We start from the raw sequence: 144,179 nt of genomic DNA on the forward strand, positions 1-144,179 counted from the left end.
CTTTTTTTGTTTCGCAGGTATTTTGTTGTTGCTTTAGAGGAATGAGATTATACTAATGCATGTAAAATACAATAAGATGGAATGTCTTTGATTTAGTTAAGAAATGGTTCATAACTTTAAAATGTAAAAAAACCCCTCCTAACTATATTTTTACTGTTTAAGAATTTAAACCAAGTGTGAATACATGAATCTTCTAGGTGGTTGTAAGTATGTTAAATATGTGTGGGAAAGAATGTTTAGCAGCAGAAGTCTCATGTTGATGCTTTTTATGACTTTTGTGAGCCAAGCTGGCAAAATAAAAAGTTACTGAAGAATTCAGAGAAATCAAAAATTATTATAAATAATTTGGCATATAGAAATTTACAGTGCTAAATCTTTTCAACTTCTGAAATAGTTAAGGGTTAAGAGGTATGAATTATTCTTACAAAAAACATCTAATTGACAAATGTATAATTTAGGTGATATTATGAAATGTCAGAAATTTTCATTCTTCTCTGTTTATATTAAGCATTATTCTTACTTTGAAGGGATGTTACACTGTAAAAAGTCTCACTTAACAGAAATTATCTGGAGAAGAATGAAATAAAAGAAATTTTTAAAATAAATGTTTTCATAATAAGGCCCTCAGAGTTACTATTTTATATCTGTACAGATAAATAGATTTGCCTGATGACAGCAAAGAAGTGTCTTATGATTTAAAAATCAGGTAATTTCTTTAAGTGTGAAAAACAAAGATAGGATCTAACTTGTGGCACCCATGTTATACAATGTTCTTCTAAAATTAGATTCCAATTGGATTATTGAAAATAAACCATGGGAAATGTTTAAAAAGCAAGAAATTCAAATTTTACTTGAGAAGAAAAAGAAGAAAAGCATAATATACACATGCACACACACATGTACATACACACATTGTAACATTTCATATATATATACATATACATACATATGCCTATATATGTATATATCTATATATACAATCCCTCACACCCTTTATGCAACTAGTATAAGATTTCCTAATGTAAGCATCAGGGAGGTCCTTCTTGTTTTGGTCTCTGCTAGACTGGTATCTCTATACTGTACTATATGTAATCAAGTTTTCAGATATTCCCATAACACCCTTCATGTAAATAATCAAAGAACATTTAGCTATATCAGATACTGTGTGTTGGGACAGTTATAGTCCAATAGAATATTCCAATGCTGTGAGAAGCAAAATGTATAGTGTAGGATTATAATGAGTAAAAAGTTTGTGTTAAGAACTTTTCTTCTTTCAAGACAACTTTAAGCTAGTTGTTTTACTTAATGCTACTTCTACAGATGAATTAGATAATTAGTAATCTCATCAAGGCAAATTCTTTATTTTTTGTAGATTGTACTCAAGACGAAAAAACTTTAATCACTTGAAAGCCTCATCTCTTCCTCCTTACCCCTGCCTCCCCAAATCAAAACAAAGTGAACCAAAACAAAGAAACGAACACCCCACAAAACAAATAGACAAATAATAAAATTATGTTGCAATAATGTTTTAGCTAGGTTTGCTGGAGAGAGGAGGAGGGAGGAGTGAGTGTTGGTTTTGAATAGAAGTTTGGCATTTGGAAGACTTGCTTGCACTGAACAGTATCCTTAAAAGAGGGACCAGTATAGGTTGAGTCCCCAAATAAATTATTACTATTCCTTTTCAGACTAAAAATAAAACATTTTAAATATATTGATTATACCTTCATCAGAACATAAGTATTCTATCTAGCCTATAGGTTCCGAGAATCTCTATTTGGGCTTAACTTACCATCATTTCAAAACAAAACAATGAAATCTGAAATTTTGCATGTTAGGATGTTCATAGTGACAACATAAAGTTAAAAAAAAATTCACAGACTGTTAGCCATATAGTTCAACTTTTTCTCACAGTTTGAAGCTGGTAAGAATTAAAAATAGCAACAGTTTATGTTAGGAATATTTTTTTTTCATTCTTTGTTAAAATCAGGTGCATTTCTTTGTGCTATTTTTTTTAAGTAATATTGACATTTGGGGGCATGCCATGAGTGAGAAGGTAAGCAGGTAAAAATAAAAATGTATGCTCAATGAAAATGTCAATCATATCATGCCACTGACTTTAAGTCAAACTCTTCACTAATTTCAGGCTAGAGTATGACTTAAAGATCTTTGGCATGATATAGAACTTGCATTAATCTGAACAGGCTTTCAGTCATACCAATTGTTCCCTGACTTTAATTGCTTTTCCACATCTGTATTTCTTATTTGGAGTAAAGATTCAGAATTGTGTTTCAAGTCAATGAATTTTTGTGGCATTTTGACTCTTATTCCTGCCCCATGTAAGATGTAAGATTCTTATGCCATTGCTGAAAGATTCCTCTGCCATTGCTGAGTGACAAAAAGTTGAAAATTATGGCTAGTAGTATTTCTATTTTAATAACCATACCTATATAATTGTCATTTTCATACATTAAAAAAATATTTATGCTTTCTTTTATATTTTAGTCAAGTACTTTCTTAAACAAAACAATAGCACCACTTTGGCATTGTTGGCCAAATCAGTAAAAGGTAAAGCAAATATGCATACACTTTTCTGATCCTGTCTTGTCATGCACTTGCTTCTTAAAATGGAGAGCCAAGAAGACAGAGTGCTTGGCCTAGAGTCTTCATTAATCAAGCATTGATAATAATTCAGCAGCCAGTTCATGGGGCAACTAAACATAGCTACTAGTTGTGTATGGAATTCACTTCTGTAAAGGAAGCCCACCACTAATTTACCCTTTAATCTTAAAAAAGGAACTGACACTGTAATGTGTCTTGGGCAAAAGGTGGCTGCTTTAAGGGATTGAATGCAGTATCCCGTTATTTGATTCTGTTTCTTGACTGAATGGTGCAAATGCATTTCTACAAGTCTTTCACACAAATCTAAGTATATGTTTGTAATTACGTTTTGAGCAGAATGTTGGATGTATTTATTTTACATTTAAACTCTTAATGATTAATTATGGTTACTATGGACATGAGGCTCATATTTTACTACCTTGGTGAAAGAGATATATTAAGTTCCGTGAGTCTAGATCTGCAGTCTTTTTTGAACTACCTGAAAATAATGAGGCTTATTTCACTTTTTCACTTCTGCTCTTCAGCGACATTCTGTGTAATAACTGGAATCTTATGTCTATTTTAGAATGCAGAAATCTGTGACTTCTGTCATGTGATCTACGTGATATACAAGGATGGGGAGTGGGATTTTCTTCACTATGTAAGTGATTTGTGAGAACCAATGCCATCCAAGGGGCCCTGTTCCTAAATATCTGGAGTGCTTTTGAAAATCCAGCTGAACCCTTCAGTTTCTCTAATTAGAAGTTTTTCAAGTCAAGCTACTTTGTAGTTTTGGGAGGGACATGTTTTGGCTCATGCTTCAACCTATTTAAGTAGTGGATTTATTGAGATTATTAAGCTAATGCAGCCCTTTACCTTTCATACTGACTGGTATATCATGTGCTGCCTGCCCTGTGACTGGAGATTTCTTATGCAAATGTGCATTTCCCATCCATGCACTTCTTACTGCTACAGTGGTGGAGCCACTCTCCATTTTGTGATATCATTTATTCTCTAGTAAAATGAAGTGTTGCCTTTGAACCTTATAGCTATTCATTATTTATTGTAGTTCCTTTCAAGAATTGTTCTAATCTGTTTAGGCAGTTCTCAAGATCTATTGTTAGATATCACTGTCTATGAGTGACATTTTCTAATTACAGTTTCTCGACGGGAGATACATGGTGGTATGAATGTGAATGCATGAATCCCAAGATAAGACCAAAATCGGAATTAATTTACAGGCATTAAAATAGCACAATTATGTATGGTTATTCAGTTATGTTAGTAGTACATCAGTAAAATGTTATCTACAAAGAAACTTGCCACCACAGAGATCTGTAAATTGCTTTTTGTGTTCACACCTTTCCTCCCTCCTTCCTTTAGAACTTCAGAGGAAGTAGGGGACAGAAAGAGTCACAGGACATGAAATTGAAATATGCATTATGTCTGTGGCACCAAAATAATGGCTTATTCGTAGAATACATTTCAGAATTCTTAACAGCCACAGAGGTAAAAATACTTCCCTCTCCATCCCCTCTGCCAAAAAAGACCTGTAAGAGCTGTAATATAGATATCAGAATTGCTACCTTTGTTTCTTGAATTGGTGGTAAATAATTTAAGTTAATTTCCCCATCTGGTTCTCTGTACATCCTTCTTCTTTCAACACAACAATCTCAGTCAGTGACAGCTGTGACATATTCTTTTTATTCGTTCACTGTTCTGCTTTCACATTGTGATGGCAGCCTATTGTGCATAGAAACACGCATCTCACAGGAAGTGGAGGGTTTAAAGAATTGCATATACATTACACTTTCCTTGGAAAAAATACAAAGCCCATTTTTTTATGAGGATAAAAGTAACTATAAGTATTTGTTAGACTTTAAAGACCTCCCTTTCATGTCTGTTTTACGAGATACTACTGAGGAACTGTGCAGTATGCAATTTGCAGAGATTCTTCTCTCATGTTTTAGTCAATAGTTCAGTCACCTACTCCCATGGATGTGGTAGAAAGTAAGGCAGATTTGAGCCTTTAGAAAGAGATACTTCCTTTGCAGATCTAATTGAACATCTCCCTAGTTGCTGTGAAGTCACATCTGATTGTGGGAAGAATTCAACTGGCAGAGAACTTGAGTAACATAACACTTACATTTGAATAGAATGCTGATATTTCCAAAAAGATTTAGTCCCTGATGCACTACCCTTTGAAGTAATTTGAAGGCTATTTTCCAAACTGTCTTCTTTGGGCCTAAGCATCTATGAATTTGTGTTCCACATAGCTGGAAGTGAAAACACCACCATTCAAACGTCTAAAAGGAAACAAATGTCTGAATTTTCTTTTGAAGATGGGAAAGTTATTCCCATGTTGGAATCTGAAGCCGTTTTAGTTCATGTAAACTGAATATTTTAAAAACTATTGTGTTATTTAATCTTTGGCTTGATCTTTTCATATTTGCTTTTACCTATTACCATTTTGGCCAGACCCTTTCATGTAACAAACTATAAAATAGCACCGTTGTACTATAAAACAGAGATTTTTACATACTGTTTGATATATGTGAATTATTGATATGCTAAATTTTACATACTGCATTATATGGAGGAAGAAAGAAGTTACCTATACTGTTGCAAAATAATTACCTGGAAGAATCATTAATGATTTCAGAGCCTATGTATACTTCGACTGCTTTTAAAAATCTTTTGTCTCGCAAATTGCAATAAACTGCATCTTTGCAAGAGAAGGAAAAATTAAACTGTCTTAAAACAAATACATCTATAACCCATATTCTGTCAAAATGCCACAGATGGAATTAATGGATGTTTAAAACTGTATATGTTACCTTACTGCTGCTGTTACTGGGAATGTCAAACTGTGCAAATATGAAGGGGTAGAAAAACAATGTTATCAGACACTGTAAAACAAACAGCCTGTTGCTTGTATAGAAGTGCAAATAAAAACCCACCACTTAGACAAGGCTGATGAATGACTCCAGCAGCCAATGTTCATAGGTTAATTTAGTGCAATTGGATCCATCAAAGGCCCATAAATTTGTAGGCTTTTGAGGGGCACAGGACTTAAAGAGATTTTGTGCAGGACATTTAAAACAGGTTAACAAACAGTAATATATCAACCACAGAATTTTTTAGCTCTGGGCTGGTTAAAATGTTCTGTTCTTTAAAGACTTAATATTGGAATGTTTAGTTGCATTGTTCACTGGGAGAATGCCCATTGGTTGAGATTGCATCAAGCTTATTAAATCATAGGGTTTTTTTTAAGTCTTCCAATGTTTAACAAATAATTTATTTACAGCAAAGTATCCTGCAGATGGCACATTCATTCTTCGTTCTTGTGGATGGCATGTTCTTACATTCTGTAGTTTCTGTTTCCTGTGTTCCCTCTACTTGTATTCTTCAAATGCACTTCCTGAAGGAGTAGAAAACAATAATTATTCCAGATAGGTTTTTATGTTCTATATGACCACAAAACTTATATTAATGGGAAAACAGTTATCCTGGATGCTGGAATTGTTAGAGCACTTCTGCCAGCTCACAGAGAACTTAACTATACAAAATTTCTGTACACTAAATTCCCTGTTCTCATAGGCATAAACACCTTTATTGCTGCCATTGTTGATCTTGGCAGATCTTCATAGTGGAACCTGGATAGTCTTAGACCTACAGTAGGTACCAAAGATTTTCTTTCAGAACAAGGACATTTGCAAAAGCAAGATGTATAGGGGCCAGGAACTTTAGAGCTGCAACTGCAGGATTTATGGAGCCTCCTGGGCTTTGGGTATTCAGTGCTCAGAGGTTTTCAAAATTGCTGAGTGGAACTCTGTTACCTACATTTTCCATGAATGGCATATTAGCTGTGTAAGGCTTTTGCTGGATAAGGCCTTTAAGAGGATAAAAATTGTGGGTTCACTGCAGGAGCTGCAGCCAAATAATTTGTATTTTCAAAAAGAGACAGGGTGATGTGCCAGGCAAATCAAGAGGGCTTTGGAATGAATAATGACCTCAGTTCAATGCCTTTCCGTGCACAGGCCAGTTTCCAGCAGCATTGATGGGTATGGCATGTATCTTTCAGTCTGATTTCCCAATTTGTCATGCTGATGAACATTAGCAGGGCCCATATCTTTGCACATTCTGTGCCGGACTAGAGGTAGAACTTTTAAGTGACTCTCCATGTTTATGATCTTCAGCAGAAGTAAAATTCTTGGTTAAATGAAATCATGTCTGTTGTCCTAAGAAATACCAAAACAAAAAAAATCTCTCCAAGAAAGGTAAGGCAAAAAAAAAGGCAAAGGAAATGTAAACTCTAAAATTCAAAAGTATTGAAAGTTTTGCCTGCCTTTCTGATGGCCGGAAAGAAAATGGAAGATGATTTGGTGAAATACAGTAGTTTTATGAGATTTTAAAACACTATTTCCTATATAAAATACTATTCTTATATAACTTTTCCATTTGCCTTCAGTATCTGTTAAACATTTAAAAAATCAGAAAATGGGAAAAGATCTCAAAACTTGAACTTACACATTCATTTTCACTAGTTTTGGACCAGGTTCTGATGGCTATGAGTTGAATTATTTTCAAAATATAAAACAAACCCCAAGCAGCACTAGTAATTGTTAAATTAATTATAGCACCACCAAGTAAGAGTCATTGAGTCGACCTAAGATTTATGATCACTGACCAGCCAAATTTGTTAATAGCAAAGTATTCATAATGAAGTAATATCTTTGTTAGGAATCTGACATTCTAGACATTCTAAGTCTGAAATGCAATACTAAATGAGGAAGAAGAGATTAATCATCTAGTCACTATTCCCATGATGACTTCAGTAGGGTACTGGCTTGTTTTAATCAAATTTTGCTAATACCACTGTAGAATAAATTCATTAGCAGGGATCAAATACAAAATAGAAATGGCAACAGAATTCTGCTTATCCATAAATTAAAATAATTTTTGCTTGTTTGTTGCCTTTTTCTCTTCCGACTTTTCCAAAACTACCTTTTCTGTCTTTAGTTTTCCCTAAGTTGTATCTCATTTTTCACCTTGAAGTACTCATTCTGGATGAACCTTTCGATTTTCACTGATTTTCACTAAAATCATCATTGCAAAACTTTACAGGAGTCTTCCGCTGTTAAGAATCCTGCCTTATGCTACAAATGCTTATCTTGGTAACAATGAACTAAAACCTCAGGAATTCCTTGACTTGATTATAAATATGTAAAGGGTGAGTGTCACGAGGTTGGAGCCAGGCTCTTCTCAGTGACAACCAATGACAGGACAAGGGGCAAAGGGTACAAACTGGAACGCAGGAGGTTTCATTTAAATTTAAGAAGAAACTTCTTCACAGTGAGGGTAACAGAGCACTGGAACAGGCTGCCCAGGGAGGTTGTGGAGTCTCCTTCTCTGGAGACATTCAAAACCCACCTGGACATATTCCTGTGTAACCTCATCTAGGTGTTCCTGCTCCAGCAGGGGGATTGGACTAGATGATCTTTTGAGGTCCTTTCCAATCCTTAACATTCTGTGATTCTGTGATCTGCCTTGTTTTTTTCCTCATGGCAACAAAGGAAAATATCCTCATCAATGCTGCCCCTAGGTTTTCCTTTTGAAAAGAGTTTACCGAAGTAGGAAAAGTTATATGTTACATTTTATTTGCAAAAAGTCATACATTCTTAATGGTTCCACACTCTGATCTGTAAAATGGACTGTGACATCCTTATTATGAAGCAACAGCCATTTTGCATTGCGGTGGCTTTCAAAGTACTAAATGAAAATATAAATTCTCTCCACTACAGTTGTTGTCTGACTTTAAAATGGCTTTATAATACAAACGAAGCAAATGCTAAGATGCAGTAGAGTTTCAGTTATAGCTTTTAACACTGACATATAGATGGAAAAAGAGCCGTCATGATACACAAGCTAGCTTTGAAATTGAGGGAAGATGACAGGTTACTTTTAGAACAATTTCTCCTCTGGAATCAGCATTTTGATTAATAACTACAAAGAAGCGGCACTGGTGGTGGCAGCAGTAACATGTGTGCCAGAAAATGCTTTGACTCACATAACACATTTTTTCAAGTATGAAACGTTGAGACCATTAAAAAAAAAAGTGTGAAGGTATATTGCCTTTGTTCTCATGTCATTGTTGTTTTTTGGTTTTGTTGTTGTTGTGTGGGTTTTTTTTTTTAAGTAGTTAGAAATAAAATTGTCATCTGTGATACTTGTTTCATTATCAGATCCTCTGAGCTGATATTCAGATCCAGACAAAGACAGTAAATATTTTAATATGACAGATGCAAAATGCCAACTTTGCGTAAGTCAGTTCATGAATAGAGAAGCTCAGACTTCTGTCACCTTGAGCATGGCTCTTTGGAGACCGGGCAGCATTAACATAAGGATAACAACTACTTTAGTGATAGTAAAGGTCATTTAACAAAGATGGAAGGGTATTGGGAAGCATGCAGTGGCAGTCCTGTCCTCTTAGGATGGACATTCAAACCTCCTTTTGGCATTAAAATATCTCTTGCTTTATTGGTAAGAAGTGGAAAGTCTAACAAGCATGTTGTAATAAGCATGATGTCTTAGCTACAAACTCTCTAGGGTCTCTTTGAAAGCTCTTTAGTTCTGTGGGCAGTGTGATCAGGAACATAATAACAAGGCTGGGAAGTAAGCAATGGGAGAAAATAGTTTTCTGAAGTGAAGAGGCCATGTTCTTCTATCTGTTACATCTAAAGGTTTCCTCATTGGCTTGGTAATGTGGCACGGCTGTAATAAAAATTAGAATTAGTGCCATTGTGAGTATTTTGGCCTATAAATGTATCTGTGAGTTGATACTGAGGCAATTACAAAAGAATTCACCAGTGTTACAAAGATTAATGAGCAAAAATGCAACAATTTCTGTTTTCTTAATGGCATTTTCCTAAATTAAAAATATTAACATGTTTTCTCTATCTTAGTCTCATTTAGCATTTATTTAAATTTTGAAGGATAGATACAATCTGAAAATGATGATTGATAGAACCTGCTTCCTATTGATACTTTGTTGGTATATATATTTATGTGTATTTTGCACATATGGAGCCCAAAGAAGAACAAGGGCTAAAAATCTAAGGAGCGCAAAATTATATCAGGATGTAGACCTCTTTGGTCATTTTGCTCAGGGTGCAAGAGGATGACATAGCACTATGGTCTTTTGCTTTCTTTCTTCTTTATTTACTAGATTTTTAAATCAGCCTTACCAGTGTCCACATTCATGTAATAATTTTCAAGGTACCTTATAGCTTTAAGTTGACAACTTGGTTGCACTTCTTAATCAAAAAGGTCACAGTCGTCCTTCACATACACAATTGTTGTGGAAATAGCCCAATTTCCATTGCTTGAACAGAGAACAGTAATTTTTCAAAGTTCTGTTCAGCAGTGTTCCAAATTGCTGTTGAAATTTCATTCAAATCAGGGTAAATAGACTAAATTTTTATTAGCATTTCTCAGAAGAGAAAGAAGCGAATGAAAGAAAAGCTAGATGGAAGTATGTATATTGAAGACAGAACTTTAGTTTCCCTTCTTGCTCCTGTTTCACACTTTAAAACTCTGAACATAAACTTAGTGTAAAAATAGGTGAAGCCATTACTTTGCTTTCCAACACAAATACTGAAGTACTGAAGTTCCTCTCTGTTTCTTACTCCTACCTTACTATCTGATGTATTTGACCGTTTAATAACATTTTAATCTGAAAGCAATGTCAACAGTTATTCTTATAGTTTTAGGTTAAAAAAAAAAATGATTTGTAATGTGCTTTTTTTTTATTATTTTTCACAGCAGTTCTCTGTTTAAAAATTCAGGGACATCTTTTTGGGTTTAGAAATGCTGATGTATGATTGTGTCCCCTTTAATAATGTCTGTTTGTATACGTAACTAACTACAAATGAGATATAGAATTTTATAATGGGTTTGTGGTATCCACTTGATTACTTCCTGTATTTTGTCAGTTCTAGCAAGACAAGTACCTAAGTATCTGTCAGTTTTTAACAATAATAAATATACTGAAAGCTTTCAACCAAGTATTCAACTAGCAAATAAGTAAACAAAACAGACTTTGGATGACCATAACTGATGAGTGATCTGTAAATGAGTGAACAACAGATTCTGGAGGTTGTTTGGAGTATCTAATTAGATGTTTAGAGTTTCATTATTCTATAAAAAAATATGATTACTCATTAATTTAAAAAAAAAATTATAACAAAATAAAATTACTGCAAGACTAATAGGAATATTTGCTAGATTGTGATCCTTCAAAAAATTATTTGTTTAAATGTACAAGCGTTTTAATCAAATTTATTTTTTATGGTATTTTAACTGTTTCTTTTACTGGGATCTTGTTTTAAATAGTATTATAACTAATGCAAAAAGTTGAAATACTAAATTTCAATATCTTAATTGAGATGATCAGAAGCAAAGTAAGGGGGTTTTGAGTAATATTAAACTCCTTGAAATCTGAAGTTTCGAGGAGAATTAAAATAGCTTAATGAAGATTAGTTTAACTACAAAAAAGAGCTGCAAGGAATCAAAAAGCTTTGACTTTTTGGGAATAAAGTGTTTTGCTGTGGAAATACCAAAATATTCAATTCCAATGTGAAACCTCCCACTTTCCCTTTTCAAAACATCATTTTAAAAATTCAATATTCAATATAATAAAGAGATATAGAGCACTAATTCATGTTAATGATATAAATATTAGTAATAGAAAGGTAAATTAAACAAACTGAAAAAAACAAACCAATCTTTAACACTCTTGATCTTAGTGTTGCAATGGGATCTGAAATTATTCTATTCCATTAAGTAAATAGTCCAGGACAGTTGTCCTGAATATTTTTTTTTTTAATTCTTCAGTCTCAATAATAAACTGAAAATCAAATTTAATCCCCTTGCATTACCTGTATTTCTTGCATATTTTATGTTATTTCTGTATTTCTGGTCAGCTAGTCCTATACTGAGGAATCTGAATTATCAGGGCAATATATTCTAGAACACAGATTGACTGAAGGTAGATTATATGGATAGATCCTACTCTGTTTTAAAGGAATAATTTACCTTTGCAGATCAAATTTGGAGAGAAAAAAAAAAAAAAAAGAAAATTGCTTCCTAAATCTTAGCCAGCTGTGTTGGTTTTGTATTGATTGTTACAGGAATACGTGAATGCTATTGAAAAAAACTATTTATATAAAACTAAAGCATTTTCTCATTGAACAATCATTGTCCAGTTGTCACCAAGAAGACAACTTTTCTTCTGTGCCAGATTTGAGCATTTAAAAACAGAACTGCTACTTTATTGTATCATTCCTGTACCCCAGCTTGGATATATTTATTGTTTCACACTGTAGAAAGCAATCTGAATGCTCCAGAAGCCTCTCAAGCTACAAACAGTTTTTTCATCCCAGAGAGAGTTGCTGATCCAGACACGTTAGACGACCTCTGTAGGCTTCAAGTCAAGAAATACAGAGTATTTCAGGGAGTAGGGGAGATACTTCTTGTTAAGTAGAGGGGACACTCCGGTGAGAGTTTGGTATCCTTTAGATAGACATCTGAGAGGATGTTTGACTGCTGGGCACCAAGAGAAACTATGAAATACCGTAGTTCACAACTTACTTAAGGCCCACAGTGCTAAAATCCAACTGGAATGATACTCTGGGGTGGTTAGCCCGTAGCTAATTGCATCGTGCTCTGATGCATACCTCACTTCTCTCTGCAAGCTGTTGTGCATTTTTGTTATATTAATTGGCTGTTCCAGTTTAAGGTAATTTTGTCATGGGCTGAGTGCAAAAGAGGTGCTGAAAGCGTGGCACCTAAATTAGGGTAAAGGTTTGGTATGTGTTCCATTGTATACAGGTATTTTTTCTGGTGAATATGTGAGGTATGCTATGTATATAATACCCCTATGTATATCATAACAATATATTTATTTTTTACTTTTTAATATACTTTTATATTTTTATGTGAGTGAAGGTCTTAGAACAGGACAAACAATGATCCTATAGAAAAATAAAATATTTTGTTGATTGGGTAGAAAGCAAAAAAATTCCACACATACAGTCACTGTAATTGAATTAATACTAGTTCTTGATTTTGGTCTTATAGCACCAATTGGGGGTTACCAGCCCACATTAATAATTCAGTGTCTGGGCCTCATCATTCAGATTTGTGCGTGTAGTGTAACAACACTTGTTTGTAACATAATAACTAAAGATCAGCATAAACATAACCTGTGAACAGAATGGCTCTGCTCCTTTGAATTAACTTATTCTATGAAATAGTGCATAGGAGGAGTGATTTGCTCAAGGAATTGGAAAAGCAAACCACCTACAAAAGCACTTAAACCAAACCCCAAAACCTGGATTTGTCTATTAAAAAGGTTATCAGGAGATGGTAAATAAAAACTACATTAGGAGTATGAAAGGCATAAGAAAATAATTGTGTATGAAATCTGAGAGTAACTGTACAGCATCTTATATATTTCACTTAATCTTGCCTTAAATCTTTTAGCTGAATAAGAAAATATTAAAGACGTCATATATATATTTTCTTACATATATATATTCACTTTCTACGTATAACATATGTATCCCATTTATAGCCTATAACATTAAGAGAGAGAAATATTCTAAAGCAGAAAAAATTGCTCAACTGAAAAATAATTATTTGTTTGATTAAAATCAGTGACATATCAACACTATGAATTAGCCAAATTCATTTGTGTTGGGGGAGCCTATCCAAATAAGAAAGTATGAATATAACATTGTCTTTCTTACTGGAAGCATGTACAGCTGACTGCAAAAAGAAAAAAGAAAGACAAAAAATAATTACATGAGAATACAACTTTGTCACATAGAGTTTTTCTTAATGATTTCTCCCTTCTCTTCCTTTATCTGTATTTTCCTTTTATCTGTCATAAATCTGAATAATAGTTTCTCCTATTCCTTCTGTATTTTTGTTTGCTCAATCTAATTTTCTTCATCCACAGACATTAATGAAAATTTCAGTGTTTTTCCCATCAGATTTCTGTTGTTTCATCACCAAAAACCCATCAAGAAGCATTTATGATTTTTCTGCTTCTGTTTATCTCTTTCCTCTTTTTCTCATATGTTTTATTTAAAGGTGTTTTTTTTCTTTAATATTATTATTTTCCTCTAATTTTATTTTTCCTCTGCTTTCCTCAAAATTGCGTCTTTTCTGTGTGATGCACCATGGTTCATTCACATCTTCAATATTTCTCATCTTATCGACCTCTTTGATCTAATTCCCTCCTTTATTTTCTCCCTAGCTAGATTCTCTCAATTACTACATACTCCCTCTATTTTTTTTTCTTCTTCCAGTATCCCCTCTTGAACATTGCTACAGAAGGATGCAAGGGCTTTTTTTCTGTTCCTTTCTTTTTGCCAGAGAAGGGTTTTCCTGCCCATCTTTCTAACTGGGAAGAGGACAGCTGCCTAAAGAATTACATCATTCCTTAGCCCTCCACACAAAGCAGTGTTGAGATCCATGAGAGAGCTGGCAGGTATCTTCTTTTATTTGAAGTTACAGAATGTTTTACTCATCAACTTAGCAACAAGTATGGGAAGGAGCACACAGATTACTGGCCAAGCCTGTTTTATTATTTTCCTGCAAGCCCTAAATATATGTGTGCTTAGACAAGACTAAACCACAGGATTTACTTGTCTATAGTTGAGCTCTACCTGAAGAAGTCTTCATTTTTTGTCATTTGGGCCTTTTGAGATATTCATGGTTAAGGTGACACTTCCCAGGAAGTATCATACAGCCATTACTTTAACTGGTTGAAAACTCCTGAGGAAGAGGTGAATGGATTCTGTTCAATGGATTGTCTTACGGAAAAGAAACGGATGCCGGAACTATTACAATTGTTCTTTTCATGAAGATGATATCAAGGAAATTTGTATACAGTGCTGGTTTCCTGACTTCCTATGATAACTAAGGATTTCATGCAGTTCCATTTCTTAGAAGAAGAAAATTTCAGATAACTGCAGGAAGGGGGCCAACATATGTGTAAGACAAACAGAGTCAACAGCAGCAATAAAATATATCACTAGGGGCTTACAGTGTATGACAAATAACATGTCAAACAGATGTTCAGAACTCAAACAGGAGCAATGGTTGGACATGAGCTTAATGGCAGGCTAGACTAAGATGGGTTTTCTAAACTATAGGCTCAGTTGAGGAGAAATGAAACAACTACATGTATGTATAGTATATCTAGTATGACAGGAATAACAAACTGGAAACTCTGAACTCCACAACTATACAAATAATACCATGAATATTTTAAGTGCTTGCAAAATACACATATTAAGCATTAAACAGTTAAAATGAAGTATGAAATGATTACAGTAACTATTCAGCTAATTTAATTCTGATAAATATAAAAGTAAGCCAAAATAATGAAGAAAGAAAAAAAAAATTGTTCATTTACATGTAAAACAGATAGCAGAAGAGCTGTGTTTTCCCTCTTGGTCACTCACTCTAACTCTTCCTGATAGGGAAGGATGAGTGAGGCGGTTCTGGATAGATCAGTTGTTAAACATTCAGTGTTTGGCTTCGCTTTTGAAAGGAGTCTTAGGTACTATTTATGATAAGATGATGTGAGTACTTGTCATTTACTACCCAATAGCAGGATAAAGCCTCACAACTACTAGGTTAGCAATTCTGTGTTGTATTCAGTGTTCTAAGACATGAGATACAGCACACCGTTTCCTACTTATTTTCTACTACAGGAACTATTTTCCCCAGCCCCACTAAATCTCAGTGTTCTGAGCAGGCAGAACACATCAGTTGTTTGCTATGTTACCAGCTTTGACAGAATTTTCCTTCCCTAAAATAAGTAGGGCTTATTTGTGTGTGTTTGTTTGTTTGTTTTTCAGCCTGGCCTACCTTTTGTGCTTTTGGCATATCAGTGTGGCGCTGAGCACGTACAGAGCGTGCAGATTTAGGTGGCTTTATTGGAGCACAATACATCTCCAGCCTCCTCAGGTCACAACTCTGGAAGCAGCATTCATCCACTATTCCCTTGTGATGTAAGCGTCTACTGCTGGATCCATACCCTGTAGGCTTACCTATTCAAAACACAAATGGAAAGTTTTTATGTTAGAAAGAAAATGCAAAGATCTCAGCAGCAATGATATTAAGTTGCATTATTTTAACTGAATCACCCATGGCAGTTGCAGAGGCTTCCTGTGTGAATCTATTCTAAGAACCTGCTTTCAGATACAGCTTTGAAAGATATTCCTGGAAATGGCCAGCTTTGATCTCTGTCTATGGTGGTTGTTATTTACGCATTTGAGCAAAACTATAAAGTATTATTAAAAGATTTTCTTGAAGTGTCTTGGCATTTAAAATGGAATAGGAGGGAAGCTGAAATCTGACATTTCGAAGCCTTGCAAAGGAAATTTGCCCTTTAGCTTTCGAATGAAAACCGATCGCTGACCTGACTGAGGTAGCTGGTGTTTAGAGATCAGAGATGATGTCTATGTTGTAGGCAAGTATTTTGTAATGAAAAAGGCTACACTGCGGCACTATGTGAAGTCAGAGTGTGTTCCAAAGGGGAATGAAATACTGTATACCACTTCATGTGCTGTACGATCCACAAGCTCAAAAACTAGTGAGAAGCAGGAAATAAATAACAAAGTAACCAATGAAGTGCAGCAAAAATAGGAAGATGTCTGATGGAACAGATAAAAGCAGATTTTATATTCTGTAGTTTTACACAGGATAAGAAGTGGGACTGACATAACTTGGTCTTTCCTGTGTTTTGTGTTTGCACTGGGCATCTGTAGGAACTACCTGATTGGCAAATATTTTGCATTTTTTCACTCAGCTCCAGTAAAGGGAGACATTTTCATTCATAGAACTCTTACACTCTTCTTTCTCTCTCTTTTTTATTTTTTTTTCTTGTTAAGTGATTTATGATTTCTTTATTAACTGATGATTTCTCTGCTACAATATGTGAATACTACAGACCCATTATTTCCTGGGCTTGTTTGCATGCAATGCGGATGGATGTGCAGTTGCCCTGATATGACTAACTAAAAGTGAAGGAACAATAAATTCGCACACCACTACCAACAGCTTACTCACTGCATCGATTTTAAAATTCTGGTAGAATTTGGTTTCAGACAGTAAAATTCTGAAAAGATTAAATGTTTTGTTTTGACATTTTCAGCATTAAATGTTTCCATTTACAGAATGATCCACATTGGTTAAGAACCAAAAAATATGGAAAAAAAAAAGAAAGAAAATGGCACTAAAAGCCAAAAAATGGAGCAACAGAATTCAGTCAGCTCTACCAATTCTTTTTCTAGCTTTTTTTTTTTTTCCCCCTTCCCTGTCAGTTTTATCACTGAGACCAAAAATCTGTTATTCACAGAGTTTGGCAGGAGTTTACATTTCAAAGGAATTACTCAAGCTAGAAAAAGGCTAAAGGTACAAAAAAAGATGAAAATTCAATTTCTCTTTTGGAAATTATTGTCTTCAATACTTATACAGCAAATTCTAGGTTAATATACATATACTTGTCCTGCAGTTGTCAACTTGAAGACAAAACTGTGTTTTGCAGTTCACAGAATGTTAAGGATTGGAAAGGACCTCAAGAGGTCATCTAGTCCAATCCCCCTGCCAGAGCAGGAACACCTAGATGAGATTACACAGGAAGGTATCCAGGCAGGTTTTGAATGTCTCCAGAGAAGGAGACTCCACAACCTCCCTGGGCAGCCTGTTCCAGTGCTCTGTCACCCTCACTGAGAAGAGGTTTCTTCTCAAATTTAAGTGGAATCTCTTGTGTTCCAGTTTGCACCCATTACCACTTGTCTTACCAGTGGTTGTCACTGAGAAGAGCCTGGCTCCCTCCTCACAACACTCACCCTTTATATATCTGTAAACATTAATAAGGTCACCCCTCAGTCTCCTCCAAGCTAAAGAGACCCAGCTCCCTCAGCCTTTCCTCATAAGGGAGATGCTCCACTCCCTTAATCATCTCTGTTGCCCTGCGCTGGACTCTCTTCAGCAGTTCCCTGTCCTTCTTGAACTGAGAGGACCAGAACTGGACACAATATTCCAGATGTGGTCTCACCAGGACAAAGTAGAGGGGAAGGAGAACCTCTCTGGACTTACTAACCACCCCACTTCTAATACATCCCAGGATGCCATTGGCCTTCTTGGCCACAAGGGCACAGTGCTGGCTCATGGTCACCCTGCTGTCCACCAGGACCCCCAGGTCCCTTTCCCCTACACTGTTCTCTAATAGGTCGTTCCCCAACTTATACTGGACCCTGGGGTTGTTCTTACCCAGAGGTAAGACTCTACACTTGCCCTTGTTATATTTCATCAAATTTTTCCCTGTCCAGCTCTCCAGCCTGTCCAGGTCTTGCTGGATGGCAGCACAGCCTTCTGGTGTGTCAGCCACTTCTCTCAGCTTGGTGTCATCAGCAAACTTGCTGATAGTGCACTCTATTCCCTCATCCACGTAATTAATGAATATATTGAGTAGTACTGGTCCCAGTACTGACCTTTGAGGCACTCTACTAGATACAGGCCTCCAACTAGACTCTGCCTCATTGACCACAACTCTCTGGCTTCTTTCCTTCAGCCAGTTCACAATCCACCTCACTACCCAATCATCCAGACCACACTTCCTCAGTTTAGCTGTGAGGATGCCATGGGAGAGTGTGTCAAATGCTTTACTGAAGTCCAGGTAGACCGATCTATTGCGCTGCCATCATCTATCCACCTCATTATGTCTTCATAAAAGGCTATGAGGTTGGTCAAGCACGACTTGCCCTTGGTGAAGCCATGTTGGCTGCCCCTAATGACACTCTTATCCTTGATATGCCTTGAGATGGCACGAAGGATAAGTTGTTCCATCACTTTCCCAGGGATGGAGGTGAGGCTAACTGGTCTATAGTTACCCGGGTCTTCCTTCTTGCCCTTTTTGAAGACTAGAGTGACATTTGCTTTCATCCAGTCCTCAGGCACCTCTCCTGTTTCCCAAGACTTGGCAAAGGTGATGGAGAGTGGCCTAGCAATGACCTCAGCCAGCTCCCTCAGCACCCGCGGGTGCTTCCCATCTGGACCCATGGATTTATGGATATCCAGATTGCTTAATTGCTCCCTAACCCAGTCCTCATCAACTAAGGCAAACTCCTCCATAGTCCTGACTTCCTCTGTGGCCTCAGGGGAACAGGGCTCCTCAGGACAGCTTCCGGCAGAGTAGACAGAGACAAAGAAGGCATTCAGTAACTCTGCCTTCTCTGTATCTTCTGTCACCAGGGCATCCACCTCATTCGTCAGTGGGCCTACATTGCCTCTGGTGTCAGTTTTATCTACCATGTGTTTGAAAAAAGCTTTCTGTTGTCCTTGACCCCTCTTGCCAGGTTTAATTCTAAGGAGGCCTTAGCTTTCCTAGTTGCCTCCCTACTTCCTCTGATGACAGCCTTGTATTCTTCCCAAGTGGCCAGCCCCTCCTTCCATGATCTGTAAACTCTCCTCTTCCACTTGAGCTTACCTAGCAGTTCCCTGTTTAACCACGCAGGTCTCCTAGTTCCCTTCCTTGACTTCCTACATGTTGGGATGCTCTGTTCTTAAGCTTGGTAGAAACAGTCCCTGAATACTATCCAACTATCTTGGGCCCCTTTACCTTCAAGCAGCCTTGCCCATGGGATTTCCCCCAGCAATTTCTTGAAAAGGCCAAAGTTTGCCCTGCTGAAGTCCAGGGTTGCAATTCTGCTTGCTATTCTGTTCCTGCCACACAAGATCCTGAACTCCACCATTTCATGGTCACTGCAACCAAGGCGGCCCTCCACCTTTACTGCTTCAACCAGACCCTCCTTGTTAGTGAGGATGAGGTCCAGCAGTGCACCTCTCCTAGTCGGCTCCTCTACCATTTGCATCAGAAAGTTATCGTCAATGCACTGGAAGAACCTCCTGGACTGTGGCTGGCTGGCCAAGTAGTCCTTCCAGCAAACATCAGGGAAGTTAAAATCCCCCACAACAACCAGGGCCTGTGACTGTGAGGCTGCTCTCAGCTGTGTTCTCTGTGATTAAAACATATGTCCACTGACAAAGAGCCCTTGAGGCCTTAGTATATCCGTAAATGAAAAGACCTCTAGTGGTAAAGTAGATCTAACATTTTAGACAGCAATATAGTCAGCTAAGAACTAACTATCCCTATGAGCTTTGTAAACCCAGACAATGGGTTTTTAAATGTCCTTTTTTCCCAGGGACTATAAATTAAACAAAAGAAAAATATGCTTACTTAGTATATTGAAATCCACTGAGGGCCTCTATACTGTACATTGCCTGCAAAATTATTTGTTTCTTAAGACTAAACAGAACAGTAAGCCAGGAGTGGATTACAGTAATATTTTGATTTGTCTGTGTTTGTGTTTGTATTGTTTTCTGTGTATCATTGAAAAGTATTATAAACATGAAGAAACAGAGTTTAGAGGTTTTTTTCCAGACTATTTTCACTCACTGACTTATACTATAAGCATCAGCATTTCCCTGGAGATTTTTCTGAAGTCTGTTAATCAGATTGTCTTAAACACATACTTTTAAAATTTAGTAGTCATGATAAAATGTGGAGTGTCATTACTGTGTGATACACAGAGCTGTTCCACATTTCGTCTTGTTTCCTTTTAAAACATGGAAGGGCAAATTCTGTTCCTGGATATGCAGGTGTAACTCTTTGTGATAGATCCAGCTGAACTGTAGGTAAGGTTGAGGTTACCTTTCTTTTGTCAGTCTGCAAATTTTTCATAAGCAAACAGCCTCTAAAAGCTTCTATTCAAGAATTTTCCTTTAAGTGCTATCTCATAGCAGCTAACGTCACAGAAGTTTGGTTTATTCCCTGGCTAGTGATAATAGTAAAAATAAGGATGGACAGTTCATTGGTTAGTTTCATCTGGCTTATCATGACCTTTCTACCTAGAAAAGAAGTTACCTATTAAAAAAAATATCTACCGATCCAGTAGAAGATTCAAAATCAGTAATGTTTTGCACTTCTAAGGATCTTACAAATGTTGACAGATCATGATATTCATGCTAGGTAGACAATATTACCTTTAGCTGACAAAATTTATAATCAATAAGATGAAACGTGTTGTCCGGGAACATCCATAAGTTAACAACAGAACTTGATAGAAAAAATCTTCCTTCCATGAGTAGAAAGACCATAAATGTCTTTAACTTGCAAAATCTATTAGCAAAACAAGTATGTTTGTTCTTTGCTGAAGCCAATTATCTACTCTGCAGAGCACTTCCTGTGGTATTTTTTCTTAGTGGTTTGTTTTGGTCAGAATGGTCTACTGACAGATATCAGCATTTTTTTTTGGGATATGTCGGGGTTATAAAGGAAATAGTCAAATGAAATGAAAAGTTTGAAAGGTCTCAAAATGTTGTCATTTAATATGATTAACATTTAGCTTTGTCATGATTAAAGTCAAAGATGAAGCGGTTGGTGTGATTTTTTTTTTTAAATCTTCCATCATTTTAAACAATCAATAGCTCTTTCCAATTTGTCTGTGTTGAGCCTGTACTTATACAGCACTGCTTGTATTTTGCCCTTTTAAATTTAGCTCAATTATATTATATAATCTGATGCTTTCTTTCCTTAATTATTTTTTACTCAAGACATAAGAAAACTAGAGACATGCAATGGGTTACATAGTTTTCTACCAGTTTATCAGTATCATTTCTTGTTAATACAATTTCTGACCTTTTGGTATGTACAGTCACTTCAATAGGAATATGTTTGATTTTTCTTTGATAGTGCATAAATAGAAGAACTAGAGCCATGTATTCTAACTTTTAATAATATCACTCATTCATTTTTATATGATGTCTTCTCAATAAGTCAAGTAGCAACTTACACATTTTTTTTGTTTGTTAGAAGTTGTAAATTCTGAGTTTTATTCTCATCTAGCTACTATCTTTCTGTGTGATTTCGTGTAAGTTATTTCACCCTTCAGTGTTTGAATTTAACCATTTATAAAATTGATAATATACCTGTATATACCTGAAATAACCCATGAAGCATTACCTGCCTTATTTAGTAATCAGTAGCAATATTTCTCCTGCACTATCAGATGCATAAATAGTTAATACAAATCCTGAATCCTGGAATATTTCAAGTGTTAAAATCTCAGTGTACTTCAAAACTATTTTTACTGTAGCCAGAACAAAGACATCTATGAGTTGTTTCTCTTTCTGACAGAATAACTTTATGAAGGAAAACATGTTTTATAGCTCTTTAAAAAAAACCTGTATGGTACATGTAACAAGTTTGGAATGGAATCACTAATGCATCAGTGATGTGGTCAGGAATAAAATTTGAGGTTTATGTATAGACTTACGTGTTAATGTATTACATGGCATACTAAATGCTCATCCTTCGTAAAAAGATAACATTAGTATTGTGAAGTCAAATGATTTTACTTTTTTTTTTCTTTAAAATAAGTTTTCCAAAGGTTTTTGACAGACCTAGGCAATCAAGTATGCTTAATATTCACATGAAATAAAAAGTGATATCACCCAAAGTACTGCACAATAGGTAGAGAAAATGAATAGAAAAAAATAGGAAAAATGGTTCTGTTTCAGTAATCATGATTCTGGACTCTATTTTTGAGAAGTATATGATGTCTAAATTAATTTTAAACCAATAGATTTTAAATTGCTGCTGTCCACTTAAGTGCTGCAGTATACAAACTACGATATCACAGAGATGAGATAAAGAATTACAAGGAGATACTATCACTTCTACAGATATTATCAGTATTTGAACCGTCTTCTTCTGGAAAGACTGCAGGATCAGATTACCAAAGTGTGTGCTTAGATCTAAGCAAATGCTCAAGCTCCTACACAGTCTATTGGACTAAATCACATATTCAACAGTAAGCACATGCCTCAGTGCTCTCCTACATAGGGACTGACATAACTAAACACTTAAGTTAATTTCTAGACCATATTAGTAAATAAATGACTGATAGTTCTGAACATTTAATACCATTTTTCTGTTCCTTAATATTTTTATGGCATTGCCTTAAAATATGGACTGATTCTGTTGTGTCAGTGTGCTGGGCACGCATATAGAGTTTTCTGATCTTTCTGACACCATTTGAGTGCTGTTTTCCAGCTGTCATCAAAAAGTCCCTTGTATTTACTCAGCCTTCAAAGTGCTGCATGTGGACATACAACAGCCCTAGGCATTCCTTTTTGCTGATGTACACTGATTTCCTTGGATGTTTCTTTCCTTTTTTGTCGGTTGCTAGCTCAAAAGGGGTTTCATATCATGTGGGTCAAAGTTTTCTTAATACAAATTTTGGCTCTTGTTTAATCTACTGTACCAAGTATGTGAATGTTTCTTTCTGTGTGCTACAAGCAGATACAAAGTCTAGTCACACTGCTCTGAAGTCGCCTGACAGGCCAAGGTACAGCATTCCAATAGTTAAACAGCTGCCTTCTGTACTAACAGCACTTCCCTTTAAATAATGCAGACTCAATGGAGTAATTCAGTAGGGCTTGTTTATGCTTGATTTCTTTTTTTCCCCTGCTTCCCTCCAAAATACCTCACTGGTGCTGCCATTGGTTTTTCTCTACTGACGGTTTCAGTGTGAGAAACACTGGTGTAGGTGGATTATAGAATTTCCAGTTGTCAAACTATCGAGGCATTCTGTGGAGAGTTATAATCTACTGTTGTAGCATTAACATTAGGAAATCACAAGAGAAATAGCCCAGGATAAACACAAATCTGATCACTATTTAGAGGACTCCAGGAAGAACTGGGGTAATACGTTCTGGAGCTTTTATGTGGCTATTTATATTTGCTGTAAATAGAGTCTTTTTTAGCCCATTAGTAGAACCTGAGAATGTCATTCAGACTGTAATTCAGAAAAAACATCAAAAATCTGAAGAACAGTGAACTAACATACTATTAGAGTCAATCTTCAGCTGTAACTGCAACTTTTGAAGTAATGTGGAAGGCAATTGACCTATTAGTGTACTATAATCTTGTCCTGAGAAACTCAAAATATTTCTGTCAAAACATCAAGGTAATATCATTTGTACAATTTTGAAGCACTGATAGCAGTTTTGGGGTACCTCTGTGAGAGATCCCCCAGAGAAGTGTGATGACAAACTTCTTTTTCTTGTTCACCACTGTGTCCAGTTTGTAGCTTACAGTGTGTGGATGTATGTAAGCATACTATGAGGAAGTAGGTCAGTCAGATAAAATTCTTGTGTGCCCGAAACAACAAGGTTGAGAGTCTGTGGTGCTGTATTATAATGTAGTAACTGAACAAGCATATCCTGTATACTAGAGCCAGGCTGGGATCTAGTTACATGAGCTTATGGTGGCACAGAAGACTGGGAATGCTGAGTGTGAGATTCATCTTACTCAGCTTTACTACCTGAAAATTAGGGATCTAGTTTAAGACAGTGAAGTCAACAAGCAGGTGTGCCTGGACAGTAACTTATTCTGGTTTTGAATGCTTTGCTTAAAATGAAATGAATCCTTGTCCTCTTAAAGAGCCTGTGTTCTTTCATTGACTACAGATAAAGCTGCTTGATCTGGTCTTAGAATATATGCACAACTTCTAGATAACTGAAGTCAAAGAAAATAAACTCCATTAAAAGTGATTCGCCGCACATCTCAAAATTTATGTCACTGGTGGAGTAAAAAGCTATTATATTTTATTTCCATTTTAACAGTTAAATATAATGACACATATTGTTCTAAAAAGCATACTAGCCAGTCAACTGTTTAATTGTATATCTCCATACCTCTTTGACTTTGTTCTGTGTATCAGACTAGTATTCTTGTCTATTTTTGCATTAAAAATGCATGCATATGCAAAGTAAGAGATTATTGATGTCACTTTTCATCTCCTTGTGATATTAGACAAATGATTTAATGTTATATTGGCAATGCTTCTTGAGGGTACTCTGGAATTTCCAATCTGTACTTGGAAAATTATAAGTCAATGTTCAATCAGCAGGAAATGTTTATATTTTTATAATTCTATGAAATGTTAAAAAAACCCAAACAAACAAGCAAGTGAACAACAAATCTTGTGAAGTATTGTAAAGTCCCTTTACAGAAATACCTCAAGGTTTAAATGTTGCAAAGTAGGCAATCTGATTTTCTTGTAAATAAGTTGCATGCATTTTGAAGTTACAATATTTAATATTTAGCTTCTGTTTTCCTTCAATGTTTTGTTAGCGCCAATAAATAATTATGCTTAGACTGATTTTTGTTTGTATTCATCAAAATGAGCATATATTAGCATTTATAAATGTTCAATGAATGGATGCTCTAGCTCTGAAGTCTAATTTAATATGCATGAGAATAGAGGATAAGCTTTATCAGTATGCACAAGTAAAATCTTTATGAAAGCATATGCATTTGTTAATACGGAGATACTGCACTAGAACTGCTGCTTTGTGGAACGCTGGATTGCATTAATTATGGAGTTTAAGGTAAGAAGATGTTTGCTCATTGTTAAGGACTTTTTCCTCTGAAATTTTTGGCGAGGATAGGTATTCAGTATTGATCTGTAGGAGAAATCTATCAAGACTTCACAGAGTATTTTGCCTGAGCAATTAAGATTTGTAAGCTGCACCTTATGAAGAAATGAAAACTCTTTGATGTTTCAAATAGAAACCAAGACAACTGTTTCACTTCTTTAAAGCCAGCTGACAAATGTAGATTTCTTCCAAAAGGCGCCTTAGTTTTTAACTTGTATGTCTGTGTTTATTTAGTCTGCCACATAGCTGAAGAAGGTAATGTTTTCCTCTAGAAATATGCTTTCAGAAGCTCTTTTTTTTTTTCTTCATTGTGCATTTAATTGAAAAAAAATCCTCTTCCTCTAAACTTATTTCCAAAGTACAGCACTTGTAACAATCTCCTCTCACATATAGCATTGTACTCTGCCCTTTTTATGGAATGGCTGCTTTGGAGGACATGAAGTATACTAAGCATGTGATAGAACCATTATGCTTCACACAGTAGTTCCTAAGCCAGCTGCAACGTGTGAAGAGAAAGACCTATACTTTTTTGAGTATTGCACTGGGATATGAAATGGAAATTTCAGAGTTTAGAATTCTTTTAAGGGAAAAAAGTAGCAGAAAGAGTGGGAAACAGTATGATGTATTATTTTACACCAATTCAGTGCTCTAGAGGGTGAAAACCTTGCCAACCTAGCACAATTTACAAGCCTACGTCAGATTCCAGGGTTGGAAAGTGCCAGATGCTGCCAAAAAATATATACTTTGGCAAGAGAAATGCTTTACTGGAAAGAAATTCACTGTTGCAAGAATAGGCAGGATTATCAGGGTCTAGGACAAGATAATTAGAAACAAGTAGGTCATTGTTACATTTGAGTATTGCCACCTATAGTGCGTCAAGGAGGAAGATGGTAATACAGTCATCCATCCATAATGAGAATACAATCTTCCCTCTTCTTATATATGCTCTCACAGCAAATAATTACTGCTTACCCTTGTGTGTGGTAGAAGGATGATGAATCATGATGTGACCTTTCATACCCTTCTTATCCCAGAGCCAATGTAAAACTGCCTTTTGTTTGGATTACCAAATGAATAACAATGCAAAACCCATAATTGGGTAAAATCCTAGCATCACTGGAGTCACTGGGAAATCTTTTAGTGCAGTTGGGATTATGTCCTGATGAATCAGCTGCCAGAAGTGAGTTATGTATAACTTGATCCAATGTCTATTAAAATCAATGAAAAGACTTCCATTGCCCTTAGGCAGGCTTTTCATCAGGCTCATAATGAACAACTTTACAGTTCAGTGAGTAAATACTGTCATGGTGGCATCTAGAGAGATTTTCAAGGAAGGGATATGATGTGTTCCTTGTAGAAGGTAAGAACAAAAGAATAATGGTGTACAACGTGAAGCAGAATGTCTGTTACGTGGTTAATGCTACTGACCACATAACAAGCAATCCATTACTTACCACTGTGTAATCAGGATATTTTTGTCTATAGATGCTCTTTCTCAGCTATGTTCTGAGAAATAAAAGCCAATAACAAGTGATGAACACGCTACCTTTGTTGCTGCATTTTGGAATTGTCTTCTGGTTAGGGGCAGAAGGTGTGAATTGCTGTGGCATTAAGTAATTTTAGTCTAATACCTTTCACACTATCCAGGAGTGCACATACAGAAACACATTACAGTTTTTATTTCTAATTATCCAGCATTAGCACTTACAAGAGGGTAAGCAGTTGAGAGCAGGCCGTTTGTCTTATCTACTATAGAGAGAGAATTTTCATTACCTTATTAGAAGCAAGTGTGAACAGAAAAGAATGTAAAAGGGAGAGAGAAGATAACAGTAAGAGCCAAATATAATCAAATCTTGCTTAGACTTTCAGTTACTGAACCTTTCTGTACAAGTCCAATTTACATTACTCTAAGTACATTAAAAATTACTTCATGTGTGGTAAGATGACTTAATACTTTTGATAAAAGTCCAGCATGCAGTTTTCTTATGGCCAACATTGAAAATGTGAATTATTTTCCAGAAAACTTATTTTCGATTATCTGCTACTTTTAGGTACTGGGATACTTTTACATGTGAAGATTGACTTACAAGATTCCTAATTAGCAAGGACAAATTAACAACTACTCTCAGAAAGGGAATTAGGACAGAAAGATTAAGAGCCAGATTCTTTTCTCTTCACTGATGTTAAACAGTACTTTACCCTAAATTAAGAGAGGTCTTTGCAGAGGAAAATAGTGCTTAATTTGAGTAATAATTATAGGATATACCTATGAAATATTGGCACAGGAGAAGGCTGTGGCAGTGCCAGGAACTGGACCTACAGTACCATAAGCACGAAGCCAATGCTTTGACCTTGTTTTTGAGTCAATAGGGCACGTAAAAATCTAATCTTGAAGTAAAACACTTTTTTTGAGGTCATAATGCTCCTGTTAAACTTGTCTAATGAGATAAAAGAAAAAGTGAAACTTTCCAGTGGAGTACATAGTCATTAGGGAGGATGAAGTCATTGGGATGAGGAAAGGACAGTGAGTTGCGTCTGGAAACAAAACCAGAAGTAAACCTATCTAAAATATCCTGTTATGTCTAATTCATCTTTCACTCACACTGGTTATCTACCAGTTGTAGCTCCATTCTGTAGTGATTTAATACTGCAATAGGAGCAGAAGAATCAGTTCTAGTGATGGGAACATAAAGAAAAAGAAGTTGCTGCTGAATAATAAATGAAATTACTCTTATTCTCCTTGACCATCCAGCTCACCTCGTTCTTACTGAAGATATGCAGGGAGATTATAAAGGAACACTGGTATAGTGCAGGGAGAAACTGTTCCCATGTAACATCTTAAATACCAAAACTACAGTTTCTGTAGGATCGTTGAAAATGGAAGTGCTTATAGGCAGTAAAGTTGGTTTGTGAATCAAATAGGAAGAAATTTTTTTATGGGGCTGACAATGCCCTCTCCAGTCACAATTTTTAAAAGGGAATGCGGTTTCTGAGTGGATTTTTTAAAGTTCTCACTTGCTAAGTTTCCATGACCTTTTCAGGGAAGTTCAAAGTTTTTAAAAGTTCATTTCCATTTAAAGAGAAATTTTTCTAAGTAACCAGAATTGTGCCTTTCTTTTACTATTTCCTTTCCAACTTGTTTAGGCTTGATTAATGACTGGAATCTCTGCATCAGTTAAAGATGTTTTTCAATGGCTTCTCTTATTTGGCAATCTTGCTGTCCTTTTGTTTTTCTGAGTTTGTTCTGTGGGTCATACAGGAATACTATAAACTTCAAAAAGGTTGTGGCAATGTTGATGTTGATCTGACTTTTCAATTCCACGTGCTCACTGACTTATTTTGAGCCACAACTTTGTGCCTCCACAATCATTTAAGCAAGGGAATCCAGTTGAGCAGAAAAGACTAGGTTGAGTAAGTCTGCATACAATGATGTAGCCTTTTCATTCATCTTATTGGCGTACTAATGTGTAAGCCTGATGGTGACTCTGTAAATTCTAGCTCTGTTAGATGAGCTTCAGTTTACAAAATTCTTCCCAATGCTGGGCCAGTGTTTTTGCATACCATGATATTCACTGCATCAGGCTGAGCCTATCTCTGCTCAGGAGCTATGGTGGTTGGAGATGGTTGGTGGATGGAGACACTGTAAAACTGATTCCTCTATGTTATTTCCCTCTTGAACTTCAGCCATGGCAGTTGATGTTCAGAAGTGCTCTACCTTTTCTTTCCTCTATCTATTGGTATGACAATAAACCAAAAACAAATACAGACAAAAAAGTGCAATTCAGGCAGCTCCCAGCATGGGGCATCCATGGGCCCTCTGTCCCTGGGGAGGCAGCAAAAGGCTCAGCCTCCTATCAGCAGGTGTCTCATCTCTGCCACTGGACCAGTAGGTTGGGGGAAGTTTTCCTCCCTTTCTACTCTGCCCTGGTGAGGCTGCATCTGGAGTAATGTTTCCGGTTCTGGGCTCCCCAGTTTAAGAAGGACAAGGAATTACTGGAGAGGATCCAGAGGAGACCTACAAAGATGATGAGAGGTCTGGAGCATCTTTCTTATGAGAAAAGATAAACACATCTGGGTCTGTTCAGCCTGGAGAAGAGAAGGCTGAGAGGGGATCTCATCAATGTTTATAAATATCTCAAAGGTGGATGTCAAGATGATTGGACTCTTTTCAATGGTGCCCAATGATAGGATGAGGGGCAATGGACACAGACTGAAATGTAGGATGTTCCATCTAAACATGAGGAGAAACTTCTTTTCTTTGAGGGTGCCAGAGCACTGAACAGGCTGCCCAGAGAGGTTGTGGTGTCTCCTCTGGAGACATTCAAAACCCACCTGGATACATTCCAGATAGAGTGCAATCTACTCTAGGTGATCCTGTTTTAGCAGATGGGTTGGACTCGATGATCTTCAGAGGTCTCTTCCAACCCCAACCATTCCATGATTCAGTGATGTTAAAAAAAAAAGGGGAGGGGGGAAGTATAGTGGAAAAATTTAAAAAGTATTTGTCTTAAGCGTACTTGGCCAGTGGAGGGCTTACATGATATCACAGAAAATGAGAAAGTACAGCTATGAAGTGCATTTCTAAAGAATCTCTTTTATTCCAGTATTGGTCATTAGAAATCACAGCCATTTGTAATTCTCAAGCCTTCAACACCTGTCACTCCAATATTATTCCTTTAAATGCTAATAAATCTCAAGGCCTGGAGGACTCTCAAGAAATCTTTTGATCATCTGAAAGCGTGGATTCTGAGTTGTGTGTGAAGATATTTTTTGGACATAAGCATCAGTATTAAGGCCTTTTCAAATATTTTTGTTATGAGTCTGAAGGAATGGGCAAATGTCCAGGGGAGGTTAAGCCATTTTTAGATATTATAGATGTGCAGTCAAAAAGTGTTTGGGTTTGTTTGTTTTGGTTTTGTTGTTTTGCTTATGTGTGGTTTTCTGTTGTTTTGTTTGTTGTTTGTTTGTTTGTTTTAACCTTGTCATTAGCCACTCAAATGTCATTAAAAAGTGGAATAATCTATACAACTTCCTCTGGCTCTACCTCTTAAAAGTGCCATTGCATAACTGTGAGAATACTTGCAATCTCTTCCACTTCCAGTTTTTATACACTTTGAGTGTAGAAGTAGATGCACAGAGTACAATATTTCTTTCTCTTAGCCCTTCTGTACCAAAACTTTTTAGAGTTCTTTTCAATGACAGTGATTTTTGGATAAAATATGGCCATTGCTCTCACTGAATCTTTAGTCAAAATGTATACCAAATGAAAGTTTTCTGTGGTTTGAGAAAGTTGGATTAGTTTTTTTCCCCTTGTTTTTAATTTTGCATTCCTCTGAACTCCTCTTTGCTGTCCAGAAAAGGAGGTGCCAAAATAACCCAAGGAGGCTGTGCAGCCTATCTGGAAGTGAGAAGTTCAGCAAAGTTTAGTGAGAGTGGTTGTTCACACAAGATTTCCTGCCTTAACCAGGACAACACTTTGATTTTGCAGAACTAATTTTCCCCATTTGTGAAATTCATGAAAGTTTCAGGTCAGCATCTGGGATAAAATCCTAAATGAAAGTAAAATGAAGTCACTTTCACAATTCTGTTTGTCTAAAATGAGTATGAGTTTTCTCTCCTTTGTTTCTAAATGATTATCTAAACTGCATCTTTTGTGATTTTGCTTAATTATTTGCAATCTCTCCTTATCTGTCAGTTACTTATGCCTTTCGCTATGACTTTTTGTCTTATTCTAATATCACTTCATAACTTTTCTAAGTAATTTCCTAAAGTCATTCCAGCATCTAGGTATGCTTTGTTTATCCCTCTAGCAGTTAGACAGAGCATTACATAAGTTGTTACCAATTTAAACTTTGTAATTGTTTTCCTTTTCCATCCAGCATCATAAAACTGCTATGCAATCAACAATGATCATTCTAAAGACTAAAAACACAAAAGTAAACTATTGCATATGGTTTTCCCTATACATCCTCAGAGCAATATTGTTTGTAGACCAGATAAATTTAACTTGTATTCCTTTTAGAATTAATGACAATAAACTGCAATCAATATAGGTGTCATCATTGCTATTTTTTATAATCTAAGTGATAAAAAATGTAAGACAAATGTTTTGATGCAGGAAATAGCTGCATATTATTGACCTGTGTGTGACTGAATCTCTTATTTTCCCTCATTATGTGTCAGTCTCTCTCTACTTGTCTGACTGTGGTCTTTTGCCAACAGCTACTATGCAGCATCTTCATAGAATACTACAGGTACCATGGAGGCACACGCTGCCTCTCCAATGGTTTCTTTTGTCTTCAACTGTATATGTTATGGGAATATTTCATTAATGACATACTTTAATGATATATATAGGAATTTTTTTTTTTTCTGTCATGTGAGATAAAGAAATGGAACGGTTATAATGAAGCTGTATCACTAGCAAATAGATCTGAGAACTGAATTTCCTGGGTACTACTTATATTATAGAGCAAAATGGCTACACCTCTGGAAGATTCGAGTGATCAGCACAGAACAGGTAAGATTTACCCTAGTAATCAGGGTCTACAAAAAGGCTTCCTATCCTTTAAATGCTCTTTAAGAGTTGTTCTTAAGGTCAAGGTCTACAGAACAGAAAATATTTAGCTGCCAGGGACTGGAGTTTATTTCTGCATCATTCTCAAGTTTTTGGATTCCTTTTTCAATAAAGACCAGTTTTATGGCCAGTCACACATTAATCTTGAAACTGCCTTGTTCAGAACACCCATTAAGACTAACTGTAAGTATACAAGCCTTTTTCCCCTCGGTGTTGAGATCCAGGAGTTTTTATAATGGTTATATATTCTGGCCAGTTTATGTTGCTGGAATGCCTGGAGACTCACAGTGGCATTGCAGTAATGGTTTTGCTGTCTTAATTTGTGTGCAAAATATGGGCTGTAGGCTCATTTTATTTTTCACACTAGAGGGCTCCTGCGCCCTTGGTTAGTGCCTACAAGTCAAAGCAGTGGAAACATGCTGCAGTGTAAGGGTATGCCTGCACTATAGAATGTAACAAGCTTACCGTGTCTCCACAGAAACTGCTTCTGCAGATCATGATACTGTCACCTCATGAGCAGAATCAGAGAGGCTTGTGATAGTTTCCCCCCCTTCTTCCCACACAATGTGCGAAGAACAGAAACACTGTGGAACAATTTCTGAACAAAGAGAAGTTAAGATTTGCTTCCTGTTCAGTTTATATGTACACCTGAGAATGGCAAATGCCATAATCAAGCCAGCTGGCAAACTGGAATTCTTATCTTGAATGTGGCCTAAAATTATGGTCACTAGGTAAGATTTTGGGAGGCTATTGAAAAAAAAAACTTGTTGATTTGTCTTTTTGTTGTTGGAGTGGCTGAGTTAATTTCAGCAGTGGGACCAGTATTTTTACAGGTTGAAGAAAATGCTGATGCTAGCTTTGCTTGTTGCAGTAGTTTTTCCTGTCAGTATTTGGATCTTTGACTACAGTGGCTCAAGTAACAGACAAGAACTCGAAAATGAGAAAAACCCTTAACTGCTGGAGGAAGGTAACCCCATGTGATAACTCCTCTTGACCTTTTTTAGACCAGAACTTCAGATAGTTTTGACCTGTAAATGCAGTTCTGGAATTTGGAAAATAAAATAGTAACAAAGTAACAAAGATGTGCAAATCAGGATGTAAAACACTTCTCAAATATCTGTCCTGTACTCTGTCCTTTGGCCTCTTTTCTGCATTATTAATAGTTTTCTTAATTGTCTATACAGAAATTTCTTAGAATTAATCAGGTTAGGCTCAACTTCTAATTTAAATGAAGTATTAGGGTAGAAAATTTGCAGTCAAATAACTGTGTGCTGTAGTTCAGTAACCTTTTAAGTTTCTAAAATAGCAGAACCGTATTCAGTGCAATGGGTTGTATAGTAAACACTGTTGTCTGTTCAAGTAACAATATCAGAAATTGTTCCCAAAACACCGAGTTATGTTGATATTTTAAAATATTGCTACTGATCTCCAGAGCGTAAGCACTTAAGCCCTACCCTGCTCTTTATCAGCTTCATGCTCGGGAAACGTCACTGAACTGACAGCTGGTGGAGTGAAGGCAAAGAGCAGAGAGGAAACGCTGAAAAAATCTTGGAACATGTGCTGTAATGTAGGGAGAAAAGACACTAGAAATATAGAAAACAATAAATGGCTTTTAATATCCACAACATGCTCCATACTATGTAAAAGACTGTTTAGTATAAGTTGTAATTAAACCTATATGCATGATAAGCAGTGTATTTATCAGAACTACTTGCCATTCTTCAATAAAGCAGCAACAGGGAAGATTATCCTTTCGCCTACTCCAGGATGACGTCATTGCACTGATAAGTAGGACTTAGGAAAGGTTTATGTTCTTAGCACCAGAATTAAAGAATATAATACTCCTTTTAATATAGTAATTTCTAGCTCTACTAATTTTCAATGCTTATCTTGCAAGATCATTAGGAAATTCAGAAATCATTTCTCTGTTTTGAGAGAAAAATAGTGGGGTGATCCAAGGATAAATAAGCTGTTTGCCATAGTGTTCCTCTACCACAGTATCACATCTGGCAAGTATATCTACAAGGTCTTTCAAAGTGATATGCTGTGAAATTGCTAATAAATGCAGTCTTTAAAAATTCAAACATATTGTTAACATCTTAGTGTTGGAGCTGGTAGTAATTATTGAGTACTATATTTGTTTCCTAATAGAACAGACGTTCTTAATTTAATATTTCACATTGTAATTTTTCACATTAGACACCATAATGGCTCAAGATAAAACATCAGATAGGACACTTGTTCTTTCTTTTTGTTCAGAAGAAACCAGACATTATTGCACCATGTTCTGTGTCTTGCTTAAATTCATTTTGACTCATTTCCTTACAGAAATTGCTGAAACCTCTCCAGAGTTCTTCATGGACCATTCATTCATTATGGTCTCAGTGCTCTGGCACAATTATACAAGGTTTTATTTAGTGGATGTAGGAGAAGAAAGATTAAGAGTTAGCTTTTCTGGATGGGCTATATGGCATCTGGTATAGCTCAAGCTGGAATCAGTGAGGGGCAGCCCAGTCCCTAAAGAACAATTCATCCAATCTTGTTGTACAAAGTGCATGTAAGTGTCTGAAAATTAAATACTCCTGCAAAAGCAAACTAAATATCCTGTAACACTACCACCAACTGAGCAGCAGAACACATACCTGTTATAATTTTTTGGGACTATAATATTGCCATTGACACTAACAGTTGGAGCAGGTAACAACACCTGAACTTCAGATTTCCTGACAATTTCTAATATTAATCTCTGCCTTAATATTGTTATAACTTAAGTAAACCTTGAACATCTGTGTTTCAGGTTTTGTGCATTGTGCACATTTGATAAATTTTGGAGGGTTTTTTGTTTTTTTCTTGTAAAGTAATGGAAGAGACAAACATGCAGCTAACACTGTTGAGTCATTTCTGACAGCAAGATTAGAAGTCACATGGTTTTGCCCCTATTAAAACGTAACCCCCTCTTCTCTGAAGTGTATGGCTGTTTTCTTGAATAACTCTTGGGCTTACATGATGTGAAGGTGTAATTCAGGGAGGAGGCAAAAAGGAAATTGCTTTCAGATATATGAACTTGTATCCTGCGTGTAGAAATTGCCAGTTTCCAAGGTTCTGAGATATTTGTCAGTAAAGGCAGGTACAGGTATTAATCAGTCAAATATAAGTATTTATCAGTTCAGTTCTCTGAAGTGTTGGGCTGCCACAAGTGTTTTTCTTTTTATACCCCTCATGATAATTTCAAGGAGTTGCCATCTGGCAACTCTCCTGCTCTTTAGAATGGCTGATATCATCTGTTACTGCTACCATAACTGAATCTGCTTCTGATATTGACATTTCCCCATCTGAACACTGAGGTGAAGTTTCTCTTAAAAACATTTTTTTCTGGGACTCTACTGAGACTGAAGTTAAATTACATGTGGCTATTTTGTGGTTAGATGATTTGGTATGGGTATTTCTATAGAGGTACTCCACAGTCTGCACTAACCAAGACTGCGAGATTGGTACTTATATAGCTATTCACTGACATGCAATTGCTAGTACACGGTGCAGTCACTGCCCAGCCCAGAGCTGGTAAGAAAAATCGGATGCAGTTGCATGTTCTGTGCATTTGTGAGAGGAGAACTGTCCTTGAAACCTGGTTCAAACATGAATCACCCTCAAAGGAATCAAAGTCCTAGTTCAGGTAAGGTAGCTGCCAAATACAGAATTTTATTAGCAACTTTTAAAGGCACCTCTGTCTTAAATTATGTTTTCTTCTGATTCATTGTTTTTACCTCTTTCCAGATGAAATTTTTCTGCCTTGCTTTTAACACCTTTCTCTTACTGCTAATTCTCACCTTCTTTTCTCCTGCAAGCAATTCTGATGTATTACGACTGTTTTTAAAATAAATATACTAGAGTATTGACTCCTTTAAATTAGTGATGAACATCTCAAAGCTCAGATGAAGGGATTTTTTTTTCTATTATTACTGCCTGAAGAATGCTGTAAACTTCTGAACAGAATTTCTATTAAATTTGAATGAGTAAAACTTAACTGATTTTCCCAAATCAAAATTACTTAGCAATTCTGAAAAATAATGCTTTCAGAGTGCATTAACACAGTATTGACCCAGAACTGAGAGATATCCTACCTACAGGGAAGTCACTGACTTCAGGGAAGTTAACCTCATGGGAATACTGATAGAAATAGGGCTGGGAAAAGAGCATGCAAGGCAAGCGTACTTTTCTCTGAGGCGATTCTTTTGATTTATTGCCTCATCCCTCTGTTAGCATTGGCAGAATGTTGTGTAGAATGAAAAGAAATTGCTTACTAGGCTCTATGGCTTTGCTGAGAGGATGCAAGGAAAGTGGTGTGAAAAGTGGAATGTGTGGGGAAGCAGAGTGCGAGCACAGTATTTTGTTGCTGGCAGATGTCTGCTGGGCTTTACCATTTTACTGGGGTGGTACAATTCAGTTGTTATGACACATCCAGGAAGAAAAACAGAAAACACGAGCTGGAGGCTTGGAGAAAATTAAATGATGATGACTCAGAACTTACACCCCAAAGTAAAATGAAGATTGAAACACTGCACCAATTTGTTTAGCAGAGGATTCTGAAGCACACATGAAGAAATGAGCTTCCGATTTATTGAAGCTTTGCACTGATCTCCAGATGAAGAGGGTAATATTAGAAAGCTAGTGTCAAGGTGAAAGGCAGGGATGATTATAGAAAAAAACTGCAAGCTGAGCTTAAGTTTCTGCTGCCATTCTCTTTTCAAAATATTCTTTTTGTTCAGTGTGTAGTCGGCCTCACATCTGCTTCTGCTGAAATCCAAGGAAAAGTGTTTCAGTGCCTAGGAGTGTTATTGTTTGACTCGTTTGGCTGGGAGAGTGAGTCTCAAGTAACTTGTGAACTCTGTGCCATATACTTGCAGTAAGCAGAGGGCCTGCTGGGGTGATCTACTTAACTTGCCGTTAAGTTTTATGTAACTGTTATAGTATTGTTTAAAAACGGTTTGAGGGATTCTCTGCAGGAATATGGTTACATTAACTTCTAGTTTGAAAGCAGTAGCCAATTTTTATCCCTTATATAAACAGAACTATTTTTATTGCATTTACTGAACTGTCTTCCTAAGTCTTAGACTATTACCTGTAATTTATCATCCATACTGCAATGTGGCATTTTGCTTAAAACTTTAACCCTTCCAGTGGCTGAATTATATATGGGTGGGCTTCTAAAAAATATTTGGATGAATCTGAATGGTAACCTGAATCAAAGGATTTCAAAAGCATTTAAAAAGTGAATAAACATCATTGCTTCATTTTCACACATGGTGAAAGTACGACAAATACAGATAAAATTCATTTGTTCAAGGTTATGTAAGCAAGTTAGTCCCAGAGCTAGAAATAGCCATAGCACTCCCAGCTGTTTTGTTCTTTATCCATTGCCTATCCACAGAAGCACTTGATCTCTGAAATATAAAAGGTGCGAGAGAGTTTAAAACAATTAGGCTTCTTATATTCTGCAGTCTGGTTTCTGGATTCATGGATTGCACAGAAAGGGACTGTCTTAGCCATAATTGTGTACCATTGGGCTCAGGCTTTTCCACATGTCACCATTTCTGTTTATTAGGGCAAAATTTATAAATAAATTTTTTTTGTACATATGACCAAAGGATTAGCAACTAGATCATCATATACAGCATATCAAAAAAACAATGACTGTGGGTTTGACACTGGAAGTAATCTGTGTCCAGAATTCTTGTGTGCTTTAAGTGTTGAAAGACCAGATGGTGGTCTTGTTATTTGTTACCAGAGAAATTCAGATCCTTTTATCTTTGCTAAAGAAGGTGTAATTCAGTCTACCCCAGATGATGGTGTTATGTGGGATATATCATCCCTTATCTTGTGAAAGCATAGCCTCAAAACTCATTTAATAGTAAGCAGCCTGTGGGCTATTGTAAGATTTATTTAATATTTTTATGCATCATAAAGATGGTGTTAGTGGTTTCCTCAGTGAATCATCAAGAGGGCAATGGCTAAATTACACCACTGCTGATGACTGTGATCACATAATGGGACAATCAGTCCAACATAGTGCCTCTGATTTACAGTTCCAGTATACTGATATTCTAAAACGACAGGTAACAGATAACACCAAATACTCCCTATCACATGTCACTTCAAGCAAAGAGTACGTGTCATTCCCTTTACTAGTACCTGGCAATACTGAATTCTGTTTATCACCAGCCACTTGGCAACAAGAACTATTCCTGGTCAGTGCTTTGCTGCTGTCCTGCACAGCAGCTGCTCTGGAATTTCTGTAGCTCACAAGAATGAGGCAATTTCTGTCACTCCTGTGAGAGCAGAAAGAGCGTAATGATACCTTGGAAGGGTGCTTAGGTCTGAAGAAAAGGAGAGGAGGATTACATTCCCAGTTTCTGTTACATGCTGTTCTCCATTGCTTATAGTTGTCCAGCCTAACCTGCACAAAGTTAATTTGGACTGATAGACAGACCATTCACCGAGCAATTGCACTTTCTTTTCCCCTTATTAAAAAAAAAAAAAAAAAGAAGAAGAAAAAAAGAGAAAAAAAAAAGAGCTCATATTTCAAAATAAATCTCCTGGATTGTACTTTATTTAACATCTGACACAGCTGAGATTTTAAGACGCTGAATGCACATATAAAGCATTTTAAAAAATCACATTTCTTTGGTTATGAGTTACACAATAACATGATGTCAGCCCTCTGACATATCTGTCATGATATTTAGCAATGCCACTTGGACAGGAAAGTTCACACACAGAATCCTGTCCAACAGTTCTAAGAATTTTATATCTTTTGAAATATTCAATATATTTCTCTATGTGTTAAAGCACTGGCTTTCTGAGCCCTTGTTTTTATTTTCCAGCAATCTCAGTGAACTTGGGGTCATTGGATTGCTTGCTTTCTCACCAGCTGCACTGAGATCAAGCAGCCATCAGCTAAGTTACTGTAGTTTAAATGTGTCTAAAACAAGTTCAAAGCAATACTTTAAACCAGGATTATGGCTCTGCTTCTAACATGGCACAGGGAGACAGCGCAAACTGAAGAGGTAGAGGTGGTTCAAAGAAAAGTTGTGGGTTTTGTTTTGTCTTCTTTTTTTTTTGTGTGAGTGTGTGTGTGTGTGTTGTTTCTTTTGTGTGTGTGTGTGTACTGGCTCAAAATAAGAAATAATGGGACTTTCAGATTTCAACTGCTTGCTTCAGCCACAAGTTTTCTGTGATTATAGTTGACACAGCAAGAAAACAATTGGCTGTTGATTCAAATTAGGTCTCAGTTTTCCAAGACATCTCTCCACCTCCTGACACTACAGGGAAACAACAAAATGAAAACTTTATCAAAATGTTAAGCTATACTGGCAATATGTAGCCTACCAGTTTCTTTGTCTTAAAAAAAGTCAAATTAAGGACAGGTAGGATGGACTTGACCAACAAAATTATATAAATCTGTTCAGGTTGTTCAGAACAGTTTTCCAAGTGTTTCATACAATATAGTGATGCAGAGTGTGGAAAGCACAAAAAAAACAAACCAAAGCAAAAAAACAAATTGACAAATAAAGTGGATTTTTAGTTAGTATCTTACTGTCCATTGCCAACAGAGCTTGATATGTAAAAAACATTATGCTGATGTACAGTGACTGTTGAGAAATACATTGGTGGTCTCTGCTAACACATCGTAAAATTACTTGAATGAATTTTTGTCCAGTTGGTAGTCAATTGACTACCCGTTAATGGATAAGCCTAATTTATGTTGTTGTTACTGAAGATAATAAATTACTTATTACATCTGAAGGTTTAGCATTCAGCTCTGAGAGGTGTTTGAACCACCATAGCAATTCATGAACTTTTTGTGAGCAGGTATAGGACTCTTCTGTACCGCCTTTTGTAAGCTCCCGCATTAGCGGAAAATTCATGTTTTTATGTTCTTTCTTAATTATTTCTAAACTTTTAATCTAAAATCAGATTTCTTGACCAAGAGATTTCAATTGTTTAAAATTTTAAATATTTCTGCACTGAATTCTGTTTATCACCAGCTACTTGGAACAAGAACTATTCCTGGTCAGTGCTTTGCTGCTGCCCTGCACAGCAGCTGCTTTGGAATTTCTGCAGCTCACAAGAATGAGGCAATTTCTGTCACTCCCATGAGAGCAGAAAGTGCGTAATGATCCTTTGGAAAGATGCTTGAATTTGAACAAAAAGAGAGGAAGATTATATTGCTTTGTTCCCAAAAACTGTTTGCCAAAAGTTCTTTGTTAGCTCAGGTAGGACATGGTTTCTTCTGAAGCTGCCTTTGAGGAAGTGGCACACATGCAGCTGCCTGTTTTAAGATCAGTTTTTGCCTTTTTGCTTCAGTTTCCTCTGTATGAAGGGAAGGGACTACTACACTATGTCTCTAAATTAAATTCATTGACATTTTTGTTCTGTTTTGAAGATACAAAGTACTAACATGAATGTTAAAATTACTTCGCAAAATTAATCCTTGACATCTCCAGTTGGATATGCAATTACTAGGGAAAAAAACCTGTAGGATATAATGCATTTGTCTGAGTGCTGCAATCAAATACTTATATGATGAACACTCTAGAGGAGTTTATGAGGAAAATAGGAATTCTTATTGTCTGCAGTGTTTGGATCTCAGAATTCAATAGGCTATGAGGACATACATTACAAAGTGAAGACTAAATATTTGAATGATTTTTTCCTTCTCCAAGAAGTGTGCATACTGCATAATTATGGATACATGTTTTTGCTAAAGACTGTAGTTGTTTAATGGTGGCCTGTATCATAATGTAAAAACGATTGGCCTGTGACCAAAATTAAGGCTAACATTCCCTGATTTTAAGCGATTCTTGAGACCACAGCTTAAGTCACTAGTTCTTTCATTAAGCTTTTCTGTTTGAGTTGCAGCATTTTTTAAAATATGTTTAAGTCATACATTCCTGCATTATTTGTGGTTATTCAAACTAATTATTTTAATAAAACCTGCAGACTCTCTTACTTCTTATATTACGATGTATTTAGAATTATTGCAGTAAATCTATGTTCTGTCAGATGGTCACTTTGCAGTGGAGATTAGGACTGAGTCCCAAGTACATGAAACTCCAAAACAAGACATCCTAAAGAAGTTTGAGAGATTATTACACTTTTTCAGGTCAGAAGACAAAGAAAACAACAAAACATGCATTGTCTCCAACTTTCTGCAATGATTATAATTTTTCTCGTGTTCGATCTTTATCTCATATTGTTTGTGCTCCATGTTTAGGCTTTGGCATCTTGCAAATGAGTTAAGTAGAAGGGTAGCATTTATAGTACTTATTAACCACTGTTTGTTCCAGAATGCCTCTTAGGATATTTATTCAAATTCAGCCTTCATTATTTTTAGCTCACTTGGGAAATTCTTAGCTTTCATCTGATGGCTCACATATTTATGCTATAAATAAGAAGATTTCATACTCAGCGTATTAGTATGTTTAACGTCAGAGAGAAAGCCAAGTCATAACGCCAATTCTTATTTTAAAGAGCTTTTAATGGTGATAGATTTTTCACAAGTAGTCAATAAGGTCCATAAACAAAATTTAGCCAAGTAGCGAAAGACCCTGACTGGTATTTCCAAAGATACTGAGGCAACTAAAACCACGGGCATACACTCAGAAAGATTAAACAGACAAACAAAGAAACAAAAACACCCCAAACCCAACCAATCATACAAAAAAACAACAACAAAAAACCAAACCCCAAACAAACAAGAAACCCCACCAAACCCACAACTGCTTAGGGCTGCCTATCATTGAGTTAATGATAACAGTGGAAATTAGATACATGACTGTTTTTGAAAAATCTCTTGAGACTAAGAATATCGAAAATCTGCCTCCTATGCCTTTAGGAGCCTTCAAAGACTCACTGACTTTTCACAAGACTCATACTAATTTTTTAAAATAGATTAACACTTTTTAAAAGTTCAGTTCAGTCTTTTAGATGTAACTATCTACCTGGCACACAATCAAAACCAATTTAGGCACTTATCAAAGACTTATGTATGAAGAATTTATAATTTTTAATAGTTTGTACCAGGAATGCTAGATGAACTTTAAAATCCCATCACAAAACTTTCAAGTTGGTTCGAATGCATGTTAAAAATGAGGAGGTTTTTGATGTACATGTACCCTTTTCAAATCAGGCACAAGTAGTATCTCTTGATTGTTCAAGAGAGCCTCTATTTGCTATGTTTATAATACAGAAGGAAAAATGTCAGAAATTCAGCTGGTAGTTCTTAGGAAAAACAGATGACTAGTTAGAAACCAGTGGGAATCCAGTCAAGGGAAAATATTTGTGGTGCAATGATACTTATGGCCAAAAGACGTAGGAAAATCAGTGATCAATGTTTTATTTCATGAGTATAGAGAATTCCTCGAATTAACTCCCACTATCCTCAGTGCCAAAGTCAAGAAGTTAGCAGATAACCTTGACTGAGTATCCATGGACTCCTGATTGTGGATTATGGAGTGAAGAAACGCCTGGCCAGGTCCAGCATGGGTTATTAACATCATTATTTTGCCCTTTTTTGGTATAATCTTTGTCCCTTCTTTATTATACTATATATCAGCTTTTCCTTAACAATGTCTCTGTTTTCTTTGCCATTTTAAATTGTAGGTATACATGTGCTTTTATATTATATCCTAAAAAAAACCCAACAAGGCCACTCCTACCTGTTTCATAAATCAAATATAGTAATTTTACATTCAAAATCTGTTGCAAGTTATTTGATTCTTGATGGAGGGTTCAAGCCTGATTTATTTAAAAAAAATGTGTTATTTTTTTCCCACAGATCTAAGCTTTATGTCTCTCATATCAGAGCATAAACTTGTATTTGAAAAAAGGAGCAAACAATAACACCACTTATGAATTCTGCTCATTTTATTAGTCGTCATCTGAGCGATAACAGGAAATAGTTGTCTTTTATTGGATCAACTCCTACTGCTTTCAAAAACTAAAATAACATGACTGACAAATATTATGATACTTGACCTAAAGCCATTGGAGCTGCAGTTGCAGAATTTAATTCCATTGTTTGCAAAAAAGGAAGACAAGGTCAAATTTTACAAAAATATCTTCCTATTATTTTTTGAATGGCCATATTATCTTGACCACTCCAGTTTCTGAAATAATTTTATCTTGGGAAAGCTATATTAAATCTACTGTACCTAATTCCTGAAACAGTGGTGGAACTCTAGAAATGTATGAAAATCATTCATGTGAGTACCTCATACAAGATCACTCTTAATGACTTTTAATTGCAGAAGTCAATACATAAGAGTAAAGTGAGAGAACGTGGTGGAAACACTACCCTAATTTATACTCCATTTCCCTCAAGCCAGACCAACTGGGAATGGTATGATGCACAAAATTAAAAATAGCCTGAAATAAGCTAAACTGTACACATATATGTTGTCAGCAAATATAAATAATCCTTTCTGGTTTGTAGTGCTGTACTCTGCTGAAAACACCAACAACAAAACAAAACAAAACAAAACCCAAGCCAAACATTTACTGAAAAAGTTTTGTCAAGATCGAAACAACCTAAAGTTCACGTCCACATGCCTGGTTTGGAAATTTCAACTACTGCAATTACTCTTTCCTGCAAAGGGGTCACTTTAGAGAAGATCATGGAATATGGTTATCTTTGAAGTGGTTCTGTACTCTTTCTGTATTGCCTTGGATGAGGGGAGGAACCGAAGAGAGGAAGGTAGAGGGATTTTGTGAAGTTAATTCAATTCATTGAATGGCTAACAACCTCATGCGGGGTTCTGTCTTATTTCAGTCATATTATTGATTTTATAGATTAACTCATTAGGTCAGCAGTAGCTATTTTTTAAGTCTTCAAATTGCCTGAGTATCCCAAAATTGTACTTGAACATCATTCCATGTCTTTTCTCCATGATGACACTTTATGTCACAGCATTCTAATGGAGAAAATGCTTCTTTAATGATGTCTGATATTTAGATGTCTGCTCTAGGTTTTAAATATTATTATTGTCTCAAATTATTAAAAAACTGCTGGGCCATGTATATTCATAAGAATAGAATCTGTGTGAACAGGAGTGTAAAAAACTGCTTCATTGTTTATGCATGGATAAGAGCACCTTGTCTCATTATGCAGGAATAAAACATGAAGGAGTGTTACTTATGGCATCTAAGAGTATATTCTATCTATTACATCAAAAAAGATAAGATAGACAAGCTTTTCCCTTTTGCTTGTACTGTCATGGAGTGGAGTGTTTTCTCTGATGGGATTCACATTTAGTCAGACTAAGGCCTGGGAGCTCTTAAAGGCCAAAGGAACAACTCTAGCTGCTGTTACACTCATAAGGCACATTCTGGCTCTTTGATTAACTGTATTATACCATAGCAGATAAAAAAAGCTTGGATTTCCTTTGATCTGAGGTGTGGTCCATATGAGTGCATCCTCATCTCCACAGTGAAGTTTACTGTGTGGTTTTAAATAGATTCATTCCACCAAAATCAGGCTCCTAATAGAGTCCTTACTCAACTAACTTAACTAACTTAAGGATACAATTGCCATAGCTTCCTTTCTTAACTTAGCGGAGAAGGAGAAATATATCCTACAGGATATTCAGAACTTAATGAGAGCTCTGAATGTTTCTAACTCCTCTCACTGACTGTAGAATGAGATTGGGTAGACTCCTAACTCAGATACCTTACTTATGTGCCCAAAAGTAGATGGAAGGCATCTGAACCAAAATCTTCTTGTGTATAATGGATCAATCGCTGTTAAGTTTTTATCATTTAGAAGGTTCGATCTGTATGTGGATAAATGAAATTGATGTTTGCCACAGATTGTCCACATAGAAAGAACTAAAGTTTGTTTGTTTGTTTGTTTGTTTGTTTTCTCTGAAAAGAGGTGAAAGGAACAGTACAGTTAACAACATAAAATACAAAATAGAGCTTTTCTTATACAGCTGTCCTTCTCCATGTGAATCGTGGAGGTATATCAACATGACCTATTCTTCAGACACCTCTACCCTCCCTCCAAGAATAGAAAGAAAAAAAAAAAAAACACAAACAAAAAACAACACCAGAAAACATCAGTAGGGAATACGCTGATATTACTGAATTCCAAAGTATAAGTAGGGTCGTAATGCAAATTAATTCAGTAGTACCTCTGTTTTCATTCAGTGCCCATTGATTCAGAGTAAAATGCCAGAAACAGTTAGAAAAAACGGAAGTGCTCTAAAAGCAAATATATATGGTCTTTTTGAATTTAATCTTATCTATGTATTTCAGTAATAAACATGACTTTTATTCAGGACATGTATTTGCCAATAATACATCTGATTAAACTAGGAAAATTAGACATACTATCGGTAGCTTGCTCCCAAATTACACAAGAAGAAATTAGATACATTTTCAGTAGCTTGCTCTCAAATCTCTTCAGTCTATGAGTCACCAGATTCTTCCTGCCAAACTAAATATGTCTGTGAAAGGCTGGAAACTTTAATGGAAAGAAACATAAAACTTGAAATACGTAGGAAAAACTTAAGTTTTTTCATGGAAGACCTGTTGAATAGTAATTCAGGAATTCAGGGGATGTAGAAACAAATTACATCTTACTTGTCTACAGAAATTTCAAGGTATGAAACAAGTTGAATTTAAAACTGCTATGTTAGCCTAAAATAGATGTCCTCATTAGCCTTCACGTGATCTAAAATAATCAAAGAAGACTTACCTAAAGTTGTAAAAATTTTGTTATAATAATAGAAGCTCTTACCCAGCCATTTTGATGGGGCTGAGTGAAAAGAAACCTTCAGTTTAGCTAATGCAAGTCTGAAAAAAATCCCTCTGTTTTAAAACTGATTTATTATACATAGTACTACACAGACATCAAAGCTAATGAGGAATGTACTAATCTTTTTCAGATCTACAACCATAATAACACCTTCTCTACCATTTTCCCCACACCACTTATACTTTTTTTTTTTACCTTTGCATAAGCTATATGTTTAAAAATATTATTTGGAATACTGACTTGTTGTGAAAAACAGAGCTGATATGTGTAATTTAAGCTTTTATCCATTGCCTTAGTAGGATATAGCTGTTAATTAACGTTCTTTTGAAGTCAAAACAATTTTCAGTAGTATTTACTTTCCTTAGAAGTTGCTGTTTATAGGAGCTGTGGGTGTTACTTAAGTGTTTACTTGTTTGGAAATAGAAAGAGTCAATAAGCATTGCCAGAATATTTATTTTCAGAAAGAAAACAGTTTTGTTCACTGAGCTGGATTGAGTCAGAATGGTCTGAGCCAAAGTCTTCTGTTTTCTGCATACTCAGCTTTGTGTAAATTTCTGCCCAACACATGAAGACACAAACAGTATAAACAAATTGTTCTATATTAAAAAAAAAAAACCTCATAGAATTTCAGGTTTGGGCTTGAGCCATAATTTCCTAATGGAAATGCTTGAACAGGGCACTCTTCTCCTACTTCCACACTTGCATGGTTACAGAAGGAAGCAGAAGGGTCCATCGTCTGGAGGCATATTCTTGCTCTAGAACAGTTATATTACATAGATGGGAAAACTGGGATGACAGCTGAATTTCAAAATATGGGAAATATATAAACATGCTGTAGACTCAGGAAAAAAAAAGAAAAAAGAAAAAAGAGAGAGATGGCCCCTAAATAGCTTATTTGATAAAAGGAAGCTATTCCAGTTTCACTAGCAAAGGATTTAACACAAGGCAAGAAGCAAACAGCTTCCACTCTGTCTTTTAAGAGCAAGAACATTGAAAACATTAAATTTGACTATACGTGGGAGTCAAACAGAAAATACAGCAAGTATCTCAGTCTTGTGTCTGATTTTGTAGGAATTAAAATTTACTAAGGAGTTCAAAGTAGTTTTCTAAGGAATTCAAAACCAGTTTACCAGGAATTGGCATTGGAGAGGCAATAAGAAGTTCAACCAAAAAGTTGCTAGGTTAAAACTGACAAGAGAAGCTTACCTATGTAATTTGTCTAATACTTTTAAAAGCCTGAAAAGAAGACAGCGTTTGATTTTTCTTGCCATGATACAGTAATAAAAGCATTTTATCCTATTATTCTGAAAGTTTTTTGTTAAACAGTGCCTAAGGTACACCCTTTTGGTTGAAAAAGGCTTTTAGTATTTATCCGGGTTCAAGCTTTCAAACTTTTACTTACAGTGACAATGGAAAAATTTCTGTAAGTTGGTGTGACCCACTGGTCAGTGTACATTATGCTCCTCCCTAGGCTGTGTGTGTTGTAATGTGTGGATGTTAAAATTCCCGTTCTCAGGACCTCATTCACTCATGCAAACATGAAATATCCCTATGATTGCATAATATTTAGACCCAGTACTTGGGCTATATCTTGCATAGTGATTTTGCATTAAATACACCACAAAGAAAGTATGAATTAATGGCTTTTTCTTCTTTTTGACATGGAAGTTCCTGTGGTTGTTACCAGAGATAAATTTAGCATAAATTCTTCAATAAGCGTACATTTGTAGTATTTCTTTTGTCTTGATATCTAGACAGAGAAATGACTTAACTGTTGGTTACCTCTTTCATTCATTGTCAGATTTTTGAACAATTAAGCTTATATCACAGGGAAATATTGACATCTAGGCATGGTTTAATAAACAAGTTCAGATCCATAATTTTTTAGTAAAGCTCAGAAATGAAAATGGCTTTAAGTCTCTACTTGATTTTCAGTGATGGGAGGGGGTTTGAAATAGGCATAAGAGCTGATGTGCTGAATAAGGTCTAGAGAAGTGGCTGCATGAACTTCCTTCACTGAATGAGCACTCTCTATAAATTGTCCCAGATGCTAAAGTAGTTAATGCAAAAGGTTTTAATTAAGAGACTGTGTGGTTCTGCCAAACTGGATAATTTGCTTTGCAACTCTTGCTGCTGTTGATCAAATATTGCAAATGCAATATTAATACCAGAACAAATGAAGAGGTCCATATGCAAAGGTTTTGGCCAATTGCATAAAGCATATGCCAGAATTTAAGTTACTGAAGGATTTTTCTTGGTATTTAAGATGCAGTGGAAAAGTAAGAGGGGCAGCTATGCCAGGAATTAATGCTGATCTTGCCAAGTTCTTTGAGTGACTTTATCCAACATGAGACTAAACAATGCATTAAGTATACATATAGCAGTTAGGGAATCAAATGTCAAATAACAGCTTTCTGCTATCTGAGACCAGATTTGAAACTTGGTCTAGTGCATAGATAAAGGCAAACATCATAAAAAGCCTCAACATCTCTGACATCTAACAGCTAATAAGGACACATATAAATTGAACTTCTGGAGAAACTGTACTTATTTGGTTTTGGTAGTAGAGACTTTTTGCAGAGATGTTTCTTGCTGAAATTTTGATCAATGGTTTCACCTCATTAAATTTATAATTACTACTAGAGTCCCTCTTAATGAAAAGGTTGAAAAATTATTAGATGTTTGGCAACATGAGAACTAGCTGTTGAGGAGAAATGATTGCCGAGTCTAAATTTAGTGTGGTTTAGAGGCTAAATCCTCCTAGACTCACTGTGTGATCCATGAACAAGGAAGGCAGAACCTCTCTCTCTGTTATCAAAGAGGTAACTAAAGATTAACCTCACTAAACTAAGGTCAGCCTTTATGAACACTGCCTAGCCTTTCTTAATGTGGTAAAAAAGGACAAAATTCTTTCAAAGACTGGCTTATTTTCAGAGAACTTCTCCAATGATTACTACCAGGGGCAACAGAGCAGATCCCGAATTTATATATCAGTTATTTGACTACACAGTGATACCATTCCAGAAATCAGAGCTGCTGTGGGGTTTGTTTGTTTGTTTGTTTTCTGTGTTTTGTTTTGTTTTGTTTTTCTTCTTCTTACAGAGGTATATCAATAATTGTGCCTATAGTCCTGGTTCCCTGAGCACTGACCCTGAGGACCTGGCTAAAGCACATCTTAGCTCCTTTCCAGGCTAGCTTTCCTGCAAGAAGTGAAGAACCTGAGGATAAAGATTGAGGAGTACAGTTACATCTTCCATGGATAAAGGACTTGAATATGAATGTAACATGTAGCCAAACCAAGGAACTTACACTCTCAGATCTTTCTGTGTGAACCTAGCCAAGATGACCAGCATTTCTTTGCAAAGATTTGTAAGACTGTCACTGAAACCACGGGATGTGTGTGTGTCCACCGCAGGTTTTCAGTGTGCCTCTCCTGGGCTTGTAACATTAGCATTCCTTTCAATCAGGGACACAGAGAGGAGCTAATGACTCATAGCTCCTACAGGTATGGAGTACTTAAAGAACTGAGTGCCATGCCATCTCTTGTAATTATGTTGATAGGTTTGACAGGCCTAGAAACTTTAATAACATCTTAAAAGCAGACTTCCTGAAGTAAACAAGAAGCTGTTAACTAAAGGGAAATGGAAGAAGCAAAATGTAATTGCCTATTGCTATGCCCCCTATTTTCTCCTCTGTAAGGCAGCAGTTCCTCTATCTATACCTTAGTTCTACAAAACAATGAGATCTAAAGACAGCTCTAATTACCCAAAATTGTGTTCACTGTCTTATCCTGATTTTCTGATTATTAAAACCCAGTAGTCTTATGTTACGCACAACTGGGGATATGCCCAAAGACAACACTCAATTCTGATTGTCTTAGTGAAAAAAAAAAAGAGGAAAAAAACTGTAATGATTGTTCACAAAGCAGTTGACACAGGGTCCATTAGGCTGGATACCAGAAAAAAGCCTGTCTTTTATGGGATTGACTCTTTTATGTATGGAAGCATGTGCCAGATCATTCTTCATACTCTAAAGAATATCAGAGAAACACCATTGTATCAGGTATCTAATTCAGCTCCTTCTTTTCTGAAGCAAATGCTGTTTCAGAAGATTCATCACAAGCCCAAAGTAGTTTTATTTAACAACAAAAAAGTGAGTTTTTTGTTTGTTTGGTTGGTTTTGTTTGGTTGGGTTTTTGTTGTTGTTGTTGGCTTTTTCTGTTTGTTTGTTTGTTTTGTTTTTTACTTCATGAAACTAATTGCCATGGTTTCAAATAAGTATTGTCATCTAACTTGGGCTTTAGAAATTAGGGTGACCAAAAGTGTCTAAGGAAATAAGAAAGCTATTTATCTATTGGCACTGTTAGCCAAACTGGTATCCATTTATTGGAAGAGGAAAAGGTATCTTTTCAAAGGAGAAGAAGCTAGGTAAAAAAGAATATAGCACTTGCTCCTTATAGCAAACTACATTTGCTTTCCTTCCTCATGGTATTTGTACTCCTGAAGAAACAACATGAGCAAGAATGAGTGATTGTCCATCAAATTCAGTTTATATGAAGAAAGAAAATAATGTATTTTTTTATTAATCTACAAAGTAAATTCCTGTGATAAGACTAGACTATTTCAAGCAAAATTTTCCCTCTCCTGGGATATCACTTCTGTAAGCTTCCTGTTATTTGTCCTTTCCGTTTTTCCAACATTCTTTGCCCTCAATATAGTTTTGTAATAATAGTGGCATGGTAGAACTTTCAAGGCATTAAATTTCTAATGAACATAGCAGCAATCCCACTTTTCTTCATGACTATTGAATCCAGAGTTTTTGAGACTAGTGAAATATTGATTGAGAAGAGTTGTGTCTAAGTGCAGCCACCTGTGGCCAGGATGTGTTTGTTGACTTCTCCTAACATAAACTAGCACACAGGAACTTCAGTGACAGGAGTTCTACTAGAGTGGTGTTGCTAGATAAAATGTGGTAACAAACTGCTCTTCATTTGTGAATCATGGGAGAGAAAAAGCTGTCCAAGAAATAGCCAGTGCTGACTGGGGTTAAATGTGACCAAGGAAAAAAGCAGATGCTCTGTTTTGGGATTTGTGCAGTGTCTTCCCCTAAAAAATCTTTAAAAAATGTTCCTTGCCAGTCTACCTTATGAAAAAAGGGAGTGGTAGAAATGACATTTGACTTCCTTTTGAAGAACAATACTTTGTGTGTGGTAAGCAGCTGGGGCATCTCTTCAGGAGCTGTAAAGGATTTCTTTTTATAGCTAGGAAGTTGGGCAGAGTAGTCTATATAAAGGCAATTTTTTTCTTCCAGTCCTAGCCATAGATATAGCCTTGTACTTGTAGAGTACAGAGTTTCAACAGCAAGTAACTCAATTATTTCTATCTTTATTTCCACCCACAACTCCCAAGGAATAGTCAGAAGCTTTGACCTTGAATCTGAACCAGGAGTTCCACCTCAGCCAAAAGGTATTCTTTATATTTGGAGTCTCTAGTGAAATACAGAACGACGGAAGAAAAACCTTCCCTCACAGCTATTTCCTGTGCAAGTTAAAGGCAAACATTACTGTTGGTTATGCTTCATATAAAGGAACAAGAGTATGAGAATAGAATGCTTAGAATACAGTTTAAATTTATATTAGCTTCACAATAAAATTTAAAAAAAAGTCATTTTTTTTTCCACTTCTGCAAATGATGTAGCATTCTTAAAACGTCCAATGAAATGGAGCAACATTATAAACTTCCAATAATGGGCTGCATTCTGTGGTACATTTGCTCCAGCTGTTTTACCAGTGTTGCTGAACTTGTTTTTCTAAAGTTCTTTATTTTAGATTAAACACTAACAAATAATAGGGAGAAGGTTAAAAGAGATTAAGTTGCTGCCTCATGAATCAGAAATAGCCAGGTGGAGGACACACATTGCTTAGCATCAAAGGGCCACATATCAACTTCATAAAATTCCTGTTTAATGTTGCAGTTGCAGTCTATTGATTACAAAAGTGCAAGCCTTCCCTAAACCATGGTCTTCCATAGAAAAGACGGTAGACCTTTATGCTGTCAAAAGTTACATTAACTTCAAGTGAAAACTCAGAACGTAAGAAAACAACAAAGGAAAACTAGAGAGAAATCTTTGCTGACAGACGGTAAAACTCAAAATTGCAAGGGCAATGATCTCCTTTAAAATGTCAGACCCATCCAGGTATTTTAAAGTAAGGATCATCTAGCTTAGGGAATGTAGCAATTTGAAACAGATTGTGCAACCTAAGACTAACTGATATTGAAAACAAAGGGAGTTATTGCTGATAATTAGCATTTCACATGTCCTCTTACCTTAAAGGACACAAAGAGTACATGTAAGAGTAAGTCTGATTGCTTGGCAGTAGCATCCATCCTTGTGTTAAGCAGGTGTGATAGTTGTCTGAACAAGCACAAACATTTTTCCAGGAGAGGAATGACTGGGAAAATGTCTAAGATACATGAACTGTAAAAAAAAAATGCTATGCTGTTCTAAGGACACAATATATTGTCTCACTGTTTTCTGGTGCAGAAACAAAAGGGGGAGACGCAAATCTTCTTTTACATTCCTTCCAACCACCAAGAGAAAGTATTTGTAGGACGTGCAAATAGCCCCTTAAGTGTAACTCAGATACTGATGAATGTAATGGATTTTGGTGTTCAAATGAACACATAAAGTGTTGGTAGAAAAATGTTAATTCCTTTATGAGATATTCCAGTGTTTTTCATGTTGTGTTTAGCACCAGGATACTACGTTAAACAGCCCCCTCAAGTAGATGCTCATTAACAATACCTAAATTGTTAAATGTAGAAAAGAAGGACACTCTAGTGAAATACTTTACATATACGAAACTAAGGCTCCCAGTTTCAAACCTAAACTGTAATAGAAAGTGCCAAGAAGACAATGAAAATATTTGTAACTTTTATGTTGAAGAAATCAGGTTTTTCTGTAAATTTAAGGTGCAAGAATCTGGATTTCCCTGATTCTACTTTTATAGCAAGCAAGGAAAATATACTGAAAGCAATAACTTCATGAACAGAAATGAATAGGAATGGGGTAGGTAAGATCAGAAAAACAAAAATGATAGCTTAGAAGGCAAGAATTCTTAGGATAAAATGAGAATTGTAAAAATAATTTTAAAAAAGCTAGACCTCATCTAGACCTCATAAATAATATAAAAATAAATAGAAAAAAAATCCCCCTTCCATTAATTTCATGTCTTTATAGCCTAATAATCCCATATTTCCTTTTCTTAGCTATATTCATGTTTGGAAAGGTAACTGAGATCCTAAAGGAAAGGTAACTTCAGACAAGCACATATTGTCATTACAAGTAAATACTATCTTTGGAGGTTCTAAAAGGACAAATTCTTGCATGTTTTGAATAAATAATTAATTAATCTTGAATGAATACATTTCTAGCTAAATTTTCTTTGGAAATGGCCTCAAGTTGTGCCAGGGAAGGTTCAGATTGGATACTAGGAAAAATTTCTTCACAGAAAGGGCTGTCAAGCACTGGAACAGGCTGCCCTGGGAAGTGGTTGAGTCACCATCCCTGGAGGTGTTTAAAAGACATGCAGATGAGGTTTCAGTGACATAGATTTTAGTGCCAGAGTTAGGTTATGGCTGGGGACTCGACGATCTTGAGGGTCTCTTCCAATGAAAATTACTCTGATTCTATGGTTAACTTTATGTTCTTTGGGTAGAAAATAGCTGAAAATTAGTAATAGATTTCTATTATTTACAAGTTGTGCATGTCCTGATCTTGACAGCATTTGTAAGAAGGTACTAAGATAAAAGAATTACTCATCTAACTACTCCAGCTTTGCACAATCTAAACCACAGCAAAGTAAAAATATTGTGATGTTCAGTTCTAAAGTGTAGGAACAAATATATTCACACTATTGCAGACTTAATTTTGTGTGTTGTCTGTACTGGTGTTAATCTTTATTATCTCACCATGCATGAATTTATCTTCACCTCAGTTTAACTGATCAAGCATGTGGATACTTGGATGTGGTAACTTTCTGCCTTCCAGCTTTTCTTTTTTTCAAACCAGATGTTGAAGCTTAGTGTGTTTTTAATATGACACAATGTGTACTTAAACTGTTTACAAGTAGTCTGACATAACAGGTACATGCAGTTCTGTCTTGAGAATATCTTAGGTTTAACATGTCATTTCATTCATTTAATTTCAGTGGCAGGTCAGCAGAAAACAGTAATATAGCAGGTGGAATAGCAGTGGTTAAAAACAGTAACATGTCTGAAAAGGAAAATTTCTCAGAAACTCAGAGAGGCTGAATGCAGACACAGCTCTACTCTTTACTGAGAATTAAGGTCACTGAAGACTTGGGCATCTTCAAGACAAAGGCTACTAGTCATGCTCGGCAGCCTGTTTTGGTCATTTCTAAGCTTGCTTAGACCAGTTTTAAACTCCAATGGATTACATGGAAAAGTTTAGCAGTTGAATGAAATAAAGAGTTGACTTACTGAAGTAAAAGCCTCTGTCTCCACACACAAACTGAAGAGCATCAACCAGCTCAGCACCACAGAGTGTTTCTGGGCCAGCAGCAGCAGAACTGGTTAAGGTAAGCAAACACAGGCCAAGGTAGAAGAAATGAATGTAGGACACAGTGTGCATCTTCACCTGCCAAGGAAGTAAAAGCAGTATTAGAATTTCCCAACAGAGTCCCAAAGAAAATGACTCTTGCACCCTTGTGAGATGAGAGTGCATAAGTGCTATAATTTGTTAGATAATAAACACAGTATCAGGAAATGCCACACCATAATATTGCAACTGCCTACATATTCTAGTCCAAATGTTTTGTAAATTGATTACTTCCTTTGGTGAATATTCTTGGTTCACATGCATATGTAGTTAGAGAAACTTGTAGTAATCATGATTTACAGTTGCTCCTGCAAAGGGAGGATGTGGAAGAGGGCAACAGACAGGCAAAGGGAAACCCAGAATAATTACAGTAAGGAAGACTAGACAACCTTGAGTTGTTTTGTCTGAGACCAGATAGGCTAAGAGGGAATATCATGGTTACCTGCCAATGTACTGTGGGAGACAGAGGTGGCATATCACAGAGAAAAGCTATTTAAACTAAAGAACAGCACTGGCACAAGAATAAATGGCTGTAAACTGGATGGAAGGAAATTTGGCTCAGTAGGAAAAGGGTTCATAGCTAGTACTCCATGGTTCTCCAACCACCTTAAAAAGGGAAATACCAGAACAAAACAGAAGAAGTTTCAAGGCAGAGCTTGCCAAAGTTACAGAAGAGTCGATGTGGGACATTCCATATTAGGGGACCACATTCAGTGACTCTTAAAGTCCTCTGTTACTAGCAAGTTAACATGTGGAAGCATTCAAGAAATTAAGAGGAGCATTAGTGGGAGTGTTAAGGGTTTGTATTTTTACTTGATGGAAGCAGCTATACTTTCACTGACCTCCATTATATCCTCTTAGTCAGGTTTGGGTACGAGGTATGCACAGACGTGATAATTCTTTTCTCATGTACATTTGGTTACAAACTACTTTTTTCCTGGACTTATGATTGAAGAAAAGCCAGTCCTCAATGGGTGTAAATTTGCACCATTACATTTATCCACTTCCTTTTATACCAATTTATATCAACCAAACATCTTACACAACGACTCAAAGGTGATAACATTAGTTTATTTTTTTTAAGTACTAGGAAAATCTATTTGTATTTAGTACCAGGACAGTGAAGAATGCTCTTAATGCATATTCTGAACTGAATTAGATCACTTGCCAAATATTTGAGTTTTGAAAGGTGTAAATCTGCATTTAATTTCATTCTCTTTCAAGGTTAATGTTAGTATTGCAGTCAAGGAAGAAGTTACAAATCTTTCTTTCACATACAGTTAACCTTGGCTTAAAGCTGCTTTGTATTAACAGACTAGTGCAAAGTAGTTGGAGTGAAATGATTAATCTTCCCTAAAGTTTCTTTCAGGGTTTCAGGGACCATTTAATCTTATTTTTTCATGGAACTTTTGAAAAACTGATGAAATTATCCATTGTCTCCTCATATGGGATCTGATCCAGTGGGATATTGAGGCTTCTCTAGTCAATAATTTTTAGAATTCTTATTTTCTTGGCAAGGGATCTTAGCACTTTGCTGGAGGAGTCCCCTATTTCAACTTAAGTCAAAGCTGAATAATAGACAAATCCATAAATAAGTCAGAATTTATCCCCCCCTTTTTTTCCTGATATTTCCACTGTGAAAATAATGAACAAATCTAAATCCCATGTTATATCATAAAAAGAAAGAATAATTATTTTCCCATTCACAAGACTCTTTAGCCAACTTTGCCATGAAAAAAACAAGCAGCTTTAATGCATGCACATGACTTCAATGGCAGATGGAGGAAGACCAGATTATAAATGAATGATGATAACTCGAGCCATTATTTCCTGTAATGTTTCTGTATCTTAACAACATACATTTCCTTTTTTCCTCTGCCATAATTTTGCATTTCTAAGATAAATGTGATGCACCTGCAGTTTAAGATGGTTCCCAGTTCTGAGGAGGTAAAGCAAAAAGCTGTTTAGCACACCACCTCAGAAGGCTGAAAGATATTACACATACAAGAATGTTATGTATTTAACAGTTTGTTCCTGTGTAACATTTGGGCCAAAAATAAACATAAATCTTATCCATTTAACAATTTTGTATTTTTCAAGACTTTTCAGCTGTGTTGCATTGTCAGATAAATATCAGCACTGAACTACAACAAAACAGATTATCTACTGTTTTTCCTTTAGTGGAAGCCAAAAAGGCTGCACAGTATAAACCACAGAGAATTTCTAACTTTATCTCCAAATTTAAAAACAGTCAAGAACTTTCAAACAAGTCAAAACTTTGGGAAAAGAAAATAGACTCACATGTTTCTAGGGCTCAATCAATTACTTGTTAAATTAGGCACTGTTTCATCAAAACTAACTCCAAAACATAGTTTATAACTTTAACTTTACTACGTCATTTTAGTGAAACATAACATTAGTTGATTCGATATGTTTGTGAGGGGAATATTCTTAAGAAAATACAAAGCTGTAATCCAATATTGCTTCAGGTTCTTTAGAAACAGGCAGAGTGCTTGCAGTGTCCCCAATTTGAGTAGAAAGTTGAGAGTTTAAAAGAAAATGCATTGGCATGTGGGTGGAGTTTATTGAAGCATCGTATTACAGTTGGAAATTGAATACAGGTTCAGGATGAGCCTGGTTAAGCACTTCTTCTAGTTGCATAGAATGACTGACCATATTTTCACAGCTGGAATTTCCTCTTTTTTCAGTAAAATAACCAGCTTTTGCTGCATTCCTCTTTTAATAGTCCAGAAGAATGGCACCACAGAGGAATGTCATATATGAACAGCCTACATCTCTTTTACTTCTTAATACTTCTATGTATATCATCTTCGTCTAACAAACTATCAGTTGGCACAAGTTGTACATAAGAATTCTTCATGTAACTAATTACATTAGTTACATAGAGGTTGGACTTGATTACCAAGCCACAGAGAAGTATGTAATTAGTATGTAATAACAGTACTAATTAGTAATTACTACATAAATAAAGCATATATACTCTAGAATGGATCAGGGTTTAAATACGATATTATAACTTTGATTAAAGAATCTGGGCTACATAGTAACCTAAATCAATATGTTCCATTGATTCCAAGGAAGCTTGGCAGGATGCACCAGCTGAGGAGCCAGCACATTACTTTTATGTCTCTTAATACTTAAAAAAAAAAAAAAAAACCTCTTCAAGTATATTGGAAACAATGGCCTTTTATACACTAAGAGAATCGTTTCATCCGTTGCAATTACACACTTGCTCTTTTGAATCACATTAAGGAATGAGATAATCGTGTTTCAAGTGTAATACACTCTAAAAAATTAATTAGGCCCTAAACAATTAAAACAGGAGCATTCTGTCAATTGCATAAGTGTCCTTGCAAAATATTTAAAAAAAACAAAGTTATCGAAGGATATAAATTTGCTGATAATGGAAAGTTGAACTAGAGCCAGTTGACAGAAACAGAGGTCAATGCACCTACTGAAGCCAAATTTACTTAAAGACAGTTTATACCAATGTGTAGAAATCATAGGGTCGTAACATGAAACTTCACATGCAAACTTTCCTGAAACAGCCCTCCCTACAAGGGAAAACTTGGAGATGAACATGTAGGGGAATTTCCATTTTCCTTATGTACAGTTGCTTAAGCTACAAAAATATGCAAGGTCAGCAAGAGTCGCAGCTGGTTTCTAACGTAGAAAACAAACTGAACTTCACATTTACTTTTAATTTATGAAAGCAAAAAAACAAGTTAATGCTACAATGCTGCCAGCAAATTGCTGCAGTGACAACATCCCTTAAAAGTTTCCCTGTGAAAGCATGAACATTTTATCTATAACTGTGTATAACAAAACTGCAGAAACTTAACATGTAAATAATACCTTTTTCCTATAAAACCCTGCACCTGCAGAAAATAGCTAAAAGTTCTTGTTTTCAGAAGCATTAATTAACAATCTAGACAATGACGTAATTGGACCCTTTAATAATGACATAACTGAAATATTGCAAAGTTCTCTGAATAGAAGTGAGATTTAAGACATGTATCTGCAATAGTTTACCCTTACAGTTATCTATGTAATTGCAACTATTACATACAGCCATTTTCCAGATCACATAAAATTGCATGTTCAGCAATTTATAAATAATTCTTAGTTCTAAAATAATGTTATTGAAAAGTACACAATACTCTTCAAACCAAGCAGAAAATACACAGTAAAATAAAACTAAAAAATTATTTGAAATAGTAATAAAGATTTACCTTCAAGAAATCACAAAAGCAGCACTTAACTAATTGTGTTGAAAGACTGTTGATTTTTTCCATTGCTTCTTAAAAGTGCAAAGTCTGGAAATGAATTTGTTAGCAGTAATGATGAGAAAAAAGAAATCCAGAGAGATGTGAGATGTTGAGAGCAATGTCACATTTCAATATTGAGGACTTTATTCCATTGCGCAGGCTCTATCTGCTCTGATTTTAGCAGTGACAGTGAGATTTAGCAAACAGAAGAGGGATTTAGAGAAAATCCTCACATTTATCTACATTACACAGACACTGTAGACAGGAAACAGCTGGGGGAGCATTTGCCTTCTCTCTCTCTCCCTCTTCTGGCAAAGTTACCGAGTAAGGACTTTTTTGGGCATGGTGACAAATAACATCATACCTTTGCATTTTAAAACTAGAGCACAGAAGCATATTTTTTTCCCTCTAAAAGAATGTGAATTAGTGACTGAGGGGTTAGCAGACAAAAAAAGCTTGTGCTGCAATGAAGAATAAGAAAATGTATTCTGGTTAACTTTCAGATAGCTATGTGTGCATTTGTCTTTATGTGTGTGTGTCTGTGGTTCAAATATATAAAAACTTATATAAGTAAGAGCATTGTTTGTATATATGCATACCTTTGTATATATGTACACATCTTGTTTATGCATAGAGACAGAAGTATTTTATTCATATAGTAGAAAAAGACAGGCAGTCCATTATCTACTTAATGCATCTTTACGTTACTAAACTTGGCATGCCTATAGGCTGGGTAACAATTAAAACCTCCAACTCTGTGTTATTAACCCTAAAATAGCAGTTTGTAATTTACTAAAAATAACAGAATTGTTGAGCACTGCTTGTAAATAGGGCAAAATAGATTTGTGATCTTTTAGGAACCACACAGGAGAAGTTATATCATTTCTTAGAATTTACAGTCCTGTGAACATGGTAACACAAGTAGCCCAGTTTGGGGGGGCTTCCATGACTTTTGCCTTAAATGTGCTGTTGTAATTATTAAGTGATTTTTTCCCCTTTTTAGTAGTAATCTTTGTAATTACTCTTGATAACAATTTAAATGACACGGGGAAGGAGATAATTCAACTTTGTTGGTTCTGCAATACCTAACTTTTGCCTTTTTATTTTTCCTCAATTATGAGTATATTATAAATAACACCAGCTGGCCAGCAACATGCTCTCACGGGTTATGATGTCATTCAAATCCCTCAACTGTGCTAGTGGCTTGCAATGTGCTCCAAGCCAGCTGTTTTTCTATTTATAATGTATGCTTGCATTTCAATACTTAGCTATTGAGAATAAAGTTGTGATGCTGTTCTATAGATACAGTTTGTACTTGTTACCCTTTGGTTTTGGAAGATGGCATTTAAAACTAAAGAATTAAACAAGACTGGGGCTCCAGAGACTGAATACATGTCACAAACAATGCATGATTTCCATAAAAGCTGTTTCAGAACATGGCATTTTGTCCCTGTCCACTTACACTCAAGTGAGAGCTGCACGCTGAGGTGCTAGCTGTATTTTATTATTGAAAATAACAGTTGAGATCATGTTGGCCTAGGTCCATTCTCAGTTTTCAGATCCACCTTGAGCTATATGGTGCTTATCAGGCAGAAAGGACACAGTTAATTGTATCTTCTATGAATGGCTAATACTCTGTACAGTTTTAAATGGTGTATGGTTAGCTAAGCTGATTAATCTTCAGAAAGGATTTCTTCTAATGTAGCATAAGGGCAGAATAATAGGGGGCTTTGGGGTAAGTTTGTTTATGTCAGGTAATACCTATATTTCAAGTATTCTAATACATATTGGTACTGCAGGCACTGTATTTTAATATTCTAGTCTGTTTTATTCTTCCCTGTGTATTTCAGAGGTCACTGGATAGTGGCACTATTCTGCACACAACTTGATGTAGCCTGCTGCAACCCATAGCACATGCTTCACTTATTTCACCAGCCTAATAGAAGAATCTGGAAAAATGAATTATTAAAGCTTCGATATTCTTTATTTTTAACTTTTACAGTACTACAGATGGGTGCACATACTTCTGCCTTTTTCTTCCTAGATAACAGAAGGAATCCACTCATTCATCACTTCTCCACTGCCTGAGCTTCAAGGCTGAGTTTCACTCCTCACTGCTTTCTTTCTCCTAGGTTTTCCCAGGTCTCTCCTGCTCATGAGAGCTGGATGCAGTAGAAGATGCAACTTTTGGATTTCAGGGTAGCCAGAAAATTGTGGTGCTTCTACACAACTGCCAATCCTATTTCTTTCCAGGGAGCCATTCTGAACTCCTGTCCTTATTCTACCCAACCGGCCTAAGTATGATGCGCTTTACTTCTTTCTTTTAGTTCTTGTTTTAAAGCAGTATTGTGAAAAGGCAGGAAAACAGATTAGGCTCAAGAGAGGTTTTTGATAGTAAATTTTAGACTTAGACAGTGCAGTGATTTTTCTCACTAACAAGTAATTCTATTTTTTTTTGTTTAGAGAACTGATCAGTCCTCAGAACATATTGATCTGGACATCACCACTATCCTAAAATATAGCTTCTACTCTGATCATAAAATTATAGTCATTATAGTAGTCTGTCAGATAATGGAGATTTGTTCATTTCTCCCTTGTTAAATATGATAGTTTTTACTTTATAGAACATTTAGTGCTATGATTACTACTTTATGATTGGGTGCTTATGCAGTTACGTACATACCATTGAATAAAATGCACATACAGACTGTATGGCAGTCATCAAAATACTCACAAAAGATGTTTAAATCAAAAAAATTATTTAGTTTGAATGTGCATAGCTATTCTACCTTAAAAGGCAACAGCATAGATATTCTGCTTTAAAAGACAATAGCATAGATAACTTTGTTTGGCTTTTTAAGTATAATCTGGAGTGATATAATATCCACAAAGATACATTAAATGTGTGAGGTAATCAGATATTAAGGAATTCATATGTTCTCATCCTCATCTTTTGCACTTTAATACTCCCATGATGCTGTAGTGCTTATTTGCCAGTTTTTCTGGGAAAAAAAATCCATTTTTATAGAAGATAGTTAACAAAACTACAATTAATCAATTATCCTAATTAACATATAATCCCTCCTTAAATCCTTCCTTAAAAGGTAGGAATGTTGCCACAATGCATGAAAAAATCTGAACTCTAGTAAGGCAACCAATATGCCATCCTCTTGCATTCTTCTATATTGTGTCACTGTTAGCTATAGGCAGTTATTTGTTATCTGTAACTGTTGTTTCTTTTCTGATTACAAGTTTTCTGGAACCAAGATAGAACCAGTATAATAGATATCACCTGAGAGTGTAAGACAGCTGAGAGGAAGAGAGGATGGAAGAAGACAATAAACACAGTGGCTGGTGAACAGCTGTTCTTCATTATATGAAAATAGCAGAGACGAGATTGTCTTTTATTATGTTTTTTAAGGGCATTCATCCTGCATGGAATATACACAGATGCAGTTAGATTTGTACACTGTGAAAATACAATTGAATTATCTTGAATGACAGGGGTAATGTGTCCCCTGTTCTCTTGTACCTCCCAGCAAAGAGCAGCGGAGCCTTTTGAGGGCATGAAGTTTTATTGGTCTCCCAGCTTACTGACTGGTTACTGCATTTTTTGTCTTTTTTTTTTTTTATTTGAGGTCCCATTCATGACATCAGGCATTAAAGACATTATGCATTTGCCTAAATCTGGGCATCTAGTGTCATTCTCAGTGCTGTTGAATATTCAGCATGCCCCTAGGTTCCCCTATAGAGTGATACTTATGTCCCATAAGTCTCTGTGTCCTATCTGCTGACCTCATATAGATTACTTGCATACTTAAAGGCATCTCAAATGGCCTTCAGCACCTGCAGGTAACTGAACCCCACCATAAGGCCTTCTTTTGGCATGCTGATCTGGAATTCTTGTAAGTACAGCCTTTGGCCTCAGTATTACCTTTGGCTTCTTCATAAATAGAGATACTCTGTCTTCTGTCATTTACTATTTTTGTGATCCATTTATGAAGAGGTTTTAAAGTGGAGAATACATCCATTTTAATTGAATTTCAGCATAATCTGAGTGTATATTTTCCTTATTCTCCTTTTCTTATCCTCCAGCTTAAGCTTTCCTGCTTTGGAGCTGTGTCTTTTTATTTGCTTCATAAATCATCTTGCTTACAGTTGGATAAGGTAAAATGTTATTTATAGTGTTAGTATTATTTCCTGAAACACACAAATTATTGTTTAGCTCTTATAGTCTCTAGTGAATTATTTGTAAAATATTATGTGTTTACTATTGGAGAAGTTTGGCTTTCTTTTTAGGAAACAACTTTGGAGAAAGGGGTGAAAGGCAGTACTTTATTAATATGGAATGTTGTGGTGAAGTTAGTGATAAGTCAAGTATATGGTGGAAAACTCATTTCATCAAGTTAAAAGCTGGGAAATCAAGAAACAAATTATTTTACTAATCTATTTGAGCTAATGAACCAATTAAAAAAAATCCCCAAACACCTTTTCTCATGGTAGCCCAAGTAGCATCATCACTACATGAAAAACAAGTAACAAAATTGACAGGGAGGTTGAGGGCATGCAATTTGAGCTGTCATTATGCTGGCAATATTGAAGAGACACCAAGAAGAGAGCAGTGCCATGAAAAGTGGTTTCTCACTTGGGCAAAACAAGGAAAGTACAAGTTTCATGATTAAATGAGGATCAAGTAACTTGAAACCTATCATATTTGTTGATCAAGAAAAACACAAGGGTTTCAAAAGCAGGATGACTTCATGAGCAACTCAGTCCAGAATTTCTGTTTACAGGTAGTAGAGGTAGAAACAATTAGTGTTAATAACAGGTCAGAATTAATCCCTGGACTTGAAAACTGAAAGTACTGAGTACTTCACATTGTCTGGAGTAAGAATAATACATTTGCTGAGATCACAAGAAGGCAAGGACTTAATTGCTTGCAACTAGGATGCAGAAAAAGTGTGTGGTTAGAATGCTGTGATGAACAAAATGAAGTACTGTATAATTTCACTTTATGGTATAAGTTAAAGTAGCTACTCTTTTGAATATCCTTGTATTAGTACTTTTTTTCCCCTAGATTTTAGAAACAATTGCCACTAAAATAATATAAAGCCAAATATTTACCTTATTTCCCTACTCAAATGAAATATACGTCAACTCTTGGATATGTTGTTTTCACAATTTAAATACTTATTTTAAAAATATATATATATTACAGGAATTACTTATTATTTACTTAAGTGGCATGAGATGACCTGTAGTTATGACTGGTAAAACAAAAATACAAAATAGGAAACTAATATTAAATAAACAAAACTAAAAAGCTTAAGCAAAATGTGTTTCAACATTTTTTGAAAACATTTTTGTAGTGTTTTTGTTTTTTTTTTTTTTAATTTCTGTTTTGTGGGAAATTTTGAAATAGTTTGTTCTGATTCAGAATAATCAGAATACTGGAATTTTCCATTAAACTGGAAATTCCCAGTTTCAGCTGTCTGTAGTCTTGCTCTCCCTTTCCCAATGTTAAGCACTGAATAGATCATCTTTGCTCCAAAAAGTTGCTTGGTTTCTTTTTCCTAAAAGAAGCAAAAAGTCAGAATTAACAAAGAAAGAAAACCGAGAAATATGACTGAATAAGCTCTATGCTTGCATGCACTAAAGAAGGCAAAACAAGCGGGAATGTGATAGGCTGGGGTTTACATACATGTAGGATGATTGCCATGAGTCACTTAAATGTCACAGGAAGAAAAATTCGTAGCCTTAGATACTCCTTTCATTTCCTAGAATTTTACCTCCACATGTATCTGAAATGTAGAGACATATTGATTTTTTTTTTTTTTCTGAGATAGGAATTAATCTGTTATTATAGATAACATATATATATGTATGGTCTAGCAGATATATTTAATGGCATTTTTCTTTTTCCATAAGTTAGACACATGAATGCTAATTCCTATATGTGATTTTTTTCGTTTGTTTGTTTTCTGACTCAAAAAGGATTATAAAAGAGAACGAAACGAACACTGTAAACTTTATCACAGGCAGGTTGCATATTTCCATACAAAGCAAAAAGTATGAACACATGACAAAAACGTCTATTTATTTTATCTTGCCCAGAAGACTTTTTGCATGAGTTACAATTAGAAATACTTTCCAAAGTCTGTACTTAGAAGTGAGCACTTTTTCAAGATAAAATAAGATGTCTCTAAACAAAAAGAGCGTATGCTTAGTCCATTTTAAATTTCTTTAATTTACAATTAATCTGTCTCCTGCTGCATTGCTTAGGACTCCTTCTTCTGAGTTCATTTCTCTTCATTCCCATGATTTACTACACAGAAGGGGCTTATCTCATGAAATTTATAGTGTTTTGTGGGATGAAGCCAGTATGTTCTGCACCTTCAAAGACTAAGCCCCCTCATTGACATTTTCATTTCTATTTTCTTCAAATAGAGCTTACAGATACATTGGTTGCCTTGAGCTTGGCCTTTTAGTTACAGTGATACTCTGGTTTATTTTGATCAAAACATTAAAGAGTAATGAAAAAGTAACCCAAACTCATAAACAACCTCAGCTATTTATGATTTTTAGATGTTGGTCTACTATGCTTTCATTAAGAAACTACTGAATAATTTAACTACTAAACTATTAAAAAGAACACATGGAATAAAAAAGTTGTCCCACATAACAGAAGTGCTTCTCTCTAATGATGACTTAACCAGTGTCATTTAAAGCTCAGGCCTCAGTCTATACTGTAACCCTAGGATACAGCATCTTTCTCTTCAACTGCCATCTGAAACAGTAAGTATTGTCTGATCAAATGACCAAATAGATTTCCTTTCCCTCTTTCCATCTTAAAATTCAAAGTAGGTTGGCCTGTAGCAGAATGAGGATCTGCATTTAGCAAAATAGGAGGAGTCAATCTATCTTAACTCATGCATGGGTATCAGCTTAGTAAGCTTGATGTATTTTTTAACCTTTATTTTCATCTGCTTTGTCTTTGACAATGTTATTTTGTTATTGAGTATGTTTTTAGCTTTTCTGAAAGGCAACAGTGGCCTAAACCACCGAGACTGATTTTGCAAATCTGTGGTTTTGGATTTCAGGACACCCTATATGTGAATGCATTGAAACATACAAAAATGCATCTTCGATCTCTAACGGATCTTAAATATCATTGTCTTGGACTTGGCTCTTATTATCATTTCTACTTCTGAATTATTTTATTTCCTTGAACCACCTGAGCCATTTCTGCTATCAGTTTAATATTTTCCTGTCTGTGAGACAGGAATAATAATTTTGAAATGTTTTGTAATATACGTTGAGACTCAAATAGGGAAAGCAGAGCAAGCTACATCATGTATTTTTTTGAAAACATCATTGTGGCCAAAAAACACCTCTATATGTTTATAGGAAGTGACAAGTTACTGTGTTAGCCCTGCACATATTGTGTCTCTGTCATCTTCCAAAAGTGTTAAGCATAACTGGAAGAATGCCCAACAAATGCTTCCTTTTACTTACTTAGTTTTTTGCTCTTACACTATTCACAAGTGTTCCCGTCGAAAACCTTTTTTTTTTGCAAAACTGCTTCTGGAAGGACTATTCTTTATCCAATTCTAATATTAAAATATGATGAAAATTTATGCTTCAGTACTCTACTGTTTAAGAAAGCAATGTTATTATTTAAACTTATGGAAGTGAGGAGTAATATATCTGAAAACAATGAAATATAACTGGAAAGGGAATTGCATCCTGTAAGATGGTAGACAGCAATGGCTACCTATGTACTACAAGGGATGTATAGGGAACAATTTAGTAAATAATCCTTAGTCTAAATATATACACATGGCTGATTCATACAATAGCAACCTGATTCTACTAGCAGACTCATGAGCGTGAAACATTTTTCCAGTCTCTGAACCTGCCTATGGGCTGACCATGCCTCTGTACAGAAAAAAAACCCTTCTGGCAAAGAGGCTACTGTATGGGTTGCTTTTTGGTTGCAATGAGGACCTGCAGCACTAATTTGACTTCTTTTGATGCTAATAAGCAGTTACCATTTAAGATTGGTAAGATCTATTTGAATCCTACCTACCCTTTCTGCAATAGTTTAACCTTTTTTCCTTTGGTGATATGTAGCATTCTAGATCTTTAAAAAAAAAAAAACATAATAAAAAATCATTATATGAAAGGTCTTATCACATAAAAAACCACAAAGAAATAAGAAAATATTTTATCTTTATTAAAGAGGGGCAGGTTCTGTCAGAAGTATCATGGTTTAGATGATTAAATGATGAGGAGAAATGAGAGTCAAGCCAAATTATTTAATTATTTAGAATTTTAGCTTTTCTCACAAAAGGTTTAAAGAAGGAGAACACATTTACTTATTACATGTTACCTATTTAAGCAGGACTTTTCTGTTTCAGTGTCCACTTTTGCAGCTCTCACATCTTTAGTTTGCTAAATCTTTATTATTCTTTCATGGTTTTTTGCTATACAGGATATTTTCTAGATCAAAGATTATTATTGCTTCCTTAGAAAAATGTTACTGTTCGAAATATTTCTTTTTGTGTAGGCAAGATCATCATCATTATTGTAAAGAACTAAATGTTGGTGCAGTTTTGAGATACTTTGAAACATCATTTTTGTTTCAAAACACTCCTTTAAGATTTGAAAAGTACAGCAGGCTGTGTAGCTGATTTTATCAGTGGAACAAAAATCTTTGCTTATTGCTTGATTTTAAAAGGTTTCTCTTTGTAAATTTTTAAAACCATACATACAAGCATAGTATCTACTGATCCTTTGCGATGTTTGTGGTTTTGTTTTTGTGGTATTTTCTTTTTTTTTTAAGTTTATCTGTCTTTTGACGTATGATTCAGATTCTTAATCTTTTTTTAATGTTTCTATAATCATTAGTACCAGACTTATATGTTAACTGGTCATTCAGAAGCACAAGTCTGAGCCAGATCAGCTGTGAACACCTGACGACACTTCAGCTGAACAAGGCAGAGCAGAATTCAAGATTGATGTGGTTTTATGCTGGTTGCAGAAGGAGACATGGTATTTTATTCTTCATAACACTAGAGGGGTGCAGGCAATTGTTATGTGATCTGGCATAAAGACTGCAGGTACAGAATTAACCTGTCAAAACTTCAGCAAATTTTAACAGGTACAGAGAGTTTTGTTTGAAGCTTTGTGTCATGTATGCTTGGAATATTTTTATATAGTATTAGAAGACCTAAAACTGAGTGTACTAACCATTGAACCATGAAATCTGGCAAGATTGGAACATACTGTCTTAGAATCAGTTGCATTTTTTAAAAATTTTAAATATTATCTTCAAATCTTTTTGTAGAAGATTACAGTGCTCCAATAGGCATGTCAGGTTTCTGTTTCTTTTATTCTGATCTTTACTGGTAATTTTCATAATTTTCTTCTACTCCTATGCTATAAACATACATGATTTAGATTGAAACAAATGTATGTTAGGTGCTTTTCTTCTACTTTTTGTTGTCATAGGTATATATGATTCTAGTCACTGAAATACACGTAAACTTACTGTTCAGTTCTTTGCTGGAACAAAATTTATCTGGTTTGCCAGTATTTCTTCAATCAGAAACAGATATAACATTGCTGCTATATAAAAATAATATCCTCGTCCCTCTAAACTAAAAAAGGGCATTTTATGTCTGAAAAATCAAGCACATGATATGAAAAAAAAAAAACCCAAAACGATTGCACCTGGATCCTTTCATAAGCCCCTACTGTACATTCAGATCCTTCTCTGAAAGAAGAAGAAATTATTTGGGGAAGTACTCTGTGGTTATGTAATTACAGGTTAATAAGAGGATGGACTCAAGACTACATGAGTGGCCACATGTTTGGCATTTCCAAGATGACTTTCCGGTCTTCCAAAACATCCATCTGAATAGAAAACATGCCTTTTCTTGGGCTTTTAGCATAAGACTCACTCGTTTTGCTTGTGCTTTACTCCTCCTGCCACAAAAGTAGTATCTCATTACCATTTAGTAAAATTATTATTGCTTCTCCATGGCTGCACATGGCACATAGTGCCAAAAACCAGAAAAAACAGCCCATATTATTGTGTTCAGTGCCATACTTACCATACCAGCAATGTTGTTTTTGTAGGCCTTTTCTGCACTTCACAGGGCAGGCAACATAGACATCACCTTTCTTTGGAAACCACAGCAAAGAAGGGTGTGTACACAGGTCTTGACTCCAGGCTCAGGATATGGACATGATGTGTACCTTGACTGGGGAACTTAGAAGTGCTTTTCTGTATCATTGTCCATGTAGAATCACAGGAACCTTGTTGACTAAATACTGCCTGGGAAACAGCCTTCTATAATTTTAATGTGGCTCAGTCTTCCTGGAGGCAACCATTGCATGACCTCATGTGTAAAAGATCTGACATGATCCAGATGCATTGTGTACTAATTACTTGTACTTGCTCAGTAGTAGCTACTACTGAGTTTTCATGGCTGTCAGGTGACTTGAGAAATTGAGAGCAATCTTCTTTTCAAATGCATTAAATCCTTTCATAGCTCAGCAACAATGTGGCCTTTGGCTCTCCCACTACTGTATCTGTCAAACTCACCAAGGTGTTATCAGCATTTAGTTGGGAACCTGTGTCAAGGTCTGTCTGCTAGAAGAAATTATTTAGATGATACTGTTATTCTCCACAAAGGTGTGAAGGTATACACTGATGCCAAAAGAGAAGGTTTTAACAGATGTTAATGATAGGTCCTAGGTCCTTGATTTTATCCTTGCAGTTACAGATGGTTTTCTCTCCTTCCTGTCTTGCACTGATATACCATGCTATGTATAGTGAAAAAAGCAAATAAAAAACCAAAAAAAACCCAACAACACAACAACACCCCAATCTGTCATGTTCTACTGGGGGTCCATATAGGAAGAGATTTTTAACATACTTATAGACCCTTCAAGACTGATTACAAATATTTATTAATTTGTTTCAAAATTAAGGAAGCCTGTATTTGATTTTGATCATGTGTGATACTCTTTTAAGGCAATATTTGAATAATGGGTAAGAATGAATGGCTTGATAAAAACAAAAAAAATATGCTTTTGTTTTTTTCCATCCAGTTGGTGGCTTACTTACTACCTACAGAATTGTAAAGATGTTTACATTTGTGCTTAAAACCTGTTCAGTGTGATTTGGCTAGTGAACTCTATTCTCAAATAAATACTGGAACTGGTAAGTCGTCGTAATATTAATGAAAATATTCTCAAAACCATGTTTTACAATACAGTATTTTAAATATGTGTTATGTGAACACTTCTGTTTTTAGTTGATTCATGTGTTACAAGAACCAGCTGAAGTTCATGATGTAACCATGTTAACACTTTTTAATAGCTTTTTGAGAACACAACACAATTGTGTTAATGATAATCAGTGAAAGACTCTATTTGTTCCAGATGTTACTTTCCTGGGGAAAAAACAAAAAAAAAACCAAAAAGACAAAAAAAAAACCCCAAAAAACTTGTTCTATGTCTCTGTTTAATATCAATTACTCAGAAAAGTCTTAATGTAAACCTAATCTCTTTCTTCAGATAACGTACTAGTAAGCCATAGCTTGAATTGGATATGTGAATACAATTGTGAAAGAAACAGACATGCCTAGAAAAGTATTTTCTTTTTCTGGCATGGGCCTTTAGTTCCCAGTGGCCCAAAGTCCCACACCACAAAATCACTATAATTGGCATGGCTGGCAACTTCTTCTCTCATTGTCAAACAGATCCTTTACAGTAAATTTGTAGGAACTCTGAAATTGAGCTAATACCAAAAGTATCAAAAGGAAAAAAGAAAACAAACCACACACAGATTCGAGCATGCCATTAAATGAGTGACTTTTGATAAACTGAAAGATTAAGTGACCTATATTAACAACAACAAAAAAAAGGGCAATTATTCACTAGTTGCTTATATTTCAAAAGTTCCTTCAAGGGAAACTTGACATTCAATGCCTCATCAACAACGTGGGTACATTTTACTAGACAGACATGTCCAGGCTTGTTCATAATATTAAATAAACATTGATCTTAAGGGTTATAACTTCAGGAAAGAAAGGAATCAGGATCTTGGGAGGTGTTGAAACATTACACATATATCTATGTTGAGTAGCAGCTGGAAAATGTCTTTAATCATTACAATAGACTGGAAGAAATTCCTTTTTCTTGCACTTTCCCTCCCTGTGTAAAGTAGGAAAAGGTTTGGTGGCCCAGAAACTCTTTCACACTAGAATAAAGTCAAGAAAGGCATTTCTTTTTATAGGTCCTAGAATCCTATAGTTATGTAGCTCCTCTACATTGCTCCAGAGGATCTTCCCAATAGGGATATCTCAGGCAGAGGACATGGACATGACCACATTTAATATCCTATGATTTTCAACCATAACATTCATATTCACAGTATGTCCTTGGGATACAGTCTCTTATAGCACATCTTGTAATGCTATTTGCTTTCTTCTTTATACCACAAACACTCTGTGGTCCACCATGCTCCTTTTCATAAAGGAACCTTCTCACTGTTTCTCTTCAACATTGTCATTGATTTTTCTGTGACCGTATGTGCTGATTAGCCATGACTAACTAGGTTGGTGAGGGTTGAGGGAGGAAGCAGGAGGTTTCAAGGAAGGAGATGAAACCCACTGCCCAGAATTAAAGAATCATTCTTCTGCCCTCTGCTCATATGGTCACTGTGTCCTGAGGACTATGTCGTTTTGGACAATGCTTATGTTAGTCAAGTCCCAGTTTGTGTTTGCTGCATCAAGAACATATATAAGCAGCATTTACTGAGTTCTGGCCAACTGTGTTTCAGTTGTTCTGGGCATACATTGTGAGCATCCTTGGTATTATCATATGATGAGACCAAGTAATTTAGCTACATGGAAGAGCTGCCACATATTTGCTGTGTTTTCCTCCATTTCACTCAAAGCACAAAGGCACTGCATATGAAGCAAGTGCATTGGCAGTGTGGAGAAGTATATAACGATTACTTGGGATTGTAGAGTTCTTCAAAATGCCTGGAGGGACACCATGGACTGTCACTGTTTATTCCAATGCAGTGAAGACCTTGACCTTCGTAGATATTGTTCTTGCAAGGTAAGGGAAATACACCATCTGTATCAACATATATTGGGCATTAGACCAAAAATAATAGAGTATTTTTGTAAATAGCAAAATTAGGCTTTTGGTTAAGTGTAGAAGTCATTTCTGCTTTCCAATTTATGCATATTTTTATTAGCCTTACATGGAGAAGAAAAGTCTTTAAAAGTAGTTAAACCAGAAAGACAGAACTTCTAAGCCATGTAGTGACAAGGTTTTTTCAAAGTATTTAAGAAAAAAAAAGCATCCTCAAACAACAACATGTGTTTGTGGAAGAACAGTGGGCAAAAAGTGAGTGCCAATAATCTTCTCTGTCACACAGACTGTTGAATTTGCCACTGAGTATTAACTGAAAAATGTCCATTATCCCAGTTCCTGTATATGAGTGCAAATATGACATCCTACCTTACAAAACCAAAATCAAGAATCAAGACGAGCTTCTTTTCCTCACCTGTCAATAATCCTTTGGGAAGCCTGTGCTTAGCAGTCACTTTACTGCCCAGTGTTGAGGATATTCTGGATGCCCACTCCGTACTCTTTTCTTGGTCATGTGGGTAAAATCACTTACCTGGACTCCCTGGTGCTGTGTATGAGCAGAACTGCAGTGAAAAGACAGGGGAGCTGTGCTGAAGTAGTGCTGCTCTGCGTTTAATCTTATTAACAGTGGACAGTTCAGTCTGCACTGACTGTTTCCTGCTGCTGAATGGTGATCCTGCCTAGGAAGGCTGTCCTTGTGCCTTAGCAGAAATGGGACTGTGGCAAGACAGATATGAGAGATGTTCTGCTGTCTTCATCTGCACCCTCACAACTGCAGAACTGGGTATCTACCTCATTACATTTCCCCTCTCAGGGAATGATGTAGTTGGCCTTCTTGTCCCTGAGGTCATGATCATACCCTTCTCCCAGTTGCGAGTATCTTGTCTTCAAAGGAAAAAGAAAATCTTTCCTTAAGAGCTGGGTCTGTTGAGTAGGGCTTTTGAAGGAACATAACTTGTGTAGAGGTATGGGGATTTAGCAGCCTGTTATGAGATTGGGGCAAGATGGGCTGTGGTGTGCTAGCCGTGATGTTTTGGAATACTGGGGTGTGCTGGCAGGAGTGCAGATCATCTAATCTGCGTAAAGAATTCAGAATGTTCTGGAGGAGAGCTCTCTTAAGATTTATTTCTTGACATTAAAACTGCAATGCTCTCAGTTTGACATAAAGGAGATTCAAAGTGCTAGACAATGTGGGCAGCCAGAGAATCTGGTCTTGAGCATTCTGCTGAAACTGTAACAAGACAAACTGTAACTGCAACACAGCAGTTGACTCGACTCGTTCTGGCCATGGCCCTGGCATGACTGTTTTAACATGTGCCAAGCTGATTATAGTCTGCAGGAGACTATGTGCCAACCGAGAATTGCTGGAAGGCAGGCCAACATCAAAACAGTTAGAGGGTAAACTGCTTGTTGACTCTGTGAGTGACTTCTGGGAAGAGGGGCAGCCTCTGGCAGCCTCTGAAATTGCTGAGAATGGGAGGAAGTAGTGTCCTCTCAGAAATGCTGTTTGGGGGTGGTTATGAGAAAAAATAACCCTTGTGCCTCTTTGAGACAAGAGCTGTGGGAAAGATAGAGTTCATGGACTGAGTGTGGGGGAAGGAAATGAAGAAACTTGCTGGTTTTGTTAGGAAATTAGTTAGTTTTTGCTTGCTCAGTCCAGTTCAATCCAGAGGACTGGGTCCCTATATGAGCCGATGAAGTGAGGATGGTTTGGAATAATACATTGTCCTTATTGGCCACAAAAGCCAAAAAGGGAAGGTATTAAGACCAGCCTTTTAATAAAAATTGGCACATATAATGCAAATAACCCTGGACTTTACTCATTCTGCTGGTAACAGGTTGACCAACAGCCATCAGTTGATCATTGCCAGTCTTCTTAATAAGGATAGAAATTCATAAGCCATAGTTGTGTTTATTGGCTTTGGTCTGTACTTAAAGGTATTACAGATTGAGTGAACTTGATAGGTAAACTTGTGGCACTTAAATCCAGGAACTTATTAATGATAAAATGCATTTAATTCATTAAATCAATCTCTCTGAGCACTTTTTCTTCTGCCCTCAATTCTCTGTATCACTACAAGCAAAAGAAGTTGTAGTGTCTGCATGTTTTTAAAATAAACAGAAAAATCCTTGATGGTGCTGGACTAGATGTTCCTGATAACATGTTGCCAACAGAAAAGTTCTCATCCTTGAAGAAAGTTTTTCAAGTGGTCATGACACTCTCAATCACATAAGCCTTTCTTCACAACAGACATTCGGTGCCCTCAAATGACTCTTAGACTTGGCTCAGAAACAAGCTGACACAAAAGGGGCTAATTAACACACACATTTTCATGTGGAGGAATCTGGTTTCCAAACAGATTTTTACTAGCAATATAGCTGACGAGCTGAATCTGCTAGGGCTGTTTCTTCCGTCCAATTTGAATGAAAATGGAAACAAGGGATAGGAGAAAGAGACATTTCATTCCAGTAATGATACAGGCATGATGAAATCCTCTGAGCTCAACTTCTCTCATGATATATTTCTTCTTAAGTGAAGCAAGGCATAAATATCAGAGGAAACAAATTAAAATATAGATAAATGTTACTTGTGCCATGTACATATCCACAAGAAATGTGGGTTTAGACATTTCTGCAGTATGTATGTATTTATGGAGAAAAGGAAGAAAGAAGGTAGAAGGGTGGTCCTACATTATAGCACTGGCCTAGAATCATGAAGACAACATTCCATTTTCGCTTCTGCTATAGACTTTGTATCCTGTAGTTCCCTTGTAATGTAGTATAGTCCTACTCTGCACAAAGGTTTTAAGGCTGCACATGCATCTGTCCAAACAAATGTGACAGAACAGTGGGACAAAAGCAGTTAATTTAGTAGAATCCAGAAACCAACCACCACCTCTACCCCCTCACACTCTAACACTAGTTAGGAGAAGATGTCTTTAGTATGCAGGGCCCCAGGTTCTCATACACACTTCCATATATTCTCTGTTTTACCTGGAATAATTCTGAACCAATTATTATTTTACTGTGATCATTATAGGAGATTATATATGCCTCTCCCACCACAACAGCAACTGTAGTTGTTGATAGTTAATAGCTCCAGACTAATCCAGTGCATATACCCTTGTATCTGGCAGGGTATTGTAGTGGCTGCTGGTAAAGGGCTCTGAAGATAAGAACAGATTTTCACATGTTTTAGTGCATCACAAGGAATCCATTGTAACATTGTGCCCTTTGGATTAACATTAAAGAAATTATTTTTTGTCAGTTTATCAAAGGAAAATTAAAATTCCTTAGACATCAGTTACATTGATTCTGAGCCTTTAATCATACTGACAAGAAAAGATAGAGAATTTGAGCTAAAGAATGTGTTCATAGCATTAATGTTGGATGGCTGCTATTTAGCTCTGTGTAAGCTGCTGATTTTTACAGTGAAGAGTTTTATCTCACTAAAGATATATACTTCTGTATCATTTCAGTTTAAAATACCATGCAGGTCTATATGTTTACCTCATATACCTCTATGCATTTACCCCATATGGTAGACTGGATTTTTTTTTTCACTCCAAAGACTATTAGTTAAATTTCTAGAAATTATTTATTCAGAAATTAGTTTGTTTTGCATCCAAACAGAAGTTTAGGGGAAAGAAAAAGAGAAGGACTGGTTCTCAATGACACTGCCTAGGCAGTCCTTATTCCACCTGAAACTCTATTTACAGTATTACCAAATATTAGCATACTGAAAACTATTATAAATGGACACTAGACCGACTCCCAAAAAAACCTGAATGGAGATGCTGAATGGAAAAAAAATTTTGAACTTGAAGCTTCTTTTTAAGAAAGTAAGAGAAGGCTAAGTGAAAATCATATGCAAACAGAAGGTGATCTGGTTAGAAAATGGATTGCAGTACAGTTATTTGGGATTACAGGCTTTTCCACATCTAACCAATAGGAAAATGAACAAACAAGTTGAGATTCTAGAAAGAAAGCCTCCTGCACAAACAGATGAGGGTAGCTATAAGACCATGACCAAGCCATCAGCAGTATAGATGTCACATTCAGTTTGGAGCTACAGCAGAAGGGAGACAGTTAAAAACATCCTCCAGGGAGAAGTTGGACAGAGCTACCTTATAGGGCTACCTTAAAAAAAGTAGTAGGAGTAAGCAAAGAGCATACAAGGAGCATAAAATATCCACATTCAAAAGAAAAACGCATTTGTAGAAGCAGAAAACAGTAGAAATATCTTGAGAGTTGTCCAAAGACAAGCTATGCTTATATAATTTTCTCTTCTACTTTTCCTATAGCTGGCTTATGACTTTTTTTTTTTTCCACTTGTTCTATATTTTTTTTGTTTTCTCCTTCTATATATTTGCAGTGCAGTAAGTATTTTGTAATGGTCCTGTGTTATGTACTCTTCTTCACTTTTATTAGTGTGTATGTATTCCCATGGGTTGTCTGCCTCCTTTAGAATTAATTCTCCTTTTCACTGCTGTCTATTTACTAACTGCAACCAAATGGAGCATTTTTGGATAGTGAACTTTAGGTGGAAGTGGAAAGTGGTATGCAAGAGATTTTTCTTGGAAAAGCTTTACTTCTAATTAATATTTTTTTGCTGTAAGGGGTGTCATGAGTGATGATCTGTGCCAGCAAAAGCCTAATGGGAGACAGATTTGTGTGATATGACCACTGAAGAAGTGATAGCTGAAATCTTGTGAGATAAAGGGGAAATATTGAGATGTGTGATCAGTAGTGTAATTAGCCTGGGAAGAATGACAACAAAGACTGTAGTTTTATGTTACTGTAAAATAGCGTACTGTATCTTCAATGTCTTGTTGAAGTACTAATCAAAACTAAGAAATAAAAATACTCAGCAAACAAATTAACAATGATATTTACGTAGCAGCATAGGTATTTGCTGGAAATCTTACATCTGTGCTTTGGACAAATACAGTCATCCATTTTACATTTCTCATGGTCTTTACTCAACAGAATACTGTTATAGTCACTATTGTTAAATAGCTGAGAGGGCTGGAATTGATCCTCTTTTGAGTTTCCATTCATATATTAGTCTTCAGTTCTGCAGTGATGTAAGATGCATAAACAGATTTATCTGATCTTCTTGTTCAGAAAGAGGAATTTTTCTGTATGAATCCTTAAAAATGTAAGCAAGACTGACCAGTTCCGGGCCCTGAATGAACTATGAGATGAAATTCAGGCTCTCTTTCAGATCCAAAGAAAATAATGATGAGAGAAGGTCAATATGCTTCTGTACAAGAAAATGGGGAATTAGAATGAAAGAGGTGAAGACCTGTCACTAAGAAGTCTCATCTGAAACATCTGGAGCAAGCATACATGTATCTCCCTAGTTTTGTTACAGCTTGACTAAAGTAGAGCTGAATTTTAGTTGATTTTGAATTTACAGACTTTCCGATATGTTCTACTGTCAAACTAGTTCATTTTTTCCCCTTTCCTAAACTGGCTGCCTGATAAGATTGTGCAAGTCTTCACCTTTAGAACTAGTGGTTAATGCTCTGGAACTCTGATTTGTGCTTTGAATGACACAAGGAGGCATCAAGTGTAGGTCTGAGCATTTTTTAGTGTAAGTTCTTGTGTAAAGCACCATACAAACTGTATAAAAACTTTTGATAATAAATCTTAACTGTTGAAAGAAAATGCTGAGCTACAGGTTGAGGGTGTGTTGCGGGGCAGGGGGAAGAATGGGTTACTTTAACTTGTTGTGTTGGTGTGGGCTGAGCATGTATTTATCTGTTTGGGAGGTGTCAAGTTGAGTAGGCTATCTAACCACAACCCTTTATAGTGACTGATGTCTAAACTTGACATCTGGCGTGTTTAGCCAGATGTCATCTGTGGTTACAGGAATTTGGACTGACTTTCAGCTAAACCACAAACCTGGATGAATGAATGTTGTTCCAGATGCATTATCTCATAATCCTAAAGAAAATAAGATCTCAGATGAAAGGACTATAGAACTTTCCTTTGTATGAGCTTTGAAAGCTAAGGCTAATCCTGAGATCATTTAAAAGGTTTAACCTATCACTGTGTGAAATTTTAGCTAAACAGAACTTAAGAGCTTTAATACTTTTAGAATCCCCTCAAATTAGTAAAGGAATATTCAAAAATAATTGAAATGGTTCAATGATCTTGAAACACATAAGAATTTCTTGCTTTGGAAAACTTTAATATGGTATTATTTATTTATTATCTTGCAATGTGCTAGTAACATCTTGACCATATATGGAATATTCATCATTGTGGGGAACTCTTTACAGGTGGTGTTATCCAAAAAGATCACAGAGATACTGTGGTTCAGTAATACCTTGACATAAAGACTTGTATTGAGTACATATTGAACTGGGAGAAAGAAAGTGAATGCTTTTAGGAGCTGTAATTTATCTTAAATCAATAAATAGGCATTGTATGTTTCTAAGATGAGTACGTGTGTGTGTATATATATATATATATATATATATATGCATGGGTATTAGCACTCTCTGTCTTACTCTTCTGTGCTACAGAAAGTAGTCCAGGCTACTGGTTTAGTCACTAACTTTTAGTTAATTACAAAACTTGGGTGATACCTCCTCCCTCAGAAAACACAAATAAAAGCAGGGCTTTCGAACAACAGTTGAAGCTATACGTCTTCTGCACAGCTGAAGGTCCAATATTGTTAGTGCTACTCTGTCACCCTTGATTTCAGGTCAGGTTGTGGTGTGTTAACATTCTATTGTCTGTCAGCTGAACTATGGCAAATGTAAGTAGGTCTTCTTAGCCTGTAGCATGAGTGAAACTGATAATGAGTTTGTTTTATTTGTGGACTAAGCTAAGTCACAGTACTTTCCCTTTGTTTCTGGCTTAGAGTGAACTGTCAAAGAAAGATCATATGTTTTATGATAATTTGTCAAGCATCTTGATGGTGTGTCTGAGTCCTTACTGAGAGATATCCTAAGCACGCTAAAAAACTTTATGCATGGTAGAATTTACAAAGCAAGCTGATTTATTTGCAGATAGAATAATAGACAAAACCAGGCCTATGTTCTTAATGGCGGAACATTTTATTGGACTCCTGGAGTCATGGAGTTTAAACAGGGAAAAGAAAATATATCTCTCTAGAAGACTGTGAGTATCATTGTTGGTTTCCTTGGTGTCACCAGAGCAATGGTTTTGGAACTCCTATTGTGGAAGCAACCAGAAAATGAACAGATATAGAGGTATGGGAAACAGTGACATGGAATAAAAATGCAAGAACTGGAAATCAGCATGCTGAAAATATTACTGTTAACACCTTAGAAAAATCTCTGGTTCTGCTGGCAGTACATATATCTTTGAGATGTCTGTATTAGCCTAATGATGAAGGATTAGCGAGTGTCTTCTAGGTAGCTAATTCATACAGGTTTGTGTCAAAAATAATGATATTCTTTTGGTTTGGCATTTTGACACCTGGTTATAGATAATTTAGTGTGTATGAGAGAACTACCTTTTTTATGCCAGATGACAATCTCCAATAATAGCCAGCATTATTATAATGAGGATCACAGATTTGAGTAGTTATTCCTTCCAACTATACTCTTTCTGGATGAGAAGTGAAAATCTGCTAACATGATATTCAATTATTTGCTTCCCTTCTTATTTAACCTGCAGCAGCCAAGTTGGCCTTATATGTTGTTGAGCATTTACACAGCTAGTCCTTTCCTATCATGAACACTTAAAAAAATGACAACTATTTAGTGAAATGAACTTGCTTTTGCTTTTGTTTAATGATTTTTTTGAGCTCAGGTGATAGTCTCATCATATTGTGAAGAACAGGAAGAATAAATAATTAGTGGCTTTGCTGAGAATGGCTAGTGAAAGAATAACCTGAAGTAAATTTAACTTCTTTACCTGTGCACAAAAAAAAAATCTATAAACATGCCTGTTACACAATTAAAGATTTGTATCTTGATTCAAGATTCAATTAGCTATGGGATTGCTTTGATAGTGTTTTCTAAATATGTTGTAACATTGCTGAGGAAATTATTGTTTAAGAATGCTTAGATCGCTGGCCAATATCATTGCAAGGCTGCTCTAAAAAATATTAGTAAAGTCATGGCAGTTGGGTGAAATTCCTAAGGGCTGGCAAACAGCAAAGACACTCCTGTTTTCCAGAAGGACAAACAGAAAGAGCAGAGGATATTGTTTATTTTGACTTTAGGAAGGCTTTCAACACTGTCTCCCATAATATCTACATAGACAAACTGATGAAGTTTGGATACCATAAACTGACAGTGAGGTGGAATGAAGACTGGCTGAACTGCTGGACAGTAGTCACTATTTGTGTGCTCTAGGACTGGATACTAGAGCCAATACTGTTTAACATCCTCACTCAGGATCTGGACAAAGGGACAGAGTGCACACAGAGCAAGCTTGTGAATGATGCAAAATTAGAATGGTTGTTACACTAAATGATTGTGTTGCCTTTCAGAGTGACCTTGACAGGCTAGAGAAATGGGTCAACAGAAATCTTATGATTTCTAACAAAAAGGAAATGTGAAGTCCTGCATCTGGGAAGGAATAACTCCATTCACCAGCAAGAGCTGGAAAACAGCTGGAAACCGGCTTTGCAGGAAAGACCTGGTGATCTGGGGATCTTCGTGGACAAGTTGACCACGAGCTAAGAATGTCTCCTTGTAGAAGATGGCCTACAATGTCCTGGTCTGTGTTAGGCAAAGCGTTGCCAGCAGGTGGAGACAGGTGACCCTTTCCCTTTTCCACTCCAGTCCTGGACACCCCCATATAGAAAAAAGACACTGATGTACTGGAGTGAATCCAGTGAAGGGCATGAAGGTGATTTAGGGAATGCAGCATCTGACATGTGGATACGAACCAGAAAGTTGGGATTGTTAAGCCTGAAGAAGAGAAGGCTTAGGGGGATATTGATCAAAGTGGTAAGGGGGAGAGTCAGTAAAGAAAGTGGAGCTAGATTCTTCTCAGTGATATCCTGTGAAAGGATAACAGGCAATGGAAACAAACTGAAACACAGCATATTCAGATTGAGCATAGGAAAAATGCCTCTTAGAGAGTTTTGAAAGACTGGAAGAGATTGCCTGCAGAGAGTGCAGAGTCTCCATCCCTGGAAATATTCAAAATCTGAACAGATGTATTACTGAGCAACCTGCTTTATTTGACCCCACTCAGACCAAAAGGATGGTGGATGAGGGGAGAGCAGCCAATTTTGTTGAAGGATTGGTAGACAATGTCCTGCATTGTCCCTTCCAACCCCAATGATTCTGTAATTCTGTGAAACTGCTTTCAAGAACTACACCTTTCATACACTATCCACACACTATGTAGACTTGTATGTCCGCATAAAATGTCATGACTTGCATAAATGAAACAACCAGAAAATGCATCTGACAAGGCAAAATTTTGTTTTGTGAACCACAGTGCACAAGAATTTAGCTGTGACGTTTTTCCAGGGCTTGCAAAGAACAGATTTGGTATATAGTTAGCAGAGAAGTATGGTTAAAGTAGTTGGTTGGAAGGAGCCTATTTTATTTCCTTTTCTAGCTCATGAGAAGGTTTTGGCATTTGTATTGGCATTCAGTTGTTCAAAGGAATAAATATGCAGGGTCTATAAAGCAAAAGTCTGGAAATCTTGAGCATTCTTCAGTTTTCACGAGGCCACAGTCCTACAGGTGAAGTAGACCACATACATTGACTAATTAACAAATAAGATGTTTGATATTTGTCTCTTCATAGTTAAGATTTCTGCTAAAGTAACATCTCCCATTTCCTGTGACTTACCTAACAAGGTATTTCAAAAATCGGGAAGAGCTTCATTTCTAGTTCTCACCGTTGTCTTGTTGGGGAGAACATATTTATTTCTTGTATGGATACAAAAAGCTAGGAAAAGCATACTGTTATTACTAACTTGGCTCAATTCACAATTATGATGTTCAAAACTAGACAGTACTTCTACAAATATCTTGCTTTTTTCCCTGTCTGAAGTTTTATGTTTTAACTTTCAGCAGTAAATGTGTCACTCATCTAGAAGCTTCATCCAGAAGTCGGAGTTGGCACACACTCCATTATACCAAATAATACTAAATAATGAAGAAGAATGGAGACTGATTATTAATGCAAAATGACTTGAATAAGCGAATGAATAGAATGACAAAAATAGATTAAATAATTGTGAGTCTCAGAAAGGATGTTAAAATGTATGTCTTACATAAATCAAAAATGAAGTGTGTACGACACAGGATGAGTCATCCTGTGAATAAGGGGAAGATGAATTCAAATGTTATTTGCCAGTAGTAATAGATGGTACCACTCTGCTTCTGTCAATCTGCTAAATAATAAAGATGGACCTAATACAGGAAGTCAGTAGGAGTTTTGCTTGGCTAGGGAAAGTAGCATAGAGCACTAGGAAAGTAATGAATTTAAATAAGAAATATCTATTGTGTTGGCTTGCATTCTAATCCTGCCTCTAATAGCAAAATGTTTCTTAGCATTGCTGGTAAGAGGGAAGAAGCCCCTCTCCTCTGATAGAAATTAATTCCCTTTTTAGGGGCAAAGTAAAATGTAAAGTAACCTGGAAATAGCCTGTAACATGTAAATTTGGCTCAAAATAATAACAGCTTTAACAGACTTTTTTTAGTAATGTCCATCAATGAAGGACAAGGTAGGAATGTTGTTAATTTTAGAGGCAGAAGAAATTTAAATTTTTATCATATGTCACAATACCTGTGAAAGAAATAACCAATCTATAGGACAGAAGGCTTGTAAGAATTAGCATAGAGATGATACCACGTTATCAAATCTGAATTATATAAATAGATATTATTACGTTTGTCACTGAATGTTTCATTAATGAACTAGAAATTGTAAATTTAAACTCAAGTGGCACTTTGATAAGAATTTCTGTTATCACAGATGAGGCTTGAAAGTTTCTACTGTTTTTAGCAGTGTCTGGATTGGGTCCTTTTTTAAAAGCCTCCCTCTTTCCTGTATATACTAGGGAGAAAAAAATGTAACAATGACTGCTGTTTTATTATGCTTACAAATCTGAATTCTCAAATTTTAGCTTGTCACTGCGAGAGGAAAATGAAATGAAATAGTGGCATGGTTTCAGTGCACTGAATGTAGAAAAAGAGTAGAGAAGTAAAAAGAGACTAGAAAGACAGAGGGGAAATAAACTTGGCAAAAAATATCTTGAAGTGCAGGGAGGTCAGAACAGGAGAGAAAGCTTGGAGGAGACAGATGTGCTTGGGAAAAAAAAAAGGGTAAATGCAATTTCTGGAGTAGAGCGAAGCCCTAGACTCTTTAAAACAGAGCAAAACAATCAAGAAGGAGACTTTGGGGAGCAAAGAGAGTAATCACACCTTGGAAGGAAAAAGAGAAAGAAACTGGGAAGTGGGCCTGAAAGAGGAGAACAGGGGAGAGTTGAGAAATGAAGTTTTGGGAGAAGAGATAGGGCTTTGCTAGAGTGGAGTTAGGCAAAAATTATTGCTAAAGGCTCCAACTCTCTGAAATGTCAGCCAAGGTGGCTGTCTGTAAATCTCTGGATTTATTTATTTGTCTTGCCACAATATATAAAGGAATTTACTTAGTTAGTGAAACACATTTTTATTGCATTCTGCAGAGTCTATTCTCCCTTCAGCGTCCATGCTAATGGGAAATTGTTGAATAAATCGATGGGAGAACAGATGTCTCCAAGTAGTTTTCCATTGAAAACTAGTAGTTTCCAATTTTTTCTTGTTATTTAGAATTTTTAAGAATATGCAAACTTTTGAAAAAGTTCATATAGAATGTGCCTACTTCATGTAAGCTAAAAACATAGAAATTCAAACATAACTGTGAAATATAGAGGGCTGATAAACGGCTAGATGATATAACCCTGAATCACTTAATCACTAACATGGTCAGACTGTCAGTAATGTTACTCCAACAGAAAGTGCTCCCCTACGTGAAAAACAATTGTACACTGTGTTCCCAAAGACTATCTTGGACAGTGAATTAAGCAGTCTGAGTGATTAATGGATTTGGCGAATGCTGGAATAGATTAATCAGTCTTTGATTATAGTGGGTTCAGAGAAGTAAAGAAGTTCTGAAAAGAAAAAGAGTTCTGCTAACAGTATAGTTCTTCTGTTGAAAGCTATAATACTTTGCAGAATTTGTCCACTTATGCATGTTTAATCAGATATTTCACATTAGGAAAAGTGTCTGCTTCCTTTGCTCATAACAATTAGTATCTCACCCTTCAGGTGGGATACTTGAAAGCAGCAGAAGGCCTTGTGAAGTGATGTACTGTCCTTTATATAAAGATGAGGAGGAAAGAATGTGTTTAAAAACTTTCATTATTTTCCTTTTTTTTTTTCCCCACTGTATATCAGCACTTTGATTTGAAAAGATTCCTCCCTTGTTTAATCTGATTGTTGGCTTACCTCACCATGCTGCAGCCTGAGCTAAGCCAAAACAACTTAAACCCCAATGAATCTGCATTATCTCATCTATTAATACCCACATTTTTTCATGGGTTTCATAATTAACTAACTACATAAGAATGTTGTTTATACCTGTTGGCAAATTTATAGCTTATATATTCTGAAGATGAAAAACGAGGAAAGCAAAATGTCTTCAGCAACGACCAAAATATGGTTTTTCTTCTAATGTGATGTGACAAGCATTGTTACATTTTGGACAGGGTGTCCTAGTTTCAGGTAGGATAGAGTTAATTTTTTTTCTAGTAGCTGGCATAGTGCTGGGTTTTGTATTTAATATGAGAAAAATACATATAATACACTGATGAAAGGGTAGTCAAGGACTTTTCAGCTTTCTGTGCTCTGCCAGGTGCACAAGAAGCTGGGAGGGAGCAAAGCCAGGACAACTGACCTAAACTGACCAGAGGGGTATTCATTATCATATGATGTCATGCTCAGTAGATAAACTGGAGTTGCCCAGAGGGCAAATACCACTGCTTGGGAAACATATGGGCTATTGGTGTCGTGGGTGGTGATCAATTACATTGCACATCACTTTTTTGTATATTCTATCGTTATTATTGTTATTAATATTATGTCTTCTTTTGTTGCCCTATTGAACTGTTTTTATCTCAACTCATGAGATTTTTTTTTCGCCTTGTTTCAGTTCTCTCCACTATCCCACTTACTGGGAAGGGAGTGTGAGCAGCTGCATGGTCCTAGTTGCCAGCTGTGTTTAAACACAGGGATATTAGGAACCAAAGATTCTTTTACTTAGGAAACACACCTTGTTTAGGATCCATCTTAACCATGTTGTCTCATTCTATTCTGTTCAGTAAAAATATACATATATATGGATATACAATGCTCTTTCCTCCCTTAAGTGTTATACTGGCACACACATAACAGCATAAGAAGGAGATGGGTTACATAGCTTCTTTTAGTTTAATGTGATGTGGGTAGAGAGGTAAAAACGTTACCCAAAAACTGGGAGAAGATTCTATGCTATGTTTTTGAGTGGAGTAAATGGCAGACTTAGATGCATTAGATGCAGGAATTGTCAGGTTACATGGTGTTGAACCAGCTGCCCATGAATGAGTGACTTCTGGCACCTTGGAAGAAGCCTGCCGGTGTCTGGTACCTGGAGCTAAAACCTCCATATCAAAAAGAGGGAAACCTTGTTTGGAGTCCAGTTAAATGCTGACTATTGCAAAGGGTGCTTGTCTTTAGCAGGAACCACAACCCAGGATGAACTGAGTCCTGAACTGTTAATTTAAATGTTGGCTGTGGGAAATATTTTTTTTCATTATTTTGACTAGTCTCAGAAAAGATAGATACAGTCCTTGTTTTGAATTTCAGCACCTCGGGGTACCCATCTCAAAACCAGACCCAGCAACTTACTCATGGTGTGCATGAGAGTAATTGATGCTCAAGGAGAGGCATGTATCACAAGACTTGCCTTGCAATTGACCTGCTGGGAGACTTCATCCACAGCCTCCCATAGGGATCTGAGTGAATACTAGACCCCCTACAGGTCAGACAGTTCTGCCAACTTGCATCAAGTTTACATTAAAACAAGAAAGGAAAAATAAATTCTCAAACCTTTCAAATGGAGAAACATTTTTTGAATAAGATTTATTACTTGGTTTCATAATCTGTTACTTGACAGCGGTTAGCTATACAAAGTGTGGAGTCTATTGGATTAGTTTATATAACAGATGGTTCTGTTTTCAAATTTACTCCAAATGTTCAGATGCTTTAGTAAATTAGTATTTCCCATCTGATAATACCTCATAGGCTCAGCTTTCATCTTTTGTCTTTCAACAAAAAGAGTTAATAAAGACTGCTGGGAATCATTGACACTTGATTTAAAATTGACAGACTGGAGAGTGACAGGATTAGGGTAAAATTCCTAAGCAATAGAAATAAGAGTATTGTACTGAGGTTTAAACTGAAATCACAATGTATGCAGTGTTGCAGTTTACTTCTCAAAATAATTTTATGGGAAGATCTCAAAACCTGTTTCATGTATTAGGCAGGTGTGTATGTTTCTTGCAATATCCAAAAGTTCCACTTGTGTAAAATCCAATCTTGAAATTGCATAAAGAAAACAAGACCAGGGCACTAAATTCATTAAGCCTCATGAAAGCTCTGTAAAATTGGGTGAGATTATCAGTCTAGTACAATGCCCTAACACAATGATTAATTGTAACGACATAATGTGGTTTTGAATCATTTAAATTAAAAAAAAAAAAAATCCAAGACTGCTTCTAAAGAAATGCAGGTAGCACACTGTGTTGTCTGTTTCTTACTCAGTAGACATATAGAGATGTTCTATATCTCTGTGTTAACCTTATATGAACCTCTCTTTCTCTCTCTCTCTTTCTCTCTCTCTCTTTCTCTCTCTCTCTTCTCTCTCTCCTTCTTCTCTCTTCTCTCTTCTCTCTCTCTCTCTTCTCTCTCTCTTTCTCTCTCTCTTTCTCTCTCTCTTTCTCTCTCTCTTTCTCTCTCTCTTCTCTCTCTCTCTTCTCTCTCTCTCTCTCTCTCTTTCTCTCTCTCTCTTTCTCTCTCTCTTTCTCTCTCTCTTTCTCTCTCTCTTTCTCTCTCTCTCTCTTTCTCTCTCTCTCTTCTCTCTCTCTCTTTCTCTCTCTCTCTTTCTCTCTCCTCTTTCTCTCTCTCTTTCTCTCTCTCTTTCTCTCTTCTCTTTCTCTCTCTCTTTCTCTCTCTCTTTCTCTCTCTCTTTCTCTCTCTCTTCTTTCCTCTCCTTCTTCCTTTCCTTTCTTTCCTTTCCTTCCTTTTTCTTTCCTTTCATCATCATCTATTAAAAAAAACCTTAGAAAAGGATATTAAGAAAATAGGAACTACTAACAGTGAAGCTGCTTTTTTCAACATAAATTTGTTCTCTGAACGTATATGTGATATGATACCAGTTTCAATTACATAGAACTTTTAATTAGACAGCCACATCCCACTTTTCCTGCAGAACTCCAACTTCGTTAATGGCTGTGACAAATGATGCTCACTGGAGATTGGTCTTTATTCAGTAGTTCTTCCGTCTCATTTTTCAATATATGACTCTATGCATTATTTATCATGTGCCATCCAAACCCTGTCCTGAATATAGAACTTTTACTGTGTGCAGAAAGAGTTCTTGTATTAGTTCCAATAGATTAATTCAGAAGGAATATGTGATTTTAGACGGGATTCCAGAACCCTGGATTTATGTGACCAGACTCCATATGATGTAAAAGGATAGTGAAGACATTTCAGAGGACTATGCAGATTGACTATCGAGTAGACTGGTGGACAGGGATGACATGTAGAGGATTATTGAAAACGAAAGTGCTGTTTGAGTCTTTCCATTGTGGAAACTTAAGAACATTACTCAAGGCTACAGGAAGGCACATCCTTGCACCTCAGACAAAAGTCTTATCCCTCATCCTTGGTGAGGAATATAAGTTCTTGCTTGCAGCAAAGAGCAGGGAACATTGTTATTTCCAAATTTGAATGCAGGAGAAGGCAACAAAGGAGTTGGTGGTGACATTGGTGACGCAATAGTTTACTAGTTAAGCAAATCCAGTTTTAGTTAATTTCCACCTCTCTCTGACAGAGGAATCAAATAGGTACTCAACAGCCATCCCACTGTACAAAAAATCTTTCAGGCATCACTTGATCAGGTGAGGAAGAGGACAAGGTAAACTGTAATTCCTTAATTTAAGGGTTAGAACATGTTGTTGATAATGAAGGAGGAAACAATGAGCAGGTGCTGGCTAAGATAGGGAATATCTATTTTGCCTTTTTCCTGATAAGGAATCCTTTAAAAATAAGAAAAACCTACAATGGAGGCAAGGCTTTTTAATCGAACCTTGCTGTTGCCTGGAGCCTAACAACTTGTTCGGATTGCATCATCCTTTCACGTTGTGTCACAGTTTCAAAAGCAAACAGTGTTTCTACCCTCCCTTCCTCACATTCCCCAAAAGTCAATTGTGTGGATGCTGTGACTACGTTTCACCTCAGAAGGGGGAAATTGAGTCTGTACCTCCTACATCCCTGAGAAATGCCATACTGACTAGACTGTTATCTAAAAGAAGGCACCACCTTTGTGGACAGTTAGGTTTTAACAGAAATCAGTGGGACTAAGCCTTTTAATAGGCATAGACGGGGGTTTCTAGATTCAAATCAGTATAAGAAAAGCATGTATGTTGAAATAAGCCCTATTTACAGTGACATACCTCTCTGTGAATAAGCAGAAGCAGAATTTTAGATAGATTTGCAGCTGTTACTGTGAGGTAACAGAGACTCTAAGGACATGAGATGTTTCTAAGATTGTGTGAAAATGGAAACGGGTGTTAGAGGACATCAGAATTAGAAGTAGGCTCCGGCTTAAATTCACAAGAATACTGTCATTATTTTAGTCATTTCAATCTGTCCATAACACTTTAAAATACTAATTATTTTATTTTAGTGACAGTCCTGTTCAGTAGAAACTACTATCATCGCAGAACTGTGACAGACTATAGCTAAAACAGTGAAAGAGCATAAAGTGGCCAGTCTGGCATAGATGAGTCAGCATTATAAGAACAGTCTAAGTGAAAAGTAGAGCTCAACTTGAGACCTTTTTAGTCTCACTGACCTCAGTTACAGAAGTAAGAGCTCAGCTCGCTTGGTGTGTGGTTTCACACTGCACAACAAATGAAAAGCAACCACCTTGTCCACTGCAGAAAATTTCAGGTTATTTGACTTTCCCAGCACCACCTAAGAGCTGCAACAGCAGCTGGAACAGAATCCATTTACCCAGAGAAGCTTTAACTTCTCTAGCCTTGAGGACATTCCTCTGCCTCCTGCATGTTCCAGTCTCAATGTTAGGCTTGATGGCAAGACTGGCAGCTCTCCTAGTTCATCAGACAGCCTCGAGCACCATGCACTAAATAAGGCCTGACTTTTTCACTTAGAAGAACTGTACTGTCATGGACTTTGATTGTATCTACATTTACGTATGCATGAAAGAGGTGCCTCACAACTTCAGAAAGCAATTTACACTGCAGTGACAACACAGTACAGTGACAAAAATTACACTAAAACCACTGAAATTTCAATCCTGTGAAATCCTGTGGATCCTCACGTGTGTCATCAGTGAGTCTGGGTTCTTGAAGTGTGTAACACAGCTATTTAGTACTTGAGCAAAGTAATTTGCAGTAGCAGAAGTCTTTTATCTTCCACTAGGGGGGAATGGATACACATACTTTGCTTGGTTAGTTTAAGAAATCTTTGCTAGCTCATGAAGAAATTATGAGGCCTGGGGCTAGTAGGTTAACTGGTTTTATAAGGCAAAGATTAAGAAACTCATAGTCTAAATAGAGAAACACACTGCAAGAATGGTACCTAGTTTCCTTTTATCCATCTCTGGATCTCTGAGATCTTTGGGATATGCTCAGGTCAAACTTTTTTCTGCAACTAAGAGGGGAAAAATATTGAAAAAGTAGGACTTCAAGAAAAACACCAAGTGTTACAAGATGCACAGTAAAAGTGTCTGAGTAGGTGAAATTTAGTAACATATTTGATGATTGAAAGCAGGGTCATCAGTTCAAAAGTGTTGAGCAGCCTCCACTGTAGACATCAGTTCCTGTGCTACACACAATGGCTCAAAGCCTCCTGATGCTACTTTTACTCCATCTGCTATGGGCAACAGCAGATTACCTCACAAAATGTCCCAGTGGTTTCTACATTAAATTACTGGGAAGCAAATGTGACAGGACATTTAGTAAAAAAAAAAAAAAAAAAATTATTCCTAAATCTCTGATGATGTGAAGATTCTAGTCCTGAGATCTTTGATTGCCAAAGTTGGGACAGATTTGAGTTTGAGTCTCAGCCAGTCCCTCGGTTCTTTGATGTGCTGAGGGCCTTCAGCTCCTTAGCAGCCTTGGCTATGGATGTTCTTCTGGTTGTTTAAATTCAGGCCTCCATTATTGCTCTCAATTTATATTTTCCCTACCCCTGTTCATTCTTCTATTAATGCCAGTTCTCCTCCCTTTCTCTCCCTCATGGCAATGATTTTCAATCACTGTGGGCCTTTCCGGTTCCCACTGAAGTAATCAAGTGCTTTGCCATTGACTTCTGTGGGAACGAGTTCTGGCCTTTCCTATTCTTTCTCTCTCTTCACCCACCCACAGCTGTCATTTATCTATTCTCATGCTGCTTCTCTAGGTTTTTGAATTCTCTGTCCAATATTGTAAACTTCATGATTTTTAATATTTCTCTGGCCTCCTTATGAACTGTAATCTGAACCTTTTGCTATTTAACCTCCCTAATGTTTCACACACCCATTCCCTTGTCTCTCTTTGTTTCTTTTCCAGCTTTAGGCTTTCCTATTTTAACCTCTCTGACTGAAATAGGAAACAGAAAAATAAACTGAAGTACTAAGAACTTCATACAGTAGCTGCGTGAGGTGATGGTTTGGATTCATCAAAGGGTATTCGTTTTTCAAATTTTAATAGCCTAGATAGGAATCTTGTTCATTATTCATCTGTGTTAGAATTGTAATGAAAAGCTGCAGTGGGAAGAATTAAATTTCTAGACAGATGATTCATAAATAAAGAAGCATTTCATAAATATCAAATTATGCCGCTATCTTAGCATGTGCAGGTTCTCTGTCATTACAGAAATATGATAATTATCTCTGATTATTCATTATAATTTAAGAATAGATAATGAGTAGAAAATGTATGCATGAAGGAGAGAAATACCTGTAGTACTGAGGTTCTACCTTTTCTCTTTTATTTGTGAGTTTTAGGGGAGTTTGGAGTATTAATTTAGCAGTCATTTCAGAAGAGAAAATTAATATGTGGTATCTCTGTTCAACAATACCTTTAAATGTATGTTTCACCAACAGCTGAATAGTACTTCTTTCTCTTTGAACAGTATTCTGTTCCCACTGGTGTTTTTCACGAAAACTTATTTTGTTTGGTTGTTTTTCTTTTTTTTTCAAAATATATTTTATGAGCAAAATTAAATAATAATATTTCCCAGTTTTCTTTTGTATTCCAGAAAATAATCAATTCATGGCCCAAATAAGTTAATGATGGGGGTCATTAATAAGAAAATCTCGCACTGTTTCATGTCAATGTAACTCCTTTTTACCCGAGGGATGACTTAGAGGAAAGAGAACTGAGATAACTGACCAAGATGCAGCCATTCTGTGAAATTTCAGCTGTAAAGGATTCCAGTCATAGTGGTGATTATTGACATGTAATACCCGTGACAAGTATTCGACAGACATCCCTTAACTTTTTTGATAAAAAGAAGTGAACTGCTCATGGAATGCTATTTGGTGAATAAGATATTTCTATCACCAGCTACCTAATCTGGGTTAGAACTATGGCCAGATTTAAGAAATATATGGACATGTAGTAAGACCATGGGTAGTAATGAAAATTCATTTCAACAGAGAAGGACTTGTTAGGATTCCAGGAAGTATCATGAGAGACTTAAAGAGAAAGTAAAGGAATAAGAGAAAAGTACGGTATAGGGGAAATTTATTTTCATACATGAAGAGGTAACAGAATGTGTTAACATATCTGCAGTAGCTCAGTGGAGCTAGCGCAAGTAGCACAGGTGACAAAGTAGAAAGAAGAAAGAAAATGGGAGGCACATGACTCACGGCCTTGGATATTCTATAAAATCAAGTTAGAGGAGACTTCAGGAAGCATATACCATTTTGGAGGTGCTCTGAATGGCAGATGAAACATGAAGCAGCCTTGTGATTGCTCGTTTCAGATTCATGCTGTGATTAGGCATAAAAAAATTTTTTAGTGGAACTGAGACATGAATTAAAGAAGGTTGAGGAAAAAATGCATTTTAGAGCAGTATTCACTTCCTCAGCCCTTTTCACCACCCCAAATCATTCTTGACAGAATAATTCCATTTACCTCTTTTGCACTGATTACATTTTTATTTTGTAGCAAAAATTGTTATTACTTGCCCATATCACATCTAAGCTGTAATGAGATCTTTTACCATTTAATTAAGGTTGGTACAGAACAACAGGGTGCAAGTCTTATGCTGCAAGATACCGTATGCATATAGATTTTATGTGGTATTCTATAATCACATAGAAAACTAAGGTTATTCATCATTAAACTACTTGGGAAGTAAACAGAGAGATCAAGAGATTCTTGTCAGCAAAGTACTGTAACAGTTATGTATTACAAAGGTGTTACAGTAAGGTCCATTTTGTGAACTGAAGAACAGTTTCAACTGTGTGTCACTGGCATGCAATATTCCTGTATCATATCTGCGTGTAACTGTAGCAGTAGACTCATCCTTATATTGTGTTAATGTTCATATTTTGTGTCTGTAGAAGTGTGCTTAGTTATTGTATAATTCTGAGTCATGTGATAAAGTCCAGTCAACACTCTTTTGTGGATTTAAATGCAAATCAAGTAGTTCTAGCAATTAATTTTTATTAATCACAAAGTACTCTAAACTTTCTCAGAGTCTGATCTTTTCATCCTAAGCTTATTTGATCTTCATCCAAGTAGCCAGCATGATTCAGTATTCTCCCAGGATATAATATTATAGTTTGCAAAGTGATTGTTAAATGCATTAATAATTTCAATGGGATCATTAATAACATCTCTTGTCAGTGACCTAGCTTGGATAATAACTTTCTTGTGACTTGCATAAAGTAGATTTTTTCTGAGGGGAGGGATATCCTTTTCCAGAGGAAATAGTTTTTATAAGCTGGAATAGCTTTTAAAAGCTGAAATAGCTTCTAACTGTGGTATGTCTTGAGGTTTATGTAGTCATTTCTAAGAAAATGTGATAATTATTTAACCAACCATTCCTCTGTAGTTGACCTGATTGCTTAACCTAATAATGCTACCAGTATTTGCTGTAAACAACAGTAATTATATATATTTTTCATGATACTGTCATGTTGTTACAGACTAATTTAAGGCAGCAAGTGTCTATTAACACAAGTTTCATAAGTCTATTAAGAGTATGACAGAGAGAACTCTTCTGTACTGAAAATTAATTTGGCGGAATTTCAGTTTATAAGAGCAGTGTATCATCATTATTAGTATTTTCATGTCAGGATGGTCATGTGATTGCAAAGGGTAATTCTCTTGCTGTTGGCATGCCATTAAGAACCCAAAAATGCACTGTAACTTGGAGAGAGACGTTAATCAACTTTATCTCCTTATTTGCCCCTGCAAGTTTGACGGAATGCAGTCTTGCACCATTCATCTTGCAGATCACCATATCCTTCTGCAATGACAGCAAGCTTTCTCTGTGTCTATCTATATTCTCTGTATTGCTTTCTCCAGCTTTCCACATGGAGAATAAAGCATGGCTACTTGTTGGCCCTGCAAAGAGACTGCCATTGTTCAAGCAAGGATCATGCTTCTTTCTGCTTTATCTGCCTTAGCATGATGTGTAGCAATGGACCCTATGACCAAAGTGACATCCATTATCAAATAAAATTGGTTAAGAACAAAAATTCAGTGGGAGAAACAACAATATAGCCAGCTAAAACAACCAGAAGGAAATCCCTGCCAAACATTTACATAACTCATTTGCAACCAGCTCTGTAAGTAGTTGCATCTGTGCATTACTTTGTGTGAGAAAGCCAGTTTTCACTGGGGTTGAACGATGAGAAAGTCTAAAGGTAGATCTCCTTCTACCTGTTCTCCTGTTCTCACTGAAACATATTCTGGTTACAATTTTCTGCTGTGTCCATGCGTGTGAAACAGCCAGTGTTGTATAGCTGATAAGCAAGAATTAATATATTCATCAACGATTTGGACGGGTGAATAGAGTGTAGTATCAGGAAGTTTGCTGATGACACCAAGCTGGGAGGAGTGGATGATGCGCCAGAAGGCTGTGCTGCCATCCAGAGAGACCTGGACAGGCTGGAGAGCTGGGCGGGGAAAAATATAATGAAATATAACAAGGGCAAGCGTAGAGTCTTGGATCTGGGTAGGAACAACCCCAGGTTCCAGTAGAAGTTGGGGAATGATCTATTAGAGAGTAGTGTAGGGGAAAGGGACCTGGAGGTCCTGGTGGACAGCAGGATGACCATGAGCCAGCACTGTGCCCTTGTGGCCAAGAAGGCCAATGGCATGCTCGGGTGTATTAGAAGGGGGGTGGTTAGTAGGTCGAGACAGGTTCTCCTTCCCCTCTACTCTGCCCTGGTGAGACCACATCTGGAATATTGTGTCCAGTTCTGGGCCCTTCAGTTCAAGAAGGACAGGGAACTGCTGGAGAGAGTCCAGCGCAGGGCAACAGAGCTGATTAAGGGAGTGGAGCATCTCCCATATGAGGAAAGGCTGAGGGAGCTGGGTCTCTTTAGCTTGGAGGAGACTGAGGGGTGACCTTATTAATGTTTACAGATATATAAAGGGTGAGTGTTGTGAGGAGGGAGCCAGGCTCTTCTCAGTGACAACCACTGGTAAGACAACTGGTAATGGGTGCAAACTGGAACACAAGAGATTCCACTTAAATTTGAGAAGAAACCTCTTCTCAGTGAGGGTGACAGAGCACTGGAACAGGCTGCCCAGGGGGGCTGTGGAGTCTCCTTCTCTGGAGACATTCAAAACCCACCAGGACACCTTCCTGTGTAACCTCATCTAGATGTTCCTGCTCCAGCAGGGGGATTGGACTAGATGATCTTTTGAGGTCCCTTCCAATCCCTAACATTCTGTGATTCTGTGAATCCGTGATTCTGTAATATATATTATCAGCAGCAGTCCCACCTTTGATTCTTTTGCATATACATTGAAAGGGCAGAATGGGGTCCATAGCAGTAGACTTCTATGTTTACTGTGTCTGGTGTTCTTTGGATAGCAAATGAAGCAGCTACATTAACAGGAATCTGATTATATGTGCAGAACCATTCATTTCACTGCATGTCTTCTGTCTTTCTAGACCTAGAAATCCTAATAACATTTTTCAGATGCATATTTTTACTATTGGACTTTTGGGGGGTTATCCTAAACTTGGAGCTATTATTCTTCAGGCTGCTCCTTTGGTCAAATTAGAGTCACCCGTAAGAATCTCCATCTTCAGTCAGCAATGCGTGGGTGTAACTGAGCTGGTTGTAACAGCTGGGGAATGCAGGCATTTGTACAATGACTGTGTCATTGTATGCGTTGGCATAAGCATCACTCTAGGAACTTTGCCCTATTGCGCTTAGCCTCTTCCCTTACCTTTCCCAGAAGGAAAAAAAAATTAAAAAATCCACCATTGGCTAGTGTGGTGGTTACTTTACTCTTCTGAAACATTCTAGTGAAGCAAGGCCTAAAGACAACAGGAGAGTCCACAGATTGCTACAGGCAGAATTTTCCAATGAACTTCAGCTAGGATAATGATTAGTAGAAGGGAAAGGAGGGTATTGAACCCAGCCTTGTGTTATATAGTCCCTGTCGGTGTTTCTGGTGAAGAAGATACTAAACAAGATCCTAATTATTCATTGTGTAATAGCTTCAATCTTGTGAAGTCCTGTGTCCCATAATTTTAATCCTTCTTTGTGTGCGCACAAACTGGGTAAGTACTTATCTCCTCTCTTCAGATGAGAGGCTGCAACTTAAGTTGTTAGCATTACAGAATCACAGAAATTAAAGATGGAAAAATTTTATTAGATCATCTACAGTAGTTCATCATCTTGCCAATACAAGCATTTTACTATAGAACAATAACTCCTTGCCCAAAGCCGCAGAGAGAATCAGTGACAGAGCCAGGACTAAAGCTCAAGGAGTTCCTGGCTCCATGTCCTCTACTCAGGCGGCAAGAGCATACTGCAGAAAAGCTCGATTGTCCAAACATTAACAAAAAACAGCAGGGATGATTTGATTAATTCAGTTCCATTGCTAAAAGGCCTGTAGTTGTTTTGATTAGCCCTTGGGCCCTCATCAGGCTTAGAGGGGTGTGTGTGGCAAATTTCCTTTTACCATTATGTTATCTAGAAGATCTTGAAGTGATATGTGTTCTTGACAAATGTGCAATCAAAACACTATTTAAAGCAAACCCTTATGAATATCTGGATCAGCATCTTTATGGCAAACAGGTCAAACTTAATCCTGTACACTCTTAAAGGCAGGGGCTGTGTTTTCAATATGTCCATACAGTACCTTACTGGACACTTCAAACTGTGATATGAAATAGTAATAATTAGTATTTATTTACTGGAGATGAAAGCTAAAGTTATTTTTGAGGTGTAACTTTGTTCATAAGCAGTTGCACAATAATAGTTCTATATGCTTAGACCGCAGTGCTATTTGTGACTATCAGTTGTTCTATATCCCATATATATTTGCAAGGATGAGTATTTTGTTGGATATGTTTATTATTGTTATTATTATTGCATAGTACTCAGTACGTATGTTTATAGAAACACTCACATAGTGTCTATAGAAAGAACACTTAAAAAGTCAATATTCACTGCACAGCTCAGTTTTAGCTTCAACATCAAAATTTTCATACACAGGTTTCTACAATAAAAGCATTATTCCTGGGACTAGAAACACTGCCAAGTATTAAAGTTTTCAGATGTGTCTCATTATAAAATCATGTTTTCAGTAGCTAAACTTTAACTATTTAAGGAAACTTTTCAGTGACATGTTTCTACTTCAGATAGGTTTTTTTTTGAGCAAATTTTACTCTGAATAGTCCAGTTACTTCTAGGAAACCAAGGAAAAAAATGTAACTATTTTAGTGAGAAGATTTGAACCTTTGTGTTTTGGAGCAGTGCTATAAAATTTGTCAAAATGTGATCTTTATGTTGGATGTCTGTTATCATCCTGTTTTCAATAAAAATATTGGGACATTACGAGTTGTTCTGACAGCAGTTTTTCTTCACTTAACTTTTTCCAACTTAAAAATGAGTCTTTCCACTGATATGATTTTGTTTACTCTTGAACACCAAGGTTTTTACCTCTTCAGTGCTCTTTTGGTCCTTCTCCAGTTGTCAGATGAGTTTTCAGACACCAAGAAATGGCACTCAGTGTTGAGTTTTACATCACATTTTAGCAGGAGTCTGAGAATGAGTGGTTGCACACTGCGGCAATGCAGAAGATTAGAATTAGCTCTCTGCATGTAGCTAAGGTTCTGCTTTCACAATCACTTGAAGATGATCTAAATAGATGCTTCTGGCAAAAGTGGTCACCTCCCCTATCACCAGACAATGGTGGCATATTTCTGCTTCTTGACTTTTAGAGAACTAATCCAGATAAAGGCTACTAACTTTTTGACTGAATCAGTTTGCTGACACTATGGTCATGCAGATACTAGCACAGGAGTGGGAGTAAGACTATTTGCCTATGACAGGGACAGGGAACACTGGTTCATGTAGTCAGCAGCTGAAATTATCTTAAACTACTGATTACTAACAGTCATGTCCTCCTCATCTTTCCATTGACTACATATAATCTTTGAATTCAGTCAACAGCCAGTTAGTATAGACATTAGTTGATAAGACACAGCTGATAAACGTCAACAGCTTTTGAATATGCCACTAGCAAGCCTTATCTGCTACTTGAACATTATTAGGGTAGTCATAATGATTTTTTTTTTAATGTCTATACTTCCTTTATTGAGTTACAGACCACCTGATTTGCACATAAAATTTAGGCATGAAGGATAGAATTCATTTTACTTAACTTTAATCATTAATGAAATGTTAACGGGAATTCTAGATTGGGACTTGTTTCAATAATCTGTCTTTAAAGGGATTAATTATGTTTTAGAAATGCTTACCTTGCTCTATTTAATAAATAAAAAATTAATGCTCTGCAGATGAGTAGTTACATGACAACATGTATATTGTTAGATGAGATGAAGCCAATCAAAAAGCCTAAGCACCTAACCTCATAAACTCAAGGACTTAGGCAAGGAGATTTGTTCAAAGAGGTAGTGGAATTGTTTTGCAAATTCATGATGTAGCTGGGAATAAATGGGGCTGAAGGTAAGAACAATTAACTACCAGCTCCTTTGCTCTTGTAAATGATAGTGGTCTGTGCCATGCAGCAAGACATGTCAGCCCTACTCATCACTCGTGTGGGTATCAAAATAGTGCAACTTGATGGCTGGTAATTTCACACTTTACTGTTTTAAAAACACAGGCATCTATTCAGAGTCAAGCACTCAAGAGTGAGAATTACCATTAAGTTCATCCCTAAAGGACCATTGTCCATGGTACACTGTCCATGAGATGGAGGCCTCAGGTGGGAGTTTACACTGTTCCTATTCAAGATCAGCATATGTCCCTGAATTTAAAGGTTGTACATGTAAAAAAACCCAAACCAGACTAATCTGGAAGAAAGAAATCAGTAACCTCACCCAATATTTCAAGAGGAGGGAAAAACCAACAAGAACAAACATATACGTCAGTCAAACATGCTGTTGTACTACTGTATGAAAATAACTTGAAAGGATTTAAATAAGTAGAAGATATTTTTCAGGAAAAAAATATAATCATTGCAAAATGTAAATAACTCTTTCTAAAAGCTTTATAAGTATTTCTATTTGTTTTTAAACTAAATCTGACCTGTAACTCTGTACAGAAATACTGTCATACTTTATTCGGTGTTATGTATGATAGATAACGGAATCAGAGACCTATCAACATCATAAAAATTAGACAAATTTTAAGTATTTGTTGAACTGAGGCCAAAGCAGTAATGTTAACATACAGTTCAATTAAATTATGTTTTAAATACAAAAAGCAGAAATATATATATATATTAACTGCAATTGAATAATATGTAAGAAACAAACAGCTAACTTTCCAGCCAGGCATTCACAACCCTTTGCATGTAACTAAAAGAAACATCAGTGAGATTTGAGTGTGTTAGGTTAAGCAGTATGCACAGGAGCATGAGACATGAGAACAAGTTCAGTTCATGAGAACAGGGGATGGTCCCAATGAAAAGCACATCTGTGAGTATCATATACTGTGAATTCCCTGGCTTCAGTTGCAGATCATGCCATTGTTTCTAAATAGCTCTGAGATTCCTCCCTGTGTCAGTGCAAAGCATTGTTAAAATTTAATACTATGTCTGTGCTGCTCAGTTTTTTAGTTTTCTTGGCATGCTCCATTGAGGAAGAGAAATGCCTAGGGCTAAAAATGAATAACTTAATTAAAGTAGGACCTTCTATTATTGGGCCAAATTCTGAATCCTTCAACTGAGCAGAACTCCCACTAATTTGAGAGGAACTTTTGTTCAATTGACTGCCTAACTTGAATCATTGTCCTGTGTTAACCTCTGGTATAATAGCTTAGTTAGTTTCATTGCAAGATACACAGGGAAAGCCATCTTAATCCTGAGAAGCTGAGTCTGAAAATGGGTCACTAGCAGCCCTCTTCTGAAAGAGCTGTTATGTCCTAGCTTCAGCTTGAATGAATATTTTCAACTTCTGGTAATTTGGGGTAGCGAGCATTTGTTTTTGAGTTAGTACTACTGCATGATGGGAGAGCAAGAGTAAAATTCTTGTTTTTCAGTAAAAGCAAAGTTTTGTTGGAAATGACTTTCATATTCTTCAAGATTATTGCTTTTGCTGATCCAGCTCACTACCTCATATTCTCTGTAATTTTGGATGAGCAAGCTACTGGGAAATGTTGTTCTGCACTCGAGGATGGTTGCATTTCACTGATGGATAAAGCAGGGGTTTCTTCCTCCACTTATTCTTATGACAGTCAGTAAACAATATGATCTGGAACACTTCTGAAAGAAAGGAATAGTGCTGCAAGAACTATGGCTTTAAAGACTATTTTCTAAGGCTTCTAATCTGGCTGCATGCGTTGGTACTTTGTTCTCAAAGCAAAAGTACCTTATAGGAGAACTATTATTAGCATTTTTATTGCTTAAGGAACTTATTATTAAAATAATGTAAAGGAGAAAAACAGCCAGCTCCTTGTCAAATGTCAGCTCTTGTGACAGTAAGGGTAAGATTTTCAGGAGTCCTCAAATTTACTTTGCAGTATGTCTTTTCAAGTCAGCTAGAAAAATTGTATTAACTTTGATGGAATTTAGACTAGAATAAAAAAAATAGAATTTTCAGATAAATGAGAAATTTCAAGTTGCACTGTCATCTGTTGGTCTCACGTACTGACTTTCATGGGAATCTTTCCATTCTGTTTTTCATTACATTGTAACAGGTTATCACGATCTTATTCTAAATCTTAATAACCTCAGTGTTAAGCTCCTCTTAATGGATTTAGAAAAAATGGTTTAAGAAATTTCTTTCTCATCAATGACTTAAGTGGTGAATGATTTCACCGTAACACTTGTAAGTTAGTTGTTATTATCTTGATAATCCAAAAGATGGACCTTATTTTTATTCTCATTTTTTCAAGCCTCAATTTCTAGCTATTACTTCTTGATATTTATGGGGGTTTTTAATTAAAAACACAGCAAAAACACTATCATAATTCTTATTATCTAATCACTAATAAACTACCATCAGTTCACCTAGTTGTCTTCTCTTGGATAAATTAACTAGACTGAGTGTCTCTACTCTGTTGTTCTAAGATTAATTTTCCACACCATGATTCATTCTTATTTTTCTTTCCTGAGCCCTACACAACTTTTTAGTGTTTGTTTGCTTGTTTGTTTAAGCGTAGACATCAGAATTACACACATTATTCCAGTAATGGCCTCACCAGTGAGGATCACATGTAACAGTCACTACAAATGCATTATTCAGATATTACTGCAATAGGGGCCAGATGGTATCTAGCTACCCTGATAGATATAAAAGCTGTAATAACATTCCATTACAACCTTTTCTTTGGTTTTGGTTCCTGTGGTTCTATGCACTCACCATGTTCATTTTACTTTGAGTTTTGGTTGTTCCAAAACTGTAAAGTGAAACTCACCTCAGCCTACAGTTCTTCCATTTCTGCCCCCTCAATTATGTGTTGCAGCTATGCAAAAATGTGCATTTTTGTTATTTTTATTTAAACACCAAAATAGTTTGGCGCAACTGTGCTGAAAACTGGGTCATCACTTGTTCAGAGTAGTTGCAGCAACTTCAAGGAACATCAGATGTACTTAGGGCTGGTAATGAATTCTGGATTTAAAAGACTTTCAGGTCACAGGTGTGAACATTGTCCTTAAATGATCATGCTTTTTAATATTTTAGAATGCACTACTGTAAGTTCATTCCTGTTCATTTTCTTCTAGTGAGTTCCTGGTTTAAGCTAAAAGTCAAAATATTTTCGTATTCAGAAGGTAAGTGGTAAATTGAATGTAGTTCATTTAAATTAAGTTTACTGAATGCACAAAATTACTCCATAGGGAATTAAACTGACATCTGTTGCTCAGTAACATTTGTGATTGTGACTGTGATTTCCTCAAAACACTGCCTTATATAATTGCGTTCAGCATGGTCAGACTGAGAAATCACAACAAAGTCAGATTAGTTTAACAAGAAATCATGCATCAACAGAACAAGTTACAGCATGAAAGGATGTTTTCTGTTCCAAGCAAATATAAGCTCATCCATCATGAATGTTTGGGCACATGGTGGAATTATAGAAGCTTTTTTTTTCAGTCTTGGTAGTTGAAATGATGTATCCTTCAACCAGTCAGTCATATATTAATAAAACGTAGCTTGAGTCTAAGGGAAAAAGGTTATATTGACTCAGGTATGAAGGAGGCTAAGAAGACAAACATAAAATGTAGCAGAATTTCAACTGGTCCATGGTAACTTGATTGTCTGTAATGTGAATTGTTGTTAAAAAGTATCTTTCTTGTGGTATCTGTCTACAAGTATGAAACTTTTGGTAAGTGAACCCCAAGTCTTACATGGAATGTAGCAGAGACTTAAAACCTTTTGGTGAAATAGTCTGGATTTCCAGCAAATATGGGGCAATTTATTCTTTGGAGGGGAACTGTGCAATCCTGCCTGTTTCGGCTAATTTTTGCTTTTGATCTGATGTAAGGCTTTATTAAAAAAAAAAAAAAAAAAAAAAAAAAAAAGTGAATCCAATGTATATCTGTTAGTTTTATTAAATGTCTTTTCTATGTTTTGAAATTAACATACAAATGTCAAAGAAGTATGGAGATATTATTCATACCCTTAGGCATAGCTATTGCAAAGAAGCACAGAATCACAGGTTACTGTACTTTATGCAGAGCAATTAAGCTCACATCAAGAAACAGGGAGTTACTTAAAACTCAGCAAGTTATGAAATTCATTGTACATTCAAGATTCATTCCAGCTCTCTGAAATGTTTGGGAACCTTAAAGTAACTCATGAACGGAATTTTTGGAAAGCATGAATCAATACCTGAATGAACATGAATCAGTCACCACATGATTCTGCTATGGTGAAGTCACTAATATGCTCATGTGAAATCTGGTGGAGGGGCTGATGGCACCAGGGTATCTAGTGGACCTAATCTAGCTGTTATTGACTTCCTTAAAAATAATGTTGAACACGAAACCAAGGCCCTGCATAATTATATTTTTTCTATATTATTGGAAGTTTGGAAAATTACAAGTCACCTGACTTAGCAATACTGATGCAAACATTTGTGTAGTGCCCTTAAGTCAGCAAAAAGGTATGTTTGTTTGTGTAAATACATCTCAGAATGTAATACATCTCATAGACATACTAACAAAGTACGGAGTATTTGCAGGGATGCAGGAATTACAAATAATACTTGTTACAATGATCCAAAGGTTGATCAAATCTAAGTGGAAATCTTGAATATTTTTCTACTCATGATAGCAAACATACAAAAACTTGGAGTGTTCCAGAAAGTAGTCACTCTTCACTTTAGTAAGTGTATGACACAGGAAGTGCTAAATAAAACATGTGCATCTGTTTCTCTGTTTCTCTATCCTCACAACTTCAACTCAGACTGATGCAACTCATACTCTTCTTGGATATCAGAGGAAAATCTCCTTCAATTCACTTCTGTAGCTAATTTTCTGCTTTTAGTTGCTTCTTGAGCTCATCTCTTAATCTGTTGCTACTTCTTAAGTGTCTTTTTTCTTGAACCTTATAACTTTAATCAAATGATCTCATATTCTTCATTAGAGATTCATTGCTAGTTAACAACCCACTTTGCTGCATTTGTGTTTTGCTCACTACCTTCAACACATTCAAATACCAGTCACTGTGATTACCTGCTTACTTAGTTCAGACCTGTATATGTGACACAAGTGACACTAATCCTATGACTCCCAGCAAATGTCTCCAAAAGAAATTAGATACCTGAAGTCCAGGAACGTGGATCACAAATTTATTCGGGTAAAGGGAGGCATGCACTCTATTATTACATTTAGTCCAGAGATCTGGTTTATTCGTCATGTAATCTTCCACTTCATGAGAAGGCTTTGACAGCTCCAGCTTAACTGGCAAACCCTACCCACCACAGATGAACACCAAATTTTGTGCTAGCCCTTGTAAACCAAAGCCATGATGTTTCATGTAGCTCTTTTCATATCTGCTGTAATACCTAAACAAGATGGGGTGAGCTGAGGACAGAGTTGCAGCCCTAACTCTGAATTTCCTAGCTTTTGTGGGCTTAAGTCATACTCTTAATGTTATTTGAAAGTATTTTTTGTGGTTTAATATATACTATAACTTGTTCTTTTGTGACAACTGGATTTATACTGGCTTCGTCTCTAATACCACTGGAAACTGGAAGCAGGTCATAGTGTGAGCCTATCTTCCAAATATTTTAAACAGAAAGTCACCATTCTTCACTACTTGCTCTTGTTCTCCAATAAAATTCAGTGTTCCGTATTAATTAGAATGTTACCTCCTATGTCAATACCACATCCAACTTGTAGACTATTTGTCCTCCTGAATGTTAAAGGTGAAGAAATGAACAGAAATCTCTTTGTATTTTCACTCCTTTCTTTTTTGTTCATATGAAAAGACCTGGTTTTAATGAAAAAAAAGGGTGGTTTTTTTACACCAGAAATCTTTTTCTTGTATTTTGATTTGATTTTCTTTGGCTGATTCCATAGTTGCTCTATTCTCTGCTTGAATATTTTAATGCTACAGGCTGTGTTCATGTTGACAAAAGCCTGTCTATCTCTACTTACAAGTACTGTCCAGTATACCTTCATAATGAAATAATAGGCCTTAGTAACATTAGATCATATAGCAAAATAAGTTTGTATTTACACACGAATCTTGACATAAATCTTGTGTTGAAATCCTATCTTCTAGCTACTGCTCAGGTCACAGACCTGAACTCTATTGCTGCAAGTCAAATCACTTCCAGCAGAATGCTCTTCCTCCCATATATGTACATGAGATTTTTGATTTTCTACAAAATTCATATTCTTTTCACACCAATCCTGTGTAGGATTGACTGACTGCAGAACAATATATGTATCAAACCCATATGCTTCTTCCTTGAGGAGGAAGATGCAGGATCTTCTCCTGTGTGGACAGAATCCAGTTTTCATGAGAACCAATGGACTAGAAATGTCTGTGTGAGAAAATGAGAGGAACAGGGGACAGACAATTGAAGAAGAAAGGAAGATCTTGAACAGTTGTTGGGTACTACTTGTATCACTATACAAGCAGAGAACAAGAATTTCTCTGTTCTCTGTTGTCCCTGCTCATTGCAGGGGGTTGGACTTGATGACCTTTGAAGGTCCTTTCCAACCCAAACTATTCTATGACTCTAAGATACAAACACAAGCTTCACCCCAACACTATGTTATATACTGTTTTCCTCTCACTGAGTGATTTTATGGTTACTTCAATGCAACATGAGTGAGGGCTGTCACCACAACAGCAGTCTCTCTCTTCCAAGCCTTCCTGTTCTGCCACCTTCCCTTTACAGGCATTAGGGAGAGACTATTTGTTCAGTTAAGTCAGCTCAGTGGACTGATCTGGCTGCAGGTGAACTCTTTTTTGCTACGTTTTTCACTTTTTCCATGCCACTTGCATGAGTTGCACTGAAAAAGTATGGAACTTCACCCTCCGTGGCTTTTTTTTGTTTGTGTCAGTGATCTGTTCACAGTGCAAGACCATAAACTGTAATTTTACTTTACCAATGAATGAATTGTAGCATTCTCATTCATACAGCATTCATTCATACAACTTGCATATAGCCACTGAGAGAAGCTGGATAAAAGGAAGTATTCCAGAGAGAGAGAGGTCAGAACAGATCTTGAACAGTTAATCTGCTCTCTGACCAAAAAACTTTACCGAAGTGACTTTTGTAACCCAAAAGCTTTTGTTGTATATCTAGAAAGCCAACAAACATGGACTTATTTTTGGAAAGGCAACAGTTGTTGGCAAATTACTTGGTACCTTATCTTTTCATGAACATGTAAGTCAGCATTTCAAAGCACATTGAGACAAGAGATTTTGGGAGCTGTGATTTTCAGGCCTGTCCTCAAAAGATCTGGAAGACCTTACCACTATTCCAGCCACTGGCTAAAAGGGGTTGCTCAGAACACTGTGATATTTAGAGAAGAAGTTCCTTTTACACAGATTTGGGTCTCAGCTCTATACTGTCTGATTTAATTAAGGAGTACTTAAGAAAGCTTCGTTTTTGCATCTGTCTTACAGTTTTTTTTCTCCATTAAAATAAACCAGTATAAAAAAATCTCTTCCTTAGCTGTTTCATGTAGCTTTCATTTTGCAGAACATCTGTAATAAGGGGGAGAAACAATGGCTTCTTGCTCTTGAAAGTCAGAGTTGTGAAATACGATACTAGGCATTTGGTAGATTAAGTGATAATTTTTTGCAATTGTATTGGACACCAGTTTTTCTCACCTATTCTGAGGTCTATGTACTTACACCTTTTATCACTTCCCTGTACTTTTCTGACAATGCAAAGAAATAAAGCCTTTTTGTTCAATATAGGTGAATTCCAAATGCATATAAAGCTATCATAGTGAACCATAGTTAGCAGACCTATTTTTTTTCACCTTTCGCCCTTTTTGGTGGCTGACAGAAGTGTGCATGGGGCTCTGTCAATCCCAGACTGAGAAAATAGCTTCCTAATAAGATTGGTGCAAGCTACATTAAAGTATTTGATCCATAAGGTTTTGCTGAGGACAGCAAATGATCACAAGACTCTGAATTTGCCAAATATAAGGCATCATTCCAGTAAAGGGGACATTTGCCCAGATCCTTAAACTTGGAAGACCTCACCAAAATGACAGTGGTGATATTGTGGCACATGAACAGTAACAATGTGGTTGTCTTGCTGTTTCTCCAGAGACAGATCGTGTGTTTATTATTGCCAAAGGTATTAAACTATATACATGCATCTTGTTTCCATTCTTTGGGGCTGAACTCTCAGTAGCAAAAGTAGTTTATGTTTGCTACCTCAAAATACAATATGGAGGAATGTGTGTATGTTTGTACACACATACAACCACACATAAATGCACACAAATGTAGGGGCTGGTTTTAATGTAATTTAAAATGGAGAAGCATTTTTGTGAGATGGAAACTAAGAAAATCCATAATAAGACTGAATGAAGTCCAGTGCCTCCGAAGATTTGAGAACAGAAAGCTGTTTTCCAGGCTTTCATATATGGAAATACCAGATAGGTCAATGGGTGTTCTCCATGCAAGGAGCTTCCAGGGCTACTTTCTCTATGTCAGCAGCATTGCCTTATAACTTGTTTTTAAAGGCTGCCTGTTATACACAGCAACTGCTGATTTAACTGGAACTTTAGGCACTCAGTACTCCTGAAACAGGGCTTATGGCTTTCACGATTCTTTAGGAAAGGCAGTCACACAAAAACAGTTTAGGGAAATTAACATTTAGCATTTGGGTTAATGTAAGATATGGTCAAGGTGACAATTCCTGGTAAAAAATTACACTGAAGAGGAAAAAAAACAAAAAAAAAGAAAGAAAACCTGACTTACTCATAATGCAATGACACTGTGCTTTTAAAATGCTTTTAACCACAAACAGTTTGGAGCAACCAACTGCAATCTATTAAGTTTCAGCTCACAGGGATTTTACTTTTTATTCAACCCTTTCTTGTATGTTATATAAGTATTTTTAAGAAATTCACTGTTCTTACTGAATTTAAAAGAAATATTTAGCTTTTTGAGGAGAAACCAACTAATATCCATAGTTGCTAAGGTAGACTTTAGAAACTAAAGAGATTTTTCACCATTGATTCACAGATATGTGCTATAGTAATTTATTTTTTTTTTTAATTTTGTCCTTCTGGGAGTTATTTCATTTTAACTTTCGGGGCAAATGAAGTCTGATTTATACAAATTTGATTACATAGTATACTGGAACTCTTAACATGCTTCTTACTTTGGGATGAGTAAAGTGAGTAGAAGTTGCCTTAGAGAGTATATCTATCCAGAGCAAGGATTTTTTCAATATCTGGCTTATATGGGAGAGATTTCCACACAAAGCATGCGTTTTTTCATCTTGATTTAAGTAATATAGGCAATATTTTAATATTATGCTGGTACTTTTAACCACATAAATTCTTTATTTGTCCACATAGACCTTTCAAATGCTTCAGTGAGAGCTGAAATCTGTTCATCTCAATGGTGATGGACCTAATCTATTTTTGCAAATTAATATAGAAATCCAGTGAAATTCTTATTGGAATAAGATTGCCACATATTTTTCCATTTCAGTTTTAGGATGTGGTTATTTTTTCTGATGTGCAGTAGGCTAGGTTGTTTGGGTAATCTGTTTGGGAAGTCACAAAGCAATGACATCTAATTGCTAAATCCTACTTTGAACAGATTTACTAGAGTAGCCCATTATCAGCTACTCTGCTTTTGTATATTCATTAAATATTTAATGAAGAATGCTTATTTTGCATCATATCAGATCATGTTACAATAGCAGTTCTATCTAGGAATAGAAGTGTGCTTAATGGCTAGAATTGTTCTATTAATATAATGCTTCTTGGAAACTGATTAAAGACAGTTAGTGTCTACTTTGTGTCTGTGATGTTTTTAAGCCTCATTAAAGAATTCAGCTAGTATTCTTCCTCTCCCCATAATTCCTTTTTTTGGTTATGCAGGATATAAACAGCTGAATCAGTCACAAGATGAAATTTGTGAAACAGATTTTGGCATGATTTCTGTCAAAACAATATTGAGTGGTGCCAGAAGAGATGGGATTGTGAGGATGAGAACTGGGCCTTGCCTTGCATGGAGGAAACAGTGGCCTTCAGGTAGCAAATCTGAGATGACAGGAACAGAGGAAGAGAAAGGAGCTGCTTGGTGAACCAAGTGTCAGTAGAATTGTACCTGTGAGAAGAGACACTAGGAACAAGAGACAGACCTAATTTGGGAACTAGTTCTAATTTTTATATATCTGTATATACAAAATATAGAACAAAACTTTTTTCATCTTGTAGCTAGCAGATGGGAGATTAAAAAGAAAATATAAGTAGTGGAAAAGCAATACTTAGAAGCATCTTTGCCTACTTGGTTTGCCCAAACAGTACCATTAGACTTGGTTTCTATGTCATGTGAGCCTTGGTAGGATATCATCTGTGATTATGGGCATCGTGCCAAGTATATAATTTGAGGATGTTCTAGGATCTGTCTTTTTAAGAGTGACTGCAAATATTGTTTTATAAACTGGGTAACAGAGTGATAATCATCAGTGTCACATAAAAGACTAGGTCTTCTCCCACTTCAGGAAGCTGAAACAGTGTTAGCCTGATGCAGAATAGTCAAATGTCTTCCACTGTGTTCCACTAGAAAATAAAAGAAGTGTATTCTTAAGTTTTCAAAATAAATTAGTAACTTGGTCCTCACACAAAAATCTCTTGATTTCAATGGAAATGTTCTGTGTAACAGAGTGGATAGATCTTAAGCCTTCCACATTCCCATCTGCTTTTCTAGGGATGAATTCAAATAGAGGTATGTACATCTGATATAGAGCCTATGAACAATCAGAAATTCACACCTTCCATAGCATTCTAAACTCTCCAGATTAAAGGTGATGCATATTTTCTAGGAAAACTAAACAAAACAAAACAAATGTATATTAAAATAAATTAACAATACTATTGTAATTTAAGATCATATTAGAGTAATTTTACTAAAGTTCTTCTAGTAATGAATGTATTTTAGAATATAACATCATCTTATAGTTCATGGAGCCTGACATATTGAAGAATGAAGCTAATATTGGCCAGTACTTTCAAAGCATGGCATGTGCAGAGCATCATACTAATATTGTAAAGGTTATTGAATATCTCGAATAGATTTTCAAGAACTATCCTCCTGTGTAAAAAAGGTGGTAAAGGAACATCTTCTGCTGGCACTAAGGCTGCTGGAGAAAGTTCATGGACTCAGGGAGGCTGTTAGGATAATTAACCTCATTTGCCAGTGGTGATTCATAGTCCTTTCCTCTGAGAAATACCTGTACTAATTTCATTAGATTAAAGAGATTGGGCAGATAATGATCTTAAAACTGTCTGTACCAACCCCTATGGATGAAAAGTTGACATCATATATTCCAGCCCAGGACAAGGCTCTGCATTAGACAAGGAGACAGGTGAAAAGATGTGAAGTAATTTAAGCAGGTTAGGTTGTCCAATACTTCTATATGGGTTCCTCATGTAGAAGATTGCCTGTTTCATAAATGACATCTGCATAGAAATTATTTATTACTTCATAAATTGTTGTCTCTAAAGCTTTTATTGTTCTAAGTAGATGATAACTAGCACTGGTACAAATGGCTCTGCACTTACTTTCCCAATGAGAACATGTATAGAAGCTTTTTCCCTGAATTCAGACTTGCAGAGATCAACACAAAGACCCACATACTCAGTTTTCTCCTGGATGGAGGGAAAATAAAGGGCTCCTTGGGGGAAAAAAAAAAAAAAAGAAAAAAAGAAAAAAAGAAAAAAGTATCATTTCAAGGTTATAAGATTTTAATAGGACCACTGAAAGAGACACAGTGGATTAGAGGTGTGTTAAGCTCAGAAACTATGAGACACTCTGGGACACACCAAACCTTGCTGATTTTGTGAAGAGGAAAGACAAAACAAAGGCTGGATAGATCTTCGGTGTACTGACTGTGTCTCACAGTTTTTATAGAATGAACTGTGCTTAACTCAATTTAAAATTTGAGTTTGTGGTTGACCTTTTCCAGGTTAATGACACAGTTTCAGTCGTAGGATACAGGAGATGTGCCAGTTACAGTGATTAAATAAAAACATTAAGAGAAACTATATATATTGTTGCCTAGCAGAGAACCAAAACATTTTTTCCTGAAAGCCACATGAACTTATTTTCCAGGTCTAAAAAATGACTGTGCATTAGACATCAATAGAAAGGAACTGGAAGAGAGAGGTGATTTGTAGTAGTTCTGCTTTGGGTGGTGATGATAATTATTACAATATTCCCAAATATCTTTTATATGAAAATAAATATTGAATTTGAAAAACAGTGTCAGAGCATGAAGATCACACTCCAGCTAGATTTGTTCTCCACCTACTTTAATTACTTTCTCTTTAAGATCTTTCTACAAATATCCAGATGTTACCTCAAATTTGAAATGGATAAACAAAGACTCTCAATCTTTTCCCTGTTAATCCCTTTTACCTTCTTTCTAATCAATATGAATAATGTTAATCTGTTTACTCAGTCCATAACCTTTGGGTTGGGCTTTATTCCAGATCTTCACATCCAGGCTCTGCATATGTCTTTGTCATCTGAGACCTTTGTTCTGGGCTGGGATGAATCTGTCTCTGAACATGCCGGTATGTGTACCCTAATGATATATAGACAACAAAAGCAAGTGGTTTGGATTAGATAAATTTTTAGCAGGCCATAGTTGGATAAAGTGAATCCCCATATGAGATGATGGAGACCTGGATAAAGGATTTAGCAACACGGAAGAATATAAAAAGTATGAAAGATGATCTGGAGAAGGAACTTTTAGGCACAGCATCATTTTGAGACATCTAGGCAAAAATATTGTTTTCATTCTGTCTGGAGTTAATGGGATTTTTTTTTTTTCCTGAAGAAAATCAGATCCATGACTTTTGTTCTCTTCAGAAGTGAATTAAGATACATGTGCTGGAGGAATACTACTAAAAGAAGTTGTTCAAGGTGTGAGTGTTCGAACAACAATGAGGTTTGAAGATGGCAATGAAAACCACAGTGTTTCCACTAGACAAGGAATGGGTGCAGTAAATAAAACCCCAGTCAGATGCTCCTGTTCACTTTTGCTAGTAGAGGGAGTGGGCTGAATGTGACAGTTTGAATTCTCTTCAGTCCCTGGAGACTCGGAGCTGTAAAAGTAGGCTACAATGCATGAAGATTATGCTGTGTTCATAGCCTGTATGCAGACTTGTTTTCCTGTGATTTGGAAAATTGCTTTTGAATCAATTAATTTTGTAAAGCACCAGGGCAATTTCTTTCCTTTCAGTGGCACCAGAAGTCAATAATCATGTTTCATTTGTTTTGGTTTGGGTTTTTTTTGTAAATTATCAAAATAAAAAATTTCAAGCAGGAAGTAATCAGCTGAGTTATCTTCTCATTTCTTTGAAAGTTAATTCCAAGATCAGCTATCATTTTCTAAAGATCCTCAGACAGAAGATATAGTTGCTGCATCCATTAAGAAGGTGTCTCTGGAATGCCTCCATACATGGAATATATTCAGTTTGCATTCATGCTATGAATATATTTAGTGTACATCCATGTATCTTGCCACTGGGTATTGCGATTTCTTCTCAAGTGAAACTTTTTCTGCCCTAAAATTACTCCATCAATACAAGTAGAAATGGTCCTAGGTTGACAGAGCCAGAGGCTTCAATTTTTTCAACACCAGGGTTTTGCATATGAGGTATTGATCTTCATTTGCAAATTATGTTTTATTTTGCTTATAGGAATTCCAGTTACAATTAAAATGGATTTATATTTATTTGAAAAGGGGCTATGATTGCTAATAGGATATGTAGATTACCTGAATTAATAGAATTTCTTCAGGCAGATGAGCCATGTTTCTAGTTATTTTTCTACCTCTCTGGCAATTTGAAGTAAAAAGTTCACACCTGTCTCTTTCAAACTTACTGGCCTCCACTACACCATGATAAAAAACCCACCAAACAAACAAAAAACCCCACCCAAACATAGAAAAAAACCTACATGAAGTCAAATTTTTCTTTCCTTTTTGAATGGATATTCAAACAAGATGTGTTGTTCAGATATCCAAAATCTCTGTGTGATATTCACTGCAAAGGTTAACACAATTTCAGAAAGACTGGAGTTAATAGATTTCATGTGCATTATTTAAGTACAGTTACCACCTAAGTGAAATGGGAAAACATCATCACATGAAAAACAAACAAAACTCTCTGGTAAAAAGATGTCTTAAGCCCAAATGAAACAAGAATATCATTGAGTCTAGTTAAAAATTGAGGTGAAAAAATGCAGGAAACTTTGCCATTTTGTTTTACAGAAAATGAATGGATGTGTTCCCATTTCTGTGGAAAATTTTGGAGGTACCTCACATAATTTATAATTGATTTTCCACTAAACTGTTGAGTTTTTTTTTCTTTTGCTTCTGCTGCTAAAGTGCAACACCAGCAAAAATCTGCAGAACATCTTGGCAGATTCTTCAGAAATTAACTCTACCTCAAAAACCTGAAAGTATGATGTCTTTTTTTTTTTTGGTATTTGAAAAAGAGAATACTTGTGGAATACATTAGTTCCATAATTCAGTACAATGCCATAGTACAGTAGTTATAGGAGTACATTTCAGCAGAAGATTTCAAATGACACTGAGATATATTTTATACTTTTTAGATTTGAAATATAATAGCGTCTTTTTAGAGTTCTTGGACCTAGTCTATGACTTAGATGCCATACACCAAGTGTCAAACCTGCATTTGGTTTGCTGTTTCCTAGATTTCTAAAAGTCTGGATATTAGAACTTCTTAAACAATCATCTTGTGGGTTTGATTACTTTCTAATGAGTCTTTCAGCTCTGAGTTGCTTACTGAACTTTCTGTAGCAACAAAAATGTTTTGTTATCTGGAGAGCAGTTAAAGAAATAAGAAGCTTCATTAACTGTGCAAGAACTTTTCCCACAGCTTTAATACAGTACAAAGAGCCATTAGAATTAAACTTAATTGACAAGTTCACCAGAAATAAAGGAAAAACAGTTATCTTTTCTTCTAACGTATACTTCTATATGTAATATTTTGAAGGTCTCATATTTGATATAGACAGGAGTGAGATGCACATTTTTAGTGCTCATATTGTAGCCGTGCTGTGTATGAAAAGGTCTTCAGCCGCAGTTGAAGATCCTTTAGAACTGCATACACAATTTGCTGCTGGTGTCAGTGTGACCAGCATTTTGTCCTCAGGTTCCATAAAAAAATCAAACTGAAACCATTCCCAATGCACTACACTGATTTTTCAAAACTATCTCCCCAGCATCTTTTGCAAAATTACTCAGTAGGCTTTAAAAACAGCTAAACGAAAGGAGTTTGCTTGCTCTTTCAAGCTACAGACAGTAAGCTACCATTTATCTCCTAAAGCCCTTGAGAATACGTTTTAGTTTAGCTATGCTACTAATTCTGGTCACAGAATTGACTGGGTTGGAAAAGACCTCAGAGATCATCAAGTCCAACCCTTGGTCCAACTTCTGTCCATATACTAGATCAGGTCATTGCATTGATGTGAAAAAAAGCATGTAAGATAAGTTGTAGATTTCACTTGGCACTGGTGAGATTTTCAGATACTTTTTGAAAAAGATTTCTGTCACTGTATATCCATTATATAGCTTAAAAAGTACTACTTAAGAGACAGATGTACACCTTTGTTTCTCATTTTCTGAACAGTTAATATTAAGTTATGAATATTATGTTGCTAAGACCCAGTTTCACTCAAGCGTATTTTAAAAATCTCCATTTCTATCTCTATCTTGATAGAGGGTCAAGGCTGGATATTGTAGCATTTTCTGAATTGAAAACCTTTAAATACATACTAGAATATTAACTGAAAATTCTCAGTTGAAATGCTAATTAACAATGTCATTACCACATGTCCAAATCAATGTTGATTACCTTCTACATGTAAATGTTTAAAGCATGTTTTGCACTTAAAATAGAATGTTTCTGGTTTAGATATAATATAGAATTAAGAAGTTGATTCCTGTCTTGAAAATTAATTATTTAGTAACTAATTTTGGGAAAAAAAATATCCTGCTTGATCCTTGACATAAAATTCAAGTTTTTTTTCCTTGGAATGGACTTCTACACCAAGTGTATCTGTTATTCAGACTTTTGGTCACTTTTGGTGAAGATTGTTCATTTGCTTATGCTCTAGACATGTTTATATGATGCAGACCAATTGAGCTTCCCTGTATTTAACGTAACACCTGTCTGTAAGACACTAAAGGGAAAGTATGAATTCTGACTTCAGGCTGGCAATATTATTCTAGTATTATTTCAGGTTTCAAACTAATTGTTAGAAAAGCATCCACCCTCTGGAATCTGATTTCATGATTCAAGGCTTCTATGTTCAGATATTTTTGCTGCAGTATACTTTAACTGGGAATCTTCTCATGCTGTTATTTATGAGTATGACATAGCTCCATTTACTAAAAACACACTAGAAGCTTATTTGATTTATTTGACTTTGTATAATTATTTAACTTGCTAATTTTAGTGAAAAATAGTGTTATTTTCACATTTTTATGGGTTCTTTCTAGTTGCTGTTAATTTAAACTGATTCAAATGGAGTGATTTGGATGCAAATTTCTCTGTGTAATTTGGGGAGAAAATTTGTAAAATAATGAATTATATGTTGGTGAAGAACTTTGACTCAAATACACAGGTTGGGAGTAGGAGACTGCAATTAAGAATAAGACTTTAAAGTGTATTATGTGAGCCTCTGATGTTTTAAATATGTCTCTGAACAGGTATGAATTGATGAAAACATTCATGGATATAAAAGTGGTAATATCAGCTAATCCTTTTTTTTTTTTTTTCTTTTAAATTAAACTCCTTTGATATTTGCAGAAGAAAGATGAAATGCTCTAAACTAAATTATCTTCCTGTCTTATCTCTCATATTTTCATCTGCTGTATTGTCCCTTAGGCTTGTACATGTCATTCTAATTCAGCTGACTGTTTTTTCTTTCATTCTAATTTCATCTTGCTTTCACGTTTATTACTCTTTTCTGCCACAAAATATACAAACACTATCTATCCTTTTGGAGTCAGTGATTGTCTTTGACCCAAATTTATACCCAAGATACTACAAACAGTGAGATTCAACAAAGATCAAACAATACAATGATAAATTCTGCACTGTGATTTGAGATGTGGAAGGGAAAATGATTGTGTTTTGTAGAGCATCAAATAAATTATTGTTACTTACTCCTGTGCTACAGAAATTGGAAGTACAGAGGGCTTAAGTTCTTTAGATTTTAGAGCCATCATATGAAAGAAGATTCTGACATTTTCCATTATAAGATACATAAGTACATAATTTTCTTAAAATTAACTGTTTGAGTTGGAATTTCCTTGTCTGACTGTGGCTGAATGTGTTCTCTTTAAGCTTCAGTTTCTCAAAATAAGTTCTACACATTGTTTTACACTTGGTGCCATGACAATGATCATGAGTCTTTACTTTGGAGCAGAGACTTATGTGTGAGAAGAACTGTTTGAGTTTTAGGGACTGATCATTTACTTGCCCTTGAAAATTTGTCCAGTTTTTGCCAACTTGTAATTCTTTGAATAGCCTTAATTTACACATCCTCAGTACAGTTTTGTTACCAAAATTTCACATGCATTTTACAATCATTCCATATGTTTTAGGCATGCTTTGTCTGTTCAGAGAGACAATGGACAATTAAAACTGTTTGAAACATCTTCAGTTGCATTGAGGAAATCATTCAAATCAATTCCTTATGCAGTTTTTTCCAGGACATTGTAAGAACAGTGTCTACACGATACAAAATTTTAGTGGTATCCATGTTAGCTTGAAATAACTGGCTGTATCTGAATTGCGTAGGGCAAATACAACTACTATTGCCTCTACATAGGACTGTCCTGCACTGCTTCTGATCCTGAGTTAGGCAATTGCAGTTTAGGCATCTCTGCATTTTCATCTCTTATCTGCTGTAATCATATCCACGGCCTATCTCTCTTCTCTATAGTCTTGCTCTTGCTCCTGAAACATCATGGAGAAGGTAGAGGGGAAGAAGAATGTACAAGAGGGGAGGCTAGGAGTGTATGGAGAGAGAAGAGCAGCACAGGGATAGCATGGAGTTCTGCTGAGTAGGGAAAGTTCTAGAGACTGGAAGAGAAAGGCCTACAAATACAAGAGCAAATGTCTTATACATTCTAGTCTCTGCATTTCTGTGTTGTCACTTAAGTAGGTGTGGAAACCCTTAACAGATTGTATCTCTTGAGATTCATCAATTTCAGTCTCAGACAGAGGGTGGTAAGCCTTCTACAATAGAATGACTGCATCAGTGGACAAAGTAGGAGCTGCAGATATCATCTACCTTGACCTCTGTAAGGCCTTTGATATGGTCCATGACAACATTCTTGCTGCTCAGTTGGTGAGGTATGGGTTTAATGGATAGACTGTTAGATGGATAAGAAACTGGCTGTATGGCCATGTCCAAAGAGTTACATTCAATGTTTTAGTGTCCAAGTGGAAACCAGTAACAAGTTGTGTCCCTCAAGGATCCATATTGAGACCAATAGCATTCAATATCTTCATCAACAACACAGACGATGCACCCTCAGCAAGTTTGTAGATGACACTAAGCTGAGTGATGCAGTTGATTTGCTAAAGGAAAGGGATGCCAGAGGAACTTCACAGACAGGAGTGGGCCCGTGTGAACCTCATGAACTTCAACAAGACCAAGTGCAAAATCCAGCACCTGGGTCAGGACAGTCTCCAGTATCAGTACAGACTGGGAGATGAATGGACTGAAAGCAGCCCTATGGAGTATGACTTGGGTCTACTAGTAGATGAAAAATTGGACATGAGCCAGCAACGTGCACTTGCAGCTCAGGAAGTCAGTTGTATTTTCAGCTGCATCAAAATAAACACAGCCAGCAGGTTAAGGGACTCTGCCTGGAGTACTGCATCCAGATCTGGGTCTCCTGTACAAGAAAGATATGGACCTGTTAGAAAGAATACAGAAGAGGTCACAAAAATGATCAGAGGGCTGGAACAGCTCTGCTGTGAGGACAGGCTGAGAGAGTTTGAGGTGTTCAGCCTGGAGAAGAGAAGGGAGACCATTTTGCATCCTTTCAATATATAAAGGGGGCTTATAAGAAAGGTAGAGGGAGACTTTTTTCCGAGGTCTGCAGTAATAAGACAAGGGGAAATGGCTTTAAACAGATTTAGGTTGGACATAAGGAAGAATTTTTTTACAGTGAGGGTAATGAGACACTGGAGCAGGTTGCCCAGGGAAGTTGTGGGTGCCCCACCATTGGAAGTGTGTAAGGTCAGGCTGGCTGGGTCTTTGATCAAACTGATAGTGAAAGATGTCCCTGGGGGTTTGGACTAGGCCATCTTTAAAGGTCCTTTTCAATCCAACCCCTTCTATGATTCTGTGATCTAGAGATTCTTCTCCTGTCATTTAATGTGTTAGGTCAGGTTGTAAAGGACTGTTTTGTGATTCTAAAAGTTGTGATTCTGATGAGGATCAATAGATTAGTTCAGGTCAGACCCCTACTTTTTAAGATAAACTTCAGGAAATTACACTAAAAAATACAGCAAGTGTGTTGAAGTTGCAAAATCAAGTACTTCAAAGCTGTGCCAAAATTTAAGATATTTGTTCTTTTTCCAGTAGATCTGTGTGTATATATTACAATAATATATATGTGCTTTTGAATGCTAAACACTTTTCTTTGCTCCACTGATGAGGCAGTTGTTAATAAATGGTAGGACAAAAGCTGAATATTTTGACTGCTAGAAAGGACAGATTAAACAACGTCAGGTTCTGTGTAAGCAAAGAAGAAGCAATCTAGATTTTTGTGATGAGCACATTATTTTTCTGTGCCTGACAAATAACATAGAAATAATTCTTTATACTGCCATTCAAATTATCATCTTCTGGTTTCAGCGTCAGTTTCTTAAAATGAACAGAACAACCCATACTTTTCAGAGCTATTGTTTCACAATCATCCTTCAGAAGAAAAATAATATAATAGGCATTTTGCATGCCTATTTTACTTGCTATGAGAACTAGACAAAAACAGTTGTTCTGGATTGCAGTTATAGAAAGTAGAGGGTGTAGCACATAGAGAAGCTAGTAGATTGAAGATTGCATAAACTATCGGTTTTATCAAGTATGCATTGCTATACAAATAGATTAACAAAGCAAAGCACTTGGTGCTGAGGACCCAACATGTATGCTATCCACATTTCCAAGATATCACTTTGGACAAGCCTTAGAAAGGTTCCATGGACCAAAACCATGTAACCTGAAAAACAGCCATCTGAAAGACTAGACCTTCACTGTCTGTCTGTTTCTCATTTCATGGACGGCATTGAAAGGATGAACATTCCAATCCGGTGCCCAGCCCAGGACAGCTAAGATAATACAAAAGCACAATTGCCTGCATGTTTACTGGTAGGGTGTGGGGGGAAGGAGTCGAAAAGCTGCAGCACACCAAGCCATGCTTTCTTACCAAGACAGTAAGAGAGGAGGAGAAGGGTCCTCCTTGCCCTTCACTTCACTGGCACATAGCATGGGAAAAGATGTTGTGAAGGCTTGGAAGTTGGGTGAAGCTAGTGTTGGTTTTGCATGACTTAGTGTAAGACTTTATAAAAGGTAGCTGCACAGAGACATCTGATTACTCCCTATGGGGTGAAAAGGTACCCTCAAAAAGGAGACCTTTTGCCCCTACTGAAGTAAGAACTTCTCTTCCCTTTTTTTTTTCAGTACTTTAGTGAAATGATTAATCTATTCTGTGCTTATGCTTTTGGCTGAAGCACCTATTCCTAGAGCTGCTAGACCCTTCCAGCCTAATGATGGGCCATTAACACCCCATGGCTTGCATACTCTGCCTTAAAGGTCCTCACAGCTGGACCTCCCCAGTCCCAGCAACTACCTCCAGCCTCCCACTCACAATGCATTCAGCAGCCAAGCTCTCTGCATGCCTTTTCTCCTGCAAAGTCAGAGAGGGACCACAGTTCAACAGCCTATGGCTCAGGCATGTAGCTTTAAGCAACAGCCAAACATCTATGTGGGAGGAACACCTGCAGCTCAACAGAAATGGGTCAGCAAAAGTGTTCAAACAACAACAATTTTTTATCCCCTGAGAGGGCCAACATGACCCATAGCTTGACAGGAGATGAAGAGACAGTGAGATTTTTTTGAGGGGAGTGAATGAATAGGAAAATACAGAAAAGGAAGTGAGGGAGGTAATATGCCCACCACTCAGAAATTCCTTCAGAATATAGCATGGCTCGCTAAAGACTAAAAATACTCCCAAAATGCCCTTTTAGTAGTTCTTACACACCCATGGTGCTTAGGGACATGATTTAGTAGTGGGTTTGGCAGTGCTAGGTAAAAGGTTGGACTTGATCTTAAAGGCCTTTTCCAACCTAAACAATTCTATGATTCTATTATGATTATTGGGAGGACTGGAAAGGTCCCAGCAGATGCGCTGCTGTGTGAAGCCTGCTGACATGCCTTGTTCCCCTGGGCCAATTTGGATGCCTAAGGGATGTTTCTGAGTACTGAGGATGTATAGCATTCATTTTGGAGGGACAGAGATCCAATGTCACAGTTCAGCTGACCTTTCTATTCTGGTGACTCCTGCAGCTGATTCATACATTGTAGGGTGCTGGAGACTGAAAGTGTCACAGGAGTCACTGCCTACACAATTTCTCCAGACCTTCCTGCTCTCAAGTCTATGGGCAAATGTGCTGCAATCTGTTCTCTAGGTGGCCCAAGAACTGCTGTAGGGTATGCTGGTCACTTATCCCTTATTCCCACCATTCTCAGCACCCACAGTTAAACTTGTTGGACTGTTTGCACCACTGAGGAGGTAAGGCACCAAGGAAGGAGATGGGACTACCAATAGGAGCTCTTCTTCAGCAGTGGAGTCTGAGACAGTAAGGAAAGCAAATCTGTCAGTCTTTGATTCTATGTGAAGATACAACACAACTCTCTGTTGCCTATAGCCCTTCCTTGTATGAGCAGCAGGTTCTAAAGCTCATGCCCTTCTGTGTTTAGGAAGGGTAATCGTCTTTGGACAGAAATCTTGAGCACTGCATTAACATGGCACGTTCTGTGTGTGACTTTTTCAGTCACTGAGACAGAAAAAAGCCATTCATATAGGGTGAGGAATGGCTTCTGGCATGGCTAGTTGCTGAATACAAGATGACTCTCACAGCTCTAATTGAATTTTGTGCAAAGGCATTAAAGTCCCTGCAGGGAAATAAAAAATCATAGGATAAATTTGGTTTGTGGGGACCGCAGAAGGTTATCCAGTTCAACCTCCTACTCAAAGCAAGGTTTTGAGCATTGATCTCCAGTTGTCTCAGACCCAGTAGCAGTTGTAGAGTTAGCCACGATGCTTCTGCTGGTTTGTCCTGCTGCAGGAGAAACATCTGGGTCTCTCCCAGTGCAGGTGGACAGGTGTCATGTCCTTGGAGGCTTTGGTGACACCTTGAAGGATCTTCTGAGAAACTTCCCCTTGCCATTAGGGAAAACAGCATTTAAAAATGTGGCAGGAGGGAAAGAGAAGGTAATGAAAAGATTGTGAATAGAGAAATGAAAATAGCAAGGTCAGATAAAAAAAAAAAAAAAAAAAAAAGAAGGGATTTTGAGTCAGGAGAAATGTTGGATAGATGAAGAAATGCAGTTGCAGAGTCTTGAGGGCTGGTGTACAATAGCCACATAATGGCTCAGACGTATTTTGTCATTTTGTGTTGTATGAGAAGTGTTTCAGAGTACTAGATCTCAACAGAATTTTATTACTGCATGTGCGGTTGATTCAATCTGGAAGACTTTACTGTAATCCAGTCTCCTCACAAGCAGTTGTGCATTGGTGGGTGGTCACCTGGATCAGAATTTCTGACTTGGCTCCACAATCTGAACCAATACCTGGTTAGCAGGGATGAGTGGGACACTTGTTTCAGATGCCATACTAGAACTCTAATGTAGATGTACATAAGTTACTTTTCTGTCTGTCCCCAAGACCTGTTGTTTGATCTGATTTACTGTCAGTTTTTGTCTACCCTTTCAGATGGAAGTTGCTTAGGAGATTGAAATTTACCATTAAATTTTCTAAGAGGCAATACTGGAAAGAAACAGGACAGTTTATTGTATTAATTAATGATGAATATCTACGCTCATATTATGTAATTATTGGAGTCACAATTTCTTTCTGAAAGAGTCTAATTTTCTTTTTTTTCAAATTAGAATCAATTTTCTTCAACTCTGCATAATACAAAGATGTAAATGTCTTTTGTTATTGTTGTTGTGTTGTTTGTTTGTTTGCAGGGTTTTGTTTGTGTGTTTGTTTGTTTGTTTTTTGTAGATGAAGCTATTTTCATCACCATCATTGTAAAGGTCATGTGATTATTTTGCTTGTCTTTGTAACACTATATCAATGAGATTCTTTCTGGGTTGTTCTTACTTTCTTTAGTGCCACTATTCAGGTGTCTGCTGTTCACATTTTGTATCTCAGATGACCTTCAAAGTAGTCAGTATTGTGCCTTAGTAAATTCCACTGATTTGTTCAGGATGATGAAGATTTACTACAAGATTTTCTCTATGACTATATTGACTATTTTCCAGTCTTCTGGAATTTATCTAGTGCTCTTCAATGTTTGCCAGAAAATTATATTAGTAAATATTATATCAGAGATTTCCTCAGCTGATTTAGTTAAAACTCCTGAACCTAAGATATCTGAGTCTGCGATCTTGTAAATGTTTAATTGTCACAGAGACTATCTTACATCCTCCTTTGTTACTCATGGCTAATTTTTGGATCTATCAGTAATACCTTAAGCAGTAGATAGATAACTTGATTCATTCCAAATGCCACTGAAATACACAGTGAACATTTCTGCTTTTCCTTGATCAGACTTTACCATCTCGCTGTCTGAATCTAGTTATTGACATATAATTTGTTCATAGAATGTATTGCTTCTGGAATATTTCTTAAAAGCCTTACTATTTAAAATTTGTTGATTTATGATAACTCATTCATTCGACATACTGACTTCATTACGCACTTATTTCTATTTGTAGTTTAGAATCATTCTCATTTCATTGGTTTGTAATTCCCTCTCCATTCATAACTGCACACGCATGTACTTATGCACATGTACTATATGCTTGCGTATGTATATAGGAACTTGGCTCTAGTATCTCTTTTTAAATCTAAGGAATCTTGTCTTCTTGGCATCTGGCAAGATGTTCCTGAAAAATTCCCAGTTGTTTTAGCACTTCAATTAAATGCATGTTCCCAACTCTAATTTCAGCTGTTCCTCTAAGTTCTAAGAACTGCAGGTTTTAAAAGATCCAACAAGAGATATTTCAGTTTGGTGACATATCCCGTTTGCATTACATAAATCAAACTTCATCTTATTAGGTAATTTTTCAATTTTTATAAAAGTCATTAACTTTTCCTTGTTTATCATAATGACATCCATTATGGTGAGTAATTGATAATAGACATTACTGAGTTACTTGATATCCCGTGCAGGACTTCCGTGTTAAGAAAAAAATCTATTCTTCTTAGAAATTTCTGAAGTTGTATTACTGGCTGTGTAGACTGAGAAAATGATCTGCAGATGAAAGACACTTATGGTAACAGAATATTCCTTTCTGTTCTTAATAACCAGATTTTTTGAGGGGAAGCTTGTCCTATATGTTTGTGAAGTGTGGTAGTCCATTACAGATACCTCTTATTTTGATTTTGTTTAACTAATTAGTACTTCAACCACAGACACTGGGGAGTCCACTCAGTCATCTATGACTCTCTAATCATGTAACAGGATATTGGATGCAAAATATCCCCACCATCTGACCTGGTTTTCCACTGTAGCTTTTATGGAACACATTAGACATGAAATGCAATTCTCCATAACCCATAGGACATACCCATCAAGTTTCTCCATTACTAATAATGTAATGTCTTTTCTCCTACACGAGCACTTCTAACTTCTCTTTTAAACTCCGCAGGCTCTGCACAACAGCATGTGTGATACATCTCAGCATACTTATTTGCTTTTTGGTTTGTCATAAAATATGATGCTTTTAGTTGGCTTATGTTCTTGGATATGTATGTCTTATTTTGCCATCATGATTCTTTCCTTTCATGTAGTTTGAGTAGATTAAATCTTCATGGCTGCTTCATCTGTCAACTAGAAGACTGGTACATATTTTGCTGAGGTGGAGGCCATAAACCATATGATCTTTAATTTCCTTAGAGGCTAACTTTCTGTTTTACTGAACTAAAATCTTCCCTTACTTCACTTTCCACTCCTACTATTGAACTCATTATCTTCTGCCTGCTTCTTAATCTTACTTGAAAAACAGCTTAACCAGCTTAACATTCCTAAAGCATCAGCTGGGTTAGCTTTTTTCAGCTTTTCTCAGCTTCCGGGTTAATGAATGTTGCTAGTGGCTGAAAATCACCTGAAATAAATAAATATTCTCAGCTTCAAAGCTTTTGAATTGCCTTTAGTGTTTCCTGTTGGATGGGAGAAGTCATCCTGCCATCTGTGGTGTGTTGTGGATTACAACTAAGACACATGCCCAAGACACTTCTGGGGCACTTACGAGTACCTTGGTTTGAGCTGAACATCATGTCTCTGAGTTTTAATAGATTAGTTCTCACAGGCTGTTCTTTTCTGAAGTCTTACTCAGTATCAGGTAGTCATTCAATACTTCCAGCTTAGACAGTAAACACTAGAAACTCTTAAAATTGGCATTGAGAACAGAGCAATCTTTGTATTTTCTCACTTGACTTAGGTACTTGTCATTAGAAGACTGGAAGATCTGCTGTATTACTGATCTAGCTGCACACTGGGAAATACCATATATGCACAGTACATGAACTTCGGTATCTTGGACTTCTTCCCCATTTTGGCTACCAGACTGAACCTCATGTGGAAGCTAAATCATTTCTCTTCACAAGGCAGGATACAGAAAATACTAGATTTGATGTTGGTCATAGAAAATGATGACTGTTAATCTTTGTTGCTATAGCAAAACCACATGTATACAGCAAAGCTTATAAACACTACTCTGCTAATTCTGATAGAAACTCTGCTGCTAACTCCTCTATTTATACTTCACAGTGTCTGTATTATCTAGCTTTTATTCATCATTTAAGCCAATCCTATCCCGTGCCAAGAATTGTCAGCAAAATTTGAACACCAGATGAAGATGGCACACCTCAAGAGGTATGCATGAAAATCAATGATACATTCCTGTAATTGTCCATGAAAGATCCAAACAGGAGGATTTCACTAAGCTGCATATTCAGCATTTTCCTCTCATGATGATATACCGCTTAAGCTTCACCTTTGGTCTCTCCCTGTTTGCAGCCCTGGCTGCTTTATAGCCTGGTTCAGCTCCTTGTGGAAGCATTTTGAAAGCATAATGCCTTTGTTTTCTGTAAGGCAAGATTTATAGGGAAGGTAATATCCTTTATTAGACCATTTGGTTCATTTGGAAAAAATGGACATTCTTGCGGGGTCAGAGTCCCTTCGTTACACTTGTTTTCTGCCTGCTTGGTTTTTCCATTTCTGAGAGCTCTGCTTAGAGAAAGCAGGCCTGCTCATTTTGTCCTTTACAGTTGCTACATTTTCTTCCAGTGTAATAGAGAGAACACATGTACTTGTGTTCTTTTGTGAAGACCTGTGTGCTTGTTTTTCCAAAATCCAAAATAAAAATAATAAAACTAATTTTAGGCCAAACATCTGTATTTTGGCCCTGGTATATGGAAACCTCACTGCCTCCAGGTTCTTTAGAAAAAGTCCTGGACTGATATGATCAACTTCTTTTTTCTTAAAGGAAAAAAAAAAAATCTGTTTTACCAGTTACATAAGAGGCAAAGAAAGACCCTGTGGAGAATAACGAGATATGTGTATTGATTTTAAAATGACAAATAGAAACATTCCAAATATTTGCAAATTATTTCTTCTGCTGCTTACCCCCCAAGTAATGGAAAAATAATCAATGTTGAGCAAGACACTGTAGGTTGTGAATATTTTCAAGGTCCAATGCAGTCCTGAATTCCAGCCCCATGCAACTTCTCAGATGTCTAGCAGGGTTTATGTAAGTTTTGACTGAGTTAAATACCAATATATTTTTGCTAAACAGCATGACCTATACATGGTGGGCAAAGAGTTCTTACACTCTTCTAGTAATCCTGTTCTGTGCTTTTCTCACTCTGTTTACTTCTCCCTGAAATGACCGTGACCTTCTGCCAGATTTTCTTGAAGGTTATGTTAATCTTTATTGGCAAGAGAAACAGTAGCTGGAGCAAAAAAGTGAAAGAGAATGCCACATGAGAATGAACAGCATGCAGAGCGTGAGAAGTTTCTGCAATAGCTGGAACTGGAGCAGCTTTGTCAGCATGCAGTCCCTGGAGCAGTAAGTGGGGATGTACACACTGAAATATCCTAGAATAAAATCTTAATTAATTTTCTGGTACTCAAAAAATGCATTTGAGATATATCCTTTGCTAAGGCAAGTGAGTGCACCTCAGGTACTTTGTATGAAATTTTGTCAATTTGATGCAACCCTAAATCTCATTTTTTTGTGTTTAAATCCAAATGAATGTATATATCTGGCTGTGTGAACAAATGGAGAAAGATCTCCGTATCTATGTCTCTCTTGCCTGAGAATTCTGTGTATAGTCTTTCACATATAAATGGCAAATGTGACTATGACCAGGGTCACAATAACTTTCCATAAAACTGATATCAAATAACCACAGCATAAAACATGGACAAATTAAGCTACCTCATATTAGATTCATGCTGATTGGTATATTTAACAAGATGGCAGTAGTCTCATGGAGCAGGGGGGAAGGGGTTAATGTCACTCTCTTTGTGGAGCTGGAATTTTTGCTGCTTTGGAGTAGATCCCCAGCATTGCAGTTTAAGCCACTTCAGGCTCTTGAACATTGCAACATCTGTAGCATGGTTCAGGGCCAAAATGCAAACAGTTATGTCACATCTACTTTACAAGATGGAACGTGGTTTAACCAAGTTGAGGGACAAGCATGCTGTAACGAGGCCCCACAATATGTTTGTTTTTGTAGAGCAGATGAGCCCTAAATTAGTACCAGATGTCAGTACTAGACCTGCTGTATAGGGAACACAGCAGGGAACTAGCAATTATGGTGGAGCCACTGTGAGGCCATATTCAAGGTTGCATTCTGTTTTACACTTACAGTGAGAACTCAGTATTTCCCTATTATAGAAAAACACCATATTGCTCCTTCCAGTGTTGGTCCATGTATGTATCTACTGTGGGATGACAAAGTGCCCTGTGTTCTCAAGCCAGGGTACTTTTTGCCTTTGTAGTGCCCAAGCAGCCTATATATGCCCTATTTCTATTTGTGCTCTGCACTGAGGTCATAAATAGTGGTGTAAGCTTCTTCCTTCTTGGTTTGCTTTGACTGTCTTTGGCTTCAGCTGTAGATCTGCTCTCATCACAGGCTGCAATGTTTTTGGCCCTGTGATCTTTTTTCTGTCATTTTGCTTGTTAGTTTGTTCATTAGTTACTTAGCAATTTTCTTTGTTTTCCTGGACTTTTTTTGTTGCCAAGAACTTCCCTCTTGGCAAACAGGGAAAAGAGGAGATCTTCAGTTTGAGTTAAGCCACGTGGCTTCCAATAGCCTTTTAGATCTCTGCCTCAGAACAGTTTAGTCCTCTATCCCACATGGCTTTTTCATGACAAGATCTTCACGCTTCCACCTCCCATCACATGTGTTGAGGGCAAGTCTCAAGAAGGATCCTCATTGTCAGGAAGACAATTCCTTGTTATCAGAAAGAATCCCTTATTTTGGAGTTTCTACTACCTCCAAGTCCTTCACTTGCTCAGCTAGAAAAGCCCTTGAGCATGGTTTCTTGATTTTAACTGAAAATCTGCAAGGACAACTTCAGACACCAGCAGGACAATTCAGAGGGCAAGGACTCCACACTTGGAAGGTCTTTTTTCTCATTAATGTCTGAGTAGTGCTATAGAGTGCATGGGGGTGCTCAAGGAAGATAACTCAATCCAAAGCCTTCAAATAAATGTCTATGGTTTCTTCCTTGCTTTTTAACTTCTACAACTTAGTGGTCCCATGGGCTATGTCTATAGAAGTATACTGTAAAGGGCCATGGTTTAGGATTTGACTGCCACCTCTTACAATCCACAGTGTTTAGCTGATAACACAGATCTTTGAACAGTTTGCTGCATGCCAACTAGTACTCTCCAAAGTAGTATTTAGCTGTGGTTCAGGGGATAGTAAGGGTCATGTACTGTTTCTAGAAAATGATATGCATAAGACCCCTTGTTTTGGGTAGGTATAGAGTGTCGCAATGCGGTCACAAGTTTGCTCTTGAAAACATGCCACTTGTTCTAAAGGCCAGAGAATAGTCCCTGTGGTGTTTTATTTACTAGTGCAGCTGTAGCCACGTTGTTCCTGAAGAGATTCAGATGTATGTTTGCATCAATGGCTCAACCCAGATAAATGGCAGTGGGCTCCTGTGTTGATACACAATCATAAGGAACACTAGGAAGCCTTTGGTATTGAACCACTGAAATAAAAATTGTATCTTCTGAGAGCTGTTAATCCAACTGCATAGACCCTTTAGTCACTCCATGACTACACAGAGACTTATTGTCATTCAGAGACAGGCCTCCAAATTCTTTCACCCACTGGCAATTATTCCTCTGGTGACACATACTCATTTTACAGGATCAGAAAAAATAGTTCTTTTGCCAGAATCAGATTTTATTCACTCTTTTTACCATAAGCAAAGAGATTATTTGACTGTTGTTCCTACATCCTGCATAAGTCTTCATTAGCACTGCGACCTCCATCACTACCACTTGACTTCCTGTTTTCTGACTCCTCTTTGAACTCTTTGAGTGAGGAACAAATATTTCAATACGCACAACAACATCACTAAAGCTGACTCCTTCACAGTCCCTCAGAATCGCAAAAAGGTCCTTTTTACATTTGCGATTCTCAGGACACTCGTATTCAGTTCCATGGGCTCAGGGTTCACTGTTATGTGTGCCAACAGATCTTACTAGCTCTTGTCTTTTCCATAGCGAGGCAAACTCAGTGGTAGATTGTACAGGTCAGCATTCTCAGTGTGATCACAGCCTTACAATCTGTTACCCATCTTTTTCAGCTCCATTGAAATCGGACTGCAAGGATATCTAAAGGTAAGTGCAACCTAATAAACTCCAGTGCTCTGAATCTACTATCTTCATCTACTCTAGATGAGTCTGTTGTCTCTCCTGACACCTACCCTGCTTCGTCGAAAAGATGACAGGGTCTTATATTATTTTTTTCTCCAAAACTTATTACTTTTTTACATGTACAGCTTCCTGGACACTATTTAAATTGACTTTTTTAATGAACAATAACTAGGGCTTATTTTTGGAGTAGGGCTTATATTTCGACCATCCTCAAAAATCCTGAAAAATCATGCTAGGTCTTATTTTCGTGATAGGTCTTATTTTGGGGAAAACAGGGTAAGAGATTATTTAAAGGGGTTCCAGGAACTCATAAAGCAGTCCAAGTTTTTGTGATCATAATGGAGGAATAGAAGGCTGTAATATTTTTAAAAATCATTCTATTTGTTCTTTTTTACAATCAAATGTAGTATGTCTGTGAAAATTTACAGGTCACCATTTCAAAAAGTAGAAGATCTGTATGGAATGTAAGTTTGATATATTTGCTGGGGTTATACTATATTTTTTTCTTTGTTAATCAACAACGATTTTATTTTTCAGAAGAAGTTGCAGTTATGCTGCAGGAAGATAATGCTAAAATACTGACTGGAAGCTGGCTAACGTGACGTCTATCTACAAGAAGGGCCAGAAGGAGGATCCAGGGAACTACAGACCTGTCAGTCTGACCTCTATGCTGGGCAAGGTCATGGAACAGATCATCTTGAATAACATCACACAGCGCAAACAGAAGAAGCATGTGATGAGACCCAGAACCATGTGATGGGACCCAGTCAACATGGGTTTATGAAAGACAAGTCCTGTTTGACCAACCTGATCTCCTTCTATGACAAGCTGACCCCCCAAGTAGATAAAGGAAAGGCTGTGGATGTTGTGTACTTAGACTTCAGTAAGGCCTTTGACACTGTATCCCACAGCATTCTCCCGGAGAAGGTGGCAGCTCAGGGCCAGGATGAGTGTACTGGGCGATGGATGAAGAACTGGCTGGGTGGCCAGGCCCAAAGAGCTGTGGTGAATGGAGCCAAATCCAGTTGGCAGCCAGTCACAAGTGTTGTTTCCCAGGACTCAGTCACAACAACCCCAGGCAGTGCTACAGGCTCGAGGAAGAGTGGCTGGAAAGCTGCCTGGCAGAAAGGGGTCTCGGGGTGCTGATTGACAGCTGGCTGAACATGAGCCAGCAGTGTGCCCAGGTGGCCAAAAAGGCCAACAGCATCCTGGCTTGTATCAGGAATAGTGTGGCCAGCAGGACTATAGAAGTGATTGTGCCACTGTACTCAGTGCTGGTGAGGCCCCTCCTTGAATCCTGTGTTCAGTTTTGGGCCCCTCATCATAAGAAGGACATTGAGGTGCTGGAAAGAGTTCAGAGGGGTCAACGAGGCTGTTGAGGGGCCTGGAGCACAAGTCTGATGAGAAGAGGTTGAGGGAACTGGGGCTGTTTAGCCTGGAAAAAAGGAGGCTGAGGGAGACCTTATTGCTGTCTACAACTACCTGAAAGGAGGTTGTAGCATGGAGGGTGTTGTTCTCTTCTCCCAAGTAAGAAGTGATAGGACAAGAGGAAAAGGCCTCAAGTTGTGTCAACAGCAGTTTTGATTGGATATTAGGAAAAAAATCATTATGGAAAGGGTTGTCAGTCATTGGAACAGGCTGCCCAGGGAAGTAGTGGAGTCACCATCCCTGGAGGTGTTTAAAAGGTGTTTAGGCAAGGTTCTTAGGGATGTAATTTAGTGCTAGAGTTAGGTTATGGTTCCATGTTTCCATGTTTTTCTTTCCCGTTTTGACTTACATATGTTACACAAGTAACTGTAACAGCCTTACAGTGTGTCATTGTTGCACATTAATCTAAGGGAGCATTGGAAATACGTGCTGCCTCAGAAGGGAAGCAGGTCCACCTCCGACATAAGAGAAGCTAATTTCAAGAACATTCAGTAGACTTCTAGTAAATGAGGAATCTCCTTCAGACCTACTCTGAAAGTAAGATATTTCTCCCAATATTTGAAACATCATGTTACAAATCCAAATTTTAATAAGAGTTCTTTTAGCATGCAAAGGACATCGAGAAAACATTTGTTTCCTCCTGCAGGTAATCATACTTCACATGCCAGTGCCCAGCCTGCGCTAAAGGTATTGTGCAAAGAACTTGCCAAATGCTGATTCCATGGAATATATTAATAGGTCATTAAGCCTAGATTAATGAAAGGCTTTTTCAGAGAGAGAGGAAAACAGGCATAACATCATGCTGGTGAAATACATTGTGTGACTCACCATGGGCAAATGCTTCCCAACCAAGGGATTAAAGAGTGGGATTTCTGATGCTTCTGCCAATTAAATGAGAGAAAAAGTATTCTGAATATTGATCTCTTGGATGGTCCTCCAGTTGATAACCATGTAGATGAATGAGATTAGGGAATAAGGGAGATACAGCCTTGCATGATGCTTTCTCTTTGAAAATCCATGGTACAATTACAGTACACTGTAACATATTATAAAATTAGTCCTGGAGCTGTTAAAGGCTTAGAACTCACATAACACCTAACATCTCACTTAAATTTTGACTTTTCTGTGAGAAAGAAAAGAGGAAACTCCCAAAATAGGTTGCTGTCAGTATCTCAGATGTTTTTTTGCTTTAGTTACTGTAATCTTCTCCTATCTGGCCCCACAGTTCCTCTGTTCTCTCCCTCACATCTGTCCTAAATGTTTCTGTTAAAGTCATATTCATTTCCTCCCACACATTAGCGCTCCATTGCTTTCCTGTCACTTGCCATGTCAAACTCAAGCTGTTCATCTTTACCTACAACGCCCTTATTGTGTGCCCCCACCTATATATCCAGTTTCATTTCCTTTGACTCCCCCTCCCACAATCCTTATCTGGAAATGACCTCGGTTTACAGGATTTGTGGCCCACAAAAGAAAAGACAGAATTGAAACTGCTTTTAATCAAAGCCCTGGTTTCCATAGCAAGTCATACCTGCCTAACTGAAAGTATGATTTTAGGCCAGTATAATCAAACCAAGGTAGCTTTCTTTTGGGATATTCATTTTATCGTTGTTTAAGCTTATGATACATACATTAGTTTGCCTTGGCATGTGGATGCTAAACTGATAATATACCAATATGACTGTTAAAGTTAGAAAGAAAATAGTTTTCTTTCTTTATACATTACTGAGATTTCAAAACAAAAAAGAAAAATCCTGTATTCCTGTTGAAGCAAAGCTCTCAGAGCATTCCTAGGAATGAGAAATGGAGCATGATAAGATGATCGATTTCTTGTGAATCAAACATAAGAAAGTCTTGATTCTGGGTGTTTCCTGATTTATCACATTTTGCCTATTTCCTAAGTATTTTTTTGGTCTTGAATATGTAGGGAAGCTGCCTCTTCCTCTCTCTCTTGCTCAGCTCTTCTTCCTAACTTCCTAGCATGTTTTTTTAGGTTGTTGTTGTTTGATTGCATTTGTTTTGGTGACTTTTGTTTGTTTGTTTGTTGTGGTGGGTTTTTTTTTGTTTTAGTTTGTTGCTTTTTTTGTCTCTTTGCTTATTGCCTTTCTCAGCATGCTATAGAAGACATGGGGATCTAGAGCAGCATTAAGACAAGACTGGTATAAAGAAGAGCTTTGCGTGGTGTACTTTGCTAACTGCAACTGGGTACATTTTGCCCAGGGATCTGCTCCAATGTGTCGATGCATGTGTCTGTGAAGAGGTACACCAAATCTTTGCTATGTCCTAATATGCAGTATGTTTTCTTCTGCCCACTGTTGATGTGCCTCTGTATCTCATTACTCCAGCATAACAATTAACTTCTAAAATCAATCACACTTTCTCATTTCCCTATCACTTTTCCCACAGTAAAGTCTGATTACATGGGGATTAGGATGAATGGCCTTTTTCTTCTGTCTACACTGAAACATAACTTTACATCCACCTACATGTACAAGGTATCACTCCAGCTGCTAGTAGCTCCCTGATCAATTTTATGTACCTATTCACATCACATAAATGTTTGTATGCAGGTTTTATATTTAAGATCTGCTGTTTCTTTCTTCTTTTCATCAGCAAGAAGAAATGCTTTTGGGAAAGCTATTCTTGTTTAGAAAACTTAGAGTCAAACAATGGCTGAGCAAATTTGAGACAGTTTTTCTTAGAAAACTCCTGAAAAATGTGTCACGTGGTAAGACTAAAAGTGTCTTGACTGCTGTCATGCTATTGATGTTTGCATAGGGGTAGCTATAAGTGTACAGTTCTCTTGAAATAAAACAGTTGGAGGCGTAAGCCAAGAACATACTGTATACTGCACGTGTGTGTGCATGTTTATGTGATGGTTAGGGTGGATGTTTTTCTGAATTGCTTGCTTTCAGACTGAAGGTGAAAACAATTGGCCCTATCTTTTATTAAAGACACAGTAGATCAAATTCACCCACAGTGTAAATGTGCTTTGGCTTCCTAGTTGTCTCCACCTGAGCTAGCAGTGAATGTTTTTCCAGCATGTTTATTCCAGTATCAGCAGAGATAAAGCAAGTCAAGGAAGAAGGGGTGGGGGCTACACTAGAGGCCAAAGGCAGGGAGCTTTTCGTGCGGCCTCTCAAACACATTGATTGTAGTTTGGGATTTTTCAAAGCTGCACATGTTGAGTAATATCTGCCAATAAACACAGCTCAGTGGGTGAGAAATCTGTCTGCCTCTTGCTGAGGATTAGAAGAGAAAAGACACCAAATGAGCAGTTTCTTCACATGTGGGTCATGCCCCTCACTGGGGTACTTGCCCCTGACCTAATCCTGTTCCACTTTGTCTCCCTCACTCTCTCCTGTCTTCCTTCCCTCTTCTACTCCTCCACTGCTGCACTACTGGTGGTCTGGTGAATGCTGCACAGATGTTTTCCCCATGCTATTATAAGATTATTTTTCAAGTGGCTTCTTGGAACAGATGTTCCAGTGTGTGTACTCTCCTTCCCTTGGCTGAAAGTGCTCTGCACAAAAAGCAGATTGCATTGCTGCTCTCCTTTTGATCTAATGAGCGAAAGCGAGAAAAAAAACCCACACAAATGATGCTGGTTTTCGTTTCAGGCTGCTTGGCAATGCTGCACCTGGGTGTGTGTCTCCTGCTTCTTTTCTCCCCCATCACTAGTGCTGCTTGCAGATGTTTTTTTCTGTACCTTTCTTCCTCAGCCCATTTTTTCCCTCTGTGACCCAATACTTTACTCCCACTGCTTTTAAATTTTCTTTCATCTAACACTCCAGTATTCGTGCTTCCAAAATCATTCTCTGACCCATTGCCAACACCTCATCTTCATCTTCTCCTTCCTTTGGCAACTACTAAACTGTTAGGATGGATTAGTCACATGTGTTTGGGTACAAAGCCTGTCCCCTTTTTTTGTCTTTTCTTTTGTCTTTATCTTTTTCTCCTTCATTGCACCAGTGAATTCACCTTACTATTGTTGCTTCTACTTTTTCATTTTATTTATCCTGCTGGGTCAGGAACATTTTCAAGAGTCAGAGGTCTTGCAATGTCAAGAGAGCATATTTTTCGAGTGCCACTTAATTTATAGATTTAGCAAAGGCATGACACAAGGAGGCTGTGAAATGCGTGCCATGTTTTAGGAACCTGTAACTAGGCTTAATCCACCGAAACTCATCTTCTGGGATTAAAAAAAGAGTTTTAAAAATCTTTAATTGATCACATCCAGTCTGTCAAATAGATGGTATGTCAGCCTCAACTCCATGTGTTGGCCTTGCTTAAAAATTCGGCTTACATTAATCCAGTCTTTAGGGAGAAAAATAAATATTGCAAATCTTTTCTGTGCCAATAAGACAGAATTTGGGAATGGGTTCCCAACCTACTATTAATCAGCTTCAGTTGATTCAGGATGATTTATATTGGCGGAGACTTTGGTTTGGATATGTATCTAAAAAAATTTGACCATTATTATTCTTGTTTTGATACGGCCAGCACTGTATGTACCCATTATTTCTTTTTATAATGTCCTCTTATGGGGAAGTCCTGCAAAATGTATTGGGGAATGATAACCTTGCATAAGAATGTATAGGATTCTTTAACAGGAAAATTATTGTCTATTGCATTCGCAGTCTGTCCTAGGTTCCTCCAGAAATGTTAATACTCTTGGTTGATTTATAGACTTGCAAGAGAAATTTCTCTAGAACTCAACTGGGGTAAACTTACTAAGTATCATACCTTCCCAGGAAAGATTTAAACCACAATTATAACCTTCTGAACCCTCCCGTTCTCTAGCTTTCCTTGTGACATTGTTCTGCAGCATTGTACTGCAGTGTGTATCAACAATAAATAAATAAATAAACCAACAGGGGGATAAATGCTTTGGCAGCATTTCCCATCCACTAAGCTACTCCTGCTTGTGAGCTGATCTTGCAAGCACAGCTGTGGTTGTGATGTTCTGCTCTCAAACTAAGAATACCTGTAAATCTGATCTGTGGTTATAAATTCACCTATAATCCAAATAATCAATTGCAAGTAAATGGCTCTATTTTCATTCAGATTTGTGACCAGTCTACCACACATCTTCCTTCTATGGAAAGTCAGAAAACTGTCCTTTCAGTACTATTGCTGACAGGTTACTTCTTGCTAGCCTTGCATTCTGCACTGAAGTATCAGAAAGCCATTTTAGTTGCCTTTGTATTGTCAGTATCTAAAAGGGTAGTGGAAGGGAGACAGTAAAGAAGAAAACCAACTGGTATAATGATGATTGTCAACAGGCTTCTGAAAAATGATCATATGATATAAAGCACATGATAGCAGGAAACTGGATTCTCATGATACAGGAAATCCAGTCCTATTTCCTGATTTTTCTGTGAGATTGGTGTGGTAAGTGACATTGTAAACATAGTCACATCCACTATGAACTCAAAGTTTGAAAAAAAAATCTATTATTTCAGTCGAAGAATTCATTGAAAATAAGCTGAAAAACAACCACATGTTGGCTACACAGGTCATGTTTTCTGACCCAAGGCCAGACGCACGTGTCATTCTGGACAAACATTTTTTTGCCTAGTTAAAAACTCCATTGACAGAGATGTCATAAGCTTGTCAGCCTGTTCTAGTGTTCAACCATTCCTGTTGTCCATACAGTGTTCCAAGTTCTGCTGCTATTATACAGGCATCTGCAGTATGCTTTCTTAAAAAACTAACAGGGTAATAGTAGGAATATCTAGACTATCTCTGTTGAGCTTATTTAAGCCTCGATTTAGCTGTAACCTGTTATCTTAAACTTCAAGGTCTCAAGGTAGCAGGCAAGGTTTGCTTTGGTTTTTGGTTTTTGTTTTTACTGTTTTGTTTTTACTGTTTTGATTTTTGTTTGGTTTTGGTTTTGTGGTTTTTTTGTTGTTTTTTTTTTGTGTGTGTGTGTGTGGTTTTTTTTTTTTTTTTATTTAGATCACATAATAGAGAGGAAAGCCTAAGATGTCTTTATTTTGTTTTTCAATAAATTTTTATGTAATTATGTAAAATAAAAATTTTAAGGTTATTTTAGCTATTGCCTTACCTTTCAACAGACCTAAAAATAAAACCTGCAGAATTATTATTTTTAAAGTATAAAAAAATTAAGTGTCACTGACATTAATTTCTAGTTGACATTGTTCTCTGTGGATATGGTATTTTAGCTTGATTTTCTGTTTATCCTTCAAAAGAGTTTGGATCACTAAAGAGGGTCTTTAGGCAGAGCCTGCTGTTTAAATTGTACCTTTCCAGAAGATGAAATCACCGGTGGCTCTGATGAAGATGTGCCTCCACATCAAATAGCATCTTTGCTTCAGGGTCTGAGGAGGAGTTAATCTTAAAACACTCATGGCATGAACTGATCTGTGCTGGACAGAAAAACGTGAAGAACCAAGATTCCACTTGCAGTGGACCTGTGCAGAGGTAAGCAGCCATGAACAGGAGGGATCAAAAGCTGCAGAGCCCCTGCAGAGCTGCTTGGAAATTTGCTTCCACTTTTAATGATAATTTAGACAAAGTAATAATCTAACCTGTAGTGATTGGCAGCTATCTGGATTTGAATGAGTTGTCAGCTGTCTTATGCCTTCATTCTGTGTGTTCTGTTTGTTTTTAATACACGGATTGTCAAAGTTTTATAACATGCCTCCATATATCTAACTCTGGGAGTCCTTTTCAGGCTAAATTGCATTTATTTGCCTCCAGATGTGATTACTTCAAAAATTCCTGTGAGAGCTAGGGCAAAAGAAACAATGAGAAGGTGGCTCTCCAAGTGCATTCAGCTAATAAATGGCAGGACAGAGAAGTGGTAGCTCTTGGCTGCAAAAATGAATAGTATTGATCCCAAATGATAGAAATGGAACACTTCTAGAAAGCTTATACAGGGGTAAAATCCTCCATCTTCTACCACCCTAATATTTGGCAATCTAGAACAGCAAAAAAGTAAAAAAGTTTAGAAAATAGTATTAATCACAAAAGACTGCATTCAGTAACTTGAACTAACTCTGTGTATTGGTTGAGAGTTATACTTCATCGAAGCACTTTGAAAGAAGATTGCAAACTTTGTCTCCTTTTGTCTGCGAAGGGAGAAGAGATGAACACCTACAGTAAAGGGAAAAGGAAGTTCTGGCATAACTTGGTGTTTTGTACTCCAGTCCCTAAAGTGCACTGAGTAGTCTGCCATGGGAGATTCACATTTGTTAATACTTTTGATAACTTTGCATCAAGGCCTTTGTCTCATGGCCTTTGTCACAGATACATCTAAAAAGATACAGGCATCTTGGATCCCCAGTCCCACAATTTACAGGCTGTGAATGAGGTGGAGTTCCAAGGACTTAAATTCATCTTTCATGGTGACAGGTTTGTGCTCTTGGACTGAGATCTCTGTACTATGTCTTTCTGAGGCATTACAAATACTTCTTTTCCTCTGATCAGCATTCTGACAGGTATGATATTCAGAATATGATGTTCCTGAAAGGTTAAAGAAAGGATATTTGTTGTTACCATCCACTGTATTTTCTGTTTTGTCCTTTTCTTCTGCAATTGCCCTTTTAGTCTGTGTGCACAATTTATAACACCTACACCTTGTCAGGGTTTAGAGCTTCCATAGGGCTATTGCTTTAACCGAGACCTAAAAGACTAACTCGCACTAGGTCTGATCTAACATCCCTGTCTATCCTTTGTGTTTACAACCGTATCTATCCACAGCTTCCTGACCCTCCCTGGACAATCTTTTCCTGCACTGTGGAATGGGCTTGTTTGTTCTTACTTCACATTGCTTAGAAGTAGGGCTGTTAATTTTGGGTTGTAATTGCAACTAAATATTAAATAGAAACAAATAAAGAAAGCCCCACACAAACAACAAAGAAACAAACAAATTGCAATGCTAAACCAATATAAGTACTATGTTCCAGAAAATCTTTCCATGCCAGCAGGGTCTGGACACTCACTTTCCTTCATAAATCATGTTGGACGTTAGTATCCTCTCTGTTTCCCATGTGCCTCTAGATACCAAATTTTTGTCACGCTCATCTCCAGATATTCCTCCTATCCCCATTCTTTTCCTTACTCCTGCATAACTATGGACATGCCTTTTCCTTTTCCAAGCAAGCTAATCTGATACCAGTTGTGATGCTAATCTTGCTGGAACTGTAATGCCCCTGGAGGTCTGAGGGTGCAATCTAAAACTACCTTGTAGGAACGATATGGCTAAAAGCCATTATGAGGTGCACAGGAAAGTATTCTGCAGCAGGGATAAGGCACATCTAATCTACAGAATGTTCTTGTGTCATTAGTATCTTACATGTTGTCCTACATGGCCAATTATAAATAGTTCTGCAGTCACCAGATGGGAAATGTTTTTAATCACAAACCTTACTCTCTCAGCTTCATTGTCGCTTCTTCCTGGACAAACATGTAACAACTGATTAATGTTAAACCAAATGTTGTTTATTTAACCGACAAATGGAAAACACATTATTGGTTAACAACTCTGCTTGGAAACAGTGTTTTAGAGGTGATCATGTAATAAAATGGGAGAAAACCCAAGTGGCAACATGGAGCACTAAGGCTGAGGCTGGTAACAACTGCAGTCAGTCAGCTAGGCAAAGCTGTCAGAACTTACAAAGAGATGAGAACAGGACTGTTTGATTTCAAAGTCAGGTTTAAAGCATTATTCTTTTATTGCACAATTGAATTTAACTCCTAGCTAACAAGTAGAATTAGCATTTGAATTTGCAAAGTCCATTTGTTCAGAGTCATCTCCCAGGGTCTTTTCCTCCTGGCTGAGAAGTCTTACAAAGTAGGCTTTTTTTGCCACTGCAGTGCAGCTGATTTCAGAGAAGGCTTAAATGACATTGCAGAAGTCTTTCTTTCCAAGGGACAGCCAAAACTTCCTTGGCTTACCTGCCAGTTCTGTTCTGACTCTTGCATGTCACACATCTGTCTGCTTCCACCACACTGTTGGATGACTACCGAGTTTATGGGAATATTTGTGACCGCTCTTAATTGAGAAGGATACCACTCCAGAAGTCAGCAGCAGGCAAACATCAGCTGTCTAAAAGATATGAGTGCTCTCTTTTATAAAACTGCATTTTAGTTTCTGGCACTTCCTAGATGGCTGAGCTAAAGTGCTGGAGAATGTGAGGGTGGGACATTGTGACTCAGCTGTTTGCTCTATAGCATTCATTAATATCTTGTATATTTGCCTACAAGGACAGTTATAAATAGTTTTGTAGTGATCAGATGTGAAACAGTAAGCACAATCCTTACTCAGCACCACTGGGGAATAAGCTTCCTATCATCCCTCCCCCAGTTTCTTTCTCTGACACCCGTGTTGTTCCCTGAGCACTTTTACTACTGGGATAGCAGCCCTGGCCTGGGTGCTGGTGGTGAGGGACTTCTCACCTAATGGAATGAGCAGGAGGGCAAAGGACCATGAAAAAAACAAGGAACCTGGCTCTACCCCCACCTCCATGTGCCAGCTAGATCAAATGTCTATAGGTCTGACTCAGAGTCCTCTGAAGTCCATGCAAATATTTGTGCTGATTTCAGTGGCTTTGGCTCAGCACCTGTGTACACAAATGAAAGTAAGTTTTTTTTTCCCAAAAAGGGACAAAGTCGTGTTTTCCTTTCATAGAGAGAAGGGGAAAACAAATACTATCTTCCCTGCTCTACACCTGGGACAATCCATCTAGATATCGTGCATCCTGATCAGTTAGAATTCTAGCTGATCCCTAGAAAGTCTTCCTCATGCATAATCCTCCATTCTTGTTGCAAGACAAAGGAACAATGCATAAAGCTTTCTGCCTTGCAGTTTTGAATGTTAAAAGGGTAATTTAAGACCAGAAACACTTTATGAAATGTGTCCATTCCAAGAGAAGGAAAATGTAATCCTTTATTACCCATGGCAACTGTCAGTGGCAGAACACCTTAATTCTTTAAAAGTACATTACACTTGTGCTACCCTGCAATTTCTGTTTGTTTATTTGTTTTTCTTCAAAGCCTTTGTACCTGAAAGTTGAGTGGTTTAAATGATTTTTTTCTTTTTTTTTTTTTTTTTTCTGGGAAGAATATAGATAAGGAACTCACAAGCAAACAAACACTAAGGCTACAGTCCAGGTAAGTTTACTGTTTTATAAGTTATGAGAGTTCATGTTCCTGCATCTCTCTGTATGTGTGCATCCTCCTCTGACGTGATGTATGTAGATTATTTTCGACTTACGTCTGTTGCATGTTCTAGGCATCAGTGTCAATGCAAAAGAAGTGTAATAAGGTCAAGCCCCAGAGACTTACATGATTTAAAAAAAAAAAAGAGAAAATACTTTAGAGCTCATGATTTGTCAGTTTAATTGAGTGCTGTTGAGGTAATGGCCTGTGTTTAATCCAGCTTCTTCACTTTAATTCTGTGGTTTCAAAGTCTATCTCAAAGGCTAATCAAATCCCTTGTTATAAAACTCTACTTTGAAACCTGGACCATCAAAACTTTCTTTTGCATGTTGTCAAGGTCATAATGAAATAGAAATTGAAATTATTATGGCAGTAATTCTGTGGGAGTAAAAACTATTTCATGTTGTTGTTTTTTCTGCTAGAGGGAAAAGATGGCTTTCATTTTTCTTTCGAAATGCAAAGGAGTCAAGTTATTCTATTCCTGGAATATGTTTCCATTGATCCTTTATGACTTGTCTCTAGAAGAAGACTCTGGATAGAAGAGTTCTAAATAAAAAACTTGTAGTTTGGGAGAAAACATATGGTAATAGAGTTTTGAGAACTCCTGCAATGTTTTCATAAGTGACAGCGTTTTGATGAAGGATAACGTTCTGTGTTCTGGTCAATAACACAACGTTTTCCAACTCTTCATGGAATGACAGTCTTATCTGGGGCAGTCATTCTAAGTGGTTACCTGCCTGGGAGAGTAATTAGTAAGGGTTATTAGAACAAGTAGGCAAAGGTCTTTGCCTCTCCCTTTAACAAGAAAGAATAGGAAGATCACAACATGCTAGTGTATCTCCCTGTGTTCCCATTCTCGGCCTTCTCTGAGCAAGAAAATGCCTCTTTTTTTTACTTCACTGCTTAACTAGTTTTTCTGAAAACATCTGAAGTTGCTTTTCAACAGGCATAAGAGGAAGAAAAAATCCAGAGAGAATTTCTTCCTAAGCTCTTGTGGCAGTGGTGAAGAATTGCAGGAAGTGATGAAGGTGGGCCCATTTGTGTGCAAATCAGAAGAAATTAGGGAGATGCTGGAAATAGGACTGTGCGGCAATGACAGATATGGAGGTCAGAGACCTGTGGAGAGTCAAAGAACACAGAAATTTAGTGAAGCATGTGGGATAGAGAACAGCATTGCTTTGGAAGCACGGAGCGTAGGTTAATCAAAGACAGAAGAACAAATGAATGTGAGGGATGAGATTTCTTTACCCAAGGGCCAAAACTGTGTTTAACCACACGAGAAACACAAAGGGTCATTGGCTAAATTTTGAATGAATACTTGGAGGAAGTGAACACATGAAGTTGTGAGATATGCCCTTAATCAAAGCAGAAACGGATGCCACATGATTTCTGCCAGGTTTCTGGAACAGTCAGGGTAGAAATTGCTGGCAGATGTCCTTGCTCTTATGCTCTCTACAGACAACTCTTTACAATTCCTAGACCTTCGTGAACCACCTCCAAGGCCATCTTGGGCACTGGCTAGAATCTCTGATAGGAACTAAGGGTGAGGGTAGAAGTACCTGCTGAGCAGAGGAAAGGGGCCTCGATAAAGGACTGAAAGACCATGTTGGAATTAATTGTTGGGGGGTTTTTATTATTTATTTATTTTACATGTTAAAGCACAAGTACAGATTAGAGTTGGAAAGGCTTGTCTTTGTTTTCCTTGTTTCTTCAAGGACGGTTAGCTGAGGACTCAGCAAGCCTAATTTTTTATCTCCTTCCTAGTTCTAGAGAATTCTCAGATACACCCGGAAAAACAATTTCCCTGTATTAAGTGCCTAGTATAATTTTCCACTTTTTCAACTAGGACTCTGTATTCCTGGTGTTGGTAAACTCTGCTGCTTCAGACCCAAATCTTTTGGTTGCCTCAAAGGAAAGGCTGGTTGAAACCCAGACGTATGTTAGGGAGCTGGCAGAGAGCACAATAGATAGCAATGACTCCAGGGTCTCAAAGGTATCATGTGGCTGGCATGTTACGCATAAGTATGTAGAGAGCGTTCATTTTGGCTGATGTTGACTAGCTACCACACGTGTAGTAAAGCCACATGGGGGAAGTAAAGAAGGCAGAGTGAAGAGGTATAAGGGCAGGTTTTCCTGCCATAAAGAGTGATAAGCAAAGAAGCCGATTGATTTTGGTGCCACCTCTGTAGGACTAGGTGAAAGCAGCAGCATGTATTTGTGATCTGATAGAAGAGGAGCCTAATCACAGCAGTGTGGACTTCATTCCTGGACTGCACTTTTGTTAGAGGGGGAACCAAGTGTCAGGTTTTGCTTGTTGTCATAAATTATGAAGGAAAGGCTCAAGAAATGTCTTTGTTTGGATCCTGTCAAAGTAAGTTTTGTGTGTTGCCCTTAGGGCTTTCAGACGTACCTAACTTCCTCACAGAGTGTGAGCATGAGCCTTGATGGCCTTATCCGCTGGAGACAGTTTGTCTGAGAACGGATGGACAATACAGCCAAATACCATAACAAGAGCAGTGCTTGGGAACACTGTTTTAGCACTGTGGATGTGACCAAAGAGTAATTCACAGTACTGCCAGAATCCCAGCACCTTCTAAAGGAGTGACTTTAGAGAGAGGAACAGTATATTACTGTGATAAAACACTTTTATGGCCTTATCCAACTGCCTTAGCTCACAATCTATGCATATAAGAGACAAAACCAGGAGATGTTAGAAATAATTTTAAAATGACTAGCATATGACAAAAAAAAAAGACTGTAATGATTATGGTAAATAAAGGTGAAATATAACTTTATCTGACTATGAAATTATACAATAGGAGGGTGACACTAGTAATCCACTGCGTTCAGTGTACTGTTAATAATGGACAGTTACAGAGACTTCTGGGAAAATTTAAGAAGCATGGTTATAAGTCTGGTTCAAGAGGAACACTGAAGATTGGTTAAATGTCACAGAGACCTAATCTGTCTGGGGTTTCTGGGGATAAGTTGGAGCTGGACTATGCACATGTCCATCAGCCTGGCAGACAAATAGAGATGGCCATGTTGTCATAGCCATGTCTTGGCCACGAACACCCACAGGACCAAAATGTCAGTCTTGACCCCCTCTCACAAGTGACTGGGAAAGGTTTGAAGTTATGATTACTTCTCACCTCCCTGCCACCAGGATTGCCTGAATATACTTGCAAAATTATATTGTGCCCCAGTAAGTCTATAGCAACCTTCTGCCTTCCTGGTGCTACTTCAGTACCAGGTCTATCCTACAAGTCCAGTCTTACAGTAGGGTTCGAACAGGCTCATCCTTGCAGACTCTTTCTTATTTAATAGTAGAAAAATTAAAATGAGGAACAGTTTGCAAGGCCAGCTACAATTTCACATGCCCAAGGTGGTTAGGTAAAAGCCAAATAAATACCTAGAGGGGGTGTTTATTTGGAGGGCTTGCAGGGAGTGGGGAGAAAATAATTGTGGCAGCCGCCTCAGACAAGGAAGATACAGGCAACCAAAGCATGATTCTTTTAAGGATCATAAACTATTGCTTTGCAGTGGTCATAGTAAATCACTCCTTCCACCAATGCATATAGTGACATTAGGGGTCATAAAATTCATCTAAGAATTAAGATACTATCTCAAAATGTCAAAAGACTCCAACAATGAGCCAGATGAACCAAAGTAGATCAAAGTCTTAAGACTGTGAAAAAAAAAAAGAAATTAGAAGGGAGAACTGAGCTGAAAGGTCAGCATTTAAAAGCATAGATTCCAGAAGGAGACCTGTGATGAAAATTGAACTCAGGAAATGTTTCACACTTCAAGAATGTGGAAGAACACATCCTAATAGGATAGGCTTGAGTCTTTTGTAGGAGATCATTGTTTAGAATTATCTTTTCTCACCTCCCTAAAGATTCTGTGTTTGAGTGAATTATTCCTGTCAGTTATTTGGAATCTAAGATTTGAAAGTTCTTTGTTAAAGACATATTTGGGCACAGTATTTTGCTACATTGCTATCTTAGTTTCATTTTTTATTTGCCTGCCTGTAATTGTGGTGTATA

General features: G+C 36.8%; 1 protein-coding gene across 1 annotated transcript; it reads right to left on the reverse strand.

Annotated features, from left to right (window-relative positions):
- Positions 1–5,959: 5,959 nt before the first annotated feature.
- Positions 5,960–58,513, reverse strand: IGF1 (insulin like growth factor 1; the record flags this gene model as incomplete). Its single annotated transcript, XM_080363429.1, has 4 exons — positions 5,960–6,019; positions 15,544–15,725; positions 54,080–54,236; positions 58,451–58,513. 4 exons carry the CDS (start codon positions 58,511–58,513, stop codon positions 5,960–5,962), a joined length of 462 nt encoding a protein of 153 aa, XP_080219555.1.
- Between the last annotated feature and the right edge of the window lie 85,666 nt (positions 58,514–144,179).

This window comes from Nesoenas mayeri (assembly GCF_963082525.1).
Source record: "Nesoenas mayeri genome assembly, chromosome: 1".
Lineage (NCBI taxonomy): Eukaryota > Metazoa > Chordata > Aves > Columbiformes > Columbidae > Nesoenas > Nesoenas mayeri.